Below are 135,360 nucleotides of genomic sequence, written 5' to 3' on the forward strand. Positions count from 1 at the left end.
CATTTTGGCGTCCTTCGTCAAGGTTATTTACCTCAATATTTCTGAGCAGGAACTAATGAGGGTCGTAGAAGGATTCTCTAGCCCCTCCCCGCAGCCAGAGGACCCCGGAAGGGCCTTCGATCCAGGACTCGAAGAAGACCCAGATATTACTGTGGAGCTCGTCAATGGGACATTTTATCAGGCGAGCTGCGATGGTGCCTCAGTGGCTATTATTGCCGACTATCCCAGACTGCTACCTGCATCGCATGTAAGCAAAGCTAAAAAAACCCTATCCTCTGAAGAGGAATCCTTTCTGATGTCATGCCTAATGCCTAGAATATCGTATTTTTGTAGAGACGACAGTCGGAACGCGGTGCCGAGCCCCTAGGGGCTTGTCGGCAAAGGGCGTCCGAATCGGGCAGGTTTAAGAGGAAGGCGGTTAGGGCCAAAACACCGTTATAGAGGTATGGTAAAAACCTGCTCTATGATTATTGTGTTTTAAATGTGACAGCGTCCTTTGTGTCCTGGCAGAAAGAGGAATAGCCGGACTATATCCGGAGATCCTGCCAATCACGCCTCCACCAGCCGGATTCCAGGACCGGCTTCGAGGGAGGAAGTGGACACGGGGCCGATGCCGAATTGTCCTCCGACAGAGGATGCAGATATGCTCTCCGCCATGAATTCCGAAGTAGAGAGTGCTATGAATCATCGGTGCCGACGGGTCGTACTTCGCAACAACATCTTTTCTGAAGAGGCATTTAATGCCTTCAATACAGGAGACGCATATATCCGAGCTGCTCAAGGCGGGCTTGCCCGTGCGATGGACCAGTATGCCAAAGACATACGGGTAAGAAAATTTGATAAGCATGTATAGCAGTAGCCCCTAAGACTTGAAACGGTTGGAACAACTATTTTAAGGATCAATTTATGCACAAGTCCTTGTAGATAAGAATGAACAATTGTCTCGAGAGCTCGAGGAGTGCAAGACCCATCTGAGGGTCATGGTTGCCAAACTAGAGGAATCCCAGAAGGCCTCACTTGGTAACATTTGTCTCAATTGTATGAAAACGTACCAGTTAGTAAGTGGCATGTATGATAAGTCCAACAGAGAATTCTGCAGACAATCCCGGGGAGAATCCGGAGGTCGTAGGAGGTGACGAGTCACATCTCCAAAGGCGGCTAAAAGATGGCGAGCGTATTCTTATGCAAGTTAGGCAGGAGAAGAACAATCTTCAAGATGCCAATGTCTGGCTAAGCGTCGAATTAGGAGATGTTCGCGCTCAGCTGGCGGACTCTGTGAAGGAGAACAGAAGGCTCCGTCGCGGCATTTATGGTAAGTGCCTAGACGAACTTTAGGACCGCTCGGCGAGTGATAACCCACAAGTGTAGGGGATTGCAACAGCTTTCGAGGGTAAAGTATTCAACCCAAATTTATTGATTCGACACAATGGGAGCCAAAGAATATTCTTGAGTATTAGCAGTTGAGTTGTCAATTCAACCACACCTGGATAACTTAGTATCTGCAGCAAAGTATTTAATAGCAAAGTAGTATGATAATAAAGGTAACGGTGGCAAAAGTAAAGATAATAGTTTTTGGGTTTTTGTAGTAATTGTAACAGTAGCAACGAAAAAGTAAATAAGCGAAGAACAATATGTGAAAAGCTCGTAGGCAATGGATCAGTGATGGATAATTATGCCAGATGCGATTCCTCATGTAATAGCTATAACATAGGGTGACACAGAACTAACTCCAGTTCATCAATGTAATGTAGGCATGTATTCCGTAAATAGTCATACGTGCTTATGAAAAAGAACTTGCATGACATCTTTTGTCCTACCCTCCCGTGGCAGCGAGGTCCTAGTGGAAACTAAGAGATATTAATGCCTCCTTTTAATAGAGAACCGGACCAACGTATCAACACATAGTGAATACATGAACTCCTCAAACTACGGTCATCACCGAGAAGTATCCCGATTATTGTCATTTCGGGGTTGTCGGATCATAACACATAATAGGTGACTATAGACTTGCAAGATAGGATCAAGAACACACATATATTCATGAAAACATAATAGGTTCAGATCTGAAATCATGGCACTCGGGCCCTAGTGACAAGCATTAAGCATAGCAAAGTCATAGCAACATCAATCTCAGAACATAGTGGATACTAGGGATCAAACCCTAACAAAACTAACTTGATTACATGGTAAATCTCATCCAACCCATCACCGTCCAGCAAGCCTACGATGGAATTACTCACGCACGGCGGTGAGCATCATGAAATTGGTGATGGAGGATGGTTGATGATGACGACGGCGACGTATCCCCCTCTCCGGAGCCCTGAACGGACTCCAGATCAGCCCTCCTGAGAGAGATTAGGGCTTGGCGGCGGCTCCATGTCATAAAACGCGATGAAACTTTCTCTTTGATTTTTTTCTCTGCGAGACGGAATATATGGAGTTGGAGTTGAGGTCGGCGGAGCTCCAGGGGGCCCACGAGATAGGGGGGCGCCCTACAGGGGGGCGCCCCCCTGTCTTGTGGACAGGGTGTGGGCCCCCCTGGTTTATTTCTTTCGCCCAGAAATTCTTATTAATTCCAAAAAGTGCCTCCGTGGATTTTCAGGACATTCCGAGAACTTTTCTTTTCTACACATAAAACAACATCATGGCAGTTTTGCTGAAAACAGTGTCAGGCCGGGTTAGTTTCATTCAATCATGCAAGTTAGAGTCCAAAACAAGGGAAAACATGTTTGGAAAAGTAGATACGTTGGAGACGTATCAACTCCCCCAAGCTTAAACCTTTGCTTGTCCTCAAGCAATTTAGTTGATAAACTGAAAGTGATAAAGAAAAACTTTTACAAACTATGTTTGCTCTTGTTGTTGTAAACATGAAAAGCCAACATTCAAGTTTCAGAAAATATTATGAACTAACCATACTCACAATAACACTTGGGTCTCACAATTACTCATATCAATAACATAATCAGCTAGCGAGCCATAATAATAAAACCTGGATGACAACACTTTCTCAAAACAATCATAACATGATATAACAAAATGGTATCTCGCTAGCCCTTTCCGAGACCGCAAAACATAAATGCAGAGCACCTTTAAAGATCAAGGACTAACTAAACATTGTAATTCGGGGTAAAAGAGATCCAATCAAGTCATACCCAATATAAACCAATAGTAATGAATGCAAATGACAATGTGCTCTCCAACGAGTGCTTTTTAATAAGAAGGGTGATGACTCAACATAAAAGTAAATAGATAGGCCCTTCGCAGAGGGAAGCAGGGATTTGTAGAGGTGCCAGAGCTCGGTTTTAAAAATAGAGATTGGATAACATTTTGAGCGACATACTTTTGCTGTCAACACAACAACTATGAGATGGCTGTATCTTCCATACTACATGCATTATAGGCAGTTCTCAAACAGAATGGTAAAAGTTTATACTCCCCCAACCACCAACAAGCATCAATCCATGGCTTGGTCGAAACAACGAGTGCCTCCAACTAACAACAGCCCTGGGGGAGTTTTGTTTAATTATTTTGATTTGCTTTGATCTTTTTGGATCATGGGACTGGGCATCCCGGTTACCGGCCCTTTCTCGTGAATGAGGAGCGGAGTCCACTCCTCTTGAGAATAACCCACCTAGCATGGAAAATATAGGCAACCCTAGTTGTAACATGAGCTGCTCGAGCATACAAAACAGAATTTCATTTGAAGGTTTGGAGTTTGGCACATACAAATTTACTTGGAACGGCAGGTAAATACCGCATATAGGAAGGTATAGTGGACTCATATGGAACAACTTTGGGGTTTAAGGATTTTGGATGCACAAGCAGTATTCGCGCTTAGTACAGGTGAAGGCTATCAAAAGACTGGGAAGCGACCAACTGAGAGAGCGACAACAGTCATAAACATGCATTAAAATTAATTTACACCGAGTACAAGCATGAGTAGGATATAATCCACCATGAACATAAATATCGTGAAGGCTATGTTGATTTGATTCAACTACATGCGTGAACATGTGCCAAGTCGAGTCACTAAATTCATTCAAAGGAGGATACCATCCCATCATACCACATCATAATCATTCTAATAGCATGTTGGTACGTAAGGTAAACCATTATAACTCATAGCTAATCAAACATGACACAAGCAACTATAAACTCTAAATGTCATTGCAAATATGTTTACTTCATAATAAGCTGACTCAGAAACGATGAACTCATCATATTTACAAAAACAAGAGAGGTCGAGTTCATACCAGCTCTTCTCATCCCAATAAGTCCATCATATATCGTCATTATTACCTTTCACTTGCACTACCGAACGATGTGCATAATAATAAGAGTGCATGTGCATTGGACTAAGCTGGAATCTTCAAGCATTCAACTCAAAAGATAAGACAAGTAATATGGGCTCTAAGTTAAATAAACAATCATGCATATAAGAGCCACTAAACATTTTCAATATGGTCTTCTCGACCCCCAAAGGAAAGAAAAGAAAATAAAACTATTTACACGGGAAAGCTCCCAACAAGTAAGAAGAAGAACTAGAAATATTTTGGGGTTTTCATTTAATTTCTACTACAAGCATGGGAATTAAACTAACTATTTTTTTTGGTTTTCCTTAAGGTTTATCAAACACACAAGAATAAAACTAGAAAAAAGAAAATTAAACTAACATGGATAATACAATGAAAGAGTATGAGCACTGACGACTAGTGTGTGAACATGAATGTAAAGTCGGTGAGAAACACGTACTCCCCCAAGCTTAGGCTTTTGGCCTAAGTTGGTCTAATACCAAGGACCGCCTGGCTGATATCCATAAGTGAAATCGGGTTCATATTGAGATGCAGCGGCAACCGCCTCCTGAGCTGCAACGTGTTGGCGCGCTGCCTCCACTCTCCTCTCGTGTTCAGCTGCTTCCTCCCTGGTGACAACATATTTTTCTTTTGCCTGATAATCAAAAAGGTAGGGAGCAGGAAGAGTAACATGGATGACGTTGCGTCTGTCATAGGTTAGTCGATATTGGAGGAATTGTTCATTCCTTCCAAGAAATTGATGACTGACCATAGCTTCATAATTCAAATAAACAGGAGGTATTATCATATCTCCCTCTCGTGGGGCTATACCAAGATAATTAGCCACACGGGTTGCATAAATTCCTCCAAATAAATTTCCCTTTCTACTACTATTCTGCAACCTACGTGCAACTATTGCCCCCAAGTTATAACCTTTATAACCTAACACAACACTCTTGAGGACACACAGATCAGGGACACACATGTGACATGCTTCATCCTTATCATTAATACATCTACCAATAAAGAGAGCAAAATAATGTATAGCAGGAAAATGAATGCTCCCTATGGTAGCTTGTGCTATGTCCCTAGATTCTCCCACAGTAATACTAGCAAGAAAATCTCTAAATTCAGATTTGTGAGGATCATTAATATTACCCCACTACGGGAGTTTGCAAGCAGTTGTGAAATCCTCTAAATCCATGGTATAAGATGTATCATAAATATCAAACATGACACTAGGAGAATTACGCGTACAGTTATATTTAAACCTCCGCATGAAGGAATCAGTCAATTGATAGTACTAAGGACACTTATCTTGTAAGAAGTCCTCCAGCTCAGCATTACGCACATACGCGTCAAATTCCTCCTTGAAGCCTGCTCTGACCATAAAATCATCGGATGGCCACTCACAAGCTCGTACATTCATGTCCCTCGGCAATTCAACATCTTGCTCACGTACAACAATCCTGGGTCCTTTCTTTACCGAGGAACCACCTTGGTACATTCTCTTAGACATAATTCTTTTTCTGTAAAAATTCTGAAATTTTAGTAACTTCAAAATAAAAGTGAATAAAACTAAACAAGATTGGTAGCAACTACTCCTACAAGTGCCTAGAGCCTATATCATGCATTAGAAATGCTTGGGACCTCATAAATTTAACATGCAAGCTCAAGAACATGGTCACCTACGCATCAAAAATCTGCAATGAATAAAGCACTAGAACAAAAACTAATTGGACCAATGGAGGAGTCACATACCAAGCAACAATTTTCCAAAGCAGTTTTGTGAATGGAGCTTTGAGCAAGGAGATCAAAAATCACAGCAAAATGAGCTAGAACTCGTGCTTGAGCTGGATGGGGATTTTTTTGGGTAGAAGATGAAGTGTGTGGGTGCTGGCATAAGTGGAGGGGGGCCACCAGGGGCCCACGAGATAGGGGGGCGCGCCCTATAGGGGGGCGCCCTCCACTCTCGTGGCCTGGTGCTTGTCCCTCCTGCAGTGTTTTCAGTGCCTAAAATCCTCAAATATTCCATAAAAAATCATACTAAATTTGCAGGGCATTTGGAGCACTTCTATTTTCGGGATATTTTTTTAATGCACGAATAATTCAGAAAACAGACAGATAATACTATTTTTGCTTTATTTATTCTAAATACAGAAAGTAAAAAGAGGGTACAGAAGGTTGTGCCTTCTAGTTTCATCCATCTCATGATCATCAAAATGAATCCACTAACAAGGTTGATCGAGTCTTGTTAACAAACTCATTCCGAATAACACGGAACCAGAGAAATTTTGAATAACACTAAGTTACCTCAACGGGGATATGGAAATCCCCAACAATAAGAATATCATACTTTTTCTTGACAGTAGGGAGAGGAAATTCAAAACCTCCAATAATGATAGTTGGAACTTTTCCAATAGAATTGATGCTATGAACTTGAGATTGTTTCCTCGGAAAGTGTACCGTATGCTCATTACCATTAACATGAAAAGTGACATTGCCTTTGTTGCAATCAATAACAGCCACTGCAATATTCAAAAAGGGTCTACCAAGGATAATAGACATACTATCGTCCTCGGGAATATCAAGAATAACAAAGTCCGTTAAGATAGTGACATTTGCAACCACAATAGGCACATCCTCACAAATACCGACAGGTATAGCAGTTGATTTATCAGCCATCTGCAAAGATATTTCAGTAGGTGTCAACTTATCTAATTCAAGTCTATGATATAAAGAGAGAGGCATAACACTAACACCGTCTCCAAGATCACATAAAGTAGTTCTAACATAATTTCTTTTAATGGAGCATGGTATAGTCGGTACCCCTGGATCTCCAAGTTTCTTTGGTATTCCACCCTTAAAGGTGTAATTAGCAAGCATGGTAGAAATTTCAGCTTTCGGTATCTTTCTTTTGTTTGTAATGATATCCTTCATATACTTAGCATAAGGATTTACTTTGAGCATATCAGTTAAGCGCATACGTAAGAAGATAGGTCTAATCATTTCAGCAAAGCGCTCAAAATCCTCATCATCCTTTGTCTTGGATGGTTTAGGAGGAAAGGGCATGGGTTTCTGAACCCATGGTTCTCTTTCTCTACCGTGCTTCCTAGTAACAAAATCTCTCTTATCATAACGTTGATTCTTTGATTGTGGGTTATCAAGATCAACAGCAGGTTCAACCTCTACTGCATTGTTTTTGCTAGGTTGAGCATCAACATGAACATTATCATTAACATTATCACTAGGTTCATGTTCATCATCTGATTGTGTTTCAGCATCAGAAATAGAAATATCATTGGGATTCTCAGGTGTGTCTACAAGAGGTTCATTAGGAGCATGCAAAGTTCTATCGTTTTTCTTTTTCTTCTTTTTAGAAGAACTAGGTGCCTCTAAATTATTTCTCTGAGAATCTTGCTCGATTCTCTTAGGGTGGCCTTGAGGATACAAAGGTTCCCGAGTCATTCTACCAGTTCTAGTAGCCACTCTAACAACAAAGTCATTTTTATTATTTAATTCCTCAAGCAAATCATTTTGAGCTTTGAGTACTTGCTCAGCTTGAGTAGCAACCATAGAAGCATATTTGCTAATGAGTTGGAGTTCACTTTTAACTCTAGCCATATTATCGCTCACGCGTCCTATCTCGAAAGCATTATTCTTTAATTCTCTACCAACATAAGCATTAAAACCTTCTTGTCTAGCCATAAAGTCATGAAATTCATCTAAGCAAGGGCTATGAAATTTAGTAGAGGGGACTTCAACTTTATCATATCTATAGAGAGAATTTACCTTCACTACCTGTGTCGGGTTATCAAAACAATGTGGTTCTTCAACAGGCGGTATATTAAGACCATGTATTTCTTCAATAGGTGGTAAATTCTTAACATCTTCAGCTTTAATACCTTTTTCTTTCATTGATTTCTTTGCCTCTTGCATATCTTCAGGGCTGAGAAATAAAACACCTCTCTTCTTCGGAGTGGGTTTAGGAATAGGCTCATGAGTTGGCTTAATTGGTTCAGGAATTGCCTCGGGAATTGGCTCAGGAAGAGTCTAATTATTTTCATTAGTCAACATATTATTCAATAGCAATTCCGCTTCGTCGACTGTTCTTTCCCTGAAAACACAACCAGCACAACTATCCAAGTAGTCCTTGGAAGCATCGGTTAGTCCATTATAAAAGATATCAAGTATTTCATTTTTCTTGAGAGGATGATCAGGCAAAGCATTAAGTAACCGGAGAAGCCTCCCCCAAGCTTGTGGGAGACTCTCTTCTTTGATTTGCACAAAATTATATATTTCCCGCAAGGCAGCTTGTTTCTTATGAGCAGGGAAATATTTAGCAGAGAAGTAATAAATCATATCCTGGGGACTACGCACACAACCCGGAGCAAGAGAATTATACCAAGTCTTAGCATCACCCTTTAACGAGAACGGAAATATCTTAAGGATATAAAAATAGCGAGATCTTTCATCATGAGTAAACAGGGTAGCTATATCATTCAACTTGGTAAGATGTGCCACAACAGTTTCAGATTCAAGGCCATAAAAAGGATCAGATTCAACTAGAGTAATAATCTCAGGATCAACAGAGAATTCATAATCCTTATCAGTAACACAAATAGGTGAAGTAGCAAAAGCAGGGTCAGGTTTCATTCTAGCATTAAGAGACTGTTGCTTCCATTTAGAAAATAATTTCTTAAGATCATATCTATCCTTGCAAGCAAAGATAGCTCTCGCAGCTTCTTCATTCATAACATAACCCTTAGGAACAACAGGCAATACATAATCATTGGGAGAATTTTCATCATCACTATCATCAATAATAGCATCTTCAATATTTTCATTCTCTCTAACTCTAGCAAGTTGTTCATCTAGAAATTCACCTAATGGTAAAGTAGTATCATGAACAGAAGTAGTTTCATCATGCATAGCAGAAGTGGCATCATCAATAACATGCGACATATCAGAATTTATAGCAGTAGCAGGTTTAGGTGTCGCAAGCTTACTAATAACGGAAGGAGAATCTAGTGCAGAGCTATATGGCAGTTCCTTACCTCCCCTCGTAGTTGAGGGTAAAATCTTGGTTTTAGCGTCTTTCAAGTTCTCCATAGTGATCAACAGATATAAATCCCAAGTGACTCAGAGAATAGAGCTATGCTCCCTGGCAACGGCGCCAAAAATTAGTCTTGATAACCCACAAGTGTAGGGGATCGCAACAACTTTCGAGGGTAAAGTATTCAACCCAAATTTATTGATTCGACACAAGGGGAGCCAAAGATTCTTGAGTATTAGCAGTTGAGTTGTCAATTCAACCACACCTGGATAACTTAGTATCTGCAGCAAAGTATTTAGTAGCAAAGTAGTATGATAATAAAGGTAACTGTGGCAAAAGTAAAGATAATAGTTTTTGGGTTTTTGTAGTAATTGTAACAGTAGCAACGGAAAAGTAAATAAGCAAAGAACAATATGTGAAAAGCTCATAGGCAATGGATCAGTGATGGATAATTATGCCGGATGCGATTCCTCATGTAATAGCTATAACATAGGGTGGCACAGAACTAGCTCCAGTTCATCAACGTGCTTATGGAAAAGAACTTGTATGGCATCTTTTGTCCTACCCTCCCGTGGCAGCGGGGTCCTAGTGGAAACTAAGGGATATTAAGGCCTCCTTTTAATAGAGAACCGGACCAAAGCATTAACACATAGTGAATACATGAACTCCTCAAACTACGGTCATCACCGAGAAGTATCCCGCTTATTTTCACTTCGGGGTTGTCGGATCATAACACATAATAGGTGACTATAGACTTGCAAGATAGGATCAAGAACACACATATATTCATGAAAACATAATAGGTTCAGATCTGAAATCATGGCACTCGGGCCCTAGTGACAAGCATTAAGCATAGCAAAGTCATAGTAACATCAATCTCAGAACATAGTGGATACTAGGGATCAAACCCTAACAAAACTAACTTGATTACATGGTAAATCTCATCCAACCCATCACCGTCTAGCAAGCCTACGATGGAATTACTCACGCACAGCGGTGCGAATCATGAAATTGGTGATGGAGGATGGTTGATGATGACGACGGCGACGAATCCCCCTCTCCGGAGCCCCGAACGGACTCCAGATCAGCCCTCCCGAGAGAGATTAGGGCTTGGCGGCGGCTCCGTGTCGTAAAACACGATGAAACTTTCTCTCTGATTTTTTCTCTGCGAGACGGAATATATGGAGTTGGAGTTGAGGTCGGCGGAGCTCCAGGGGGCCCACAAGATAGGGGGGTACGCCCTAAGGGGGGGGGGTGCCCCCCTGTCTCGTGGACAGGGTGTGGGCCCCCTGGTTTATTTCTTTTGCCCAGAAATTCTTATTAATTCCAAAAAGTGCCTCCGTGGATTTTTAGGACATTCCGAGAACTTTACTTTTCTACACATAAACAACATCATGGAAGTTCTGCTGAAAACAACGTCAGTCCGGGTTAGTTTCATTCAAATCATGCAAGTTAGAGTCCAAAACAAGGGCAAAAGTGTGTGGAGAAGTAGATACGTTGGAGATGTATCAGCGAGGAGGCATATTAAAAGAGTTTATATCTGTAGGTATGCTGACGGGCCGTCCTGAAGAGGAGATGCCCGCGTCCGCAGGTGATCTACTGCAAAGACCTCTCACAACTGCACGAGCGAGCTCGGCAGGTGATGCAGGGTATTGCCCAGGCCTTGTGGCCATCCACTTCCCTGCCACAAGGCATGGGGGGGGGGGCTCGTGGCTATGCTCCAAGGAGCACGGCAGCGCTTCCGATTGTGGAAGATGTCAGCCTGCCGACAAGGTGCAAGAGAAGCCTGGGCCATGGTGAAGACGCGCTACACCAAGCTTGACCCGAACCATATGGCCGAAGTCGGACCGGCCAGGCTAGATGGGCAAGAAATTCCCGTGAGTCTGGTGTATGACCAGGTACTATTAGCCGCAAAGTATTCCCAACAGGATTGTAAGCTAGATAGCCTATTGGATGGTATAGAGGAAGAATATAGTCAGTCCAAGTGACTATGTAATTCGATGGACATATGTAGTCCCTAGCCGGATTAAAATCATTTGTCATGGCGGACCTTTTCGCTTCAGCCCCCGGATCTGATAGTCCGGGGTGTATCCGAATACCCGCTCAGTTATGTAGAACCGGGGTATGCGTGGAAACCAGGCGTAGGGGTCATAGGTGCTTGAACAGACAAGCCCAACTAGTTATGTTATATTACATGGATAGTAAGAAACATCTTCCAGGGAGAATAGTCCGTTAGGGGTTCCTTTCCCTGGGTGCGCATGCATCAATGTACATGTCCGGACTGTGAACAGAGACGCAGGATAAAAAAACTTCCGGGGGTTCACATTGTGATAAATGAAAAAGAACATCTTTTGTTCACCGACCAAATATTCCCTTAAGAACGCTAGCTTTTGGCTTCACCCGGTCTGAGGTACACATCCGGCTCAACCGGCAGTAACAATCGCAGAGGTGCTCCCCTTATGCCCTAGCCGAATTAACGGGAACATATGGCATAAATACAAGAGCCACGCAACCCAGCATGGCCACATCTTAAGTCATATCGATGCATATAATGGTGAAGAAAAGGCACATATGGAAAAAGAACACATATCTGATAAGCAAGAAGCCATGAAAGCAATTATATTTAGCTTCTGTATTGGAAGCCCCCAGGTATGACTTACACACATAGTGCGGTCGGAGCGATCCGAGCATCCGCACTATTTTGAGTAATTTGTGTGAAGAATGAAAAAGAACGAGAAAGGAAAAAGGGGAGGAACATAATGAAAAAGGAGTGGTAAGGAGACGAACACTGAGTTGGTGTTAGGCGTAGAATCTCCGGAGTCTGGCCGCGTTCCATGGGTTCGGTTCGAGTCTGTTATCGGATGCATTACGCAGGTGGTACGCTCCTCTGGTGAGAACTTTGTCAATAACAAAGGGACCCTCCCACTTAGGTTTGAGCTTGTCCTTCTTCTTCTCCGGTAGGCGTAGAACGAGTTCGCCAATATTATAAGTTTTGGCCCGCACTTCTCTACTTTGGTACCGTCGAGCCTGCTGCTGATAGAATGTGGAACGGGCCTTTGCGACGTCGCGCTCCTCCTCCAGGGCATCTAAGTTGTCCTGCCTGTCTAGCTCGGCTTACTTCTCTTCGTACATGCGTACGCGAGGTGAATCATGTATTATATCGTAGGGTAGTACTGCTTCTGCACCGTATACCATAAAAAATGGTATGTATCTGGTGGTGCGATTCGGCGTGGTCCGCAGCCCCCAAAGTACGGAGTCGAGCTCCTCGACCTAGTGCGTTTTTGATTCTGTCAGGGAACGCACTAGTCTGGGTTTGATGCCGCTCATGATGAGACCGTTTGCACGTTCGACCTGGCCGTTTGTTTGGGGATGGTAGACGGAGGCGTAATTGAGCTTAATGCCCTTGTTGCCGCACCAAGTTTTCACTTCATCGGCTGTGAAGTTTGAGCCATTGTCAGTGATGATGCTTGATACGTCTCCAACGTATCTATAATTTTTGATTGTTCCATGCTATTATATTACCCCTTTTGGATGTTTATGGGCTTTATTTTACACATTTATATCATTTTTGGGACTAACCTACTAACCGGAGGCCCAGCTCGTATTGGTGTTTTTTTGCCTATTTCAGTATTTCGAAGAAAAGGAATATCAAACAGAGTCCAAACGGAATGAAACCTTTGGGAGCGTGATTTTTGGAACGAACATGATCCGGAGAGCTTGGAGTGCAAGTCAAGAAGCTTCAGAGGGCCCCATGAGATAGGGGGCCGCGCCCCCCTGTAGGGCGCGCCCCCTGTCTTGTGGGCCCCTCGGGCGGCCACCGATGTACTTCTTCCTCCTATATATACCTACAGACCCCGATAACATCCAGGAGCACCACGTAACAAAATTTCCGTGAGATCCCATCTTGGAGCCTTCGCCAGCACTCTGCCGGAGGGGGAATCGACCACGGAGGGCTTCTACATCAGCATCCTTGCCCCTCCGATGAGTTGTGAGTAGTTTACCACAGACCTACGGGTCCATAGTTATTATCTAGATGTCTTCTTCTCTCCTTTTGGATCTCAATACAATGTTCTCCCCCTCTCTTGTGGAGATCTATTCGATGTAATCTCTTTTTGCGGTGTGTTTGTCGAGATCCGATGAATTGTGGGTTTATGATCAAGTTTATCTATGAATAATAATTGAATCTTCTCTGAATTCTTTTATGTATGATTGAGTTATCTTTGCAAGTCTCTTCGAATTATCAGTTTGGTTTGGCCTACTAGATTGGTCTTTCTTGCCATGGGAGAAGTGCTCAGCTTTGGGTTCAATCTTGCGATGTTCTTACCCAGTGACAGAAAGGGTTGCAAGACACGTATTGTATTGTTGCCATCAAGGATAACAAGATGGGGTTTATATCATATTGCATGAGTTTATCCCTCTACATCATGTCATCTTGCTTAATGCGTTACTCTGTTCTTATGAACTTAATACTCTAGATGCAGGCAGGAGTCGGTCGATGTGTGGAGTAATAGTAGTAGATGCAGGCAGGAGTCGGTCTACTTGTTATGGACGTGATGCCTATATACATGATCATGCCTAGATAATCTCATAACTATGCGCTTTTCTATCAATTGCTTGACAGTAATTTGTTCACCCACCATAATACTTATGCTATCTCAAGAGAAGGCTCTAGTGAAACCTATGGCCCCCGGGTCTATCTCTTATCATATTTGCTTTCAATCTACTTTTATTTGCATCTTTAATTTTTGCATCTATATTACAAAATACCAAAAATATATTACTATCTCTCTATCAGATCTCACTTTTGCAAGAGGCCGTGAAGGGATTGGCAACCCCTTTATTGCGTTGGTTGTGAGTTCTCAATTTGTTTGTGTAGGTGCGTGGGACTTTTGAGGAGCCTCCTACTGGATTGATACCTTAGTTCTCAAAACTGAGGGAAATACTTATGCTACACTTGCTGCATCACCCTCTCCTCTTCGGGGAAAATGAACGCTAGCTCAAGACGTAGCAAGAAGGATTTCTGGCGCCGTTGCCGGGGAGGTCTTCACTCAAGTCAAGACTTACCAAGTACCCATCACAAACCCATCTCCCTCGCATTTACATTATTTGCCTCTCGTTTTCCTCTCCCCCACTTCACCCTTGCCGTTTTATTCACCCTCTCTTTCTCAATCTCCTCCTCTCCTTTTCGCTCGCTTTCTTCCTCCTTGCTTTTGTTTGCCGCTATGTCTGAAATGGGGAGATTATCGTTGATGTGGACAATAATGATAACACGGCAAATCCCGAGGCTCCGGCCGATGAACCCCCTATTTTGCATACTAAAAAGTTTAGAATCGGTAGTGGTAACATCATTGGCAAAGGTGTTATTCAAGATTTCTTTACTTGTGCCGGTGCTTTACCTTCCATGGGTTGTTCTATTCTTCATAGAACTAGTAGTCTTGCGGATGCTATCACTATGCTTGTAGTTGAACTTGAAAGACGATATATGCATATGCATCCTTGCATACAAAGAATTTTCCTAGATCTCTCTAATATTGAGCATTCTTCTGTTAAGCGTGCTGTTACTATCTTTTTGGCTCATGAGTTTAGATTTATCATAAGAGAGGCCAAAGAAATCTTTGCGCACTATACGGTGGACGCCGGTCGTCCTCCCATAGAGGCGATCCTCTATGATCAAGAGGAATTTAGACGTTTTCAATCTTCTGACTATGTCGCTTTTAATGAAAACCTTAGAAAAAAAGGTTCCTACCAATGTCTTGGTTGATTGCATTAACGAACTTAATAATGATTTTGATCTTCTAAACAATGAGCTAGGATACTCTCTTGAGTATAGGCTCACAATATTTTGCCAAAAGAATGCTTTTAGTGATGAAATAGTTGTGCACTATGAAGGGCCAAAGGAGGAACCCGTTCCTCCTGTGATTGATCTTGGGGACCTTTGTCCCACTAAATTTATCCCTTTTGATTACTTTTGCTTGCCTCAAAGAAAACTTGCTACCGAACATAGAGAATATGAGATGAGCCTTCAAGATCTATCTTATTATTATGGCACTCGTTAGATCTATCTTTGCTTTTATGCCTAGCTAGGGGCGTTAAATGATAGCGCTAGTTGGGAGGCAACCCAATTTTTCTTTTTGTTTTTGGTTTTTGCTCTTGTTTAGGAATAAATCTTGCTTCTACTCTCTGTTTAGATGTGTTTTTATCTTTTAGTTAGTGTTTGTGCCAAGTAGAACCTATAGGATAAAACTATGATGATAGTTGATTTGATTCTGCTGAAAAACAGAAACTTTGCGCTCACGAGAAACAATTCAATAAATCACAGAAACGTGCTTTTGCATTGATTCTTTTTGCTGCTGATCAATAAACAAATGTTCCAGTACTTCCTATTTTGGTAGGATTTTTACAGTTCCAGAAGTTTGCGTTAGTTACAGATTGCTACAGACTGTTCTGTTTTTGACAGATTCTGTTTTTTGTGTGTTGTTTGCTTATTTCAATGCATCTATGGCTAGTAAATTAGTTTATAAACCATAAGGAAGTTGGAATACAGTAGGTTTAACACCAAAATAAATAAAGAATGAGTTCATGGCAGTATCTTATGTGGTGGTTTTGTTTTCTTTCACTAACGAAGCTTATAAGATTTCCTGTTGAGTTTTGTGTTGTGAAGTTTTCAAGTTTTGGGTAAAGCTTTTATGGACTATGGAATAAGGAGTGGCAAGAGCCTAAGCTTAGGGATGCTTATGGCACCCCAAGATATTCAATGATAGCCAAAAGCCTAAGCTTGGGGATGCCCCGGGAAGGCATCCCCTCTTTCGTCTTCGTTCATTGGTAACTTTACTTGGAGCTATATTTTTATTCGCTACATGATATGTGTTTTGCTTGGAGCGTCGTGTATTATATTAGTATTTGCTTTTTAGTTTACCATAATCATCCTTGCTGTACATACCTTTTGGGAGAAGCCTATTTGATTAGAATTTGCTAGAATACTCCATGTGCTTCACTTATATCTTTTGAGCTTGATAGTTTTTGCTCTAGTGCTTCACTTATATCTTTTAGAGCACGGCGGTGGAATAATTTTTGAAGAAATTTCTAGTCTCTCATGCTTCACTTATATTATTTTGAGAGTCTTTTATAACAGCATGGTATTTGCTATGGTTACAAAGTTGGTCTTGGAATGATGAGCATCCAAGTTGGGTATAATAAAAACTATCATAGAAAAAGAATTGGATGCTATGATCAATTGATGCTTGATAATTGTTTTGAGATATAAAGGTAGTAATGTTAGGGTCATGCTAGTGGGTAACTATGAAATTTAGAAATACTTTTGTTGAAGTTGGCAAGTCCCGTAGCATGCACGTATGGTAAAAGTTGTGTGACAAATTTGTTGCATGAGGTGCTCTTTGATTGTCTTTCTTATGAGTGGCAGTCGGGGATGAGCGATGGTCTTTTCCTACCAATCTATCCCTCTTGGGGCATGCGTAGTAGTACTTTGCTTCGAGGGCGAAGTAGACTTTTGCAATAAGTATATGAGTTCATTTTTGACTAATGTGAGTCCATGGACATATGCACACTCATCCTTTTCACTTTGCTAGCCTTTATCATTACCGCGCAACTTTCGCCGGTATCATAAACCCTTTATTTACCTTCCTCAAAAAAGCCACCATACCTACCTATTATGGCATTTCCATAGCCATTCCGAGATATATTGCCATGCAACTTTCCACCGTTCCATTCATATGACACACATTACTTTTGTCATATTGCTCTTTGCATGATCATGTAGTTGACATCGTATTTGTGGCAAGGCCACCTTCATAATTTTCATACATGTCACTCTTGATTCATTGCATATCCCGGTACACCGCCGGAGGCATTCATATAGAGTCATATCTTGTTCTAGCTTTGAGTTGTAATTCTTGAGTTGTAAATCCATAAAAGTGTGATGATATTCATTATTAGAGCATTGTCCTAGTGAGGAAAGGATGATGAAGGCTATGATTACCCCACAAGTCGGGATGAGACTTCGGACTTTACAAAAAGAAAAGAAAAAAAAGAGAGAGAAAAAAGAGAAAGGCCAAAAAAGAAAAAAAAGAGGCCAAAGAAAAAAGAAAAAAAGAAAAAGAAAAAGAAAAAGAAAAAAAAATAAAATGAGAGAAAAAGAGAGAAGGGACAATGCTACTATCTCTTTTCCACACTTGTGCTTCAAAATAGCACCATGATCTTCATGATAGAGAGTCTCCTATGTTGTCATTTTCATATACTAAGTGGGAATTTTTCATTATAGAACTTGGCTTGTATATTCCAACGATGGGCTTCCTCAAAATGCCCTAGGTCTTCGTGAGCAAGCAAGTTGGATGCACACCCACTTAGTTTATTTTGTTGAGCTTTCATATATTTATAGCTATAGTGCATCCGTTGCATGGCAATCCCTACTCACTCACATTGATATCTATTAATGGGAATCTCCATATAGCCCGTTAGTAAGCCTAGTTGATGTGAGACTATCTTCTCCCTCCTTTTGTCCTCACAACCACCACATACCACCATAGTTTTATGTCCATGGCTTACGCTCATGTATTGCGTAAGAGTTGAAAAAGCTGAAGCGCGTTAAAAAGTATGAAACAATTGCTCGGCTCGTCATCGGGGTTGTGCATGATGGGAGTATTTTGTGTAATGAAAATAAAGCATGGACTAACTATATGATTTTGTAGGGATAAGCTTTCTTTGGCTATGCTATTTTGATAGGACATGATTATTTGTTAGTATGCTTTGAAGCATTATTATTTTTATGTTTTATAAGCTTTTATTTTGAATCATTTGGATCTGAACATTCATGCCACAATAAAGAAAATCACATTATGAATTATGCTAGGTAGCATTCCACATCAAAAATTTCTTTTTTATCATTTACCTACTCGAGGACGAGCAAGAATTAAGCTTGGGGATGCTTGATATGTCTCCAACGTATCTATAATTTTTGATTGTTCCATGCTATTATATTACCCATTTTGGATGTTTATGGGCTTTATTTTACACATTTATATCATTTTTCGGACTAACCTACTAACCGGAGGCCCAGCCCGTATTGCTATTTTTTTGCCTATTTCAGTATTTCGAAGAAAAGGAATATCAAACGGAGTCCAAACAGAATGAAACCTTCGGGAGCGTGATTTTTGGAACGAACATGATCCGGAGAGCTTGGAGTGCAAGTCAAGAAGCTTCCGAGGGCCCCACAAGATAGCCCCCCCCCCTGTAGGGCGTGCCCCCTGTCTCATGGGCCCCTCGGGCGGCCACCGACGTACTTCTTCCTCCTATATATACCTACAGACCCCGAAAACATCCAGGAGCACCACAAAACAAAATTTCCACCGTCGTAACCTTCTGTATCCGCGAGATCCCATCTTGGAGCCTTCGCCGGCACTCTGCCGGAGGGGGAATCGACCATGGAGGGCTTCTACATCAACATCCTTGCCCCTCCGATGAGTTGTGAGTAGTTTACCACAGGCCTACGGGTCCATAGTTATTAGCTAGATGGCTTCTTATCTCTTTTTGGATCTCAATACAATGTTCTCCCCCTCTCTTGTGGAGATCTATTCGATGTAATATCTTTTTGCGGTGTGTTTGTCGAGATCCGATGAATTGTGGGTTTATGATCAAGTTTATCTATGAATAATAATTGAATCTTCTCTGAATTCTTTTATGTATGATTGAGTTATCTTTGCAAGTCTCTTCGAATTATCAGTTTGGTTTGGCCTACTAGATTGGTCTTTCTTGCCATGGGAGAAGTGCTTAGCTTTGGGTTCAATCTTTCGGTGTTCTTACCCAGTGACAGAAAGGGTTGCAAGACACGTATTGTATTGTTGCCATCGAGGATAACAAGATGGAGTTTATATCATATTGCATGAGTTTATCCCTCTACATCATGTCATCTTGCTTAATGCGTTACTTTGTTCTTATGAACTTAATACTCTAGATGCAGGCAGGAGTCGGTCGATGTGTGGAGTAATAGTAGTAGATGCAGACAGGAGTCGGTCTACTTGTTATGGACGTGATGCCTATATACATGATCATGCCTAGATAATCTCATAACTATGCGCTTTTATATCAATTGCTCAACAGTAATTTGTTCACCCACCATAATACTTATGCTATCTCAAGAGAAGCCTCTAGTGAAATCTATGGCCCCCGGGTCTATCTCTTATCATATTTGCTTTTAATCTACTTTTAGTTGCATCTTTACTTTTTGCATATATATTACAAAATACCAAAAATATATTACTATCTCTCTATCAGATCTCACTTTCGCAAGAGGCCGTGAAGGGATTGACAACCCCTTTATTGCGTTGGTTGCGAGTTCTCATTTTGTTTGTGTAGGTCCATGGGACTTTTGAGGAGCCTCCTACTGGATTGATACCTTGGTTCTCAAAACTGAGGGAAATACTTGCGCTACACTTGCTGCATCACCCTCTCCTCTTCGGGGAAAACCAACGCTAGCTCAAGACGTAGCAATGCTGTGAGGGACGCCATATCGGTGTACGAACCCGGATATGAAGTCTATCACTGGTCCGGACTCGGTTGTTTTGACTAGTTTGGCTTCTATCCATTTGGTGAACTTGTCCACCATGACCAAAAAGTATTTTTTCTTATGGCTTCCCCCTTTAAGGGGTCCGACCATACCCAGCCCCCAGACCGCGAAGGGCCAAGTGATGGGGATTGTTTGGAGAGCGGTAGGGGGCATGTGGCTCTGATTGGCAAAGAGCTGGCAACCGACGCAGTGTTGAACAAGGTCTTGTGCGTCTGCTCGGGTTGTAGGCCAAAAAAAGCCTGTGTGGAAAGCCTCACTGGCAAGTGCCCGAGCCGCAGCATGGTGTCCGCCGAGTCCAGCATGGATTTCAGCCAAGAGCTGCCGCCCTTCTTCTTCCGAGATGCATCTTTGGAGCACTCCGGTCACGCTTTTCTTATAGATTTCTCCCTCATGGACTTTGTAGGCTTTGGAGCGCCGCACAATGCAACGTGCTTCATTTTGGTCCTCAGGGAGCTCCTGCCTATTTAGGTAGGCCAAGAAAGGCTCGGTCCACGAGGCGATTACAGCCATGATTTCGTGGGCCAAAGGTGTTATTTCAGTGAAGGAGCCTCCGATTATGTCTGATGGTTCAGAATCTGGGGGTGTATTCGGATCCGTGCTAGTGTTGCCGGACTCCCCTTCCCATACCACGGATGGCTTGAACAACCTTTCCAGGAATATGTTAGGTGGGACAGGGTCGCGTTTAGCACCGATGCGGGCGAGGATATCCGCCGCTTGATTGTTTTCTCAAGCCACATGGTGGAATTCGAGCCCCTCGAACTGAGCTGACATTTTGAGGATGACATTATGATAGGCCGCCATTTTCAGATCACTGGCATCAAAGTCTCTGTTTATGATAGGCCGTCAAAGTGCATGATCCAGTTAGAGTACGCGCCGTACTCTTTAGGGAGTTCGGCTTCTGTCCATTCGGCGACAAAGTCAGCCAGTACTTGCGATTTAATGGCCCGCCGTGGTTTGTATGTTATGTCGAACGGAAGGAGCTCGATGGCCCATTTAGCAATCCGACCTGTAGCGTCGCGGTTATTTATTATGTCATTGAGTGGTACTTCGGAGGTCACCGTGATCGAACACTCTTGGAAGTAGTGTCGTAGCTTCCGGGACGCCATGAAGACCGCGTATGCTATATTTTGATAGTGTGGGTATCGGGATTTGCATGGGGTGTGGACCGTGGATACGTAATATACCGGCTTCTGGAGTGGGAATTTGTATCCGTTAGCCTCTCGTTCGACGATGAGCACTGCGCTTACAACTTGATGTGTTGCAGCTATGTACAATAGCATATGTTCACCAGTATTTGGCACTGTTAGGACTGGATTACTGGCCAATAAGGTCTTTATTTCGTCCAGTCCGGCCGCGGCTGCATCCGTCCACACGAAGTGTTCGGTGTGCCGAAGAAGGCGGTAAAGAGGTAATGCCTTTTCTCCTAATCGGGAGATAAAGCGGCTTAAGGCCACCACGCATCCAGCTAATTTCTGGATATGCTTGAGGTTTGTTGGGATAGCCAACTGCGACAGAGCTTGGATTTTTGCCGGATTCGCTTCAATTCCTCTATTGGAAACAATGAAGCGGAGCAGCTTCCCAGAGGGCACGCCGAAAACGCATTTTTCTGGGTTTAGCTTGATATCGTATGTCCGGAGGTTATCGAACGTAAGCCTCAAGTCGTCTATTAGGGTTTCGACGTGTCTTTTTTATGACCACGTTGTCCACGTATGCCTCCACTGTTTTGCCGATTTGCTTCTCCAGGCATGTTTGAATCATGCGTTGATAGGTTGCGCCAGCATTTTTAAGCCCAAAAGGCATAGTGTTGAAGCAGAACGGACCATATGGCGTTATGAAGTCCGTTGCCGCTTGGTCGGACTCTGCCATCTTTATTTGATGGTATCCAGAGTATGCGTCGAGGAAACACAGTGAGTCGTGTCCTGCGGTGGCGTCGATGATTTGGTCGATGCGAGGGAGAGGGAAGGGATCCTTGGGGCAAGCCTTGTTGAGGTCTTTGAAGTCGACGCATAGGCGCTAGGATTTGTCCTTCTTTGGTACCATTACCAGGTTTGCCAGCCAATCCGGATGCTTGATATCTCTGATGAATCCGGCCTCAAGTAGCTTGGCTAGCTCTTCTGCCATGGCTTGCCGTTTAGGCTCTGAGAAGCGCCTAAGAGCCTGTTTGACTGGCTTGTATCCTTTTAGTATGTTGAGGCTGTGTTCGGCCAGCTCGCGTGGGATGCCCGGCATGTCTGAAGGATGCCAGGCGAAAATGTCCCAATTCTCGCGTAGGAATTTGCGTAGTGCGGCGTCCATTGTGGGGCTTAACTGTGTCCCAATGGAAGCTGTCTTCGTGGGGTCCGTTGGATGGACCTGGAATTTAACTATCTCGTCTGCGGGTTTAAATGATGTGGACTTGGGTCGTTTGTCGAGTATCACATTGTCCCTGTCCACTTTGGTGCGCAACGTTGTCAGTTCTTTGGCCGCTAGGGCTTCGGATAATGCCTCCAGGGCAAGTGCTGCAGTTTTATTTTCGGCGCGGAGTGCGACGTCCGGGTCACTGGCTAAAGTGATGATTCCATTGGGTCCGGGCATTTTAAGCTTCATGTATCCGTAATGGGGTATAGCTTGAAAGCTTGCAAATGCATCCCGCCCTAAAAGGGCGTGGTATCCGCTGCTGAAAGGAGTCACTTGGAATGTGATTTCTTCAGACCTGTAATTTTCCGGGGTGCCGAATACTACATCGAGTGTGATTTTTCCCGCACACCGTGCCTCTTGACTAGGGATGATTCCCCTGAAGGTTGTGCCGCTCTGCTCAATGCGACTTTTGTCCATTTCCATCTCACTGAGTGTTTCTTCATAGATCAAGTTTAGTACACTTCCGCCGTCCATCAGTACTTTAGTGAGCCGAAAGCCATCCATGATTGGGCTAAGGACCAATGCGGCAGGTGCCCGGACTGTCTGGAATTGGGGTTCGTCACTGGCACTGAAAGTTATAGTAGTGTCGTTCCACGGGTTTATTTTTGCCACGTGGTAAGTTTTAGCGAGATTTCGATGGGCTCGCTTGCGCCTATTATTTGAGGCGAAAGTCTCGAAGACTGTCAGTACCGTATTGTTTTCTTTAGCGAGATGTTGTTCTGCTTTATGGCTTACAAGAAGATCCTCGCCACCTTTTGCTACCTGCCGGAGTATCCAACATGCTCTAAGGCTATGTGTTGGTGTAGTGTCCGGCAAGCTGTGGAGTTCACATGGCCTATTGAGCCATTCTTCCAATACGGTTCCACGCCCTGGGGTGGGCTTTGGTTTCTTGGGGATTGGATCGGCTGACTTACGAGAGTTCGCCCGTTTAGTTCGGACAAAGGTTTTGGTGAGAGTCGGACTATCCCAAAATTCTGTTTGGGCTTTCCAGGTGCTTTCCATCGCACAGTACTTCTGTACTATGGCTGCTAAGTCAGCAAAGTGTACTATGTCATGACAACTTATAGCATTAAGGGTCCCTTTGTTCGTGCAATTTTTGTAGAAAAGTGAGACTGCGTCCTCCTCACGACAGTCCGTTACCTTGTTTAGCACAAGGAGGAATCTGGCCCAGTAGCGATGTACTGTCTCTTGGGGCTCTTGTCTGATATGGGAGAGATGGCTTAAGTCTAGGTGGGTGGGCGTAGTTGAATCTGGATTCTGATCCGATCTAACGCCCAGGGGCAAAGGAGCTCCCGGGCTCGACAGCTCGGGTTCCGAGATGTTGCCCGATTTCTCCGGCCCGTTGCCCGATTCTAAGCTCGGGATCTGGGTCGTTTCCTCCCGCGAACGGGTATCCGGCTCAGAGAGCTCGGTGATCCGGACATAGTTCGTCCTCAGAATAGAGGGACGGTCCATATATGGCTCCTCCACTACCGCTATCTCGTGGGTGACCGACGGGGATTTAATATCCCTCTGGTCGGGTTTAAGCCCAATCTGGTCATAGTCTGTAGCGACTCCCAGAGCGGCAATGCGATCCAAGAGCTCATTAAGGGAAGAGAGCTCCATTGGATCCATCTGTTCAATGAGTTCCAAATTGACGTGGAGGCTATTCGTGATGACCCGAGAGATCATCGTCGGTGCGACAGCCGATTGGGCGGCCATGATGAAGCCACCTAGTCGGAGAGTTTGGCCTACAGCCAGAGCTCCCCCAGAGGTGATGTTGTCCTTGACAACGAGACGGGCCATCAAGCCTTGCAGCGACGGCACAGAGGAACTCTCAATGAAAGCACCAATGTCGGTGTCAAAACCGGCGGATCTCGGGTAGGGGGTCCCGATCTGTGCGTCTAAGGCTAATGGTAACAGGAGGTAAGGGACACAATGTTTACCCAGGTTCGGGCCCTCTCGATGGAGGTAAAACCCTACTTCCTTCTTGATTGATATTGATGATATGAGTGTTACAAGAGTTGATCTACCACGATACCGTAGAGGCTAAACCCTATAAGCTAGCCTATGATGATTATGATTATGTCTCTAAGGACTAAACTCTCTGGTTTATATAGACACTGGAGAAGGCTAGGGTTTACATGGAGTCGGTTACAAAGAAGGAAATATAATATCCGAATAGCCAAGCTTGTCTTCCACGCAAAGGAGAGTCCCATCCGGACACGGGACAAGGTCTTGAGTCTTGTATCTTCACGGTCCAACAGTCCGGCCAAAGTATGTAGTCTGGCTGTTCGGATACCCCCTAATCCAGGACTCCCTCACCCGTGGCCGTGACGAGGGAGGCGTCCTCGTTCTCTACGACAGCGATGACGACGTGGTGCCACCGGTCCACCAAGGCGACTCCGGGCAGGGGTCCAGCAGGGGCGGCCACGTGAAGGAGGAGAAGGACGACGACGACAACAGCGACGTCGGCGACTTCGCCGAGTTCAGCGAGTTCTTCCTATAGTCGCGACCTTTGGTTTTTAGTAAATTTTAAGTTTGCTATGTAAAAAATGTTTAAGTTGCCGAAGTTTATGCCCATTTGCCGAATTATAGCCGAATGTCTTTTTAAAAAAAAAGCCTCCTGGGGCCGGCGGCTGGGAACCCGAGCGGACTCAAGCCGATTTTATCACCGGGTCACCCGCAGGCGGCGATTTTTCGAGCCCCCAACGGCTGTAGATGCTCTTAACCAGCAAGCCGATGTCATATCATTCGTTGCTTAGAAGTTGAAGCCTTGATGAAGGGGGTTGCATAATCGTCCATGCCCTGGAAAGCTGGGTACAGGCATGTGGCACCGCAAGATGTTGAGCGAGCAATCCATGTGGATATGAGCGGCAATAAATTAAGCAGCACGAGCTGTCATGCGTGCCCATGCTAAGGCCAACTCCAGCGCATGAACCCAAACAGACATCCGCTTGGTCTGGATTCTGTCCGTTTGGGGTGGGCAATGGGGTCGTGTCCGGGCCTTTTGTGGGATGCAGTGGCCGTGCGCCCAACGCGCAGCCGCATCCTGTCCGCCTCAAATTTCAAACGCAAATATTCGAAAGTTCATGCCAGCGGCCCTAGTTCATGCCAGCAACACAAGCCACCTACACGACCTCGCCGGCAACACAGCCAGCGGCCGGCAACACAGCCAGCCTCCAAAATGAATAGTTTTGACGCCGGCAATACAACCAGCGGCCGGCAACACAACCAGCCTCCAAAATGAATAGGTTTCTCGCTGGCACACAACCAGCATCCGACACCCATGCTAGCATCCAAAAAGAACGGCCATGGCCGAACAGACCACCTAGTTCAGGCCGTTGGCGTCAAACATCTCCTTCTGCCTGGCCTCGAACCAGCTCCTCGTCTTCTCACTCATCTTGGTCAAGTCCACGCTCATGATCGCTAGGGCCACCTCCTTTGCTTTGGTTGCGGCATTGGTGGCCTCGATGTCGAGCTGCCTCTGCCTGGCCGTGACATTGGCGGCCATGATGTTGAGCTGCCTTTGCCGGGACGCCTCCTTCATGTCTATCTTCCTCTTCTTGGCTGCTTCCTCCATCTCAAGCTTCTTCCTTTGAAGCTCTAGGTATTGCTTAATTTGCTCGTCCGTGCTTTGTCGCTTTTTCTCGTCCCTCACATCCTTTTGAGACATCATGCCGTGCAAAGTCTCATGCAAGGCCATGGATGACGCATCACGTATGTTGTCCAAATTGGAGTTGGTCTTGCCCCTCGGCCTCTTCAACGCCTCACCATCTCCACCTCCGGCCAACGCGGGCATCTGCTTGCTTCTCTTCCTTTGAAGTTCACGGTATTGATCTTTGAACTTAGGGCAATTGTTGATGAGCGTCCAACAATGCGTAAGAGTGAATGGCTTGTCATTGTGCCGGCCCTTGAATGCTTCCAAAGATTGAAATGCCTACACGATCAACAACAATTGAACATGCAAAACATATAGAAGGCCGAAGCTTCATGGCCGTAGCAACGAAAGATAAGAGAGCGTACCATGTCCCCAATGCCGAGACCACTCACAAGACGTGCTTCAACGCTCTCAAGTGCGGCACAATACTTGCTGCATTCTTGTTGGATGAACAACCACCTCTTTTGAATCGATTTTATGCCACGGTCGCTCGTCAAATGGTAGGGCGCAAACAACTTTCTTTCATGGAATGATTTGTGAGCTCGTGTCCAAAAAACAAGTTCCTTTTGTTGCGCACCGGTCCTCGGATCTTGGCCAACCTCCATCCAACTTTGGAAAATCAACTTGTCCTCCACTTGTGAGTATGATCCCGTACGAATGCTCTTCTTCCTCTTTTGTGCTTTCGCTCTTTGGGTGAGCTCGTCGATGAACAATGGCTCGCCCCAATATCAATGCCTTCATCTTCTTCATCACCATCACCTTCACAACAGATGTCATCATCTTCATGCCATGAGTCACCATGGTCATGGGCCTCAATGTCTTCATTGGCCATGTACTGGGTGCGGCCATCCCGACTTTGGGTCTTGTAGGGATCGTAGGCAGCGCCATGCCCACCCTCGTAGATGACATTCTCCATGAACTGGTTGTAGAAGGGGTCGTCAACCGTTGGCGTTGGTGTTGGTATTTCGTCTAACAGGACACGGGGCGACGGCATGGTGCCTGTAGACGGCAGTCGTGCTTGCTTTCTTTGCATCTCGACGGACGACCGACCCCTGCTATTGGACCCTGGCATGACATTGAGGTCGATGACAACCGAGGGGCGCGGGGTGGATGGCGCGATCACGCCAACGTCCGGCGACCGCGAAAAATGGGTACGGCCTTCGTACCTTGGCGGAGGACAACCGGGCGACAAAGGCATGGTTCGCGATGTCAGCGAGGGGCAGTGCGGAAGCCTGACGACCGACGTGCGCCACAAGGAAATCCACCGGATGGCAAATCCCGAGCATGAGGAGGGTGTGCACTTTGTTGACAATGTCCTCCTTCTCGTCGACCTCGGCCTTGTGTTGTGTGATACGTCTCCAACGTATCTATACTTTTTGATTGTTCCATGCTATTATATTACCCCTTTTGGATGTTTATGGGCCTTATTTTACACATTTATATCATTTTTGGGACTGGCCTACTAACCGGAGGCCCAACCCGTATTGATGTTTTTTTTACCTATTTCAGTATTTCAAAGAAAAGGAATATCAAAGGGAGTCCAAATGGAATAAAACCTTCGGAGGCGTGATTTTTGGAACGAACGTGATCCAGAGGACTTGGAGTGCAAGTCAAGAAGCAGCCAAGGCGGCCACGAGATAGGAGGTCGCCCCCCTGTAGGGCTCGCCCCCTGTCTCGTGGGCCCCTCGGGCGGCCACCGACGTACTTCTTCCTCCTATATATGCCTACATACCCCGAAAACATCCAGGGAGCACCCGAAACACAATTTCCACTGCCGTTACTTCCTATATCCGCGAGATCCCATCTTGGAGCCTTCACCAGTGTTATGCCGGATGGGGAATCGACCATGGAGAGCTTCTACATCAACACCATAGCCCTTCCGATGAGTTGTGAGTAGTTTACCACAGACCTACGGGTCCATAGTTATTAGCTAGATGGCTTCTTCTCTCTTTTTGGATCTCAATACAATGTTCTCCCCCTCTCTTGTGGAGATCTATTCGATGTAATCTCTTTTTGTGGTGTGTTTGTTGAGATCCGATGAATTATGGGTTTATGATCAAGTTTATCTATGAATAATGTTTGAATCTTCTCTGAATTCTTTTATGTATGATTGAGTTATCTTTGCAAGTCTCTTCGAATTATCTGTTTGGTTTGGCCTACTAGATTGATCTTTCTTGCCATGGGAGAAGTGCTTAGCTTTGGGTTCAATCTTGCGGTGTCCTTACACAGTGACAGAAAGGGTTGCGAGGCACGTATTGTATTGTTGCCATCGAGGATAAACAGATGGGGTTTATATCATATTGCATGAGTTTATCGCTCTACATCATGTCATCTTGCTTAAGGCGTTACTTTGTTCTTATGAACTTAATACTCTAGATGCAGGTAGGAGTCGGTCGATGTGTGGAGTAATAGTAGTAGATGCAGGCAAGAGTCGGTCTACTTGTTGTGGATGTGATGCCTATATACATGATCATGCCTAGATAATCTCATAATTATTCGCTTTTCTATCAATTGCTCGACAGTAATTTGTTCACCCACCGTAATACTTATGCTATCTTGAGAGAAGCCTCTAGTGAAACCTATGGCCCCCGGGTCTATCTCCTATCATATTTGCTTCCAATCTACTTTTATTTGCATCTTTACTTTTTGCATCTATATTATAAAATACCAAAAATATATTTATCTTATCATACTATCTCTTTTAGATCTCACTTTCGCAAGTGGCCGTGAAGGGATTGACAACCCCTTTATTGCGTTGGTTGCGAGTTATTTGTTTGTTTGTGTAGGTGCGTGGGACTTTTGAGGAGCCTCCTACTGGATTGATACCTTGGTTCTCAAAAACTGAGGGATATACTTACGCTACTCTACTGCATCACCCTTTCCTCTTCAAGGAAAACCAAGGCAAGCTCAAGTCGTAGCAAGAAGGATTTCTGGCACCGTTGCCGGGGAGGTCTTCGCTCAAGTCAAGACATACCAAGTACCCATCAGAAACTCATCTCCCTCGCATTTACTTTATTTTCCATTTGCCTCTCGTTTTCCTCTCCCCCACTTCACCCTTGCCGTTTTATTTGCCCTCTCTTTCCCAATCTTCTCCTCTCTTTTGCTTGCCCTTTTGTTTGCTCGTTTGGTTGGAGTAGATGCTTATTTATTGCTAAACAGAGAACCTAAGATCTATGGATCCTCATCCGCTTGCTAATATCTTTAAGAGATCCAATTATGTTGAACCAATTGCTAGTGAGTTTTGTGCACTAGATCATCTTTATGAAGTTTTGCTTGAAATTTGTGAATCTGAAAATTATGATGAAGAAATTTATGAAGAGATTCACGATAACTCCTTGAATAAAAAGCATGACTGCAATGATTTTCCTATGAATTCTCTTGATGTCAATTGTGCTAATAATATGCAAAACCCTAAGCTTGGGGATGCTAGTTTTGATATGTCTACTACTTGTTTCAATGATTATGATTGGGGTGATTCTTCTTATAACCTTGAAAATTTATTTAAGCCCCATGATGAATATGAGATTGATAATAGTGTTTGCAATAATATGAAAGTGGGTTTGGAAGAGTGTCAACTTTAGATCCCACATATTTGCAGTATGTTCAATCTTATGATATTTTTGATAAAAGTGGGTTTGGAAAGGTCTTGACTTTAGTTAATGTTAATCCCACTATCTTGGAAGAGTTTCAACTTTGCATGCATGTGGATCATGTAGAGAATATGTTATGTGATAGCGATTTTGTTGAATTTGCCTATGATCCTACATGTAATTATTATGAGAGAGGAAAATATGGTTGTAGAAATTTTTATCTTATTAAATTACCTCTCGTCATGTTGAGATTGCTATCGTCTCTTTCTTCTTCCTTGCATATGCTAGTTTTTGCTTGCCTTGCAAATTTGTTTGCTTATAATATGCCTATGCATAGGAAGTATGTTAGACTTAGATGTGTTTGTCACGTGTTTCAGGATGCTCTCTTTGTGCTTCAGTTCTTGTCTTTCATGCGAGCATCTTTAAAATTATCAATGCCTAGCTAAAAGGCTTTAAAGAAAATCGCTTGTTGGGAGACAACCCAATATTTTTCCTTGCTGTTATTCAATAAATATTGCATCTACTTTCTGTTTAGATGTGTTTTATTTTTTAATTAGTGTTTGTGCCAAGTAGAACCTATAGGATAAACTATGATGATAGTTGATTTGATTCTGCTGAAAAACAGAAACTTTGCGCTCACAAGAAAAAATTCAATAACTCACAGAAACGTGCTTTTCTATTGATTATTTTTTCTGCTGATCAATAAACAAAATTTCCAGTATGTCCTATTTTTGTAGGATTTTTAGAGTTCCATAAGTTTGCGTTAGTTACAGATTGCTACAGACTGTTCTGTTTTTGACAGATTCTGTTTTTCGTGTGTTATTTGCTTATTTTGATGCATCTATGGCTAGTAAAATAGTTTATAAACCATAGAGAAGTTGGAATACAGTAGGTTTAACACCAAAATAAGTAAAAAATGAGTTCATTATAGTACCTTATGTGGTGGTTTTGTTTTCTTTCACTAACGGAGCTTATAAGATTTCCTGTTGACTTTTGTGTTGTGAAGTTTTCAAGTTTTGGGTAAAGCTTTTATGGACTATGGAATAAGGAGTGGCAAGAGCCTAAGCTTGGGGATGCCCATGTCACCCCAAGATATTCAAGGATATCCAAAAGCCTAAGCTTGGGGGTGCCCCGGGAAGGCATCCCCTCTTTCGTCTTCGTTCATTGGTAACTTTACTTGGAGCTATATTTTTATTTGCCACATGATATGTGTTTTGCTTGGAGCGTCATGTATTATATTAGTATTTGCTTTTTAGTTTACCACAATCATCCTTGCTGTACATATATTTTGGGAGAAGCCTATTTGATTAGAATTTTCTAGAATACTCTATGTGCTTCACTTATATCTTTTGAGCTTGATAGTTTTTGCTCTAGTGCTTCATTTATATCTTTTAGAGCACGGCGGTGGCTTGATTTTGTAGAAACTATTAGTCTCTCATGCTTCACTTATATTATTTTGAGAGTCTCTTAGAACAGCATGGTATTTGCTTTGGTTACAAATTTGGTCCTAGAATGATGAGCATCCAAGTTGGGTATAATAAAAACTATCATAGAAATTGAATTGGATGCTATGATCAATTTGTTGCTTGATAATTGTTTTGAGATATAAAGGTAGTAATGTTAGGGTCATGCTAGTGGATAATTATGAAATTGAGAAATAATTTTGTTGAAGTTGGCAAGTACCGTAGCATGCACGTATGGTAAAAGTTGTGTGACAAATTTGTTGCATGAGGTGCTCTTTTGATTGTCTTCCTTATGAGTGGCAGTCGGGGACGAGCGATGGTCTTTTCCTACCAATCTATCCCTCTTGGGGCATGCGTAGTAGTACTTTGCTTCGAGGGCTAAGTAGACTTTTGCAATAAGTATATGAGTTCTTTATGACTAATGTGAGTCCATGGATATACGCACACTCATCCTTCCACTTTGCTATCCTTTCTTATTACCGCGCAACTTCCACCGGTATTGAACCCATTATTTACCTTCCTCAAAACAGCCACCATACCTACCTATTATGGCATTTCCATAGCCATTCCGAGATATATTGCCATGCAACTTTCCACCATTCCGTTTATTATGACACGTTTCATCATTGTCATATTTCTCTTTGCATGATCATGTAGTTGACATCGTATTTGTGGCAAGGCCACCTTCATAATTTTCATACATGTCGCTCTCGATTCATTGCATATCCCGGTACACCGCCGGAGGCATTCATATAGAGTCATATCTTGTTCTAGCTTTGAGTTGTAATTCTTGAGTTGTAAATCCATAAAAGTGTGATGATCTTGATTATTAGAGCATTGTCTCAGTGAGGAAAGGATGATGAAGACTATGATTCCCCCACAAGTCGGGATGAGACTTCAGACTTTACAAAAAGAAAAAAAAGAGAAAGGCAAAAAAAGAGAGGCCAAAGAAAAAAAAGAAAAAAAAGAGAGAAAAAGAAAAAAAGGAAAAGAAAAAATGAGAGAAAAAGAGAGAAGGGACAATGCTACTATCTCTTTTTCCACACTTGTGCTTCAAAGTAGCACCATGATCTTCATGATAGAGAGTCTCATATATTGTCACTTTCATATACTAGTTGGAATTTTTCATTATAGAACTTGGTTTGTATATTCCAATGATGGGCTTCCTCAAAATGCCCTAGGTCTTCGTGAGCAAGCAAGTGGGATGCACACCCACTTAGTTCTTTTTGTTGAGCTTTCATATATTTATAGCTCTAGTGCATCCGTTGCATGGCAATCCCTACTCACTCACATTGATATCTATTGATGGGCATCTCCATAGCCTGTTGATACGCCTAGTTGATGTGAGACTATCTTCCCCCTTTTTTGTCCTTACAACAACCACCATTTACCACCATAGTGCTATGTCCGTGGCTTGCGCTCATGTATTGCGTAAGAGTTGAAAAAGCTGAAGCGCGTTAAAAAGTATGAAACCATTGCTCGGCTCATCATCGGGCTTGTACATGATGGGAGCATTTTGTGTAATGAAAATGAAGCATGGCCTAACTATATGATTCTGTAGGGATAAGCTTTCTTTGGCTATGCTATTTTGATAGGACATGATTATTTGTTAGTATGCTTCGAAATATTTTTATTTTTATTTTTTATAAGCTTTTATCTTGAATCATTTGGATCTGAACATTCATGCCACATTAAAGAAAATTACATTGAGAATTATGCTAGGTAGCATTCCACATCAAAAAATCTCTTTTTATCATTTACCTACTCGAGGACAAGCAGGAATTAGGCTTGGAGATGCTTGATACGTCTCCAACGTATCTATAATTTTTGATTGTTCCATGCTATTATATTACCCCTTTTGATGTTTATGGGCTTTATTTTACACATTTATATAATTTTTGGGACTAACCTACTAACCAGAGGCCCAGCCCGTATTGCTGTTTTTTTTTGCCTATTTCAGTATTTCGAAGAAAAGGAATATCAAACGGAGTCCAAACAGAATGAAACCTTCGGAGGCGTGATTTTTGGAACGAACGAGATCCAGATGACTTGGATTGCAAGTCAAGAAGCAGCCGAGGTGGCCACGAGATAGGAGGGCGCCCCCCCCTGTATGGCGCGCCCCATGTCTCGTGGGCCCCTCGGGCGGCCATCGACGTACTTCTTCCTCCTATATAAGCCTAGATACCCCGAAAACATCCAGGGAGCACCCAAAACATAATTTCCACCGCCGTAACTTCCTGTATCCACGAGATCCCATCTTGGAGCCTTCGCCGGTGTTATGCTGGAGGGGGAATCGACCACGGAGGGCTTCTACATCAACACCATAGCCCTTCCGATGAGTTGTGAGTAGTTTACCACAGACCTACGGGTCCATAGTTATTAGCTAGATGGCTTCTTCTCTCTTTTTGGATCTCAATACAATGTTCTCCCCCTCTCTTGTGGAGATCTATTTGATGTAATCTCTTTTTGCAGTGTGTTTCTCGAGATCCGATGAATTGTGGGTTTATGATCAAGTTTATCTATGAATAATATTTGAATCTTCTCTGAATTCTTTTATGTATGATTGAGTTATCTTTGCAAGTCTCTTCGAATTATTAGTTTGGTTTGGCATACTAGATTGATCTTTCTTGCCATGGGAGAAGTGCTTAGCTTTGGGTTCAATCTTGTGGTGTCCTTACCCAGTGACAGAAAGGGTTGCAAGGCACGTATTGTATTGTTGCCATCGAGGATAAAAAGATGGGGTTTATATCATATTGCATGAGTTTATCCCTCTACATCATGTCATCTTGCTTAAGGCGTTACTCTGTTCTTATGAACTTAATACTCTAGATGCAGGTAGGAGTCGGTCGATGTGTGGAGTAATAGTAGTAGATGCAGGCAGGAGTCAGTCTACTTGTTGTGGACGTGATACCTATATACATGATCATGCCTAGATAATCTCATAATTATTCGCTTTTCTATCAATTGCTCGACAATAATTTGTTCACCCACCGTAATACTTATGCTATCTTGAGAGAAGACTCTAGTGAAACCTATGGCCCCCGGGTCTATCTCCCATCATATTTTCTTCCAATCTACTTTTATTTGCATCTTTACTTTTTTGCATCGGTATTATAAAATACCAAAAATATATTTATCTTATCATACTATCTCTTTTAGATCTCACTTTCGCAAGTGGCCGTGAAGGGATTGACAACCCCTTTATTGCGTTGGTTGCGAGTTCTTTGTTTGTTTGTGTAGGTGCGTGGGACTTTTGAGGAGCCTCCTACTGGATTGATACCTTGGTTCTCAAAAACTGAGGGAAATACTTATGCTACTCTACTGCATCACCCTTTCCTCTTCAAGGAAAACCAACGCAAGCTCAAGACATAGCATCGTGCGGCCTCCAATGCAGCATGTTCGGCGGCGAACTTTGTCGCGGCTTTCTTTCCCTTGACGACCGCCCTCCGGTTCCTTCTCTTCGCCGATTCCGCGTCCATCTTTGCGAGTTCCACCAGCGTGAGTTCCGACCACGGCTTCTTCGGACTCTTGGTCGCCTTCTTCTTTACCTTTGCGGGCTGGTCAACGTCTTGGCGCCGAAATTCGGCGGGGCATCGGCCATGGGCGGGGGAGGGTGGTGGGCGGTGTTGGAAATATGCCCTAGAGGCAATAATAAAAGCATTATTATTATATTTCCTTGTTCATGATAATTGTCTTTTATTCATGCTATAATTGTATTATCCGGAAATCGTAATACACGTGTGAATACATAGACCACAATATGCCCCTAGCTAGCCTCTAGTTGACTAGCTCGTTGGTCAACAGATAGTCATGGTTTCCTGACTATGGACATTAGATGTCATTGACAACGGGATCACATCATTAGGAGAATGATGTGATGGACAAGACCCAATTCTAAGCATAGCACAAGATCGTGTAGTTCGTTTTGCTAGAGCTTTTTCAATGTCTATCTCTTCCTTAGACCATGAGATCGTGCAACTCCCGGATACCATAGGAGTGCTTTGGGTGTACCAAACGTCACAACATAACTGGGTGACTATAAAGGTGCACTACAGGTATCTCCGAAAGTGTCTGTTGGGTTGACACGGATCGAGACTGGGATTTGTCACTCCGTATGACGGAGAGGTATCTCTGGGCCCACTCGGTAATGCATCATCATAATGAGCTCAAAGTGACCAAGTGTTTGGTCACGGGATCATGCATTACGGTACGAGTAAAGTGACTTGCCGGTAACGAGACTGAACGAGGTATTGGGATACCGACGATCGAGTCTCGGGCATGTAACGTACCGAATGACAAAGGGAATTGTATACGGGGTTATTCGAATCCTCGACATCGTGGTTCATCCGATGAGATCATCGAGGAGCATGTGGGAACCAACATGGGTATCCAGATCCCTCTGATGGTTATTGCCCGAGAGCCGTCTCGGTCATGTCTACGTGTCTCCCGAACCCGTAGGGTCTACACACTTAAGGTTCGGTGACGCTAGGGTTGTATGAATATGAGTATGCAGTATACCGAATGTTGTTAGGAGTCCCGGATGAGATCCCGGACGTCACGAGGAGTTTCGGAATGGTCCGGAGGTAAAGAATTATATATAGGAAGTGGTATTTCAGCCATCGGGAAAGTTTCGGGGTCACCCGGTATTGTACCGGGACCACCGGAAGGGTCCCGGGGGTCCACCGGGTGGGGCCACCCATCCCGGAGGGCCCCATGGGCTGAAGTGGGAGGGGAGCCAGCCCATAGTGGGCTGGTGCGCCCCCTAGGCCCACCCCCTGCGCCTAGGGTTGAAACCCTAGGGTGGGGGGGCGCACCACAAGCCTTGGTGGGCACTCCACCCCCCTTGGCCGCCGCCCCCTTGGGAGATTGAATCTCCCAGGGCCGGCGCCCCCCCTGGGGGCCTATCTAAAGGGAGGGGGGAGAGGGGCAGCCGCACCCTGAAGTTCTGGCGCCCCCTCCCCCTGCTACACCTCTTCCTCCTCCGTCACGTGCTTGGCGAAGCCCTGCCGGAGTGCTGCTGCTCCACCACCACCACGCCGTTGTGCTGCTACTGGAGCCATCATCATCAACCTCTCCTTCCCCCTTGCTGGATCAAGAAGGAGGAGACGTCATCCGCTCCGTACGTGTGTTGAACGCGGAGGTGCCGTCCGTTCAGCGCTAGGATCTCCGGTGATAGGATCACGACGAGAACGACTACTTCAACCCCGTTCTTTTGAACGCTTCCGCTTGCGATCTACAAAGTGGTATGTAGATTCATCTCCCTCGACTCGTTGCTTAGATGAACTCATAGATGGATCTTGGTGAAACCGTAGGAAAAATTTTAATTTTCTGCAACGTTCCCCAACAGTGGCATCATGAGCTAGGTCTATGCGTAGTTCTCTATTGCACGAGTAGAACACAATTTTGTTGTGGGCGTAGATTTTGTCAACTTGCTTGCCGCTACTAGTCTTATCTTGCTTCAGCGGTATTGTGGGATGAAGCGGCCCGGACCAACCTTACATGTACGCTTACGTGAGACCGGTTCCACCGACTAACATGCACTAGTTGCATAAGGTGGCTGGCGGGTGTCTGTCTCTCCCACTTTAGTTGAAGCGGATTCGATGAAAAGGGTCCTTATGAAGGGTAAATAGAAGTTGATAAGATCACGTTGTGGTTATTCGTAGGTAAGAAAACGTTCTTGCTAGAACCCAATTGCAGCCACGTAAAAGATGCAACAACAATTAGAGGACGTCTAACTTGTTTTTGCAGCAATTGTCATGTGATGTGATATGGCCAGAAGTTGTGATGAATGATGAATGATATATTGTGATGTATGAGATCATGTTCTTGTAATAGGAATCACGACTTGCATGTCGATGAGTATGACAACCGGCAGGAGCCATAGGAGTTGTCTTTATTTTTTTGTATGACCTGCGTGTCATTGAAGAACGCCATGTAAATTACTTTACTTTATTGCTAAACGCGTTAGCCATAAAAGTAGAAGTAGTCGTTGGCGTGACAACTTCATGAAGACACGATGATGAAGATCATGAGGATGGAGATCATGGTGTCATGCCGGTGACGAAGATGATCATGGAGCCCCGAAGATGGAGATCGAAGGAGCTATATGATATTGGCCATATCATGTCACTATTATATAATTGCATGAGATGTTCATTATGTTTATGCATCTTGTTTACTTAGAACGACGGTAGTAAATAAGATGATCCCTTACAAAAATTTCAAGAAGTGTTCTCCCCTAACTGTGCACCGTTGCTAAAGTTCGTCGTTTCGAAGCACCACGTGATGATCGGGTGTGATAGATCCTTACGTTCACATACAACGGGTGTAAGACACTTTTACACATGCAAAACACTTAGGGTTAACTTGAAGAGCCTAGCATGTACAGACATGGCCTCGGAGCACGGAGACCGAAAGGTCGAACACGAGTCGTATGGAAGATACGATCAACATGAGAATGTTCACCGACGATGACTAGTCCGTCTCACGTGATGATCGGACACGGCCTAGTCGACTCGGATCGTGTAACACTCAGATGACTAGAGGGATGTCTAATTTGAGTGGGAGTTCATTAAAATAATTTGATTAGATGAACTTAATTATCATGAACTTAGTCTAAAACTTTTTGCATAATATGTCTTGTAGATCAAATGGCCAACGCTCATGTCAACATGAACTTCAACGCGTTCCTAGAGAAAACCAAGCTGAAAGATGATGGCAGCAACTATACGGACTGGGTCCGGAACCTGAGGATCATCCTCATAGCTGCCAGGAAACAATATGTCCTAGAAGGACCGCTAGGTGACGCTCCCGTCCCAGAGAACCAAGACATTATGAATGCTTGGCAGTCTCGTGCTGATGATTACTCCCTCATTCAGTGCGGCATGCTTTACAGCTTAGAACCGGGGCTCCAAAAGCGTTTTGAGCAACACGGAGCATATGAGATGTTCGAGGAGCTGAAACTAGTTTTCCAAGCTCATGCCCGGGTCGAGAGATATGAAGTCTCCGACAAGTTCTATAGTTGTAAGATGGAGGAAAATAGTTCTGTCAGTGAGCACATACTCAAAATGTCTGGGTTGCACAACCGCCTGTCCCAGCTGGACATTAACCTCCCGGATGAGGCGGTCATTGACAGAATCCTTCAGTCGCTCCCACCAAGCTACAAGAGCTTTGTGATGAACTACAATATGCAGGGGATGGTGAAGACCATTCCTGAAGTATTTTCAATGCTGAAGTCAGCAGAGGTTGAAATCAAGAAAGAACATCAAGTGTTGATGGTCAATAAGACCACTAAGTTCAAGAAGGGCAAGGGTAAGAAGAACTTCAAGAAGGACGGCAGAGATGTTGCCGCGCCCGGTAAGCCAGTTGCCGGGAAGAAGTCAAAGAATGGACCCAAGCCTGAGACTGAGTGCTTTTATTGCAAGGGGAAGGGTCACTGGAAGCGGAACTGCCCCAAATACTTAGCGGATAAGAAGGCCGGCAACACCAAAGGTATATTTGATATACATGTAATTAATGTGTACCTTACCAGTACTCGTAGTAACTCCTGGGTATTTGATACCGGTGCCGTTGCTCATATTTGTAACTCACAGCAGGAGCTGCGGAATAAGCGGAGACTGGCGAAGGACGAGGTGACGATGCGCGTCGGGAATGGTTCCAGAGTCGATGTGATCGCCGTCGGCACGCTACCTCTACATTTACCTACGGGATTAGTTTTGAACCTTAATAATTGTTATTTGGTGCCAAGTTTGAGCATGAACATTGTATCTGGATCTCGTTTGATACGAGATGGCTACTCATTTAAATCCGAGAATAATGGTTGTTCTATTTATATGAGAGATATGTTTTATTGTCATGCTCCGATGGTCAATGGTTTATTCTTAATGAATCTCGAACATAATGTTACACATATTCATAGCGTGAATACCAAAAGATGTAAAGTTGATAACGATAGTCCCACATACCTGTGGCACTGCCGCCTTGGTCACATTGGTGTCAAGCGCATGAAGAAGCTCCATGCTGATGGACTTTTAGAGTCTCTCGATTATGAATCATTTGACACATGTGAACCATGCCTCATGGGCAAAATGACCAAGACCCCGTTCTCCGGAACAATGGAGCGAGCAACCAACTTGTTGGAAATCATACATACCGATGTGTGTGGTCCAATGAGTGTTGAGGCTCGGGGAGGATATCGTTATGTTCTCACTCTCACAGATGACTTGAGTAGATATGGGTATGTCTACTTGATGAAACACAAGTCTGAGACCTTTGAAAAGTTCAAGGAATTTCAGAATGAAGTAGAGAATCAACGTGACCGAAAGATAAAATTCTTACGATCGGATCGTGGAGGAGAATATTTAAGTCACGAATTTGGTACACACTTAAGAAAATGTGGAATCGTTTCACAACTCACGCCGCCTGGAACACCTCAGTGAAACGGTGTGTCCGAACGTCGTAATCGCACTCTATTGGATATGGTGCGATCTATGATGTCTCTTACCGTTACCGCTATCATTTTGGGGATACGCTCTAGAGACAGCTACATTCACTTTAAATAGGGCACCATCTAAATCCGTTGAGACGACATTGTATGAATTATGGTTTGGGAAGAAACCTAAGCTGTCGTTTCTAAAAGTTTGGGGATGCGATGCTTATGTCAAGAAACTTCAACCTGAAAAGCTCGAACCCAAGTCGGAAAAATGCGTCTTCATAGGATACCCTAAAGAAACCATTGGGTATACCTTCTACTTAAGATCCGAGGGCAAGATCTTTGTTGCCAAAAACGGATCCTTTCTGGAAAAAGAGTTTCTCTCGAAAGAAGTAAGTGGGAGGAAAGTAGAACTCGATGAAGTACAACCTCTTGAACGGGAAAGTAGTGCAGCTCAGGAAAATGTTCCTGTGATGCCTACACCAACTGAAGAGGAAAATAATGATGATGATGAAGGTACTTCGGATCAAGTTGCTACTGAACTTCGTAGGTCCACAAGGACACGTTCCGCACCAGAGTGGTTCGGCAACCCTGTCCTGGAAATCATGTTGTTAGACAACGGTGAACCTTCGAACTATGAAGAAGCGATGGCGGGCCCAAATTCCAACAAATGGCTAGAAGCCATGAAATCCGAGATAGAATCCATGTATGAAAACAAAGTATGGACTTTGACTGAATTACCCGATGATCGGTGAGCGATAGAAAACAAATGGATCTTTAAGAAGAAGACGGACGCGGATGGTAATGTCACCATCTATAAAGCTCGACTTGTCACTAAGGGTTATCGGCAAGTTCAAGGGATTGACTACGATGAGACTTTCTCTCCCGTAGCGAAGCTTAAGTCCGTCCGAATCATGTTAGCAATTGCCGCATACTATGATTATGAGATATGGCAGATGGACGTCAAAACGGCATTCCTTAACGGGCATCTTAAGGAAGAACTGTATATGATGCAGCCGGAGGGTTTTGTCGATCCTAAGAATGCTAACAAAGTATGCAAGCTCCAGCGATCCATTTATGGGCTGGTGCAAGCATCTCGGAGTTGGAACATTCGCTTTGATGAAATGATCAAAGCGTTTGGGTTTATGCAGACTTATGGAGAAGCCTGCGTTTACAAGAAAGTGAGTGGGAGCTCTGTAGCATTTCTCATATTATATGTAGATGACATACTTTTGATGGGAAATGATATAGAATTCTTGGATAGCATTAAGGCCTACTTGAATAAGTGTTTTTCAATGAAGGACATTGGAGAAGCTGCTTATATATTAGGCATCAAGATCTATAGAGATAGATCGAGACGCCTCATAGATCTTTCACAAAGCACATACCTTGATAAGATTTTGAAGAAGTTCAAAATGGATCAGTCCAAGAAGGGGTTCTTGCCTGTATTGCAAGGTGTGAGATTGAGCTTGGCTCAATGCCCGACCACGGCAAAAGATAAAGAAGAGACGAGCGTCATCCCCTATGCCTTAGCCATAGGATCTATTATGTATGCCATGCTGTGTACCAGACCTGATGTAAACCTTGTCGTAAGTTTGGTAGGAAGGTACCAAAGTAATCCTGGCAAGGAACACTGGACAATGGTCAAGAATATCCTAAAGTACCTGAAAAGGACGAAGGACATGTTTCTCGTTTATGGAGGTGACGAAGAGCTCGTCGTAAAGGGTTACATCGACGCTAGCTTCGACACAGATCTGGATGACTCTAAGCCACAAACCGGATACGTGTATATGTTGAATGGTGGAGCAGTAAGCTGGTGCAGCTGCAGGCAGAGCGTCGTGGCGGGATCTACATGTGAAGCGGAGTACATGGCAGCCTCGGAGGCAGCGCATGAAGCAATTTGGGTGAAGGAGTTCATCACCGACCTAGGAGTCATACCCAATGCGTCGGGGCCGATCAAACTCTTCTGTGACAACACTGGAGCTACTGCCCTTGCCAAGGAGCCCAGGTTTCACAAGAAGACCAGGCACATCAAGCGTCGTTTCAACTCCATCCGTGAAAATGTTCAAGATGGAGACATAGATATTTGCAAAGTACATACGGATCTGAATGTCGCAGATCCGTTGACTAAACCTCCCTCGCGAGCAAAACATGATCAACACCAGAACTCTATGGGTGTTTGATTCATCACAATGTAACTAGATTATTGACTCTAGTGCAAGTGGGAGACTGTTGGAAATATGCCCTAGAGGCAATAATAAAAGCATTATTATTATATTTCCTTGTTCATGATAATTGTCTTTTATTCATGCTATAATTGTATTATCCGGAAATCGTAATACACGTGTGAATACATAGACCACAATATGTCCCTAGTGAGCCTCTAGTTGACTAGCTCGTTGGTCAACAGATAGTCATGGTTTCCTGACTATGGACATTAGATGTCATTGACAACGGGATCACATCATTAGGAGAATGATGTGATGGACAAGACCCAATCCTAAGCATAGCACAAGATCGTGCAGTTCATTTTGCTAGAGCTTTTTCAATGTCAAGTATCTCTTCCTTAGACCATGAGATCGTGCAACTCCCGGATACCGTAGGAGTGCTTTGGGTGTACCAAACGTCACAACGTAACTGGGTGACTATAAAGGTGCACTACAGGTATCTCCGAAAGTGTCTGTTGGGTTGACACAGATCGAGACTGGGATTTGTCACTCCGTATGACCCGAGAGGTATCTCTGGGCCCACTCGGTAATGCATCATCATAATTAGCTCAAAGTGACCAAGTGTTTGGTCACGGGATCATGCATTACGGTACGAGTAAAGTGACTTGCCGGTAACGAGACTGAACGAGGTATTGGGATACCGACGATCGAGTCTCGGGCATGTAACATACCGAATGACAAAGGGAATTGTATACGGGGTTATTCGAATCCTCGACATCGTGGTTCATCCGATGAGATCATCGAGGAGCATGTGGGAACCAACATGGGTATCCAGATCCCGCTGATGGTTATTGCCCGAGAGTCGTCTCGGTCATGTCTACGTGTCTCCCGAACCCGTAGGGTCTACACACTTAAGGTTCGGTGACGCTAGGGTTGTATGAATATGAGTATGCAGTATACCGAATGTTGTTCGGAGTCCCGGATGAGATTTCGGACGTCACGAGGAGTTTTGGAATGGTCCGGAGGTAAAGAATTATATATAGGAAGTGGTATTTCGGCCATCGGGAAAGTTTCGGGGTCACCCGGTATTGTACCGGGACCACCGGAAGGGTCCCGGGGGTCCACCGGGTGGGGCCCCCCATCTCGGAGGGCCCCATGGGCTGAAGTGGGAGGGGAGCCAGCCCATAGTGGGCTGGTGCGCCCCCCTAGGCCCACCCCCTGCGCCTAGGGTTGAAACCCTAGGGTGGGGGGGGGGGCGCACCACAAGCCTTGGGGGGCACTCCACCCCCCTTGGCCGCCGCCCCCTTGGGAGATTGAATCTCCCAGGGCCGGCGCCCCCCCTGGGGGCCTATATAAAGGGAGGGGGGAGAGGGGCAGCCGCACCCTGAAGTTCTGGCGCCCCCTCCCCCTGCTACACCTCTTCCTCCTCCGTCACGTGCTTGGCGAAGCCCTGCCGGAGTGCTGCTGCTCCACCATCACCACGCCGTTGTGCTGCTGCTGGAGCCATCATCATCAACCTCTCCTTCCCCCTTGCTGGATCAAGAAGGAGGAGACGTCATCCGCTCCGTACGTGTGTTGAACGCGGAGGTGCCGTCCGTTCGGCGCTAGGATCTCCGGTGATAGGATCACGACGAGAACGACTACTTCAACCCCGTTCTTTTGAACGCTTCCGCTCGCGATCTACAAAGTGGTATGTAGATGCATCTCCCTTGACTCGTTGCTTAGATGAACTCATAGATGGATCTTGGTGAAACCGTAGGAAAAATTTTAATTTTCTGCAACGTTCCCCAACAGCGGGACATGGGAGGGTTTGGAAGGAAATGGCGCAAAATGGGGCGCCGGGCCGGTGCTTTGTGCCACCGACAGGCGGGCCAGGGCAGGACAAGTGTGCGCGTCCTACTCATCCGCGCGCTGTCCATTTCACCTCAAAAGCGGCCCAAACTTGGGTCGGAGATGGGTCGAAAGCGGACAAAAGTCCATTTGCGTCAGCGCGCTGGGCCATCTAGTTTGTCCATTTTACCCCAAACAGACGCACCCGGATGGGATGGGGTCGTGCGGTGGGGTTGGCCTAATCGCTCGACCAGTCCGGTTCACGCCCCCCAACTAAACTCGTGTCAAGTGCTCTGTCCACTGCTCATGCAGCGCCATCACCCATCAGCATGGAGGAACTGTTCAACGCCCCAATGTCTGTCTTCCATTTCCTGTCAGAAAGTAGGAGTACTAGTACTTTCCAGTCGAGCAAGGGCCCTGTCTGTCATCATATCAGTAGGAATGTAAGATCAATCACTACACGCTAAAAATAAATATTATAAAAGAAAGTACATATTAGTTTTTTTTTGCGGATGAAAGTACATATCTCTACTATTAAAGGAGGATCGAACGTTGTGATGGTTCGACCTCCACCGACCCCCTCCCATCGCTAGCTCCTCCCACCCACATCCTCCCATTGATTTTTTTTCAATCCTACAGTCCCTCCAAAAACCAAAGGCAAACCAAGCGGTTCAATCAACAAGAGAACCACGATCGATAAAAGAAACCTGAGCCGACCTCCACCTATCCCTCGTTTCTGTTCAAAAAGAAAAAACCTCTCCCAACGAATCACCCGCCCACGAACTCACGTCCCAGTTCCCACACATCACCCATCTCCCCCGCAGACCTCGGCCCCGACCCATCTCTCCCCTCTCCCCTTTCTCAGAAAAATCGCCGGCCTAGATCTCGATCCGCCGCTGCCGCTCTCCTCCTCGTGAGCCTCGTGGTCGCGGTGGCCGAAGTCCTCGCTGTGGCCGCCGCCGCTCCCCTCCTCGTTAGCCTTGTGGTCGCGGTGGCCGTAGCCGCCGGCCCTGCACTCTCCTCTTCAGGATGGCCCTCGTGCCACCCTCGTGTTGTTGTCCTCGCGCCACCTCTGTACACCGGCAACCGACTGTTTAATTCCATGGGCCCTGAGCCCCTGACCGTTTCTTGAATCGAGAAATAAGGGATGCAGTCACTCCCGTGCCTCCTCAAAGCTTAGGCGATTCTGGCCGTTGGATCGTTTTGCTTGATGAAATCTGGGCCATCGGATCGAGCCCTGGGACGACCTCGGCCGTCGGATTGAAGAGGTGACCCTGTAGCAATGAACAGTTTCACCCCCGCTGTAAAGATCTCGTGCCACCGCCGTTATTCCCATGCCCCGCAGAGGGTATTTTCGTCTTTTCACATCTTAGGTCAACATGTGCCCTTCTCCTATTCGCTGCCTCCTCCCCAATCGGCCGATCTCTCCTCCACTTCCCTGTCCCGCACATCTCTCTTCCATCCTCCCCGTCCGCCACCGCCACACCATTGCCGCCGCCTACCCTCGGCGGGCGGCCCACCCCCTCCTCCTTCTTCGTTGTGGCACGGTGCTCCACGGCAACCTCTCGCTGGTCTGGTCCGGCTTGAGCCCCTTCGCGCTGACCCCGAACCCCCCTTCTTCCAAGCCGGCGCGGCCACCATCGACGGCGAGGGCCGCAACATGAGCAGGAGTACCGCGGGAAGGAGGAGAACGACCAGGGGAGGAAGTTTCACCCCCGCTGTAAAGATCTCGTGCCACCGCCGTTATTCCCGTGCCCCGCAGAGGGTATTTTCATCTTTTCACATCTTAGGTCAACATGTGCCCTTCTCCAATTCGCTGCCTCCTCCCCAATCGGTCGATCTCTCCTCCACTTCCCTCTCCCGCACATCTCTCTCGCATCCTCCCCGTCCGCCGCCGCCACACTATCGCCGCCGCCTACCCTCGACGGGCGGCCCACCTCCTCCTCCTTCTCTGTCGTGGCGCGGAGCTCCGCGGCAACCTCTCGCTGGTCTGGTCCGGCTTGAGCCCCTTCGTGCTGACCCCGACCCCCCCTTCTTCCAAGCCGACGCGGCCACCATCGACGGCGAGGGCCGCAGCAGGAGCAGGAGCATGGCGGGAAGTAGGAGAACGACAAGGGGAGGTCGAGCCGCCATCCGTCGCCGGCGGTCGACACCTCCTGTTCGACCACACAGCGGGAGCACCGGACCATTGTCCTTGTGTTCGTGCTCCTCCAGGAAGAAGACGACCCAAGGTGAGCCGCCTCCGATCCATCTTGCGGAGGCAGCGGTGAGCGCCCTTTCCACTCCCCCGATTCTCTCTCTCTCTCTGACCGTTTCTTCTCCCGAACTGCAGGAGTTCTCCTCCTCAAGGTGTCAACCATCCTCGATCTACTCCTCCTCCTACGTCTTCTGCGATGGCTTCCTCGTGTGTCAGCTCTGGTTGAGATTCTTGTGGGATTCCTGCAGTTGATTTGCTAGGCATGTCTCTATTCTAGACGCTGCTCGTCTCTAATTTTCGTCTTCCTTTTCTTGCAGATTCGTCCATTTTCACCGGTGCCTCCTTCGATCTGCCCCTCTCGCTTGTCCATTCATGGATTTATAGGTAAGTAGCACACAGACTGCCAAACACCTATGACGCCCCACCTGATTCTAGTGAACGTGCCGGTTAAGTTCTTGCAGATTCTTCTCTTATATATGTTACTGATTTTTGTATGTTGTCCCCGTGGGTATGTGTGATGTGTACCTTAGTTGATGCTGCTTGGTAGCCTTCTTATTGTTCAGGAAATGGTCACGGTTAGCTAGGTTTATTTGTTTGTTCATGTCAAGAATATTCTCATGTCTAGCTACATTCCAACAGAGGGATTTTTTTGTTCTCTATTTGGCTTTGTTGGGTACCTAACTGGTGAGTAGAGCCTTGGATGTAGCTAAATTCATCCAAAGTAGTATTTTATTGTCTTCCTTGTTTACTCCCATGCCTCGTTTTGTTCTCTGTCAAGGAAGGATTTTTCTAACCTATGTTCTTTGGTTGGTGTTCGTTTTTCCTTGTCCTCGAGTGTAAGGAATGAATGTCGAGTTTGTGATATGATGGTTAGTATGGTATTGATTGTTTTTTGGATAAACTAAGTGGGCCTAGTCCATGATTAAGGATAAAACAGTTGCAGATATCTTAGCGTTAGTGTCATTGCAAGCTCTGGCTCCATTTTTAGCCTCAGATTCATGCTGAAGTGTCTAACAAATTAGGTGCCAATGTGGAACATGAGCAAATTTTCATCCGTAGACAAGGACCAGTTAGACGGATTCCTTATTTCCTATTTGAGTCATGCATTGCTTCTTATTTTTATTTGTACTATCAGATCATTTCTGGTTTATGGATCCCTTATTAGTTCTATGAGCCTTACAAGCTGTTGCTTTATTTTCTTTCTGGCTCATGCATTGCTTTTCCTTTTTATTTGTATTGTCGAATCATCTATAGTTAAGTTATTGGTTATTAGGTTTAGGAGTCTGGTAGGCTGTACACTGCATGGGCCCTATAATCATATTTATTAACAAACAGATTTCGTATGTATAGTGTATTTGACTATGAAATGGGCCCTTTTTCCAATCTCAGTCGATGTGTTGTTAGTACTTATTTCTGCTTTGTTTTCTTGGTTTTGCAGATGGTAGCCTTGCAGGCTGTGCACTGGGCTTATCTAAAAGTGTACACGTCTTGCTAGCTCCCCACTAGGTTTCTAGGGTCAAACCCATAGATGAAAATAGACGGCCACGATAGAAGGCAGGGCACATCAAACAGCCGAAACTCCCCCACAGTAGTCCTGCTGCTTGCATTGTGCTTGGGTTCAAATATTTCGCTGGAAGTTTTCGTGCAACTATAGAATTATTTAGAGTACAGTTCCCAGACCTTATTACTCTCATGTGTTCTTTTTGTAGGTGTGTGGAAGTACAAGTACGCTATGTGTCGTGGTGGGCGGACGACAGATGCCAAGGGATGGCTAAAGAGAGGAGGAGGCTCGAGGGCGCTGGTGGGCTCCAGAGGCGAGGTTGGCATGCGCGGGCGCGGGACACCGGACATACCCAGGTTCGGGGCTCTTCGGAGAGATAACACCCCTAGTCCTGCCGAGTTTGGTTGGATGATTGATAGTACAATGTTGCTCCTGGAGCTGTGTGGAGGAGGAAGGAAGCCGACCAAGGCTTGGGCTGCTCCTTCTCCCTGGTACTGCTGTTGGGTGGCTAGTCCTATGCTTACTCGTGCTTCTGTTTCTTATTTTTCGTCTCTGTGTGTCATGCCCCTGTGGGCGTGGGTTCCTGGGGGGTTTTATAGATCAACCCACCCAGGGTTACAATGGTAATATGCCGAGTCGGTGGGTCCGTATTGTCGGTGTCCGGGACTCCGAGCTGGGTCCCGCTTATGGGCTTGTGGTTCGCCAGGTTCCCCTAGGCGCGGGCCCCGCGTGCCTAGGGGGACTGTGCGCCGTCTTGTCGATCGTCAGGGCGTGGCCGAGTCGAGTCGCGTACAGTGCTCTCCTTCAGGCCGCCGCTTGCTGTCGTCAGCGGTGAGGGCGGGAGCACTGTTGCCACGCCAGCCTTGGTCAGCGGGTAGGTGAGGGGCACTGTTGCCACGCTCCGGCTGACCATAGGCATGGGTGTAAACACTGTTGTCTTAGTCATCGGTGGTTTAGGTCTCGTCCCATCGTACGTCCTGGATGGGACGGGAGCTGACCCGTGGCTGGGTTGCCGTGGATGCCACGGGTGGGGCTGGCTTGCTAGGGAAGCCTTGGTTACGCCGGGTTGAGTTGCCTTGCGCCAGTTGCTGTGGCCGGGTTGATGTACCTTGCCGTGTCGGAGAGTTTGGCCGGGTTGCAAGCCCTGCCGGGTCGAGCGACCCGGCCAGGCGCGTGCCGGCTTGCGGGGTGATGCAGGCCCCGCTATTTTTGAAAAGGATCCGGGTTCCTTTGCCTGCCCGGGGTTCATCCCCCCGACAGTAGTCCCCGAAGCCGTGAAGGTCCACCGTCTTCTGATGAGTGGGCCTTTGTAGTTTCCCCCTTGAGCAAGGTGGATTCTGCGAACGCCGGGTCCGGCAATACCTGTTGTGTGCCGGTTTTCTTGGAAACTGGATCGCGGCATTCCGGCTGTGGCAGGAACCGAGGAGTCCGTCGAATCTTGAGGCGATCCCTTGGGCTTCGTGCAGGCGCCACGTGGCGCCCGGAAGTCGGAGGGGCCTGACAGGCCACGCGCGTGACGGGACCGGGCGACGGGCTGGGGCCCCGCCGCCGTGCGCCCTTGGGCCACGCGCGCGGATTTATTGTGGCGTCTGGGGGCCGGTTGCACTTCCCCGAGCAGTTAGTGCACGCGTACGTGCTCACTTATTGCGGGGTAGTGGAACGGGCGCGTGCAGACGATCCCACTTCCCCACGTTTGAACCGGGGCTTATAAATTGAGGGGGGCAAGGGGGCATCGGACACCATTCTCGCTCGCGCCCTCTTGTCCCCCTGCTCGTGCTCTGCTCTTTGCCACTGACGCACAGCTGCACCCGCAGCCCTGAGCAGAGCTTTCTCCGTCGCTCTTCTTCTTCTTCCCGCTTCTATCCATGGCGCTGCCGTCAGGCTCCTGGATGGGCTCCAACATCACCACCGAGGACATCACGTAGCTTCGAGCTTCACGGTGCTTGTCGCGGGAGACGGACGTCGGCGTCCGCCTGCCGCGCGGCGAGCAATGGCCCCGGCCCGAGGGGCAGGAGCGCGTCGTCTTCCTCACTCATTTTGAGCACGGGTTCGGGCTGCCGGTGAGCACCTTCTTCCGCGCATTCTTGGAGTTCTTCGGGCTTCAACCGCACCATCTTGGCGCCGGCGCCATTGTCCAACTCTTCGGCTTCGTGACCCTGTGCGAGGGGTACCTGGGGGTCGAGCCGACGATCGACCTCTGGGCGTGCTTCTTCTCCTTGAAGCAGCAGGGCCCGTCGGCCAGGGAGTTCGTCGACTATGGCACCGCCGTCATGTCCAAGCGGTCGGGGGCGGATTTCCCCAAGATCCCGCTCGAGGATTCTGCCAAGAAGTGGCAGAATTCTTTCTTCTACGTCCGCAACCATGGCGCGGACCATATCAATCTTCCGCCCTTCATCATCGCGCCGCCACTGGCGAAGATGCACTGGGGCTACTCGCTCCGGCGCCCGTCGCAGGAGATCGTCAACCTCTGCGAGCGGGTGACGGTGATGAGGATGCAGGAGGAGCTCACCGGCACGGACCTCCTCGCTACGTTCATCACCCGCTGGATCCTTCCGCTTCAGAGGCGCTCCTGCCTCATCGGCAAGATGATGGGCCTGCAGGACCCCAACCGAATGGGGTCGACGCGGCTGTCTGCAGAGCAGGTTGCGCGCGGCGTCAACGACATCTCCAAGGCCAACCTTGGAGAGGATTGGCGATTCGGCAAGGCGCCATATAGCTAGTCGAACCCGGTGTCGCAGGTGAGCGTCTGGTCTTCTTACTTTGCCGCCGCGCATCTTCTTGTTTGTCCCGACGCGACGCGGGAGATTCTCTTGAACGCAATCCGGCACCCTTACGCTCGGGCTCCGTCGCAGGTGGCCGGTGGCACCAGAGGAGCCCGCGGCCCGAGGCGGTGAGGAGGTGGCTGAGTCCGACGCCGGCGCTGGGCGCCGAGCCGGTAAGTCTTGCATGTTTCCTTTTTCATTTTTTCTTGTATTGTTGATCATGTCGCGGTGAAGGCGATGCTGACGCCGGTTGTTGGTGTAGCGGCGTTGAGCGGGGTAGGCGGAGACGCGGCCGGAGCCGGGTCGGCGCCACCCGCATGGAAAGGACAACATCGCATCGTGACCCCACGGATCGAAGCGCGCGGCGGACCCGACCGAGCCCGGGAGGCCGGCCAAGAAGAAGCGCGGGAGGCCGACCCCGGTCCCGGTCTTGACGGGGTAAGTTTTATTTCCTGCTTGCGCCTGGATTTCTTGTCTCTTTTGCTTATTTTGCCTTCTTCTTTAGGTTGCCCATCGCACTGGCGAGAGCGGCGGCAGAGGCTGTGGCCGCCGAAGGGGCCGCGTTCCGCAGGAGTCGGTCCGACCTTGTCGGCCTGGCCGCGGAGGAGGGACGGGGTGACTCGGACCTCGGCCTGGACTCGGATGACGCCGAGGCCTTAGCCTGGCGGGACAGGAACCGGGCCGAGGCGAAGCTGGAGGCGGCGTCGGTCCAGGCTTGGACCGACGCGGCGGCGGCATGGGCGTGATCTAGCGTGGAGCCGGCCTGGCGCGAGATGCCGGAGGGCACGATGGTGGCGGCGATGGTTTTTGAGCTGTCATCAGTGAGGGAGCGCGGCCATGGGGACCGGGCTGAGGTGGCGATCCTCGACTAGGAGGTCGTGGAGGTGGGGGGCGATACTCCGCCGCGAGCCGACATGGTCGAGCGTGCGGGGGCTGATGGTGGTGGAGGCGGCGGCGTCCTGGAGGAGACGCCGCAGGCGGCGGCGTCGAAGGCGCCGTCGGCTATGGAGGAGGCACCGCGGACGGCGGTGCCTGAGGTGGCGACGCAGGGCATCCCGGCATCCGGGTCGCCGTCGGCGCTGGGAGGGGCGTCGAAGGAGGTGCTGGCTGTGTTGCAAGCGGCCAGCGGGGGGCACGCCTTGGTGCCCCGGCAGGGCGGGCGCCGAGCTGCCGTGCCGCAGCCCGCACGGAGCAGGGGCGTGTCCGTCTTCGGGCCTCAGACCCAGGAGGAGGTGGCGCTGGATGCCGTCAGCTGCCGCCTGCGAGGTCGGACGGAGCGTCTTGAGGCCTTCGCCCAGGCCGAGACGGAGCGGACGCGCGACCTGGAGTGCGCCGTCCTGGTAAGTCCTTCTTCTTTTGTTTCCTTGTAATTTCTTCATTGTGGGGGCGTGCCAGCGCACCCACTGGGTGTAGCCCTCGAGGTTCGGGCCAACTACGTAGTAGTTGGGTTGAATCTTTAGATCGCTGGGCCTTGTTCTGACTTCTATCTTTTTTCAGCATCTTGACGCTTTCCGGGTTGCCGCCTTCAACCGTCTCCCGGGCAAGCATCGGGAGCTCAAGGAGCAGCTTGCTGCCAAGGAGGAGGAGCTTCGCGTCACCGCAGGTATGTTCGTGCTCTTTTCTAGTGGGGGAGCGTTAGCGCACCCACTAGGTGTAGCCCCCGAGATTCGGGCCAACTGTGTAACAGTTGGGCCAAATCTTATGTCTTGTATTTTTTCTTCTGCTGAGTTCTTTTTCTTTGCAACCAAGGTGCTGTCTTGGCGGACCCGACTGCTTTGGGCTGGTTATCATTATGACCGGCATGTTGCTGATGCCGTCCGCCTTGGCGTTGAGGCGGCGCGGGCGAGGGCGGAGGTGGCCGCGGCCCAGCGGTCTCTTGACGAGGCCAACCGGCTGCATGAGCAGCTGGCGGGTCACAAGAGCCGCCTCGAGGCCGAGGTGGAGCTTCTGAAGGCGGAGGCCGCCAAGGTGATGGAGACGCAGCGGGCCCTGGCCGAGGCAGACCAGCAGTGCGGCCAGCTGGCCGACGACAAGGGCCGGCTCCAGGCCGAGGTGGATCGCCTGCGGGAGCAGGCCGCCGCGGCCGAGGAGGCTTGTCAGGACGAGACTCGTCGTCGGGAGGCGGCTGATAAGGCGGCCGAAGACAAGGACGCCGAGCTGAAGGCGGCCGATCTGGAGAAGGCACTCGGGGAGCGCGATCGTGTCGTGGAGCGGGAGCGGCGTGGTATGTTGCTCGAGGCGCAGCACCTGGAAGAGTCCTTCTCTAGTAAGTGTTGCTTCTTGTAATTTGCCGGGTCGATACCCGGCTTTTCTTCCTTGTAGTTCTTCTAATCTTGCTTCTTCCTTTGCGGAAAGGGCCTTCCCGGAGACGCAGCGGCTGGCGGAGGAAGCCGTTCGCTACCAGCGCGACCCGACCGGCGTTGTCGGGTCTGGAATGGATCCGCGGGTGGCCTGGACCTTCCCGGAGATCATCGCCGCTGCAGAGGCCCGCCTGCGGATCCTGGGGACGCAAATGGAACGGCTGTCCCAGGCTGGCACCGCGATGACGGTGGCCCTGTGGCCGGACTCCGTCCATCCGCGCAGCTTCTCGTGCCTGGCGCGTTGGTTGGAGATGGGCCCGGACCGTCTTGGTGAGTGGCGTGTTTCCGCCGCCCGTGCCGGTGCCGAGATGGCGCTTCGGTTCGTGCTGTCTTGGCATCCGCATCTTCAGCTGGACCCGCTGATGGGCCAGCACGCTAGTTCGGAGCAGTTGCTGCAGGAGGAAGCCGGCCGGATCGCCTCCCGGGCCAGCTACATCGCCGAGTTCGCCTTCCACACGAGTTCCATCCGGAGCGGACGGAAGACGGCAGGGCCGTGGATCGCGACGACTACGGCTTTCTTCTCCATGACCCGGAGGGGAGCTCGGAGGAGACGGGCGTCTACGGTGACGCGGATGCTGAGGAGGACACCGGTGTCACGTTGGACCTGGAGGCCACCAGAGGAGGGCCGTCAAGGTCGCAACGCGGCGCTGGAGATGCCTGAGATACTTTACACAGAATCTGTTAAGTAGCAGGTCCACCCACCCACTGAGGGTTGTTTAGGGTGTAATGAACTCGGGCCATGGGCCTTTGTTTTAAATATTTGTGTGTGAATGTCGTGAGTGCTTTTTTGCTCTTTGCCTTCCGCTTTGTCGAACCGATTTCATGCGTTTTTCCTTTCTCAAACCTCCCCTCCACGAGTCAGACGACCTGAGGCTCCGGTCCGTGACAAGGGGTTCGATTCTTCGAGAGGTGCGCACAGGACTTGGGTCCTTAGAAGTGTTGAGCGAGAGCGAAACACCCACTGGGCCGGCTGGCGGCAATCCGGCTTGGCCGGTTGGCGAACAACCGGTCGTGCGGCTACTTGTTTGATGAGTGACGGGCCGGGTTGGTCGACCCGGCAGCCTTTGACTTAGTGTATGAATCATAAAGGAGCTTTGGCCTGTTGTGCTTGCCCGCCGACTGCCAAAGCTGGATCTGCGGTTTTAGGGCGAAGTGGGGGACCGCGCTGTCCCAACTTTTCCAGGATCACCAAGTAAGGCGGCGGGGTGGCGACCGAGCCGGCCTACCCCCGAGCCCCTGGGCCGAGCGAGTCGAGCCGGTGGCCGGGTTCAGTGGTAAAGTGATGCAGATAAATATGGACACAATAAATTGGTCGGCAAAAGGTAGCCCCTGAGTTTCGTTCGGGGACCCCGTAGTTTCATGCATTTACAAAAGGCGATGATACATACACTCGTGCGGCTAACTGTAAAACGGGCGGAGGAGTTCCGCGTTCCACGGTCGGGTCGTTTCTTCGTCGGCGGTGTACTTCTTGCGCTTCTTTGACTTGTGCGCGTCGATGAGGTAGTAGGCGTTGCGGTCGCGCAAGGCTCTGCTCACGATGAACGGGCCCTCCCATGGAGAGGACGGCTTGTGCTGGCCTGCCTGCTCTTGGACGAGTCGGAGGACGAGGTCGCCTTCACGGAATGCGAGAGGCTTGATCTTCTTGCTGTGGTAGTGCCTTAGGCCTTGCGGGTAGATAGCCGAACGGCTAAGTGCCAAAAGGCGCGCTTCTTCGAGCAGGTCGATGCCGTCTTCATGTGCCTCTCTTGCTTCGGCTTCGGTGTACATCGTGACGCGCGGCGAGTCGAACTCGACGTCAGTCGGGATGACAGCTTCGGATCCATAGACGAGGAAGAACGGGGTGAACCCGGTCGACCGATTCGGGTTGTGCGCAGACTCCAGAGTACCGCTGGCAACTCATCAAGCCAGCTGCCGGGTGAGCGGATAAGTGGCTCGACGAGTCGCGGCTTGATGCCGGACATGATGAGTCCGTTGGCCCGCTCGACCTGCCCGTTGGACTGCGGATGTGCCATGAAGGCCAGGTCGAGGCGGATGCCGGAGACGGAGCAGTATTGCTCGAGCGCGCCCTTGGCGAAGTTGGTGCCGTTGTCGGTGATGACGCTGTTCGGCATGCCGTAGCACACCGCTATATCCTTGATGAACCAGACGGCTGTTGGCCCGTCCAATTTCTTGATAGGTCTTGCCTTGATCCACTTGGTAAACTTGTCCACTGCCACCAGTAAGTGCGTCATGCCGCCTCGAGCGGTTTTGAATGGTCCCACCATGTCGAGTCCCTAGACCACGAAGGGCCAGTCGATCGGTATGGTGCGGAGTGCCGATGCCGGCTGGTGGCTGCGTTTGCTGAACCGTTGGCACCCTTCGCATTTGAGAACGAGCGACTCGGCGTCTTCGAGGGCCGTGGGCCAATAGAAATCATGGCAGAACGCCTTGGCCACCAACGATCAAGATGCAGCGTGGTGCCCGCACTCGCCCTGGTGAATGTCGAGGAGGATGTCGATGTCGTGATCCTGCTCGATGCAGCGCTGGAACACGCCGATAGAGCTGCGTTTGACGAGCTCGTTGATGATGCTGTAGGCGGATGCCTGGCGCTGAATTTGCCGAGCCTCGATCTCGTCCATGGGGAGAACCCCGTTCTCCAGAAACTCCGATATCAGGAGAGCCCAAGATGGAGCTGCAACCACTGCGAAGACGACCACCAGGGTGGGTTCCGGGTCGGCAGCCCCCGAGCCGGGTTGAGCAGCTCCCGGGTTGGGGATGGTGACGGCCGGGTCCGGGATGATGGTGGCCGGGTCGAGCTGAGCAGCCCCTGGGCCGGGTTCAGCAGTCCCCGAGCCGACTTGGGGTGCGGCCGGGTCGTCTGGAACATGAATGGACTCGGAGTCCGGCGATGGCTTGACGGACGGCTTGCGCAGGTGCTCGAGGGAGACGCCGGACGGGATGGCTTGTCGTGATGAGGCGATTTTGGCGAGCGTGTCGGCTGCTTCGTTCTTTGCGCGCGGGATGTGGAGGAACTCGTAACCCTCGAAGGATCCGGACAGCTTCTGGACGAGGAATCTGTAGCTTGCCATGTTGGAGTCGCGTGCGTCCCATTCACCGGAACACTGCCGCACCACCAGGTCTGAGTCGCCGTAGCACAGGATGCGCCGGATGCTGAGTTCCTTGGCAAGCCGGAGGCTGTGCACAAGGGCTTCATACTCGGCGACGTTGTTGGAGGCGGTGAAGTGGATCTAGAGCGCGTAGCGGAGCCGGTCGCCCTTCGGAGATGACAGTACGATGCCGGCCCCTAAGCCGAGTCGCATCTTGAACCCGTCGAAGTGCATGCGCCAATGCGTCGAGTCGGGAAGCGGCGGCAAGTACTGGGTCTCGGTCCAGTCAACGAGGAAATCGGCTAGGGCCTGAGACTTGATCGTGGTGTGGGGCTCATAGAGGATGGTGTGGCCGGCTAGCTGGATTGCCCACTTGGCAACCTCGCCGGAGGCGTCCCGGCACCCGATGATTTCTCCGATAGGCGCCATGTTGATGACGGTGACGACGTGCTCTTGGAAGTACTGCTTCAGCTTCTTGGCGGTGAGGTATACGCCGTAACACATCTTCTGGTAATGCGGGTAGTTCTGCTTGGAAATGGAGAGCACCTCACTCAGGTAGTAGACTGGTCGTTGGACGGCTTGGATCTTGCCCTTCTCTGGTCGCTCGACCACCAGCACCGTGCTGACTACCCGCGAGGTCACGACTATGTAGAGCAACAGCGGCTCCTTGTCGGTCGGGGCGGCCAGGACTGGTGCGGTGGAGAGCATGCGCTTGAGGTCTTGGAAGGCCTCGTCTGCCTTGCCATTCCACTCGAATGGGCTTGTCTTCTTCGTCAGCTGGTACAGGGGGAGCGCCCTCTCGCCCAGCCAGCTTAGGAACCGGCTGACCGAGGCCAAGCACCTGGTGAACTTCTGGACGTCGCGCAGCCGAGCCGGCTTGCGCATGCGCTCGATGGCCTTGATCTTCTCCGGGTTCGCCTCAATGCCGCGTTCCGAGACGAGGAAGCCGAGTAGCTTTCCGGCCGGACGCCGAAAACACACTTTTCTGGGTTGAGCTTGACCTTGTATTCGTGGAGGTTGGCGAATGTTTCCTTCAAATTGTCGAGGAGCATGAGGTGCTGCTTGGTCTTTACCATGATGTCGTCCATGTACACGTGGATGTTGCGGCCGAGTTGCGGCGGCATGCATTTCTGCATGCAGTGTTGGAAGGTGGCGCCGGCGTTCTTCAATCCGAACGACATGGTGATGTAGCAGTATTGTCAGAGTAATGGGCCACGGGTAGGCCAACCCGAGCCCCAGAACCTTTCAAGACATCGGGACAGGCTGCGCCCCTCAAGCCGAGTCCCAGAACCGACTCCAAGATCTGCCGAGTCCCAGAACCGACTCCAAGATCTGCCGAGTCCCAGAACCGACTCCAAGATCTGCCGAGTCCCAGAACCGACTCCCAGATATGCCGAGTCCCAGAACCGACTCCAAGACAAGCCGACCCTCAGCTGGCGACTTCCAGAGAAGCTGGCTGAGGGTAGTGGGCTCACGACTCCAACCACCCCCTGCCTTCGCCGCGGTGGACAGGGCTGGGGACGGTCGCAGTGTGGCCGTCTCTGCCCTGCCCACGAAGGACCAGCATGGCTACAGTGCGCCATATCGCTGGAGATCTCCATCGTGGCGCGACACTATTGCCATGACGGCCCTGACCTCAGCCTTGGTGGGCGGCGCGCTGTGCCCATGACGCCTGCCTGTACGACCCAGGGACGGCGGGACCGCCTGTCAGCGGGTAGACAGAAGACGGCGAGCGCGCCCTGAAGACGGACCCGTGGGAGTCGGCCGACCCCTCCCTCGGGCCCCGCGCGCCATTAATCAGACAAGATGGGGAATGGCGACAGTAAACGCACGCCAGGCGGTAGCACTGTTGCCATGACCTCATGACCAAGCCAGCGTAATCAGAAGCACCGCTACAGTACCAGGCCTGTCCATGGGGCCCGCCAGTCGGTGGGCCCAAGTAGTCGGCGGGGAAGACGACGGCCTAAGAGGCAGACGACTGGGACCTGCGCCCAGCCGGATTACCATTGTACCCCTGGGGGTAGGCCTATATAAACCCCCAGGAGAGCCCATGCAAAGGGTTCGGACCTAGATATCACTAGACCCCAGGATATAGAAGGAGAGAGTTGGCCTTGCCCTCTTCTACCTCCAGAAGCAGCTCCAGGAGCACCATTGTACTCACTTTGCCATAGTGACCATGTGGAGACCCCGCAGAGCAGCAGTAGGAGTGTTATCTCCACGGAGAGCCCTGAAGCTGGGTAAGATCCGTCGGCGTGCATGTCTTCGCCTCATCCCGCTTCCGGGCACCGGCGACGTTCTACTCTCTCCCACCATGATTAGCCATCCTTTGGCATATGTCGTACCCAACCCCCGACAAGTATGCCCCAAAGGGCGTGATGAAGGACGTCTTCAGGGCATCGGCCGGGTCCAGCTTGATCTGGTGGTAGATAGAGCAAGCGTCTAGGAAGGACAGGAGCTCACACCCGGCGGTCGAGTCGATGACTTGGTCGATCCGCAGGAGAGCGAACGGATCCTTGGAACAGGCCTTGTTGAGGCTGGTGTAGTCGATACACATGCGCCAGGTCTTGTTCTTCTTCAGGACGAGTACTGGATTGGCCAGCCACTCGGGGTGAAACACTTCCATTATGAAGCCGGCCGCCAAAAGCTTAGCGACCTCTTCACCAATGGTTCTTCTCTTCTCTTCAGAAAATTGTCAGAGGGGTTGACGGACAGGCTTGGCGTCCTTGCAGACGTGAAATTTGTGCTCGGCGTACTTCCTAGGGATACCCGGCATGTCCTTGGGGGTCCATGCGAAGATATCCCGATTCTCATGGAGGAAGTCGACGAGCTCGCCTTCCTATTTGCTGTCGAGGCGGGCGCCTACGACAACGTACTTGCTGCAGCTTGGGTCTTCAGGCTTGAGCTTCACTTTCTTGGTCTCCTTGGAGGGTTTGAAGGCAGCCTCGTCGGCCGGGTCCGAGGTCGCGATCGACGCATCGGAGGCCTCGCCTGCCAGGGCGACGATCCAGTCGAGCTAGCGCCGCTCCTCGGCAATGACAAGCGACTCGGCCAGCTTGGCACCGTCTCGGGCGCACTCCAGAGACTTGCGGTAGTCGCCGGTGATGGTAATGAGGCCCTTGGGACCCGACATCTTCATCTTCAGGTACGCGTAGTGGGGAACCACCATGAAATTGGCGAGTGCAGGCCGGCCCAACAAAGCATGATACACGCTGGACAGGTCCACCACCTCAAACCAGATCGGTTCGCGCAGTGGCTGCTGTCGCTGAACAGGACATCGAGCCGGACCCGTCCAATGAGCGAGCAGGAAAGGTCGGGCAAGATGCCATGGAAGACTGTTTGGGTTGGCTCCAGGTCCTCGGCCTTGAGGCCGAGCTTGGTCATTGTGTCGCGGTAGAGGATGTTGATGCTGCTGCCGCCGTCGATGAGGACTCGAGACAACTTGCATGTGCGCCGCGTGACGATGGTGGGGTTGAGGACGAGGGCGTATCCACCCGGACTCGGCATGACCGCCGGATGATCCTCACGGGTCCAGGTGATCGGGCGATCCAACCAGTGCATGAAATCCGGCTTGGCTGGGACGACGGTGTTCACCTCCTGCCGAAGAAGGCGCTCGCTGCGTTTGTCGTCGCCGAGGCTGGTGAAGATGATGTAGGCCGTGTTCTGGTTGGGGTAGGTGTCGTTCTGCATCGCGTCGCCAGCGGGAGGCGGTGGTGGAGGCGGAGGTGGCTGCCCTGCGCCTGGAGCTGGAGCCGGAGCCGGAGGAGGCGGAACGTCTCCCCTCATGATGCGCTTGGTGATAGCGCACTGTCGAAGCGTGTGCGTGGAGGGTCTTGCGCCGCTGTGGTGCTTGCATGGGGCGTCGAGCATCTCTTCGAAACTCATGGCAGGTTGCTAGGCCATCTTGCCGGTCTGCCGGCGCTTCGCTGCCGGGTCTGCCGCGGGCTCGGCGACCGCGACGAGCCGGTTGTCGTGATGCTGCACCGGCTGGTCGGCCTTGCGCTTGTTGTTCTAGTGATGCTGCTGCCGGCTGCTTTCGCCGACCGGCTTGGGAGGTGGAACCGGCTTTGCTTTGCCGGCTTCATCCAGCGCCACCTGGACCTTCATGGCGAAGTCGGCGTTGGCATACTTTTCCGCCGTCACCATGAGCGCGACCATGGTGGCCGGCTCAGAGCGTAGGAGCTTGGGCTTGAGGAGGGTGCCGTCTCGGCACCCGCTGACGAAGTACTGGATCGTCTGGACTTCATGGACGCCCTCACAGCTGTTTCGGAGCTCGGTCCAGCATGCGAGGTACTAGCGACCCGTCTCCGTCGGCCCCTGCACGCACATGGCGAGCTGGCTAGGGCGACCGGGTTGCTTGTAGGTCCCCGTGAAGTTGCGGACAAAGGCCTCCTTGAAATCGACCCACGCGTTGATGCTGCCCATCGACAGACTGTTCAACCACGTGCGGGCCAACCCCTGGAGCATGAGCGGTGCGTAGCGCACGGCTAGACGACGATTGGCACCGGTGATGCCAATGGCCGTGGTGTAGTCGGTGAGCCAGTCTTCTGGCTTCACGCTCCCATTATACTTGGGGGTGTCGCGGGGGAGCACGAACCCTTTCGGAAAGGGCTCCTCCCGGATGCGTGGGCCTAAGCACGCCGGCCCGATAGCGCCCCTCTCCTCCTCTTCCAGGGAGCGAGCCAGTTGATCGAGGCGGTGGCGCGCGTTGGCGTCGTCAATGGCGCGCGGGCCGAGTCGACTGGTGGCCTGGCCCCGAGGGGCCGGGTCGGTTGGAGCCGAACGCTGGCCAAGCTGGCTGGGTCCGCGCTGGGTCTCTGGGGCGGGGTCGTTGCCCAGAGCGTCGGCGGCTGTGGCGGCTGGGTTGCGTCGAGTCCGGGCTTGGCCGAAGTGTCCCTCGTAGGGTGGCGAGGAAGCCGTGTGCAGAAGTTCGCCGGGTCCGCCAAGACGGGCGGAGCCGGATCCCGCCGACTTGGCGAACTGGTTGAGGCGATCCTGCTGGGTGTTGGCGGTGTGGAGGAGCTCACGCATCCGCCCGATGCGCTCCTTGAGCTCCTCACCTGCGAGTTGGTCGATGCCGACCACGGCTGCCTTCACAGCGCGCATGTTCTTCACTGGGGTTTCGTAGACGGTCCGGACGACACCGAAGGCTCGACCGATCGCTCCTCCCCGGGCGCGCGCATCGGCGACCCGACTTGGCTCGGCCGTGGCGGGCGTAACTTCGTGAGCGGCTCGTGCTCCATCTGAGCGGCCTCCAGGCGGCGCCTGGTGGCGGCCAGCGTCTCGGACAGGTCCAGCATCTGCTGGCGCCTATCCTCAAGCTGGGTTCGGGCTTCGACGACGTTGGTGGCGTCGACGTTGGTGCCGATGGGGATGCGGAGGCTCTGCATCGCAGCGCACAGCAGGTCGGACAGCTCGGTCCATTCCGCGGTGGCCCTGGCCTCCGCGGCCTTCCTCGTTTTGCTCGACGAGGAAGAGGCGCCATCGCCCGTGGCGTAAACCTCCACATGGACGTCCATACCCCCGACGGCAATGCCACCGCCGAGGGAAAGGGGAGAGTCAGAGTAGCTGAGCACCTTGCTGGGGTACTCGTCGGTCTCGAGCGCATCGGAGATGTGAAGCGCGGCGAAGGAGGCGGCAAGCGCGCCGACGGCGTTGTCCGCCAGCGCGACAAACTCGTCGGTGTAGGAGAAGGACCCCGTCTGAAGCATGCTCCCGGCCAGCTCCTCGAGCTGCCCCACGGTGGGCGCCAACTGTCGTGGTGGGCGCACGACAGATGCCAAGGGATGGCTAAAGAGAGGAGGAGGCTCGAGGGCGCTAGAGGGCTCCAGAGGCGAGGTTGGCATGCGCGGGCACGGGACGCCGGACATACCCAGGTTCGGGGCTCTCCGAAGAGATAACACCCCTAGTCCTGCCGAGTTTGGTTGGATGATTGATAGTACAATGTTGCTCCTGGAGCTGTGTGGAGGAGGAAGGAAGCTGGCCAAGGCTTGGGCTGCTCCTTCTCCCTGGTACTGCTATTGGGTGGCTAGTCCTATGCTTACTCGTGCTTCTGTTTCTTACTTTTCGTCTCTGTGTGTCATGCCCCTATGGGCGTGGGTTCCTGGGGGGTTTTATAGATCAACCCACCCAGGGTTACAATGGTAATATGCCGAGTCGGTGGGTCCGTATTGTCGGTGTCCGGGACTCCGAGCTGGGTCCCGCTTGTGGGCTTGTGGTTCTCCGGGTTCCCCTAGGCGCGGGCCCTGCGTGCCTAGGGGGACTGTGCGCCGTCTTGTCGATCGTTAGGGCGTGGCCGAGTCGAGTCGCGTACAGTGCTCTCCGTCAGGCCGCCGCTTGCTATCGTCAGCGGTGAGGGCGGGAGCACTGTTGCCACGCCAGCCTTGGTCAGCGGGTAGGTGAGGGGCACTGTTGCCATGCTCCGGCTGACCATAGGCATGAGTGGAAACACTGTTGTCTTGGTCATCGGCGGTTTAGGTCTCGTCCCATCGTACGTCCTGGATGGGACGGGAGCTGACCCGTGGCTGGGTTGCCGTAGACGCCACAGGTGGGGCTGGCTTGCTGGGGAAGCCTTGGTTACGCCGGGTTGAGTTGCCTTGCGCCAGTTGCTGCGGCTGGGTTGACGTACCTTGCCGTGTCGGAGAGTTTGGCCGGGTTGCGAGCCCTACCGGGTCGAGCGACCTGGCCAGGCGTGTGCCGGCTTGCGGGGCGATGCGGGCCCCACTGTTTTTGAAAAGGATCCGGGTTCCGTTGCCTGCCCGGGGTTCATCCCCCCGACACTATGGCTAACTTGTTCCCTCTTATATTATTGTTGTCGGGTCCTATTTCAGGTGTTCTCCGGCTGAAATTAGGCTGCTCCTGCCATGTCTATCAGTGAAATGCCTCCTTCCATGATAAAGCAGCCTACTCGTAGGTACTCACATATGGTTGAATCATTGGTTATTCTTGCTTTTTTAGTAGTCATTTGGTGCACCAATAAATAGATGTTGCTACTATCTTAGAAAGTTTTAGCATGTGACAGGGGATCAAAACTTTATTTGTTGTTTGTGTGCTTCCTAATTTTTTTTGTAGGTGCAAATCTGGGTGTCGATTCTGCCTCACCTTTCTAGCTGACAGTGGTTCGGTTTGCTGCAGGTTCTCTCAGTGTTCAGGTACCTGATTTTACCCCTCCCCCATTTATTTTACTTAGGTCTGATACATTCTAGGTATAGTTTGTTGTCGAATGGATTCAGAATAGTTGTACTGGCATAAAAAATTGATGGTGATGTATCGACACATTCCAAGTGTAGAATTACTTTATTATGCAAAACAAAGATAATTCTCGGTAGAAATATATTGTCAAATGTGTGCTGCAACTGTAATTAGAGATCGAGGTCGGATCAGTATTTTGGTTTTTGTATTAGCAATTTCTTTTATTTAGGAAGTTAGTACCTTTCTTAGTGTGTGTACAGTACTTCATAGATGTTTACTTTGGTGCCTGCTAATGGTCATAGTCATAGGGATGATATTTACCTTACTAAAAGGGTAATGGCTCATTACATTGTTAATTAATTTCAGTTGCTTGGTTCAGTGCCGTACAATATGATGCAGAGAACACTATAGTAGTTTTTATTCAGAGAAATCACTTGATAGGAAGGGATTCGGAAGAAGCAACTAATAGATAGGGCGAAGCTTGCATATATAAATGAAAAGAATGGGATAAAGCTTTCTATCATTATTATTAACAGCAAAATCTCGGAAAGAATGCACCAAACAAATAAATGTCTAGCACATAGATGAAGCTATTTAAATGTTTAACATGAATGAACTGGTGACACAAAATATTTTTCACTATAGAACTGCAGTTTAGAATATTATGCTATTTATTTTCTTTTTTGAGTTGAAAATACCATGCTATTTTTTTGGGCTCCGGTCTTCGGTTCTCTGTTTTTTTGCCCACCCCTATCCAGAATAGATATCAAGGTTTAGTATATCCCTTAGCTTTCTCATTGATAAGAATTTCTTAGAAATGTTTCTTATATGCTATTTTCGAATTAAAGAGAAACATCAAGCATCTAGCCCACAAGAGCTCAGTCTAGCAGTTTCTTATAGGCGACGTCTTCCTGCAGTTCGACTCCAGCCTAGCAGGGCATGGGTGATTTCAGCCACTCCACCGGTAATTCAGCCCCAGGTAGTGCCCACTTCTCCCTCGCGCCATCTCCCTGCCCTCCCCGTGTCATGCTGTGCCGCCGGCAAGAGAACCACCAAAGGATAACGGGATTCAGAAGCAGGGTATCTCTGTCTCCCGTTGGGCTGCCGGCAAGAGCACCAACAAAACAAATTGGGGTGCAGAAGGAGATCCCCTGTATATCCATAGAAAGATGCTGATAGCTTGAATATGATTTATGATTTTTACTAATTAACTATATATTTGCTCTAGCTGAGTTGTCACTTGTCAGGCCACAAGTTTGTTCTGACTTTGTAATCATACACTAATGGAAAACATGCAAGCAGTACAGTATAGTTGATTATTTCTTCTCTATAAAGTGTAGCTTATGTTATATTTATACTCTGTAATCCGTACTAAACTCAAGCTGTGAAATTAGTAGGACAGGATAACTGTTGAACTGGTAAATAGCTCTTGAGCATGGTTAAATAGCAGTACTACTATTTATTTGTTAGCACAGGTGTGAGCTCTCCTATTAACTAAACAACATCATACAAAAGGAAGGAGATCTACGAAAGACACAACTTCCTGAAACTATAGTAGAAAAAAGTAAAATGAGCATATGTACATGAGCCTGTATCATCTGACCGGAAAGCAAAAAAAAAAGCAAAGTTGCCTGAGTGGGCATACAATTCTGCTTAGTAGGCATTCAGTTCTTCTTAGTAGGCATTGATAATGTACTGAGCTGTTGATATTAGAGCTCAGTCTTGGCGTCCCTAAGATATATGAAAGCCGGCCGTCGTTGCAGGGGCGTATGGCGGCGAGGAAGCGGCGGCGCACGCCTACAACCTGGCGGAATTGAAGTACTGGGGCCATGACACCATCCTCGACTTCCTGGTACCGCTTCCAAGCTACTCCTCAGTGTGTTGATATTATTCATTGACGCGGAGGCATGCCTAGGACTTGCACAATGCAAGCACACGTACCTGACTTCTTAATTGGATTTTGACGAACCTTTTGCAGCTGTCTAGCTACGACCAAGAGTTGAAGGAAATGGAGGAGCAATCCAGGGAAGAGTACATCGGTTCGCTCCGTAGGTACACAAATAACTGCAAATTTTGACAAGTAGTTCTTTTCAGTTAATTGTGCTGATTATGAAATACCAATTAAAGTTATTTTTCTTGCTATAGGGTTACTAAATGAGTAGTAGTAATATCCATTGCGGAGATGATATCCATATTTTATTGTGTTGCTACTACTTTCCTTCATTTTTCTATCCTGCATTTCCAATATACATCATACATAATACATTTCCAGTCTCTAAATCGGTAGACAGGAAAAAATAGCTAAACATAGTTGTGAAGTTTTGGCTGTTTTTTGGACTGAAGACATATAACATCTGTTGTATCTCTAAATGCATAATGTTCTCTTTCCTTGGCAATGTTTGCAGAATATATATATTGTAGAGACAGTAATATTTGTGCCTTGTAAGAATAGGTCTGCTGTCAAGTGACATCATGCAACATAGATTTAGAACGAAGAGTAAGATATGTTTCTGTACAACGACTACTGGATCAATAGTACAAAATAAATAGCTTGAATGGATTTAGCATTAAGAACAAAATAAGATACGAAAATTCTAAAGCTACCCTTCTTGTGGATCGACTGATAAATCCATGTATAATATTTTGAGAAAGAGTTAAATCCGTATATGCTGTTTGAGTGCCTTTTAATTAAGATACTAGACTATGTTGGTACACATATATTTGGATGCTTGTGATTGGCTGGAAAGAACTGAAACTTGGATTTGTTGTTGGACTAAATTGAGTAGTCATAGCCTTTTGGCTGATGCTTCAGTATACCAAAACACTTGCTATTTTTCATGTTCTTGTACGTGATGGGTTTAGGACACAAACAATTATTTGTTTTATTTACGAAAAACTTTTGCTTCAAGATTACAGTATGTTGAATGCCTTTCGTGCTTGGTTAAAATATAACTACTGCTTATATGTGATTTCAATTCAGCTTGACCAATTTTCTTTGCTCTCCTTTTTCCCTCCCTCTCCATTGAATACGACCATGTTCAAAATAAAATGCGCATTAACACTTATGAGAGTAACCGATATTTTGTTTTTGTTGGGACTGTTCTCTCTAGGTCTGAATTGATCCCACTCTCTTGCATTTTTGCTTTCACAATTAATAGGACTCCAGTAATAAAACCACATTATGAAATAATCAGCGATGCTGTTTACATCAGTGATGATGAAGGTATGGGTGTATATATAGAGTACCAGCGTCGTTGTCTCTAATTCCTATTAACGATGTTGTATCCGACGCTGGTTGTCTCAAATATTCAGGTAAGCGCTGCCATAAACGCCAATGTGCCAAAAAGACAAGGGGCCGAGCTCCATGTAGCGAACCATGTCTTTGTGAGAGGACCGTAACAAGAGGTAGCATGCTGGCCTTATGCCATTGTTCAATACTTTGCATATTAAATGAACTCTTACACCATTGTTCAATAGATTGTTCTTCGCATGTTAAACTGAACTCTTACGCATAGGACCAATATGGTGCAAACTATGGGGCAAACCATCGCTCACTATCAACAAGCGGTCAGTTAAAAGAACATAACCGTATTATCCATGATTTTTTTCTATGGCTTTATTGGTTAAACTAAAAACTCACAACAGGTTCATGTGACGTGCCATGTGGGAAGTTGAACGACAAGACAGTCAAGTGAAGCTATCAAATAGTATGCTTTAGTTGAACTGTATAGGTTCCTTATCTCTCACTGGCGCTCTGGCTTGATTTTGTTGTCTAACTCTACTCTCTGTATCTAACTTAATGTGAATTGATCGTCCTGCCTTAGCTTTGGAACAAAGAAATGTTTCTCTTTTATTACGAGCCTCCAGGTCATTTGTTCTACTGAGTAAATATTTCCTACTCACCTTGCATTTGGTATGCCCAACATTGTTCTTGATTTACTTTTGGAACAAAATATATGTTTCTCCTTATTCATGAGCTTCCATATCAACTGTTCTACTGAATAAATATATCATGCTTGCCTTCCTTTTGGTATATCTAATTGCTTTGCCCTTTGGCATATATAACTTTGCCAAAATTGTATGTACTGGACTTGGTTATCCTGCCTTTTTTATAATACATCCTTGATGTAGTGAGATAATCCATCCTGACCAATCTGTGTAATTCCCTTTGGGAATACTAAGCACTTTGATTAAATGCTAGGACAACGCGATGAGCCAGGCGCCCCGCGTGGATATTATAACCGCTCTGTCATGTATGACATTTGTTGCCTATTTTGGTATGATCAAATTTTATGTAAACACCGCCGTACAAAGTAACGGAAGGTTTAGATCACATGTAGTGAACCATGTCTGTGACAGGACCTTGACAAGTGATAACACCCTAATCTCCATTGCTTGCATTTAGAAACCTTTTTCAAACGATTGATTAAACATATAGAAGCAAATAATTTTTATTGATAAACATATAGGTCCACGGTTGGGTAGTTTCGACTTCCTTTGACATGAATGTGTCTATGTAGGTGAATTGAACATTTCCCCATCCGAAATCAAGCAACTACTTGATTCTGCCTTATAATCTCACATGTCGATGTTGAACTACATAATGCCTTCCTTGTATCACATGTGAATTTTTCTTCTTTTATTTTGTTATCCCGTTTGAATGCTATGTTAAAGCTGAATTCCTACTAACTTGAGCATTAACCGCTTGACCACAACATTAAGACCGGCACCCTCGCGCCAAGGCGCGCTCCTGATCTAGTCAAGAAATAAGAGATGAAGCCTCCTACAAGGCTCCTTAGAGCTCAGCGACTCTCGGCCGTCGGATCAAATTTTTGATGTGTTCTAGACCGTTGGATATCGCTCCTGATCGATCTTGTCTGTCGGATCAAAAAAAGTTACTGCTGGAATGAATAGTTACCGTCTCCTTCGTGCCACCGCGCGTAATTATGCTGCCCCACCGAGGGCATTTTCATCATTTCACACGCAAACGTATAAAAGTAAGTGGCTCCCATGAGAGAAAACCTAGCCGCCGCTCCTCTCCCACTTGCGCCGCTTGCCTCCTCCTCTTCCTCCTGCCTCGCCTCCTCCTCTTCCTCCTGCCTCACCTCTCTAACCCTAGACCCGCACACGCCTCCGTCCAGATCGAAACCCACACCGCCGTCATCTCGTTCGCCCAGCAGGCCGCCGCCGCACCGCACGAGGTGGGATGTGACCCTTGCCCCCGCCGTCTCCTCGGCCCAGCCGACCACCCCTCCTCTGTGCGTCCCCCTCCTCCTTCCCATCGGGATCGGCCGCGGCAAGCGCTCGTCCCCCACCTCGCCGCCCCCCGAGCCAGAGGACGAGGGCCTCATGCGCGACCTCTTAGTGCTCTACCGCGACCCCGCGCACCCGTCACGCCTGCTCGTGATGTAGTCGCGCCTCCGCCGTGGTTCCCTCCTCGACTCCAAGCTCTCCGAGGTGCTCAACCTCGCCAGTTCCCTCGAGGGGTCCCATGATGGCTTCGAACACGCTGAGTCCATTGCCAAGGGCGCGCCACCACATCTCATCATCCAGAGCCTCCGGCGGGCGCAACCATGCTGGTACCCAGCTAACTTCTCCGTGCCTACTGCTTAGCTCAAGTGGGAGTGCTTTTTTGCTTTTAGGTAATGGGGTTGCATTGACAAATACAAATGAGGATCGTGTTCTAGTTGTTCTAGTTCCATGTTTATTGCCCGGTTTCTTAAGATCTACAGAGTATGCATGAATTAAGGTGCCTAGTTAGGCTACTGAAATTTTGCTTCTTGTCTGACAGGGGATTGTGTGCGGGGAGGAGCATCTTTTATTTTTTTCTGAATAGGAGGAGGCACATTTAGCTTATTCTTCCACCATTGTTAAAGCTACAGAAGTTGGATAGCGGAATCATAGAACTCTGCAAATAGTATGTTGTGGCTGTCTCCTTACTCAATTCATGTAGAGAGATAAGCCTCTTCACACTGTATTATACAGATGTTCAACGAATTGATTCTTCGGCATCCAAGCTAGGTTTATATGGCATCAAAGGCCATGGTTCATGATGTAATGACAGATAGTTTAGTCCATCGTAAATATTTATTCTCCATTTTTCAGTTTAGATTTTTTTCTCTTTTGAGGATATTCAGTTTAGAAAATTATTTACCATTATCTTGCAAGATAGCATAACAAAGTGTAAGAATGTTTTTCCAAGACCAGTAGGCATTCCCATATAAAATATTAATTCCCATTTGATGTCAGTTTTACATTTTGTTTCCAACTGTCAAAAGATGAATAATATCCTTAGAAATAAGACATTAGGGCTTTGTATGTGTTATTCAATGAGATACATCTGCTAAACAATTGCTATGCAGGCAACATTTGTTTATTTTACATGCTGATTTTCTTAACTGCATTAACTTCCAAAATATTTATTTTGTTTATCAGGAAATATCGGTCTACTGTTGGATAAGTTCTCTCTGTAAAAAGAATTTTTTATGTTATGTACTTTGCTCCTAGAAATAATTTGATCCACCAACATTATTGATTGGGTTAGGCATTGATCAGTTAACTGTGCCTCTTCGTCTTTACCCCTTATTCGTCTCCTTCTTTACCTTGATTCAAGGATAGGCCTCAGATGATTCTCTTCCTTGCTTGTTTTTACCGGAGTATAAGTATGTGTGCCTTTTCCCTCCTGGTAGGGCCTAGGATTGTTGCTTTTGTTCCTTTCCTTGCTTTATCTGCTTGCTTCTATTTTTTGTCCCTTGTGCTTGGGATGCTAAACTTACCTGTCTAGATTAATTTATCTGCTTGGCAGACTGAACTTATCTATTTTTTGGGATGTTGGGCTTAAGAAATATATGCAAAACAATTATTTTGTCAATTAGTTCATATAATTTATCGTTTGAGTTCCACCCATTGCATTCTTCTGCTAAGTTTATTTTTTACCCAAATCTCACAGTTTGTGGATCTGTTCTTTGTTGTAGTTCTGCGCCGGTTGGACGGCGTTCAGGCGCAACCCCGGCACCCACTGAGTACTGCCTCTGCTACAACCTCCCTCGGTGAGCTCCATCTTCCTCCCGCTCCTCTGCTTCGGCTACTGTATGGGGGCATGGCCGTGGCTATGTTATGTGGTGCTTGTCTGGTTGATGCTCTATGCCCTACTCATCCATCGGTTCCTACTTGAGCTCTGTAGTTGTGGATCCATGCTATTCTAGGGTTTGCATGCTGCTGTTCATGTTTACTTGCTATCATAGGAGCTCATGTGCTTCTCTGGTTTACATGTGGATGCCCTGGTCCTATAGCTATGCTTCTGGATTTGATTTCGGATGCGTTTTGGGCCGTTGGATCTTGCCCCGCCCGCTGGATCAAAAAGAGACACTTAGCTGGCGCAAGGCTATGATGATCGGTTATGGCTGTTATAAGCATGCTCTCTAGCAATCGAGGCACTTGTGGGTATTAAGTACGACCTCCCCTTGTTTCTTTAAGCCATTTTGATCATGTGCTTATTTTAGTGGCTCTACCCTTGGATGGTCATTTCTGATGAGTGATAACCAGGGCAGTTTCACCCTTGTGAGAACACATTGATCTGGCGATGGAGACACTAGGGGAAGGGTCAGTGGCGGAGCTACGAATAAAAGGCTGGGCGGGCCAAGCTACATGGCAACGCATTTTTTTTATTGTAGACGGTAAACAACATGATTTCAATGTATTAATATACGGGAGAAGAAATTTTGGGGAAATCAAGGGATTGACTAAGAATATTTAGGTATTTTTGGGGGAATAATTCAAAGAAATTTGACTGTGCAGCATGCATGTAGAGATTCAGGCTAATTCAGGTACTAAATAAATTCTGAGATGAGCACAGCCTGCATAGACTGGCCGTTGCTAGCTGCGGGTCGTGGCCTCATCAGTTTGCCGAGTACGAGTGCGACGTGACTGATATATGTGTGTTGTGCCGGTGGCCGGCGGCCGGCATGCTATGAGTCTGACCTGTGTGGGGCAGTCGTGGGCGGCTGCTCCGCTGCTGAGTACTGGTTGTGTGCCTCTGTATTTAGAAAGTAGCAATGTTCGTGCGATGTGAGCCAATTTCAGTGGGCAGCTGCTTGTTGTATTGCTCTGTGTCAGAGGCGTTGTGGGCTGGGCTAGTAAACATTTATTTTTCTGCTCCAGCACTGGGCAGGCCACGGCCCAATCGGCCTTGCTGTAGCTCCGCCAGTGGGAAGGGTAATGATCGAGCAAAGGCGAATCTGAGCCCATGTGTGTGCTGGCTCCTGGTTAGTCAGTGCGTCAATGAGGTGAGGGAGGCCATTCTTTCTAGGGCGATGATGATTAACAGTGACTGAAATAAGTGTGCATTTGAGCAATCGAGGCACCTGTGGGTATCGAGTTGGATCCTCCCTCTTGTCTCTTGAATCCTTTTTGATCAGGTGATACTTATCGTTCTGTCCTTGGATGGCCACTCTTGTTGAGAGGTAACCAGGGCAGCTCCATTGTATAAACAAATTGATCTGATGATAAGAGATGACGGGAGTAGGTTATGTGAACGAGTAAAGGTGAATCTGAGCCCACCATGCAATGAACCCTTTATTTGTATTTAAAGGTGTCGCTTATTTATGCTCCAGTGCTTATAGCCGTCTTGTATACAGATTTCTTCTCTCTCATATCTTTATTGCATATAATTTGTTCTTGATATTTCTTATTTGTTGTTGGTCCTTGATTTAATCTGGTTAAAAGTAGGTTGAACTTTATTATGCTAGACAGACTCGCTTCCAGTATTTATAATTGTCTTATGTAATGATTTCACTGATGTACTGTTAGCATCTTGATGTGATATTTTGGTTACTTAGTTTGTTTTTGGTTCAATTGGTTCCTTAGTTACTTCCTCGGTCCACATGGCTACCACCGAATAGATTTTCTGTATTTTTGTATATTTTGCTCAAATCCCATGCACCATTTATGCATTTTCTATACATTTTTAAAATTCTCAGCTTTATGAAAGTGGAACATTTCTGTTCTCTTGTTGGTTATAAAGATAACAGTTCGTCGTCTCCCTTATCCCGCGTCGTCGCCTGCCTCTTCTCCTCCACTCCTCCTTTCGTTTTGTTGCTCAATCCTCTCTGTAGTCCTGCTCCCTGGTCCATGAGTCGTCGCTGGGTTGGTCGCCGAGGGGCTCCGATGGCGGCGCGCTGGGGTGACGCCAGCTAAGGTGGTTCTCCTCTCGGTTCTTTCCTCTTTTCTGTGTTTGAATTGTCATGGTTGACCAGTTTTTGATCTTGGGTGTCTATTACTTGCAGGTCCGTTGTTCTCCTCCTCACTTGGCCTAGATTTGCTGTGCCGCTGGTCGATCTATGCTGGTCTTCGCGTTTTCATCAGGAAACTACAGGTCGACCTCTCGTTTTCCTTATCTATGTTTTTATGTTTCTTTTTGTCCATGTGTATTGCTCGGTATGGTGTGTCCGTCGATCATATGGGTGTGGACGGTGGCAAATCAGTGAATTTGTTTGGTTTCTTCTTGTATTGGCTGGGTCCTCGATTTTGGTGGTTCACATTTGTCTCTTTATGTTGACGGAGATGAATGGTGGTGTCCTCCGGTTAGATTTTAGTAGTTCTCGATTGTGCCTCCTTTGTTTTCTTGTGCGTGACAGGTGTTTTTTTCTTAGTTGTCTGGATCTTGCTAGGGCCGGGATTCTCTCTCTATGATTGTAGTGAGATTTTCAGAAGAGGTCAATGTACCGGGGTATGCGCCTTTTGGACTAGTTTGATGACATTATCCTTTGTCAGGTGACGTGTGAAAAAAATAAAGTGTTCGGTCTGTTAATTGGCCTCTGTCGATTGATTTGGTCTGCCTAAGTTATTATGGTTGGATATCCCTCTGCTTGTTATAATGGTCTCAGTGCTGGATGTTTGCCTTGTCTTAAGGGGTGGATGTTTGGTTAGGAAGAGAGTGTTGGATTTGAGCTCTGCCGGGCTATTAAGATGTTGTCCATGATGGTTGGCAACTTGGCATGGTTGGTTACAAAGAGAATTTGAGATTGTGTGCCTGATGTGTTTACAGTTCTGCTAATGAGGGTGCCTTCTGATAGGGGGTGTCTCCTGTTAGCTTCTTGCTGTGAGATTCGGTTATCTGGTGTCCATGCTTTAGGCTTTCATTCTGTGTCTTTGCATGTTGACCAACTGCTCCTGAATACTTTTCACGCTTGCTATGCTCATCTGGTCTGCTTGTTTTTTCTTGCCACCTTCAGCTATTATGTTATGTTAGTTCTCTACTTTAGTGATTATCTGCACTTCTCAATTACAGACTTCATTGCTTCTACATATGGTTCTCTGTTTATTAATTTGCCTTGCTTTTTTTCATGGTCCTTACTTTCTGTTTGGCAGCTTGTTTCAGTTACAATTGAGTTCTTGGGTTCCACTTTGTTGTTGGAAACTACTTACTGGTGGAGCTGCTGCTTGGTTCATAGGGTAAGTCGTGCCTTGCCATGTTTCCTATTGCTTGCTATTTAATTGTGTTTATTACTATTTATTTCATAGGCTTCTGTGTTCTTCCCTTTGTATGGTCTGCGTTGGTATTTTTCCGGTTGCTCCTTAATAATTAATTATTACAGGCATGTTTATTATCAGTTCTTTCTGTGTGCCTCTGCTGGAGGCTATTGTGAGCTATTGTCGATTGCCGTTTCATTCTTATGATCGAGAGGTGGCATCCGATGGTTGTCTGCTTGGAGGGGTGGAGATTGATATTCTTACTAGGGATGACATGGTGCGGTGTCAAACCAATTTTTACAAGGGATATATGGGTTTGTTGTTGCAGATTACAATTACGATAGCATGTTAGCGTATAAAGGTGTTGCACAGTCGGTTCTGGTGCTTGCAGGTGTGCTTGCCCAGCTAGCCTGGCCTCTGGTACATGCAGGCGGGCAGGTTATAAATACAAGTGTTCAATTACAATTATTGTATTCACAGCTGGTCAATTCGGTGTCTGGGTTCTAAAGCCCGTCTAGGAGTGTCTTAGATAGATTATGTCTGGGTCATTATATTGTTCCTTGGGTATGCTTGTAATAAAGTAGTTTCTAACAGCGTGAGAATGTTTGGTTGGATTTTCTGTAAAATGTTTTAGGAGGTGCCGCAAGATTGATATGCATTGTTCTTATATATGATTTTTGGATTATTATACTTTGAAGTATTTTGTTATTATTATGGAATCCCTAGAAGGAGGAGTTAGATGCAACTTTTGTATCTTTTGTCCAAGTCTTGAATGGTCTAGTAAAAATCTTGGTATATGTAGTTTCAAAGCCTCATCACGTTGTGGTAGGGATTAGGGAACCTCTTATCATTTTTCTGAAACATGCGCTACTCCGCAATTTTCACAGTTATTGAGATTTCATGTGGTTACACTATGCAGAAATTGATCCAAAATGTTTGTTAATGGTTTTTGATCCAGAAGATGCGAGTTATATCCAGGAATCATAAAATTTGTATTTTGTGTGTGCTTTTAGTTAATAACCCTTCAATACATTGGAGTTTATAAAAGGTTTCCTCATAAGAACTTGACAGCTCCATGGCAGTGCCTCAACTGCGTGTGATAACTGGTAAATAAGCTATTCTCCAAAATAAGATTGTTGCTTAATCCGCTTACCACCTTATTTCATATCATCTTGCTGTGGTCGCGTGAAAGGATGGTGTTCGTGATCTATATCATGGAAAATATTTCCTGGAATGCGTCTAGGTACCTCCATCTCTGCTCCCTCCCTACCCTCTCCATTCTATCCCCATATATATATAAAGGTTCCAAGTGTAGTAATCTGGCGTGGCACGTACATAATCATAGGATGGGTCTAGGTTTAATGCTCTATTTTCTACTCACAACCAGTAGATGAGAAACCATGTAGAAGATGTGGCATTGATGAAGTAGATTTAAAGATCAAGTTCTTTCTGGAATTTTAATTTGAGGATTAACGCAGTTGAGTTGGTTAATTATCGTACTTGCATCTCGTCTCCATGCATGTAATTTTAATGGGGTTAGTATGCTTTGTACGGACCCAAGAACAATTCCTTATAACGCTCACCATTTGTGCACTTCTTTTGGTCTTGGACAAAGGGTATGTGGAAGACTGGATTTGATATTATCCTGGAATGGCAACTATTGGTGTGCAACTGAAGAATATATTTCATGACCGAGAGATGGTATTTGGAGAATCTTAGTTTTGATATGTACATGAATCTTCTTTTATTTTGTCGTGCAACTGAAGATATGGGACTATTTGCTCTGTGTATCTCTTATAAATAAGGAAATGGACTATAGGTAAAAAAATTCTATTTTAATTATATTATGTTGTAGATGATGCATGGTTCCTGAATCTTTGTGCTTTGTACTGAACTTGATGCAAACCAGTTGTCTTATCTGGCACTGCCAATCTGACTTTTTGAAACAAATTTTGTGATGTGCTTGCAAAATTAATTACCCTATTGACTTAGTATCCTCAGCTTACCATGTTTTTAGCATATATCTCTACTGTTTGTGATTAGTCCTAAAAGAGTGTTGTAATTTTCTTTGAATGTACAAGATTTATACACGAGTGTTGTAATTTTCTCTGGATGTACAAGATTTATACACACTGGGTCACGACGCTTGGATGGGCAACACGCGCCAAGGCGCGCTTCCGTGGTCGTATGAACGCACCGAGCTTGATTCTGTATAAGTGCAAATGCTATACCTGGTTTCCTCGACATAGTATTATGTGGTTCGGCAAAACGCTTTAACCGGCAGTCTAGTTTCAGATTGTTGGGCGTGCGAGCCATCATCAACTGGTTGCTCCACCTTGCTAGCTTGTGTCCGTCGAGGTCGTTGACTCCTCTATTCCTGTTAAGCTTCGCTGCAGCAGACTCACCTTGGAGTTTCAGTTTTGATCACATGCATGACCCTGTAGGTAAATTGTTTTTTTTTCGTGGATGGTCTTAAGCGTGCAGATGGGCTTCTATTGTACTGACGACGATACTGCTGCGAACAGCGATCATCCTTGTCCCGCGACTGGTGAACCAGTTGAAGTCCACAGTGATGTATAGCATCATGAGTGTAATTATATGTCTACCTTTTGTTACTGTTTCTACATACATGTTTTATTATAGTTCTGCTCTTTGGGTGTGCACTTAATTTACTAAACTGCTCCATGCACGATGCTCATGCACGATCTTTGCACGACCTGTAATCCAGCGGCCAGTGCCCTTTTATCTCATACCATGTACGGCTGGATTTAACCGTCATGCGTGAATCGTCTGAAATCTGTCGTGTGTATAGCACTTCTCCTTAATTTATGGGAGGGGCCCCAAACTTTTATTAAAGAACTTACCAATCTTGAACCTTCAGAATTCAGACTGGTGGAGTACCTGTCATTTTTAGGCAATTGGTAGTGAAGACAGCCTTGCGTATTTGACTCGTCAGACATATGTCATAAACTTAGAACAGAGTGTTGGCTGGATACGTGACGATGTAGTGTTGGTTGGATACGTGACGATGTAGTTCCATCACCATTGGTGAAGTGGATAAGCTTAGAACATACTATTACTTTTAGGTAATTTGTCGCGAATCAGCTATAATGACTTAGTCCGGAGGTGGAGCGGATAGTTGACACTCTGCGGTTCAACGATCCCTCATATGTGAGCAAGCCGCCTTTGGAGCTGCTCGAAGCAAGACACGAAGCATGTCATGCTCAAGCTCAAGTCGTCTCGATGGCTCGTCGACCTGAAATGGATGATGCGTTCAAGTGATGCGTTGTGCGCTCAAGTGGTCAAAGCAGAAGAAGAAAGGTCGTCCATAGTGTAGTCTTGCTGACTGTGGTCTTATATACTTAGCTGAGCAAAGCAGATGAAGCAAAGGAAGAAATGGATGTGTAACAAGTTATCAACTATGTAGTCTTAGTGTCAAGTGACAAGTGTGTACGAGTATTTCACTGGCATGTTTTTCAGTAGTGAGTGAAGTTTTTATTTTGACCATTAATTAGTGTGAATTATGATGATCACCATTGATCAATTAATGTAAGGGGTTTGTTTGTTTTTCTTTTCTGAAATCGAGGATTCACTTTGTAATATGCTGATAGGTACTTATGTGTTTTTATTGTTCATGAATGGCATGACCAAGAATGCAGGGAGAAAATGTTCTATAAATCAAGACAAACATGAACTTGGTAATATTGCTGAGAACTTAAGTAGAAGTACAATATTTCCATGAAAGCTTCACTTCTTATTCTCTGTTTGTGTTGTTCGAAATGGCAATCACTTGCGGCTGCCTGTCTAAAAACCTTAATTGTGGTCTAGGTTTTTAGGTTCTGATGCAACGTAATAAACATTACTATTTGACAAAGTAAAAGGTTCTTCTTCGTTGAAATATTTTCTTATCCTGTTTGTAGGATTTGGCCATGATTCTCTTTCCCCATTTCTACATTTGGTGTTTTGTTGTGTCTCAAAGTTGAACCTTTTACGTGATGTCAATTTTTTTTGACGCTTTTACAAGTTATCTATTGTATATGTTGATGCTTTTGTTTCTAAGATGTATCCTCAAGTGATACTCACATCTTATTTGCCTCTCTATGCAATGATAGGAATGAAAATATGATTGAATTCTGAATCTGATATTATGCGGCCTAACCATTATATGGCCTCTTGTGAATTTTTATTCTCTTGGTCTGGTCGCTCTGGGACAAAGCAACTTCTTCCCCACCTTAGAGCTCCAAATATGGTGTCTTGACATCAAAAGATTGGACCATGAGGATTGGATTTTGAACGGGATGCAGTTGATGTGAGAGGAAGAGATGCCTCGCATGCAATATTGATGAGCTCGGGATACTATGCAAGCTAGGTGGAGTTGCCTTATCTCTTATACATGCTTGTTTTCGCTCATAGCCCATTATAATTTTGTATCCCATGGATTTCATTTATCATGTAAATTGTATGATCAAATTATGGATCTTAATGTTTGCTTCCTTTTCAGCACTCATTGTGGTTTTGCTTGAAGGTTTTCAGCCTACAATGGAGATATTAACTGTTACTATGTTTTCACTTTTTTGTCATGATACACATTTAGGTTAAGATGGTAGTAGCAAGACACTTGACTTGGCCTTTAACGGCCTGACGGTTACGAAGATGCCCATTTGGCAGGAAGGAGTGGGTGCTTGGACTAAACGGGATGCATGACATATGTGTTCATAAAATATTTTACTATTGTCTCTAGCATATCGATATTGTTCCGTGGCAACGCACGGGCATCCAACTAGTATTAGCTAAATGAGAGTTAATATGCAATCCTAAAAACCTTAGGGGTTTGGGCATTATGAATAATTCGGTCATGAACAAATGTTTGAACATCAAGTGGCGGTGGAGAATACTCACAACAATGCAATCATAGAACGTCAAGCATTATTGAACCAGGGAGGCCATTTAGAAAACATTGTAGCAACAAAGGATGATGAAAAGGCAGAAAGAAACCGTTGAGGCTAAAATCATCTGTTGTGGTTGTTAGGTGGCTCACATTTCGATCTTGCGCTTTCGGAGGGCATAATGAGAAAGTCGAGTCAAGGAATATAGGAATTTTTCTTGAATTGTTAGAGCTTCTCGCAGGGCTCAATCCTGATCTTGCCAAAGTCATTTTGGGGAATTCTCCATACAACTCAAAGTACACGTCTCCGGATATTCAAAAGGAAATCTTGTCCATATATGCATATAAAGTTAGGAGACATATCCCTGAAGAAATTGGGGATTCTAAATTCTCTATTCTAGTGGATGAGACATGTGATGTGGCGAAAAGAGAACAAATGAAAGTGGTTTTTAGATTTATTAATAAAGCTGGCTTTTCACAAGAGCGGTTATTTGATTTGATACATGTGGCCAAGGCTAACACTAAGGCCATGCCATTGAAAGATAAATTGTGCTCTGCATTATCACTAAATGGTTTTGATTATTCAGAATCTTTGTGGACAAGGATACGATGGGGCTAGCAACATGAGAGGAGAACTGAATGGATTGCAATCTCTTTTTTCTGAAGGTATGCCCATATGCATACTACGTTCATTGTTATGCTTACAGATTGCAACTTGCACTAGTAGATGCATCCAAAGAGGCGGTTCCTATTGCCCAGTTTTTCCAGAAATTGATCTTCATTGTAAACACTCTTGACTCCTCATCAGAACACCTCTTAAAAGTCATATATTTTGGCGTAGTTAGTTCTCTTAAAAGTGGAGTATATGTTGCTAATCATACATGTATTTCGCTAGCAATATGGGTAATGTAATTTTAAATTTGCCCGAAGGCTACAAGTTCTCATTTGTTGCGGTTGGTTAATTTTTTTTGTCATTTCCCCCCATAGATTCTTGTCAAGCTCCACCACTAAATACTCGTTACTGATCCTATGACTTGGTGGCTTGATATTCTCGAAGCCAAATATTTTCCGACTTGCAGCCCTATGTTTGCTCCTTCCACTAGTGGGTTTCAATTATGGCGGGATTTGGTTAAAGTTGGAGATGACTTTTGCGCCCATGTCAAATTTGTAGTTTTTCTCGCGGGTGTTAAATTTGTAATTGGCAATGGGGAATCCATTCATTTTTGGCTTGATTGGTGGTATGGTTATTCGCCTCTGTGCTCTTCTTTTCTGTTTTTGTTCTCGTATTGTTCTAACCCTAGGATATCCATCTCAAAATATTCTCATAATAATTGGGACCTGGGCCTCCAGTGTGTGCTCTCTCCCGAAGAGTTGGTGGATTGGCATCGTCTTGCTGCTATGTTTCCTTTGCTCTTGGAGTCAGCCGGCACAGTGAGGTTGCCTCATTCTTTTTTCGGTTGATTTTCCATCAAGTCTCTTTTTATTTTAGGTCGATCCTGGGTTCTCCCACTTCTAAGTTTAAAGATGTGTGGCGTTTCAAGGTTCCCTTGAAAATTAAAATCTTTACGTAAAGCTACCCGTGGTAGACTGCCTGCGGCTGATACAATTCGTAAACGTAATGACCCTGGGTCTGATCTATATTGTGCTTTATGTGCTGCACGTGAAGATACCAACCATATTTTCTTCAATTGTGACTTGGCTAACTTGTTCCGGTGTTGCATCCGGTCATGGATGGATGTCGACTGGTCCCCCTCTTCCTTCGGCGATCTTCACTTGTTATCTTCTTAGCTTTCGGGACAGAAGAGACATTTGTTCTGTTTTGGTATTTTTGCTATGTGCTTGGTCTTATGGACCACCAGTTTACTATTGATCACTGACTACCAGTTTAAACTATTATATTTCCTCAAGCAGTGGAAATTATTGATTAAGGATATTGATCGCATGGCGATGGAGAAGTTGATATCCCATGTGCGTTCAATGGCGTCTTCCATCTCCCAGCAAGAACCAACTGCTCCCGCCTAAAGTTTTTGTCTTATGGTAGCTACTTTTGCTTGTATAGGCCTTTTGGGCGTAAGTCAATGGTATGCGTTGCCCTTTTAAAACTTTTGTCTTGTTTATTCCCCGCGGGGATATTGTGTTTGGTTGCTTTAATTATGCCTGGTGGCTTTATTTATAAAGTCGGGTATATGCCTTTTCTCTAAAAAAATATCTTTACCTAATCATACTCTAGAAATATCTACTAAGATACTTGCTTGATCATACGCTCTAGAGATCACTAGCATGATATATATACACAATTGAAATTTAGCACAAGTGAATGCAATGATATACTAAGTTCATTGCAAAATAATATAACAAATTCATGATGTCGTTAACTGCACCATTATGTATAATATATTGCAAATAATGTGTATCAAGAATATTATGTGGTTAACTGCGCCAACTAAGTCATTTTGCTTATTAAGAATATAACATGATAGTGGTTAACCACGCCAACTAAGTCATTATATTCATTAAAAAAATTACATGATAAAAACAAGCTATCCATAAGTATAAATATTTTGTATAAATTATCTACGATGTGTGACCTCTTCATTGAGTAACTTGAATTGGGTTATTTGTTGATGTAAAGTGAAGGGAGAATTTGTAAAAACCGTAAAAAGATAAATAATTAGATAACGATAATTTCAACGGCGTTGCCCAAACATCAATTAAAATAATAAAAACAACTACATTTATTTTTTACAGCAAATACCATTTAGCCTTGCAAAACAATTCTTCTTCAAAGTTTCATATATTTTACAAAATTTACAATTCAATCGTTGTCTCATTTTCTTACACACAAAGTAAATGCCAACTAATGGGCAGCCAAGCAAATTACACTTGTCCCTAGTACAACTCACAAGAGACACAAGTGGAGGCATGCATGCAAGCCTAACCACGCATGCAAGACACATGTACTACATTCACAAACCGACCTAGCCTTTTACCCCACTATAAATAGGAGGCATTCCTTTCACTGTGGACCATTCTACCTCACACACACTTACGCTAGAGTACCCCCACCATCTGCCTTTTCACCTTCTGCCACTGATGTCCTTCACTGATGTAAAGCTCTTTGGGTTGCATGTGTTGCCACCAGGTACTAATCAAGTACCTTGTTGTGTTTACCCTTCTTGCTTGACTTATCTATCTTCACCTTGATCTATTTATCTTGCTGTAGAAAGAACAAAAATTTTGCGTAAACACCCAAGTTAGTCAAAACAAATTAGATCAATTGCAAAAGCTTGTAAAAGTTTCTGCGAATGACATATGTGACTTGTACTAGATCTAACATGCCAAGAATCAAATCCTAAGTACTAGTAACTTGCTAAGACATGTATGTGTGTATCCAAAAGATCAATCTTCCTATGTATACTACCTTGTCCTAATTATTAATCCCTGCCAATCTGTAGCAAGCATTGAGTGATTGATGTTTATAATCTACTCACAAGTAATTATTTTTGGAGTTTCACTGCCACTGTTTACTTCTATATGGTGTTCAAGGATGAGTAGCACTAGTTAGGAACAACATTTAGATCTAATCAGTAGCAATACCATGACCACACCATAGATTAAATCTTGATTAATTTCATGGCCTTGAGATACACAAAGAGAAAGAAGGCAATATGGCTGAGTGGGGAATAGTAGGGCCTGAGATAAAATGAACAATATATGGACACCCACATTCACATATAGCAAGCACTTGTTGTGAAATTTGGAGCAGTTCATGGAGAAGGAATCAGGATTGGTACTTACCAGTAGTAGCAGTAGGATGTGGTTAGTCCACATGGTTAGCAGCAGCGCCGGTGAAGCCGCACGTGCCCGACGCCCGTGGGTGCACGCCTCATGCGTGTGGCTGCGCTGGGGGAGGATGTAGGCATGGATGTTGTTGCCGCTCTTTGCCCTAGCTCTCTCTCTCACCATAGCACTCTCTCTCTCTCCCTCTGCTGCACTCGAATGACACAAGGAAGAAGAAGATCAGAGGAGGAAGAAGGACAAGGGGGCACAGTGGTTTTTCCGGCGCAACGACGCCAATTCCACGAGCTCATACTCGACACCACAACCATTACAACGCGCCCCTCACGGGCTTTATACCCGGGGCAGACGCTGGGCACGAACCCCACGTCTGCACCCGCCCGAGCAGACGGTCTGGCCCACTCTGGACGCGTCCACCCCGCGCACGATCGCGCTCAGGACGCGGCGAGCCCGTAACGCCCCCGACTCGGTCACCCCGCCCTGCACGCCAACGGCTGTCCCTGGTCCGGCGCCACGCATGCACACACGACGCGCAACCCAGACCTGCCCCGTACACTGGTCGGACACAGGTCAGACCATGGCCAGACACAGACACACACGCACGCCACGCACCTGACGCGTCCCGCGCGCACACACGCACGCCCGACGCGATCGCGGTGGCTTATGCCCAACACTCACCCCCTAAGCCACGAACTACAGCAGGTGAGTCCATCGTCGTCGATGTCGCCATGTACGCCCCCCGCACGAGCCGCTGCAGCCGCTGTGCCGCGCGCCCACCTCGCCGGCAGCTTTCGCGCATCGCCGAACTCCACCGCATGACGTCTCATTGAGCGCCACTCGCTGCCGTTGCAGCAGTGCTTTGTGCGCCGCCATGCAGCGTCTCGGTGCCCCCACGGCCGTCTTCTTCGGCTCCGGTGACACACGTCGAGTAGCCTCCAGCGACAAACGACGGAAGGATGTAGCCGATCTCGAGCACGGACTCGAGCACAACGGCGACATACGCCTCCTCCCAATGTCAACCGCACGCTCGTAAGCGCGCCCGCGGTCCCGACGCACCCGACGCCTCCAGTGCGCAACCATAACACGCACCAGTCGCGCCCGGCTCGCCGCCGCGGCTTATTGCCCTGCACCGCTGCGGCCTCAACCGCAGCGCAGCACCTCCATGCCGCCATGCCCTGTGTGTTGTCACCGCGCCTCTGCATCCACCGCACGAACGGCGTCACAACGAGCCACAGCCGTGGCCGCCTCCGTGCTCACTGCGGACTCGCCGCGCCACAGCCCCGAGTCGCGAGGCTCTGATGCCAATTATTGTTCCCGCTCCTTGCCCTAGCGCTCTCTCTCTCTCTCACCGTAGCAACTCTCTCTCTCTCCCTCTGCTGCACTCGAATTACACAAGGAAGAAGAAGATCAGAGGAGGAAGAAAGACACAGGGGGCACGGTGGTTTTTCCGGCGCAATGACGCCAATTCCACGAGCTCATACTCGACACCACAACCATTACAACGCGCCCCTCGCGGGCTTTATACCCGGGGCAGACGCTGGGCACGAACCCCACGTCTGCACCCGCCCGAGCGGATGGTCCGGCCCGCTCTGGCCGCGTCCACCCCGCGCACGATCGCACCCAGGACGCGGCAAGCCCGCAACGGCCCCGACTCGTCACCCCGACCTGCACGCCAACGGCTGCCCCGGGTCCGGCGCCACGCATGCACACACAGCGCGCAAACCAGACCTGCCACGTACACTGGTCGGACACAAGTCAGACCATGGCCAGACCATGGCCAGACACAGACACACGCACGCACGCCACGCACCCGACGCGTCCAGCACGCGCACACACGCACGCCCGATGCGATCGCCGTGGCTTATGCCCAACAATGGAGACATCGTTGCCGCTGCAGCCGGCGGCAAGCCCACCGGACCTAAATCAGGCGGCGCTAGGATTGAGTGGTGGCGACATTTTTGGCGGCGGCGGATCAAATAAATTGGGGGAAATGGTAGAGGGAGACGGCGGCCATGCTCTGTTCTTGGGGGAGAGAGAGATGGTTGGCTGGTTCTGTTCTTGGGGTAGCAGAGAAGACGAGGAGAGGAACGAGCTGGGTTCAACGAGTAAAGTACTGTAGTGCAGTACTAGGCTACTGTTTCCTTTTACTTATCATTTATTACTCTCTGGACCGGACGGCATACGTGCATGCTACTCTAATTTGGATGGCTTGATGCATTTTATCTCTCAATGAAACACTAGGACGTATCACAACGGAGGGGAACTTTTGGTCTATGGGAACATATGCATCCTATATGGGATTTTTTATTAGTAATTCAACAAAAAGTTGAAAATTCCTGAAAATATTTTTGAAATAAACTTGATCTTCTATTGTACTCGTGAGAAAAAGAATTCATAAAAAAATATCCCTTTGACTTCTTTTCAAAAAAGACAAACTTTTGGCTAATATAGTGTGAATAGTGACCTATAATAGAAAATAAATTTTGTCTTTTTTGCTGCGAGGTCAACTTTTTTTTTTCGTCGAGATTTATATACTAGTGCAAAAGTAAGTCAAGTGTTTTGTCAAAATAGTTCTTACCTATTTTGACTTTTTATTAAAATATTAAAAAAAAACCATATATGGTGCATATACAACCAGGAACCAAAGTGTATTTCCCGTATCACAACCTAGTTAATTAATTATGGCTTTCCCAACATGGCCGTGTTGTTGGATCTTTAGATTTTAAATTAGGAAATATAAACATGTTTGTGAAATAATTATCAGGAGCCGATCTCAGGCCGTAGGAGTCACGTCTGGTGGTTCCGAGTTGGTCGAAGCACTACCCGGCAAGTCGTCATCTCCTTGAACATGTCTTGATAAATGTTTTCCGGGCTATGGGTCATTTCTAAAATTTTGCATAAGAATTAAAAATAAATATTTTTCATAAATAAAATGAAATTTGGATCAGGTGGATCCACTGATTTGGCAATTGGACCAGATGAGGTGAAGCATCTGTATTAAGTAGGTGTGACCCGGGCAGGGTTACAATATAAATAAATATTTGGTGGGCAGGGGACCTCATGTTGGTGAAAGCAACCCAGGGAGGGTCGTCTTGGATGGCAGGCTCCTCTACATAGGGTATCACATTAGGACACAACGAACTGACGCTTACTTCAAAAGTGGCGCAAACCGTACTGACCATAGACCTGGAATGGGACGGGCTGAACCAACTACCCATGCCAAGTAGCTACCTCTGCATGGGTGAGAAGGTGGCTGTAGCCGGGTAGGTACAATCACCCTAGGGCGAGACCGCCGGTCAGGGGTCTCGACCATCGGACCTTTAGTAAGGCAAGGTGGAAAAGCAGAGGTAGTGTACGGGCTGGTTAAAGGTTCTGGTTCCTTGTTCTAGTTGTGTGCACGGGTAGCGCATGGACGACTTGGGCCAAGTGATGCTATGGGCAAAGCAGTACACCTCTGATCAGAGTAAATGTGATATCACTCCCAGCTTCCAGGTTTGGAAGTGCGTCGTGTGGGTTTTCCTCTACCACGGGATGTAAGATCCCACGTTGCTCTGTCGCCAGTAGATTTTATAAATAAAATTTGGTTTTGAACAAAATGGGTTAAGGGAAAATATTTTTACCTATAAAGTATTTTGAGCTAATGGCTCGGTGGTTGCAGCCATGGCCGATAAAGTTTTTCTTCTTTAAAGACTCATGCATCCACTTTTCGTGGCGACATGCGGAGTACATATTTTATACGTACTCAGCTACACTTATATTGTTTTCCCGAACAAGAGAGTTATGAAAACTCTGAGGCGATAGAGAATGGTACTTATGATGAGTCTGGTCATCTTAATGACTTCAGTTATTCTGAAGTGGAGTATGTTTATGAGGAAGTCGACAATCAAGGCCATGAAGAGTAGATGCCCTCCATGGTTGGTCTAGAAGGCTCGTAACTAGAAGCGGATGACGATCTATCGTCATGGTCGCTTAGGCTTAGTCGACACTTGAGGTGTCAATGTAATAAAAGCTTGCCTACTCATGACAGCTGCACCGTCTTATACATGATATTGTTCTCCTTAACTGACCCTGGCGCAACTCTGATGTGACGACTTCCGTTACGCCTGACTCTGTCGGACATAACGGGGCGTCACAGAATTTCTCTCCTTCGATAGTTTAATGACAAAGGATGGAACCCAAATCAAATTTTTGGAGGATAAGTGGTTGAGTAATACAAATCTGCAGCGATAAGTGGAGCCTTATAAGTGGTTGAGTAATATAAATTATTATTATTTCACATTTAGCGCTACCACATCATCAATTAATGCATGTTAGTCAGAAGTTATTTTTTACATTAGGCTTTTTATTGACAATATATCGGTTAGGTAATTGTAGCATGCCTATGTAGTTCATCTTTCATATTTTTTGTTAGAAATGGCATTCTTTTAAGTGTAATTCAACGGGTTTTTCCCTTTTGGTACACTTCATTTTTATATTTTTAAGATTACCTTTTCTTTTCATTAGTTTTAGTTATTTTTAGCAACTATGTATGCATTTTTTGACAGGGTACCACAGCAACACGTGGGCATCATGTAGTATGTATCACATATGTTTGGTGGTTGGCTATGATGCAATAGGAAGGGCTTAAAACCACAAGTTCTATTAGGGTGGCTTCTACGTGTTGGTTGCTTTGGTTGTGCAAGGATGATCTAGTTTTTGAAAATAAAAAGAATTATATCATTTACAAGTTATATATTTAGTTATCCACTGGCTCTGTACTTGTGCTATTCCATAGAACGCGGGTTCTCGGGATTTGGTTGCAACGACACGTCAACATTTGGAGCGGGTGATGAGAAAGTGTTTTGCCTGGTAGCATGGGTTGCGACCTAGTATGGTGATGATGGCCCATAGCATTTCCCAGTTATTCCACTTGTGATAATTTTTTCTTGGGCGTGTGTATGAGTTGTGTGCATCTTAATTATGCAAAGGCTGGTCTTAGAACCATTATATCGCCTTGATGTAGTGATATGGGTAGCGGCGGAGACACGGGGACCAACAATGGTCCCTGCCCCCCCTCTAACATATGAGTTTTACACCTAATTAGCCAATGATCAGTTCCAAATTGGTGATGTTTGTTGCTAAAAACCTATTTTACAACAGTTTGGCCCTCCCCAACTTGTTTTGACAACACCCCCCCCCCCCGCCCCTAATCCATTTTTTCTGGCTCCGCCACTGGATATGGATCAATAACCGCTTCATTTTTCTTTAAAAAGGGAATCTGACAGAGCCCAAGAATGATCTTGGCATAACTATATCACCTTGACGTAATGATATGAGTTCAATAAAAGCTTCCTCAATCTTAAAATAGAAAGGAATCTGAACGACCTAAGAAGCCCCCACAAATTAGAGCACCGATTACATATCTAGATGCATGTTGGCGCCGTCAAGTGTTATTTTATCTTTTGAAGCCACCCCCTTAGGACTCGATTCATTAGAAAAGAGAGAGTTGCACGATTAATTTGTCAAAAAATTAGATGAAAACCATAACAACACGCTCGCAAGACAGAGCACCACTGCCGATTCTGGATACCCACAAGATTCACACACACCGCTCGCGGATAAGAACACCATCGAGGTTGCCTACAAGCTATTATTGTCATCACTTCTCCACGAGCAAGCGACTCCGACTTCACCGCAGATGACCAACCAAGAGCCCTCAAAACAAGCAACGCACGAGAACCCTGTCGGCCCATGCTAAAAAATTGGCCGAATGTGGCGAGTGTGATTGAACATCTACGATCATGAACCACTGACATAGGTGAAAGTTTTTGTTTCTTGCTGCTGCATATCAGTAGTCTATTCAATTGTTACTAGGAGTCTAGGAAGTACCATTTGACAGGATCACACCATTGTACTTTTATTTATGTTGTACAATATACTCATAACGTCGTTTGGTGGCATGAGGAGCAGGGTTGTTGATGTAGGGTAGAACCCTAGATGCCCGATCTTTCACGATTGGAGCGGATCCTATGAAGAACACGGCGAATACAAGGGGAAAACACGAGGGGAAACACGAGAGAAATCACTCAAACCAACAAGATTCGATTACACATGTGCCAGATCCTCGAAATACAAAGAGGTACATGATCCACGATCAACAAAGGACGATACAAGTAGCAAGTTCTTCTCTCTGAGGAGGTCTTGAGGGGGTCTTCGCTTGAGGGGTCTTGAATCCGCTTGGGGGATCTTCTCCGAAGAGGTCGTGGACTCCAATGGAGAAGTAACCAAGTGGATGAGCAAAGCTCTATCTCTCAAATGAGCTAATCCTTTGCTAACCCTAAAAGGAGGGAGGAGGAGGAGTATATATAGTCTAAGTGGACGAAGGGGTACATGGGCCTCGGCCCAACATGCTGTCAACACACAGGCGTCGGAGGTCCGATGGCTACGGACGTCCGGTGGCTCATGAGGGTCTGGTCATCTGGTAGGTGTCAGACGTCCGGTGTTTTGTCTCTGATCCGGCGGCGTCGGATTTCCGGTGGCTGTCAGTCGTCCGGTCGTGGGTCGTCTGGGAGTCTCAGGTTTTTGTTAATTTCCCTTCTGTTGTGTGGCACCGGATGTCCGGAGGGGCTCGGTCGTTCGGTCGCTGGGCCGTGTCGGTCGTCCGGTCCGTGTCGGTCGCCCGACAGTTGGAGCCTTCGCTGATTGGTCCTCGGGCTGGCTGGTTGACGCTCCAGGCGTCGTACGTCCGGTCCTGGCCAGTCGTCCGGTGGCTGTAGACTCCTTGCAGCTCCTTCTCTAGGTCCTTGTCCTTGGTGTCCTCACCGTCTTGTCCAATGGGCGTAGCTGATCCGTGGCCTTCGTCTGAATGCCTGATCACACATAGGGTCTCCGCTTGAGGTAGTAGCCATGTCTCATATGTAGAAAGTGGTAGTTCAGAGAGGAGTGAGTTCACCTTATCTTTTATAGCCTTTGCTTGAGCCCTTGTCATTGGTCCAAGTGGTGTCGTGAGAGACGTAGGTAAGTACATGGGGATGACCTTGGGATGCTCCACATCATCTCCCCCCCGGGAAAGATCCGACCTCGGATCGAAAGCCTCATCACCATGGTAGGGAGAGAGATCCTTGATGTTGAAGACGTCACTCACGTTGTACTTGTCACGTGGGAGATTGATCTTGTATACATTGTTGTTGTAGTGTGCTAGCACCTTGAAGGGTTCGTCGGCTCGAGGGAGAAGCTTGGACTTACGTTCTTTGGAGAAGCGGTCCTTGCGAAGGTGTAGCCACACGAGATCTCCAACGTCGAATATCATGGGTTGCTTTTTGATGTTGAACTTGGACGCGAGTCGTTGTACTTGGCACTCAATGGTGTGCCTTGTATCTTCATGCATCTTCTTGAGATAGTTCACTTGTGCACTTGTGTCCATATTGGTGCGCTCTTGTATTGGTAGAGGGAGAATGTCCAATGGGGACAACGGGTTGAAGCCGTAGACGACCTCAAAAGGGGACTTGCCGGTAGTAGAGTGTCTTGCAAGATTGTAGGCGTACTCGGCTATGGGTAGGCACTCTTTCCACTCTTTGATGTTCTTCTTGATCAAGACGCGTAGTAGAGTTGAGAGCGTTTGGTTCGTCAGCTCCATTTGGCCGTCGGTTTGAGGATGGTATGCCGAAGAGAACAGAAGCTTGATGCCGAGCTTGGCGCATAGGGTCTTTCAAAAGTAGCTCAAGAACTTGACGTCATGGTCTGAGACAATAGTCTTTGGAACTCCGTGTAGGCGCAAGATTTCCCTACAAAAAATATTTGCAACATGTGAAGCATCATCTATCTTGTTGCATGGGATGAAATGAACCATTTTAGAGAATCAGTCCACAACAACAAACATGGAATCTTTGCCATTTCTAGTTCTAGGCAAACTAAGAACAAAGTCCATACTAATGTCTTCCCATGGGTGATATGGAATTGGAAGTGGCATATAGTGACCATGGGATTGAGCTTTAGACTTAGCTTTGCGACATGTAGAGCATCGATTGGTGAAGCGTGAGATGTTGCAGAACATCCTGGGCCAGAAGTAGTTCTTGGAGAGCGTGGCGAATGTCTTGTCGCGTCCAAAGTGTCCCATTAGTCCTCCTCCATGAGATTCTTGCAAAAGTAACAAACAAAGAGAAGACTTGGGAATACATAGTTTATTAGCTCTCATAAGATAATCATCTTTGATGTAAGAGCATTTGTTGGAGAAGAAAGTTTTGGCAATGCAACTTGATGTATTGCTCGGTGCATGGCGCACGTATATATGGAGTACAAGGTGAGCCTCGACCTCAACTGTACAATGACTAGGAGGTGGGCCAAGATATACAATATATATGCACAACCATATATTCAACACCCCCCCACAGTCGAAGCGTCACCGGAGATGCAAAGACTGGACTTGAACTCCTCGAAAACGGAAGTAGGCAGTGCTTTCGTCATGACATCAGCGAACTGTTGCGCCGTCGGGACGTGAAGGACCCGGATGCGCCCAAGAGCCACCTGCTCATGAACAAAGTGTATGTCGAGCTCAATGTGCTTCGTTCGACGATGGTGGACTGGGTTGGCGGAGAGGTACACGGTGGAGACGTTGTCGCAGTAGATGAGCTGGCCTTGTGAACTTCACAAAGCAACTCCTGAAGCAGCTGACAAAGCTAAGAGCATTCAGCGACTGCATTGGCCACTACCCGATACTTTGCCTCGGCACTCGAGCGGGAGACCGTGGGTTGTCGCTTGGACGACCGTGAGATCAACGACGGCCCAAGGTAGACACAGTACCCCGAGGTGGAGCGCCGTGTGTCCAGGCAGCCAACCCAGTCCGCATCAGAGTAGGCGACGAGGTCGGTGGAGGCAGAGGCCGTCAACGTGAGTCGCATGGGTGGGGTGCCACGTATGTAACGGAGGATACGCTTCACCAGGGGCCAGTGAGAGTCACACGGAGCGTGTATGTGAAGACAGACCTGCTGAACAGCATACTGCAAATCGGGGCGCGTCAGGGTCAGGTACTACAGAGCGCCCACGATGGAGCGATAGAAGGCCGCATCGGGCGCGAGAGAGCCCTCCAGAGGTGAAACCTTGGCCTTGGTGTCGACGGGCATGGCGGCGAGCTTGCAGTTAAGCATGCTAGCACGGTTAAGAAGCTCATGGGCATACCGCTGCTGATGCAGAAAGAACCCACCTGGTCGTTGGACCACCTCGATGCCGAGGAAGTAGTGCAGGGGCCCCAAGTCCTTGAGGGCAAACTCATCGCAAAGACGAGCAGTGAGTCGCCGAAGGAGATCGACAGTGGATGCCATCAGGATGATGTCATCGACATAGAGCAACAAGTAGGCCATGGCAGCTCCGTGATGATACACAAAGAGGGACGCATCAGAGCGAGTGAATGTGAATCCAAGCGTCTGCAGGAATGCAGCGATGCACTGGTACCAGGCCCTGATGACCCACAAGTATAGGGGATCAATTGTAGCTCTTTTCAATAAGTAAGAGTGTCGAACCCAACGAGGAGCAGAACGAAATGACAAGTAGTTTTCAGTAAGGTAATGTCTGCAAGTGCTGAAACTGTAAGTAGCGAGTAGTTTGATAGTAAGATAATTTGTAACGAGCAAGTAACAATAGTAACAATAAATATGCAGCAAGGTAGCCCAATCCTTTTGAGACAAAGGACAGGCCAAAACGGTTTCTTATAATAAGCAAAGTGTTCTTGAGGGTACACAGGAATTTCATATAGTCACTTTCATCATGTTGGCTTAAATCGTGTTCGGTACTTTGATAATTTGATATGTGGGTGGACCGGTGCTTAGGTGTTGTTCTTACTTGAACAAACCTCCTACTTATGATTAACCCTCTCGCAAGCATCCGCAACTACGAGAAAAGTATTAAGAATAAATTCTAACCATAGCATTAAACTTTTGGATCCAATCGGTCCCTTACGGAATAGCGCATAAACTGGGGTTTAAGCTTCTGTCACTCTCGCAACCCACCATCTAATAAATACTCCACAATGCATTCCCTTAGGCCCAAATATGGTGAAGTGTCATGTAGCCGACGTTCACATGACACCACTAAGAGAATGGCAACATACATACCATCAAAATATCGAACACATATCAAGTTCACATGATTACTTGCAACATGATTTATCCCGTGACCTCAAGAATGCAAGTAACTACTCACAAATGATAAACATGCTCAAGATCAGAGGGGTATTGAATGGATAATGGATATGAACATATAATCTTCCACCAAATAAACCATATAGTAATAAACTAGAAGATCTAATCAACACTACTAGTCACCCACGGGCACCAATCTATAGTTTTGATACAAAGATTGAACACAAGAGATGAACTAGGGTTTGAGAGGAGTTGGTGCTGTGAAGATGTTGATGAAGATGGCCCTCCCCAAGATGGGAGAGTTGTTGGTGATGATGATGACGATGATTTCCCCCTCCGGGAGGGAAGTTCCCTCGGCAAAATCGCTCGGCCGGATAGCAAAAGTGCTCCTGCCCAAGTTCCGCCTCGAGGCGGCGGCGCTTCGTCCTGAATGTCCTCCCCTTTATTTTTCTAGGTCAAAATGACTTATATACCAGAAGATGGGCACTAGAGGTGGGCCGAGGAGGGCACAACCCACCAGGGCGCGACTGGGCTCCCTGGCGCGCCCATTTGGGTTGTGCCCACCTGGTGGGCCCCTTTGGTAGTTATTTGCTCCAATATTCCTTAAATATTCCATAAAAATTTTCCGTGAAGGTTCAGCTTGTTTGGAGTTGTGCAGAATAGGTAGCCTGACGTGGCTTTTTCAGGTCCGGATTTCCAGCTGCCAGAATTCTCCCTCTTGGTGTGTACCTTGCAAATTATGAGAGAAAAGGCATTAGAATTACTCCAAAAACATTATTATGGATAATTTTTTTATAAATAATAGTAAGAAAACATGATGCAAAATAGACGTATCAACTCCCCCAATCTTAGACCTCGCTTGTCCTCAAGTGAAAACTGAAATCGAAAAACATGTCCACATGCTTTGAGAGAGAGGTGTCGATAAAAACAAAAATACAAACATAGAGGCATCATGTTGATTATTATAACAACAACAAAATTGAACATAGGACTTTTATCATTGAACTTGCATCATATACTTCCCATGAATAAGTAACAGTTCATCACATAATCGAAGTATAAATAAAAAACTCTATTAAAAACCCACAAACTATGTTCTCAGTCAACTTTGCAACTACAATTCATCATCTTTTTAGGAAGAGTCACGTGTCGTAGCCTTTTAGCAAGTCCACATACTCAACCATCATATAGTCTTCTATGATTGTAACACTCACCTCGTACCCATGAGCAAAACGTTTCAACCGGACACTAGAAAGATAGGGTCTCATAGTTTCGCCTCCGAACATACTCACCTCAAGGGTGATGTCAACAATAATAACTCATGCTATCTATATTCAACTGGACATATGTGCCTAGATCTTTCCTCACCACATGATGCTTGCCAAAAGAGAAAATAAAAAGGAATAGAAGGAAAACTTTGACTCTTTGCATAAAAGTAAATACATAAAAGTGAAAGATAGGCCCTTCGTAGAGGGAAGCAGATGTTGCCATGCACTTATTTGTTTGCATGCTCAATTCCTTAGTGCAAGAGAACGTCACGTTGTATTGCCCCTTAAGATGAAAACCTTTATTATGCAGTCTGTCTCTTTTATTCTTTGTCATCCAAGTTCATACAACGCTCAATTTCCTCTTACACTAAATGATCTCACATATTTAGAAGCAATTTTTATTGCCTTTTTGCACCGATGACAACTTACTTGAGGGGTCTTGCTCAATCCATATGTAGGTATGGTGGACACTTGAAAAAGATTTGGGTTTAAGGGTTTTGGATGCACAAGTAGTATCTCTACTTGGTGCAGAATTTTTGGCTAGCAAAGATAGGGGGCAAGCATCACATGTTAAAGGATCTATGACAATATGACTTCTATGTGAATATAAATATACATAAATGATTAAGTTGTCTTCCTTGTCCAACATCAACAATTTTGGCATATAATATTTTGACGAGTGAGGGAGTCCTGGATTAGGGGGTATCCGGACAGCCGGACTATATACTTTGGTCGGACTGTTGGACCATGAAGATACAAGACTCAAGACTTCGTCCCGTGTCCGGATGGGACTCTCCTTTGCGTGGAAGACAAGCTTGGCGATTCGGATATTATATTTCCTTCCTTGTAACTGACTCCACGTAAACCCTAGCCCTCTCCGGTGTCTACATAAACCAGAGAGTTTAGTTCGTATGAGGACGATCACAACATTCATAATCATCATAGGCTAGCTTCTAGGGTTTATCCTCTACGATCTCGTGGTAGATCAACTCTTGTAACACTCATATCATCAATATCAATCAAGCAGGAAGTAGGGTTTTACCTCCATCGAGAGGGCCCGAACCTAGGTAAACATTATGTCCCTTGCCTCCTATTACCGTTAGCCTTAGACGCACAGATCGGGACCCCCTACCCGAGATCTGCCGGTTTTGACACCGACATTGGTGCTTTCATTGAGAGTTCCTCTGCGCCGTTGCTGCAAGGCTTGATGGCCCGTCTCGTTGTCAAGGACAACATCACCTCTGGGGGAGCTCTGGCTATAGGCCAAACTCTCCGACTAGGTGGCTTCATCATGGCCGCCCAATCGGCTGTCGCGCCGACGATGACCTCTCGGGTCATCACGAATAGCCTCCACGTCAATTCGGAACTCGCCGAACAGATGGATCCAATGGAGCTCTCTTCCCTGAATGAGCTATTGGATCGCATCGCCGCTCTGGGAGTCGCTACAGACTATGACCGGATTGGGCTTAAACCCGACCAGAGGGATATTAAATCCCCGCCGGTCACCCACGAGATAGCGGTAGTGGAGGAGCCACATATGGACCGTCCTCCCTATTCTGAGGACGAACTATGTTCGGATCACCGAGCTCTCTGAGCCAGATACCCGTTCGCGGGAGGAAACGACCCGGATCCCGAGCTTAGAATCGGGCAACAGGCTGGAGAAATCTGGCAACATCCCGGAACCGGAGCTGTCGAGCCCGGGAGCTCCTTTGCCCCTAGGTGTTAGATCGGATCAGAATCCAGATTCAACTATGGTGTCATGGCTGTAATCACCTCGTGGACCGAGCCTTTCTTGGCCTACCTAAATAGCAGGAGCTCCCCGAGGACCTACCCGGTTTAGCTCCTTGTCCACGACGGCTCTAAATCCGGGGGAGATTGCGTCGCCCGAGGACGGGTGGATGGACCCCGCCTCGGAGGCTGCACACCCATCGGTGGTAGAGCCGAACACATACTTCACCCCCAAGGAAGCCTGTGGCACCAGACCCCCGGACTCGCATTCGACTATAGGTTCCAGTCCGCGCACCTCCGAGCCCGCCGAATCCGGTGGGGCTCCAGTAATGGAGTTCACTGCTGCGGATATCTTCCAGCACTCGCCCTTTGGCGACATACTAAACTCGTTAAAGTCTCTCTCTTTGTTAGGAGACTCTTGGCCGAACTATGTCCGGCTCGAGTGGGAAGCTGGCGACGAGGGAATTCATTTCCCACCCACCACCCACTTCATAGCCACGGTCGATGATTTGACCGACGTGCTTGACTTCGACTCCGAAGACATCGACGACATGGACGACGATGTAGGAGAAGAACAGGAACCACCACCCACTGGGCGGTGGACAGCCACCTCTTCATATGATATGTATATGGTGGACACCCCGAAAGAAACCAATGGCGATGAGGCAATGGAGGATAACCCCTCAAGGAAGATGGCAAAGTATGAACGTCACCAGCGCTGCCCCAAGCCCCGCCACAACAATACCGGCACAACAGTCAAAAACAATCCAGAAGATGCTGAAGATAAATACAAGCCCGATCAGCCTGCCTTTGAGCAGGCCAGACAAGTGATGGATGGATACTCAGAGAGGGACAACTACACGCCCCCTCCGAAGACGAAGTGAGCCTTGGCGACGATGAATTCAGCGTGTCTGAGGATCCCGCGGAACAAGTTCACTTCAAGCGACGGCTTATGGCCACTGCGAGGAGCCTGCAAAAGAAGCAACATCAGCTCAAAGCTGACCAAGATGTGCTCACTGACAGATGGACCAAGGTCCTGGCCACTGAGGAATACGGACTCGACCGCCTCGACAAAAAGCACACACAACACAATTCGCTACCTCAACCAAAGAAGGAGAACCTAAGTCGCATACCCCGACGCCAGTACATCACCACGCTCCAGGACAATACGCAGGAAACACGAAGCAGTCCTCAAGCCTCGGCGCAATCGTCATAAATGTCAAGTCAGGGAAGTTGGTGCCGAATTCAGCGGCCCCCAATCCGGTCAGCGGAAAAAGAGCAGCTCAAGCCCATCCAGCCCGTGTAGCATACTCGATCAACCATGCGGAATTCATGGTACCCCTAGAAGGGCGACCAAGCATACCAATAGAGAATGCCGGATCCTCAAAGCAAAACATCCGGTCGCGCGCCGGAAACAATGAAGGGATGTTTGAAACAACCAAAGACCGATCAAACATGGTGAGGTCAAAGGAAGACCCCCCCAAAAATATGGCCGATCGTCTCTGACCACATCGACCGTCCGAACAACATCAGCCATAGCAAGTTTATTGCACTCACTATCAACCCAATAGCTTGGGGGACCCATCTCACACGAACCCCCACGGTCATAAACCTATCAACAACATCTCCTCAAAGATGCAAGGTGCAAAGGCCAAGTTTTAACTGGCCCACCATACTAATGGTTGTCTTCGGATCACCAAACAAATACCACGGCGAAGAATAAGTCTTCGGCACTGTCCCCCCTATACAGTAATTACCACATACTACGGGACAAACCACGTTGGCTAGATTCAACGGGGTACAACATTAGGCCAGTCCCGCGTGACATAGTCACAATTATGGGCAAGGCCGAACTCCACCCTCAGAGTGGAAATCCTACCGCTGCTGGAATAGCGAGTCATGCCTCTTTATCAAATTTTGATTCGGCAGCCAACTACCCGGACACCAACTAAGGAGTCCGAGCTACTTTATGGCATGATAGCCTGGTTCAGCCAGGCTCCGATCAGGCACCCGCGGTTCAACCACAGGACATGCAGCTGCCCTTAAGCATTTGTCTTTACAGACTAACCTTGGAGCAAAACAGGACTGACAACGTGGAATCAGCTCGGACGCACAAGGCAGGAGCACATAAGTAAACCCCCCAAGGGAGGCAGTCCGGATACAGTTCAGATCCACATGCAGCCTCCTCCAGTTCGGCCACAATAGGTTCCGCCAAAAAACACCTCTTTTTATAATTATAACCCGTACTCATATGCATAGACATGTCACTCTACTACAATGCATAGACTTAAATAACACTTACCGACCATCGTTCCTCATTGACACCTTCCTGTCATAAACGGCACCCACACCTCGTGTTATGCCCCAATATGCCAGGGGCTTCATAATATTTATGATATGGCAACAAAGTCTGACCACCTTTTCGGTCGCTCGGCACCCCGAACTTATAGCATATATGCATTAGCTCCGAATCATGTCTTGGGTCATTAGTTAGGTTTTCCCGACTCCCATGTTTTGGTACCTTATGTTCCGCTCTATCGGCTAAGGTAGCGCTGGGAGAACTACTGCGATTGTGTCCCGGTTCTTCCGGACGAGCACCTCAGTAGAGAAAGCCGAAAACTGACTGTCATGACACGATGAGAGTTGGTCGCTGTTCGAGAGGTTGTAAAATCTTTAAAGATTTATTCCGCATAATGCCATTATAAATGCAAAGTGCGACGGATCGGCCTTCCGATCAGGTGCCGATAAAGCCCCTAGTACGGTCTTCCGAACACCGGGTGCTGCGCCGACCATACTCGAATTCCTATGGCTAAGTGAGAGTGATAAAGCCCTATAGTCTGATTGCCTGGTTCGCGGTGAGTAACACCTTCTTAAAAGGACCCAACAATAGGATAAAAAGTGTTTAGGTATGTCCCGAACACCCCCGTACTTTTTACGAGGGGGCAGAAGCCGACGACTGGCCAACTCTCAGGATTTATATACACTAAACAGCCGCACAGGAAGAACAAAAAGTTCACATAAATAGGCAATAAATAATAAAAGTGCCATTATCCCGCATTACAAAGAATGGCATGACTGCCTTCAGGGAAATATAGTGTCTTTGGTACGCTGATCCTCCACAAGGCGGGCTCCTTTCAGGACACCCTGATAGTACAACTCGGGCTTGCGATGCTCCTTACCCTCCGGTGGTTTCTCAGTCATCAGCTTCTCAGCATCAAGCTTCCCCCAGTGCACCTTCGCACGGGAAAATGCCATGCATGCACCCTCTATGCAGACCGATCTCTTAATGACATCGAGCCGAGGGCAAGCTCCAACAATCCGCTTCACGAGTCCGAAGTAACTGCTTGGAATTGGCTCCGCGGGCCATAGCCGGACAACCAAGTCCTTCATGGCCAGCTCGGTCGCCTGGTGCATTTCGACCAGCTGCTTCAGCTGATCGATAAAGGGCACCGGATAATTCGGCGCCAAATACTGCGACCAGAAATGCTTCTTCACAGACTTCTTCTCCTCAGTCTGGTAGAATTGGGCAGCATCTGATATGCTGCGTGGCAGATCCGCAAATGCCCCTGGAGAAACAAGAATTCAGCTTGTCGCTTAGAGTTCCTCCCATTACTATGCAAAAACGGCCTTGAGTATAGAAGGCCTTACCAGCCGCAACCTTCCGGGCCTCTTGAATGTCCTACAGAGCACCTTGGGCTCCTTCGCGAGCATCCTCTGCGGCTTGGAGAGCAAGGGCGAATTTGGATTCTTTCCCTACCAGACTCTGCTCCAAGGCCTCGCTTTTAGTCACGGCCTCCTGGAGCTCTCGTTCAGCCTCAATGACCCTGTCCTCGTGCTTCTCACTAAGAGTCTGTTCGGCGACGGCCTTATTGTCGGCTTCGGCCACAGCCTTCCTCAGTGCCTCAATTTCGGCACTCTCCCCTAGAGCATACAATACAAATATTTTCGTCAGGCACAACTTCTAATTCGTGCTCAACTTATCACAAGGTTTTGACATACCATGCTTGTCCTCCAACTGCTTCTTCACACGGCCAAGTTCCTCTTCGGCCCATTCCAGACACTACTTTAGTTCGAACACCTCCGCACTATGAGCAGCGGTCGTCTCTGCGGATGCCTGTTTTCAAACAAAGGGATACACGTCATTAACTGAGTCTCCTGCAAAGCAGATGATTTGATCCCCTATCCGGCTTTCTCTCCCTTTCGCTGGAAAGTGCATCAGGGGCTACTACTCATACCGTGATAATCTCCAAAAGGTTTCTAAAAACATACCTCAAAGCCCTTTATAAGGCTAAGGCAGGACTCATTAAGTCCGCTCTCGACGGACCGAATCTTTTCAATCACCGCATCCATGAGGGTGCGTTGCTCATCGATGATGGATGCACTCTTTAGCGCCATCGATAGGCCGCGCGGCAGCTCTACTTGGACAGAGGTTGCTGGCGGAGCGGGCGGGCCTCCCCCCATCAAAGGTAGCTGCTCACCCGATCCTGGGGCCCCAAAAGTCTCCAGGACCGTGTCCGGCCGCGGGCCGAATCCAACATTGCCCCTGCCGTCGACAAACATGGGAGCCGCTGCTCCCATGTGTCCGGCCCCAGGGATATGCTCCCCCTAGTCCGGGCCCCGCTGAGACGACACTCCAGTGTTGCACCTAAGCTCCGGGGAAGGGCCCTCTGGAGGCGTCTCGCTCGCCAGGGCATCAGAGCTTAGCGAATCCTCCAATGAGGACTGTCCAGCGTGGGACCTCGCCGGGCTGTACAAAATGTGGCGACAGTTAAAACTACTACATCCTAATGACCTCGGGCACATAGGTGTGTGCGGGTTTCATATACTTACGACTTTACCAGGGGCTGGGCCCTGGGATCCCACTCCGGGCTGCTATCAACAACCATGGTGGACGCCTCGGGGAGGGGACCTTTCCCCCTCTTTAGCGATTCAGCCTCCAGGGATGAGGAAGCCGTCCTTTTCTTCCCTCCCCCTATGGGGGACTCGTCTTCTTCCTCCTCCTCTTCATCTTCAGAGGGGAGATGGTCGTGGGAGTCTTCAGATTTTGTGTCCGAAGCATCGCGACAACGGAGGCCACTCCGGGTCTTCTTGACCTTCTCGGAGGCCTCTTTCTTCGGTGCCTTGTAAGGCGCTGGGACCAGCATCTTCGTCAGAAGAGGTCCGGCCGGTTCCTCTGGCAGTGGGGCTGGACAGTATGTCCACTCCACCTTTCTCGTCCATTCCCGGGATTATTATAGAAAACATGATAAAGGCATCTCCCATAGGACACGTCAGCTAAAACATGGATAGACATAGCACATCGATGACTTACCGGACTCGCAGAACGGGATAGTTGATACCCACGATCCTCGATGGAGCCCGGCCACGGTTTGCCGGACTGAAGAGCACCTTCCAGATGTCCTTGTGGGAAGAGCCATAGAGCTCCCATAGCGTCTGGTGTTCGTCCGGGTCATATTTCCACAAACTGCAGGCTCGACGCTGGCAGGGGAGAACCAGGCGAACTAACATCACCTGGACTATGTTGACGAGTTTGACATCCTTGTCGACCACGCTCTGGACGCGCGTTTGGAGCATTGACAGCTCGTCAGATGAGGACCGGTTCAGGCTCTTCTCAGGCTAGGACGTGAGCTGTAATGGGGCTCCGGATCTGAATTCGGGAGCATCAGCCCACTTTTTACCGCGCGGTTCGGTGATATAGAACTACTGCTGCTGCCACTCCTTGACAGAATCATTGAAGGCACCGGTCGGCCATACGACCTTGAGCATCTTTCTCACCATGGCACCATCGCATTCGGCGTGCTCACCATTCACCACCTTGGGCTTCACGTTGAAGATTTTCAGCCATAAGCCAAAGTGGGGCGAAATACGGAGAAAAGCCTCACACACGACGACGAACATCGAGATGTTAAGGAAAGAATTGGGGGAAAGGCCATGGAAATCTATCCTGTAATAATACATGATGCCGCGGACAAATGGGTGGAGGGGAAACCCGAGCTCGCGGACAAAATGAGGAAGGAACCCGACCCTCTCGTGGGGCTCCGGAGTGGGGACGATCTGTCCCGCCGGTGGAAGACGGTGGCCGATTTTCTTGGCCAAGTACCCGACCTCTCGGAGCTTTTTGATATCCTTCTCTCGGACGGTAGAGGCCATCCATTTGCCTCCTGCTCCGGATCCGGACATCTTCGGAATCTCTCTCTTCGATGGAGAAGAAGAGTGCTGGGGCGCTAGGGCTCGAGCAGAAGGGAATGGACTAGCGAAAGGAAAAGGCGTGGAAAAAAAAGGAAGAGACCTTATCTCTTTATAGAGGCAGTAAAAAGCTTTTGCGCCTCCCCACTGGCCTGGTGGAACCCGCTCGTTCCCCACTCGCCGCAATTGACGGTGCGGTTGGACTACCCATACCCGTATTGATGAGAATCCCGTAATAAGGGGACACTATCTTTGCTTCGGCAAGACATGCAGAGGAAACCGCCTCGCAATATGCGCTGTGGCTGGTTGTGGGAAAACGATTCGAATAATAACCCGACCTTAGTGTCGTGTCATGTTGTCTAAAGTTGTCAGCAGATTACATTTGTAATATTATTCTCTGTGCGGTGGTATGCGAAGATCATCTTGCAGATCCGGACACGGTTTAAGTGTTCGATAATTACTTTGGAGTATTCAGAGATGGAACCCGCCTTGCAATGACGAAGACAAACTGCACGCTGGACTCATCGTTATTGAAGCCTGGTTCAGGGGCTACTGAGGGAGTCCTGGATTAGGGGGTATCCGGACAGCCGGACTATGTACATCGTCCGGACTATAGAAGCGTGAAGATACAAGACTCAAGACTTCGGGCCATGTCCGGATGGGACTCTCCTTTGCGTGGAAGACAAGCTTGGCGATTCGGATATTATATTTCCTTCCTTGTAACCGACTCCATGTAAACCCTAGCCCTCTCCTGTGTCTATATAAACCAGAGAGTTTAGTCCGTATGAGGATGATCACAACATTCATAATCATCATAGGCTAGCTTCTAGGGTTTAGCCTCTACGATCTCGTGGTAGATCAACTCTTGTAACACTCATATCATCAATATCAATCAAGCAGGAAGTAGGGTTTTACCTCCATCGAGAGGGCCCGAACCTAGGTAAACATTGTGTCCCTTGCCTCCTGTTACCATTAGCCTTTGACACACAGATTGGGTACCCCTACCTGAGATCCACCGGTTTTGACACCGACAATGAGGGCTCACAATCACAAAAGATTTCTAGGATAGTATATTTATATGTGAATCTTCTCTTCCCTTATTAATTCTTTCATGAGTTGCATCATTGGCTAATGCTCTGTTTGTCAATCTCTAATAAAAATTTCCTACTTATACTTTTCCTTATGTGGCGCTATCACCTACCATAGGATTAGTGTATGATATTGATTTATTTCCTTTCTTTCATTATTTTTTTCTTCCTTTCTTATTTCTTTTCTTTATTTGCAACATGAAAGTAAAGAAAGCAAAACTCAGACTAACTTTATTATATAACTTGCACATGATCACGAGGATAGATCACTAAGCATACTCTCGAATAAGAAAGGGTCGAACTAACTTTATTTCATCTAAAGCAAAAATATCGAACTAAGATAAGTAAAAGAAAAAAGATAGTGGATGATACGATACCGGGGCACCTCCCCCAAGGTTGACGAAGGCCAAGGGGAGTGTCCATACCCGATACTCAGTTCTCCTTTGGTGGTGAAGAAGCTTCTTCCTCCTCCTCGGCCAGCAGTGCTTGTGCTGCCACCGGGGATGGATTTATGGTAGCTTACTTGCTTGATAAACCTGACCAGGAACAACAAGAAAAGAGAATAGAGGGTTTCTTTGCGATACGGTGGTTAACCGGTTCGGGAAGTATATATAATTTTTTTATCTTGCAGGACAAGTATATAGAAGAAAAACAGAGTCCGGAAGGTGCCCAGGTGGGTACAACCCACATGGGTGCGCCAGGCATGCCTGGCGCGTCCTGGTGTCTTATGCCCACCAGGGGACGTTTCCTGGGAGTTTCTTTACTTCCAAAATTCTAAATTATTCCAAAACTATCAAAAAATATTTTTGCGGATTTTTTGGAGACCGTTTACTTATCCTATCACGTACCTCCTTATTTTGATGATTCTGGGGTGTTCTGGAAGGACTCTTTTATGTGTGAGGGAGTCCTGGATTAGGGGGTATCCGGACAGCCGGACTACATACTTTGGCCGGACTGTTGGACCGTGAAGATACAAGACTCAAGACTTCGTCCCGTGTCCGGATGGGACTCTCCTTTGCGTGGAAAACAAGCTTGGCGTTCGAATATTATACTTCCTTCTTTGTAACCGACTCCATGTAAACACTAGCCCTCTCCGGTGTCTATATAAACCGGAGAGTTTAGTCCTTAGAGACAGAATCATAATCATCATAGGCTAGCTTCTAGGGTTTAGCCTCTATGATCTCGTGGTAGATCAACTCTTGTAACACTCATATCATCAATATCAATCAAGCAGGAAGTAGGGTTTTACCTCCATCGAGAGGGCCCGAACCTAGGTAAACATTGTGTCCCTTACCTCCTGTTACCATTAGCCTTAGATGCACAGATCGGGACCCCCTACCCGAGATCCGCCTGTTTTGACACCGACATTGGTGCTTTCATTGAGAGTTCCTCTATGCTGTCGCTGCAAGGCTTGATGGCCCGTCTCGTTGTCAAGGACAACATCACCTCTGGGGGAGCTCTGGCTGTAGGCCAAACTCTCCGACTAGGTGGCTTCATCATGGCCGCCCAATCGGCTATCGCGCCGACGATGACCTCTCGGGTCATCACGAATAGCCTCCACGTCAATTCGGAACTCGCCGAACAGATGGATCCAATGGAGCTCTCTTCCCTTAATGAGCTCTTGGATTGCATCGCCGCTCTGGGAGTCGCTACAGACTATGACCGGATTGGGCTTAAACCTGACCAGAGGGATATTAAATCCCCGCCGGTCACCCACGAGATAGCGGTAGTGGAGGAGCCACATATGGACCGTCCCTCTATTGTGAGGACAAACTATGTCCGGATCACCGAGCTCTCTGAGCCGGATACTCGTTCGCAGGAGGAAACAACCTAGATCCCGAGCTTAGAATCGGGCAACGGGCCGGAGAAATCGGGCAACATCCCGGAAGCCGAGCTGTCGAGCCCGGGAGCTCCTTTGCCCCTGGGCGTTAGATCGGATCAGAATCCAGATTCAACTATGCAGACCCACCCAGACTTAAGCCGTCTCTCCCATATCAGACAAGAGCCCCAAGAGATAGTACATCGCTACTAGGCCATATTCCTCCTTGTGCTAAACAAGGTAACAGACTATCGTGAGGAGGAGGCAATCTCACTTTTCTGCAAAAATTGCACGAACAAAGGGATCCTTAATGCTATAAGTCACCGTGACATAGTGCACTTTGCTGACTTAGCAGCCATAGTACAGAAGTACCGTCTGATGGAAAGCGCCTGGAAAGCCCAAACAGAATTTTGGGATAGTCCGGCTCTCACCAAAACCTTTGTCCGAACTAAACGGGTGAACTCTCGTAAGTCAGCCGATCCAATCCCCAAGAAACCAAAGCCCACCCCAGGGCGTGGAACCGTATTGGAAGAATGTCTCAATAGGCCATGTAAACTCCACAGCCTGTCGGACACTACACCAACACATAGCCTTAGAGCATGTTGGATACTCCGGCAGGTAGCAAAAAGTGGTGAGGATCTTCTTGTAAGCCATAAAGCAGAACAACATCCCGCCAAAGAAAACAGTACGGTACTGACATTCTTCGAGACTTTCGCTTCAAATAATAGGCGCAAGCGAGCCCATCGAAATCTCGCTGAAACTTACCACGTGGCAAAAATAAACCCGTGGAACGACACTGCTATAACTTTTAGTGCCAGTGACAAACCCCAATTCCAGACAGTCCGGGCACCTGCCGCATTGGTCCTTAGCCCAATCATGGACGGCTTTTGGCTCACTAAAGTACTGATGGACGGCGGAAGTGGACTAAACTTGATCTATGAAGAAACATTCAGCAAGATGGAAATGGACAAAAGTCTCATTGAGCAGAGCGGCACAACCTTCAGGGGAATCATCCCTAGTCGGGAGGCACGGTGTGCGGGAAAAATCACACTCGATGTAGTATTCGGCACCCCACAAAATTACAGGTCTGAAAAAATCACATTCCAAGTGGCTCCTTTCAGCAGCGGATACCACACCCTTTTAGGGCGGGACACATTTGCAAGCTTTCAAGCTATACCCCATTACGGATACATGAAGCTTAAAATGCCCGGACCCAATGGAATCATCACTCTAGCCAGTGACCCAGACGTCGCACTCCACGCCGAAAATAAAATTGGAGCACTTGCCCTGGATGCATTATCCGAAGTCGTAGCGGCCGAAGAACTAACAACGCTGCACACCATAGTGGACAGGGACGACGTGATACTCGACAAACGACCCAAGTCCACATCATTTAAACCCGCAGACGAGATAGTTAAATTCCAGGTCCATCCAACGGACCCCATGAAGACAGCTTCCATTGGGACACAGTTAAGCCCCACAAGCGGCTTACGTTCGATAACCTCTGGACATACGATATCAAGCTAAACCCGGAAAAATGTGTTTTCGGCGTGCCCTATGGGAAGCTGCTCGGCTTCATTGTTTCCAATAGAGGAATTGAAGCGAATCTGGCAAAAATACGAGCTCTGTCGAAGTTGGCTATCCCAACAAACCTCAAGCATATCCAGAAATTAGCTGGATGCGTGGCGGCCTTAAGCCGCTTTATCTCCTGATTAGGAGAAAATGCATTACCTCTTTACCGCCTTCTTCGGCGCACCAAACACTTCGTGTGGACGGATGCAGCCGCGGCCGGACTAGACGAAATAAAGACCTTATTGACCAGTAATCCAGTCCTAACAGCGCCAAATACTGGTGAACCTATGCTATTGTACATAGCTACAACACATCAAGTTGTAAGCGCAGTGCTCGTCGTCGAACGAGAGGCTAACGGATAAAAATTCCCGCTCCAAAAGCCGGTATATTACGTATCCACGGTCCTCACCCCATGCAAATCCCGATACCCACACTATCAAAAGATAGCATACGCGGTCTTCATGGCATCCTGGAAGCTACGACACTACTTCCAAGAGTGTTCGATCATGGTGGCCTCCGAAGTACCACTCAACGACATAATAAATAACCGCGACGCTACATGCCAGATTGCTAAATGGGCCATCGAGCTCCTTCCGTTCGACATAACATACAAACCACGACGGGCCATTAAATCGCAAGTATTGGCTGACTTTGTCGCCGAATGGACAGAAGCCGAACTCCCTAAAGAGTACGGCATGTACTCTAACTGGATCATGCACTTCGACGACTCTAAAATGCTGGCCGGATTGGGAGCAGGTGTAGTCCTGACGTCTCCCACCGGAGACATGGTCCAATACATACTCCAAATATTATACATAGACTCCAACAATGCAGCCGAATACGAGGCTCTGTTGCAAGGTTTTCGGATGGCAGTCTCTATGGGCATTCAACGCCTGGAGGTACGCGGGGTTTCAAACCTAGCAATATAACAAATAAACAAAGACTTTGATGCCAAGGATCCTAAAATGGCGGCCGATCGTAATGCCGTCCTCAAAATGTCAGCTCGGTTCGAGGGGGTCGAATTCCACCATGTGGCTCGAGAAAACAATCAAGCGGCGGATATCCTCACCCGCATCGGTGCTAAACGTGACCCTGTCCCACCTAACATATTCCTGGAAAGGCTGTTCAAGCCATTCGTGGTATGGGAAGGGGAGTCCGGCAACACTAGCACGGATCCGAATACACCCCCAGATTCCGAACCATCAGACGTAATCGGAGGCTCCGCCACCGAAATAACACCTTCGGCCCATGAAATCATGGCTATAATCGCCTCGTGGACCGAGCCTTTCTTGGCCTACCTAAATAGGCAGGAGCTCCCCAAGGACCAAAATGAAGCACATTGCATCGTGCGGCACTCCAAAGCCTACAAAGTCCATGAGGGAGAACTCTATAAGAAAAGCGCGACCGGAGTGCTCCAAAGATGCATCTCCGAAGAAGAAAGGCGGCAGCTCTTGGCTAAAATCCATGCCGGACTCGGCGGACACCACGCTGCGGCTCGGGCACTTGTCAGCAAGGATTTTCGCACAAGCTTTTATTGGCCTACAGCCCGAGCAGACGCACAAGACCTTGTTCAACACTGCGTCGGTTGCCAGCTCTTTGCCAATCAGAGCCACATGCCCCCTACCGCTCTCCAAACAATCCCCATCACTTGGCCCTTCGCGGTCTGGGGACTGGATATGGTCGGACCCCTTAAAGGGGGAAGCCATAAGAAAAATACTTGTTGGTCATGGTGGACAAGTTCACCAAATGGATAGAAGCCAAACCAGTCAAAACGGCCGAATCCGGACCAATGATAGACTTCATATCCGGGATCGTACACCGATACGGTGTCCCCCACAGCATCATCACTGACAATGGCTCAAACTTCACAGCCAATGAAGTGAAAACCCGGTGCGGTAACATGGGCATTAAGCTAGATTACGGCTCCGTCTACCATCCCCAAACAAACGGCTAGGTCAAACGTGCAAACGGTCTCATCATGAGCGGCATCAAACCCAGACTAGTGCATTCCCTGACAGAATTGGACACGCACTGGGTTGAGGAGCTCGACTCCGTACTCTAGGGGCTGTGGACGACGCCGAATCGCACCACCGGATACACACCATTTTTTATGGTATACGGCACAGAAGCACTACTACCCTGCGATATAATACATGATTCACCTCACGTACGCATGTATGAAGAGAAGGAAGCCGAGCTAGACCGACAGGACAACTTAGATGCCCTGGAGGAGGAGCGCGACGTTGCAAAGGCCCGTTCCGCATTCTATCAGCAGCATGCTCGACGGTACCAAAGCAGAGAAGTGCGGGCCAGAACTTATAATATTTGCAAACTCGTTCTACGCCCACCGGAGAAGAAGAAGGACAAGCTCAAACCTAAGTGGGAGGGTCCCTTTGTTATTGACAAAGTTCTCACCGGAGGAGCGTACCGCCTGCGTAATGCATCCGATAACAGACTCGAGCTGAACCCATGGAAGGCGGCCAGACTCCGGAGATTCTACGCCTAACACCGAACTCAATGTTCGTCTCCTTACCACTCCTTTTTCATTATGTTCCTCCCCTTTTTCCTTTCTCGTTCTTTTTCATTCTTCACACAAATTACTCAAAACAGTGCGGATGCTCGGATTGCTCCGACCGCACTATGTGTGTAAGTCATACCTGGGGGCTTCCTATATGGAAGCTAAATATAATTGCTTTCATGGCTTCTTGCTTATCACATATGCGTTCTTTTTCCATATGTGCCTTTTCTTCACCATTATATGCATCGATATGACTTAAGATGTGGCCATGCTGGGTTGCCTGGCTCTTGTATTTATGCCCTACGTTCCCGTTAATTCGGCTAGGGCATAAGGGGAGCACCTCTGCGATTGTTACTGCCGGTTGAGCCGGATGTGTACCTCAGACTGGGTGAAGCCGAAAGCTAGCATTCTTAAGGGAATATTCGGTCAGTGAACAAAAGATGTTCCTTTTTGTTTATCACAACGTGAACCCCCAGAAGTTTTTTTATCCTGCGTCTCTGTTCGCAGTCCGGATATGTACATTGATGCATGCGCACCCAGGGAAAGGAACCCCTAATGGAACTATTCTCCCTGGAAGATGTTTCTTACTATCCACGTAATATAACATAACTAGTTGGGTACTCTTCTGTTCATGCACCTATGACCCCTACGCCTGGTTTCCACGCATACCCCGGTTCTGCATAACTGAGCGGGTATTTGGATACACCCCGGACTGTCGAATCCAGGGGCTCAAGCGAAAAGGTCCGCCATGACAAATGATTTTAATCCGGCTAGGGACTACATATGTCCATTGAATTACATAGTCACTTGGACTGACTATATTCTTCCTCTATACCATCCAACAGGCTATCTAGCTTACAATCCTGTTGGGAATACTTTGTGGCTAACGCTACCTGGTCATACACACCAGACTCACGGGAATTTCTTGCCCATCTGGCCCGGCCGGTCCGACTTTGGCCATATGGTTCGGGTCAAGATTGGTGTAGCGTGTCTTCACCATGGCCCAGGCTTCTCTTGCACCTTGTCAGCAGGCTGACATCTTCCACAATCAGAAGCGCCGCCGTGCTCCTTGGAGCATATCCACGAGCCCCCCATGCCTTGTGGCAGGGAAGTGGATGGACACAAGGCCTGGGCAATACCCTGCATCACCTGCCAAGCTCGCTCGTGCAATTGTGAGAGGTCTTGCAGTAGATCACCCGCGGACGCGGGAATCTCCTCTTCAGGATGGCCCGTCAGCATACCTATAGACATAAACTCTTTTAATATGCTTCCTCGTCGAGCAGTCCTACAGTTCATCTAGGCACTTACCATAAATGCCGCGACGCAGCCTTCTGTTCTCCTTCACGGAGTCTGCCAGCTGAGCACGAACATCTCCTAATTCGACGCCCAGCCGGACATTGGCATCTTGAAGATTGTTCTTCTCCTGCCTAACTTGCGTAAGAATACGCTCGCCAGCTTTTAGCTGCCTTTGGAGATGTGACTTGTCACCTCCTACGACCTCCGGATTCACCCCGGGATTGTCTGCAGAATTCTCTGTTGGACTTATCATACAAGCCACTTACTAACTGGTACGTTTTCATACAATTGAGACAAATGTTACCAAATGAGGCCTTCTTGGATTCCTCTAGCTTGGAAACCGTGGCCCTCAGCTGGGTCTTGCACTCCTCCAGCTCTCGAGACAATTGTTCATTCTTATCTACAAGGACCTGTGCATAAATTGATCCTTAAAACAGTTGTACCAACTGTTTCAAGTCTCAGGGGCTACTGCTATACATGCTTATCAAATTTTCTTACCCGTATGTTTTTGGCATACTGGTCCGTCGCATGGGAAAGCCCGCCTCGAGCAGCTCGGATATATGGGTCTCCCGAATTGAAGGCATTAAATGCCTCTTCAGAAAAGATGTTGTTGCGAAGTACGACCCGTCGGCGCCGGTGATTCATAGCACTCTATACTTCGTAATTCGTGGCGGAGAGCATATCCGCATCCTCTGTTGGAGGACAATTCGGCATCGGCCCCGTGTCCGCTTCCTCCCTCGAAGCCGGTCCTGGAATCCGTCTGGTGGAGGCGTGATTGGCAGGATCTCCGGATATAGTACGACTATTCCTCTTTCTGCCAGGACACAAAGGACGCTGTCACATTTCAAACACAATAATCACAGAGCAGGTTTTTACCATACCTCTGTAGCGGCATTTCGGCCCTTACCGCCTTCCTCTTAAACCTGCCCGATTCGGACGCCCTTTGCCGACGAGCCCCTAGGGGCTCGGCGTCGCGTTCCGACTGTCGTCTCTACAAAAATACAATATTCCAGGTATTAGGCATGGCATCAGAAAGAATTCCTCTTCAGAGGATAGGTTTTTTTAGCTTTGCTTACATGCGATGCAGGTAGCAGTCCGGGATAGTCGGCAATAATAGCCACTGAGGCACCAACGCAGTTCGCCTGATAAAATGTCCTGTTGACGAGCTCCACAGTAATATCCAGGTCTTCTTCGAGTCCTAGATTGAAGGCCCTTCCGGGGTCCTCTGGCTGCAGGGAGGGGCTGGAGAATCCTTCTACGGCCCTCCTCAGTTCCTGCTCAGAAATATTGAGGTAAATAACTTTGATGAAGGACGCCAGAATGAATGAAGCGGGGGGAAGAGTGACGACTTACCCAGCTTGGGGGGCTATACATAGAAAACCCATCCCGCGGTTTAAGAAGGAATTCTTCCTCTTCTCCTTTATACAAATCGGACAATATTCTCGCCAGAGCAGGGGCGGAGTCCGGACCCTTACGACCACAACGGGTGGCATCATCTTCCCCGTTGTAGTGCCACATGGGCTTCCCCCGATACTAAAGCGGCTGCACTCCCCGCATTATACATATTGCCATAATCTCGACTATTGTCAGCCCTGATTTGGCCAGTAACTTTATCCTGTTCATTAGGAAGTGTACTTCTCTGGTATCCCCCTCATGGGGGCCCCGAGGGTGCCAACTTTGGTGTGCCTTCGACGGAGCATTGCTGAACTCAGGGAGACCTGTCCGGACTGGATCCGGAAGGGGAACGTCATCGACATAAAACCACTCCAAGGGCCAGTTCTCGGGTGCCTTCTTGGGAGTACCGGATAGGTATCTGGTCTCGGCGACGCGCCATACTTTGGCTCCGCCCACTTGATATATGGATTCCCCCTGGTTGCGAGGGACGAGGTAGAACAACTTCTTCCATAACCTGAAGTGAGCCTCGCATCCTAGAAATGGTTCACAAAGGGCGACAAATCCTGCTATGTGCAGCACAGAGGCAGGGGTGAAGTTCTGCAACTGGAGGCCGTAGAACTCCAGGAGCCCGCGAAGGAATGGGTGGATTGGAAACCCGATGCCTCTCAATAGATGCGGGATGAGGCAAATTCGCTCCCCCGGGGATGGATTAGGAGATCTCTCCGCTTGCTCCCCGCCATTATAGGTGGCTAGTCCGGCTCGGACGGGGACCATGAACGCCGATGGAAGAAACCCCTAGGTCTGCAGCTCTATTAAGCGGTTTTGAGGAACAGAACATTCTTCCCAGTCACCTGGCCTAGAGCTACGGGAACGAGAGGAGGAGCTGCAACGACCGGCCATGCTAGAATGATTCTTTCTGGGCGCGCTCTATCGGGTGCTCGCTCAAGGGAAGAAGATGGAGTTTGGATCTGAGAATCCCCGTCCCTTCAAATAGACGGTTTTGGATTGCAGGACCGGGGAGGCAAATGCAAAAATGCCCCGGCTCCTCGTATTCGCTCGACACGTGGAGATGGTCATTATTGAAGCACAGGAGCCAATGAGTACAACATTGATGGGAAGTCGGACACCGTTCGTTACAACAAGTACTTTGGAGTATTCGGAGATGGAACCCGCCTTGCAATGCCGAAGACAAACTGCGTGCTGGACTCATCGTCATTGAAGCCTGGTTCAGGGGCTACTGAGGGAGTCCTGGATTAGGGGGTATCCGGATAGCCGGACTAGATACTTTGGCCGGACTGTTGGACCATGAAGATACAAGACTCAAGACTTCGTCCCGTGTCCGGATGGGACTCTCCTTTGCGTGGAAGACAAGCTTGGCAATTCAGATATTATATTTCCTTCTTTGTAACGGACTCCATGTAAACCCTAGCCCTCTCCGGTGTCTATATAAACCGGAGAGTTTAGTCCTTAGAGACAAAATCATAATCATCATAGGCTAGCTTCTAGGGTTTAGCCTCTATGATCTCGTGGTAGATCAACTCTTGTAACACTCATATCATCAATATCAATCAAGCAAGAAGTAGGGTTTTACCTCCATCGAGAGGGCCCGAACCTGGGTAAACATTGTGTCCCTTACCTCCTGTTACCATTAGCCTTAGACGCACAGATCGGGACCCCCTACCCGAGATCCGCCGATTTTGACACCGACAATGTGTTCTTCCCATGTCAAAGTTTGGATAATATTACTTTCAACATTGATAGGCGTACCTGAGTATGCTTTATTGCCCGTTGACAACCTTCAGGTTAGTGCATTCAAAATTATTTATTTTGATGGCTCCAGACCGGTAAACCTCCTTGATGACATATGGGCCTTCCCATTTCGAGAGGAGCTTTCCTGCAAAAAAAATCTAAAATGAGAGTTATACAAAAGAACATATTTTATGACATTGCACTCATGCTTTTGGATTCTTTTGTCATGCCATATTTTAATTTCCTCTTTGAATAATTTTTCATTTTCATAAGCCTGGGTTCTCCATTCATCTAAAGAGTTAATATCAAATAACCTCTTTTCACTGGCAAGTCTGAAATCATAGTTGAGTTCTTTAACTGCCCAGTATGCTTTATGTTCTAACTCAAGAGGCAAATGACAAGCTTCTCCATAAACCATTTTATAAGGAGACATCCTCATAGGATTTTTATATGCTGTTCTATAAGCGCAAAGTGCATCATCTAATTTCTTAGACCAATTCTTCCTGGACCTATTGACAGTCTTTTGCAAAATTAATTTTATTTCCCTATTGCTAAGTTCAACTTGACCACTAGACTGAGGATGATAAGGTGATGCAATTCTATGATTAACATCATAGTTGGCAAGCATTTTACGAAAAGCACCATGAATAAAGTGTGAACCACCATCAGTCATTAAATATCTAGGGACTCCAAACCTTGGGAAAATAACTTCCTTAAGCATTTTAATAGAGGTGTTGTGATCATCACTACTAGTTAGAATAACTTCTACCCATTTAGTAACATAATCAATAGCAACCAAAATATGTATATACCCATTAGAGGAAGGAAAGGTCCCATGTAATCAAATCCCCAAACATAAAATGGTTAAACAACAAGTGAGTAATTCATAGGCATTTCTTGATGCTTACCAATATTACCTATTCTCTGGCACTCATCACAAGATGAGACAAACTTAAGGGCATCCTTGAAGAGAGTAGGCCAATAAAATTCAGATTGCAATACCTTGTGAGCAGTTCTATCTCTAGCATGATGCCCTCCATAAGCCTCGGAGTGACATTTCCGTAGGATTTGTCCCTGTTCATGCTCAGGTACACAACGTATAATAATACCATCTACTCCTTCTTTATAAAGATGTGGGTCATCCCAAAAGTAATGTCTTAAATCATAGAAGAATTTTTTTCTTTTGTTGGTATTTAAAGCTAGGAGGTAAATATTTAGCAAAATGTAATTAGAATAATTAGCATACCAAGGAGTACTATTAGCAACATTTATTGCACTTAACTACTCATCAGGAAAACTATCATCAATAGGTAGTGGGTCATCAAGCACATTTTCAAGCCTAGACAAGTTATCTGCTATGGGGTTCTCAGCTCCTTTTCTATCAATAATATGTAAATCAAATTCTTGTAACAAGAGAACCCAACGAATAAGTCTAGGTTTAGCATCTTTCTTTTCCATAAGATATTTAATAGAAGCATGGTCTGTGTGAACAATTACTTTGGAATCAACAATATAAGGTCTAAATTTATCATAAGCAAACACCACTGCTAAATATTCTTTTTCAGTAGTAGCATAATTTCTTTGAGCATTGTCTAGAGTTTTACAAGCATAATGAATAACATTCAATTTCTTTTCAACTCTTTGTCCTACAATAGCACCAACAACATAATCACTAGCATCACACATAATTTCAAAAGGCAAGTTCCAATCAGGTGGTTGAACAATAGGTGCAGAAATTAAGGCTTTCTTGAGTGTTTCAAAGGCTTCTAAACAATCATCATCAAAAACAAAAGGAACATCCTTTTGCAAAAGACTAGTGAGAGGCCTAGAAATTTTAGAGAAGTCTTTAATAAATCTCCTATAGAAACCATCATGACCTAGGAAACTACTAATACCTTTGATGTCCTTAGGACATGGCATTTTCTCAATTGCATCAACCTTAGCTTGGTCCACTTCAATACATCTTTCAGAAATTTTATGACCCAAGACAATGCCCTCATTAACCATAAAGTGGCACTTCTCACAATTCAAGACAAGATTTGCTTGTTCACATCTCTGCAAAACTCGCTCAAGATTGCTTAAACAATCATCAAAGGACTTCCCATAAACAGAAAATTCATCCATGAAAACCTCAACAATCTTTTCACAAAAGTCAGAGAATATAGCAGTCATATGCTACCTCTTGAGAACTGTCTTGGTTTTCCCTTGAAGAGGAAAGGGTGATGCAGCGGTAGCGCAAGTATTTCCCTCAGTTTTTGAGAACCAAGGTATCAATCCAGTAGGAGGCTCCTCAGAAGTCCCTCGTACCTACACAAACAAACAAGAACCTCACAACCAACACGATAAAGGGGTTGTCAATCCCTTCACGGTAACTTGCGGAAGTGAGATCTGATAGAGATAATAAGATACGATAAATATTTTTGGTATTTTTATGATATAGATTGGAAAGTAAAGATTGCAAAATAAAGATAGATGGAAACTTATATGATAAAAGATAGGCCCGGGGGCCATAGGTTTCACTAGTGGCTTCTCTCAAGATAGCATAAGTATTACAGTGGGTGAACAGATTACTGTCGAGCAATTGATAGAAAAGTGCATAGTTATGAGATTATCTAGGCATGATCATGTATATAGGCATCATGTCCGCGACAAGTAGACCGAAACGATTCTGCATCTACTACTATTACTCCACACATCGACCGACTCCTGCCTGCATCTAGAGTATTAAGTTCATAAGAACAGAGTAACACATTAAGAAGGATGACATGATGTAGAGGGATAAACTCAAGCAATATGCTATAAAGCCCATCTTTTTATCCTCGATGGCAACAATACAATACGTGCCTTGCTGCCCCTGCTGTCACTGGGAAAGGACACTGCAAGATTGAACCCAACGCTAAGCACTTCTCCCATTGCAAGAAAGATCAATCTAGTAGGCCAAACCAAACTTATAATTCGAAGAGACTTGCAAAAATAACCAATCACACATAAAAGAATTCAGAGGAGATTCAAATATTTCTCATAGATAAACTTGATCATAAACCCACAATTCATCGAATCTTGACAAACACACCGCAAAAAGAGTTACATCGAATAGATCTCCAAGAAGATCGAGGAGAACTTTGTATTGAGATTCTAAGAGAGAGAAGAAGCCGTCTAGCTAATAACTATGTACCCTAAGGTCTATGGTAAACTACTCACAACTCATCGGAGAGGCCTTGGTGATGATGTAGAGGCCCTGTATGGTCGATTCCCCCTCCATCGGAGCACCGGCAAAGGCTCCAAGATTGGATCTCGCGGATACAAAAGGTTGTGGCGGTGGAAATAGTTTTTCGTGGTGCTCCTGGATGTTCTCGGGGTACATGGATATATATAGGAGGAAGAAGTAGGTCGGTGGAGCCACGAGGGGCCCACGAGGGTGGGGGCGCGCCCACCCCTAGGGTGCGCCCTCCTGCCACGTGGCTTCCTCGTCTGCTGCTTGACGTCCACTCCAAGTCTCCTGGATTGCGTTTGTTCCAAAAAGATCGCTCCCGAAGGTTTCATTCTGTTTGGATCCATTTGATATTGCTTTTCTTCGAAACACTGAAATAGGCAAAAAACAGCAATTCGGGCTGGGCCTCCGGTTAGTAGGTTAGTCCCAAAAATGATATAAAAGTGTAAAGTAAAGCCCGTAAACATCCAAAACGGGTAATATAATAGCATGGAGCAATCAAAAATTATAGATACGTTGGAGACGTATCAAGCATACCCAAGCTTAATTCCTGCTCGTCCTCGAGTAGGTAAATGATAAAAACAGAATTTTTGATATGGAATGCTACCTAGCATATTTCTCAATATAATTTTCTTTATTGTGGCATGAATGTTCAGATCCAAATGATTCAAGACAAAAGTTCATATTGACATAATAAATAGTAATACTTCAAGCATACTAATAAAGCAATCATGTCTTCTCAAAATAACATGGCTAAAGAAAGTTCATCCCTACAAAATCATATAGTTAGGCTATGCTTCATTTTCATCACACAAAAATACTCCTATGATGCACAACCCCGGTTTCACCCAAACAATTGGTTCATACCTTTTAACGCGCTTCAGCTTTTTTCAACTCTCACGCAATACATGAGCGTGAGCCATGGATATAGCACTATGGGTGGAATAGAATATGATGATGTAGGTTGTGTGGAGAAGACAAAAAAGGGAGAAAGTCTCACGTTGATGAGGCTAATCAACGGGCTATGGAGATGCCCATCAATTGATGTCAACATGAGGAGTAGGGATTGCCATGCAACGGATGCACTAGAGCTATAAATGTATGAAAGCTCAACAAAAGAAACTAAGTGGGTGTGCATCCAACTTGCTTGCTCACGAAGACCTAGGGCATTTTGAGGAAGCCCGTCGTTGGAATATACAAGCCAACTTCTATAATGAAAAATTCCCACTAGTATATGAAAGTGACAACATAGGAGACTCTCTATATGAAGAACATGGTGCTACTTTGAAGCACAAGTGTGGAAAAAGATAGTAACATTGTCCCCCTTTTTATTTTCTTTTTTTTAGGCCTTTCTTTTTTCAGTTGGCCTTTCTCTTCTTTTGGCCTTTCACTTTTTTTGAGGGACAATGCTCTAATAATGATGATCATCACACTTCTATTTATTTACAACTCATGAATTACAACTCGATACTAGAACAAAATATGACTCTACATGAATGCCTTCGGCGGTGTACCGGGATATGCAATGAATCAAGAGTGACATGTATGAAAAATTATGAAGGTGGCTTTGCCACAAATATGATGTCAACCACATGATCATGCAAAAAGCAATATGACAATGATGGAACGTGTCATGATAAACGGAACGGTGGAAAGTTGCATGGCAATATATCTCGGAATGGCTATGGAAATGCCATAATAGATAGGTATGGTGGCTGTTTTGAGGAAGATATAAGGAGGTTTATGTGTGATAGAGCATATCGTATCACGGGGTTTGGATGCACCGGCGAAGTTTGCACCAACTCTCAAGGTGAGAAAGGGCAATACACGGTACCGAAGAGGCTAGCAATGATGGAAGGGTAAGAGTGCTTATAATCCATGGACTCACATTAGTCATAAAGAACTCATATACTTATTGCAAAAGTTTTATTGGCCATCACGCGATCCCGACTTCCACACATAAGGAAGGCAATCAAAAGAGCATCTCATGCAACAAATTTGTCACACAACTTTTACCATACGTGCATGCTACGGAACTTGCCAACTTCAACACAAGTATTTCTCAATTTCATAATTACCCAACTAGTATGACTCTAATATCACCACCCCTATACCTCAAAACAATTTTAAAGCATCAAATTGATCATAGCATCCAATTCACTTTCTATGATAGTTTTTATTATACCCAACTTGGATGCCCATCATTCTAGGACCAATTTTATAACCATAGCAAATACCATGCTTTTCTAAAAGACTCTCAAAATAATATAAGCGAAGCATTAGAGATCAACAATTTCTACAAAATTAAGCCACCGTCGTGCTCTAAAAATATATAAGTGAAGTACTAGAGCAAAATTATCTAGCTCAAAAGATATAAGTGAAGCACATAGAGTATTCTAATAAATTCCAAATCATGTGTGTCTCTCCCAAAAGGTGTGTACAGCAAGGATGATTGTGGTAAACTAAAAAGAAAAGACTCATATCATACAAGACACTCCAAGAAAAACACATATCATGTGGCGAATAAAAATATAGCTCCAAGTAAAGTTACCGATAGACAAAGACGAAAGAGGGGATGCCTTTCGAGGCATCCCCAAGCTTAGGCTTTTGGTTGTGCTTGAATTATCTTTGGTGCCATGGGCATACCCAAACTTAGGCTCTTGCCACTCCTTATTCCATAGTCCATCAAATCTTTACCCAAAACTTGAAAACTTCACAACACAAAACTCAATAGGAAATCTCATAAGCTCCGTTAGTGCAAGAAAGAAAAACCACACTTAAGGTACTGTAATGAAATCATTCTTTATTTATATTGGTGTTAAACCTACTGTATTACAACTTCTATATGGTTCATACCCCCGATACTAGCCATAGATTCATCAAAATAAGCAAACAACACACGAAAAACAGAATCTGTAAAAAACAGAACAGTCTGTAGCAATCTGTAACTTTCGAATACTTATGGAACTCTAAACATCCTACCAAAATAGGAAGTCCTGGTAAATTCGTCTATTGATCTACTGCAAAAAGAATCAACTAAAAATCACGTTTCTGTGATTTACGAAAATTATTCTCGTGCGCGCAAAAGTTTCAGTTTTTCAGCAGAATCAAATTAACTATCACCGTAGGTTGTCCTATAGGTTCTACTTGGCACAAACACTAATTAAAACATAAAACCACATCTGTACATAAGCTAGATGATTTATTTATTACTAAACAGAAGCAAAAAGCAGGAAACAAAAATAAAATTAGGTTGCCTCCCAACAAGCGCTATCGTTTAACGCCCCTAGCTAGGCATAAAAGCGAGAATAGATCTACGTATTGCCATCTTTGGTATTCAACTCATAAGTGGCTCGCATAATAGATTCATAAGGTAATTTGAATTTCTTTCTAGGAAAGTGTTCCATGCCTTTCCTTAATGGAAATTAGAATCTAATATTCCATTCCTTCATATCAATAATTGCACCAATCATTCTAAGGAAAGGTCTACCAAGAATAATAGGACATGAAAGATTGCAATATATATCAAGAACGATAAAATCTACGAGCACATAATTCCTATTTGCAATAATAAGAACATCATTAATCTTTCCCGTAGGTTTTTTAATGGCGGAATCCGCAAGGTGCAAGTTTGAAGAGTAATCATCAAAATCATGGAAACCTAGCACATCACATAAAGTTTTTGGAATCGTGGAAATACAAAGCATAGCATTCATGATATTTAATTTTAATTTTTATAGTAGGTTCCCACTCATCATAAAGTTTTCTAGGTATAGAAACTTCCAATTCAAGTTTTTCTTCATAAGATTGCATCAAAGCATCAACGATATGTTTGGTAAAAGCTTTATTTTGAATATAAGCATGAGGAGAATTCAACATGGATTGCAACAAGGAAATACAATATATTAAAGAACAATTATCATAATTAAATTCCTTGAAATCCATAATAGTGGGTTCAATGCTATGTAAAGTTTTGACCTCTCCAATCCCACTTTTACCAATTTTAGCATCAAGATCTAAAAACTCTGAATCATTGGGACGCCTTTTAACTAAAGTTGACTCATCTCCAGTACCATCATTATTAAGATTCATATTGCAAAACAAAGATTTAATAGGGGACACATCAATAAATTTTAGATCTTCATCATTATTTTCATGGAAACTAGAAGAACACGCTTTTACAAAGCAATCTTTCTTAGCACGCATCCTAGCGGTTCTTTCTTTGCACTCATCAATGGAAATTCTCATTGCTTTGAGAGACTCATTGATATCATGCTTAGATGGAATAAATCTAAGCTTCAAAGAATCAACATCAAGAGAAAGTCTATCAACGTTCCTAGCCAATTCATCAATTTTAAGCAATTTTTCTTCAAGCAAAGCATTGAAATTCTTTTGAGAGATCATAAATTCTTTAACACTATTCTCAAAATCAGAGGGCATCTTCTTAAAATTTCCATAAGAGTTGTTGTAGGAATTACCATAATTATTAGAGGAATTACTAGGAAACGGCCTAGAATTAGAGTTTCCTCTATATGCATTGTTACCAAAATTATTCCTACCAACAAAATTCACATCCATAGATTCATTATTATTCTCAATCAAAGTAGACAAAGGCATATCATTAGGATCATAGGAGCACTCTTAGTACCAAACAATTTCATAAGTTCATCCATCTTTCCACTCAAAACATTAATTTCTTCTATTGCATGAACTTTCTTACTAGTAGATCTTTCGGTGTGCCATTGAGAATAATTAACCATAATATTATCAAGGAGTTTAGTAGCTTCTCCTAAAGTGATTTCCATAAAAGTGCCTCCCGCGGCTGAATCTAAAAGATTTCTAGAAGCAAAATTCAATCCGGCATAAATTTTTTGTATGATCATCCATAAATTCAAACCATGCATGGGGCAATTGCGAATCATTAATTTCATTCTCTCCCAAGATTGTGCAACATGCTCATGATCAAGTTGTTTAAAATTCATAATATCGTTTCTAAGAGAGATGATCTTAGCGGGAGTAAAATACTTAGAGATAAAAGCATCTTTGCACTTATTCCATGAATCAATACTATTTTTAGGCAAAGGCGAAAACGAAGTTTTAGCACGACCTCTAAGTGAAAACGGAAATACCTTAAATTTAACAATATCATTATTCGTATCTTTCTTCTTTTGCATATCACACAAATCAACAAAGTTGTTTAGATGAGTAGTGGCATCTGCTACGTCTCTGTCGTATCTATAATTTTTGATTGTTCCATGCCAATATTCTACAATTTCCATATACTTTTGGCAACTTTTTATACTATTTTCGGGACTAACATATTGACCTAGTGCCCAATGCGAGTTCCTGTTTGTTGCATGTTTTATGTTTCGCAGAAACCCCATATCAAACGGAGTCCAAACTGATAAAAACAGACAGAGATTTTTTTGGAATATTTATGATTTTTGGGAAGTAAAATCAACGCGAGACGGTGCCCGAGGTGGCCACGAGGCAGGGGGCACGCCTGCCTACCCTGGGCGCGCCCCTGACCCTGGTGGGCCCCTCGTAATACGGTTGCTTCTCTTCTTTGGACGCAATAAAGCTAATTTTTGGAAAAATATCTGGGTGAAGGTTTCAATACAATCGGAGTTACGGATCTCCGGATATAAAAGAAACGGTGCCAGGGCAGAATCCCAGAATGCAGAAACAGAGAGAGACAGATCCAATCTCGGAGGGGCTCTCGCCCCTCCCATGCCATGGGAGCCAAGGACAAGAGGGGAAACCCTTCTCCCATATAGGGAGAAGGTCAAGATAGAAGAAGAAGAAGGTGGGCTCTCTCCCCCTTGCTTCCGGTGGCGCCGGAACGCCGCCGGGGGCCATCATCATCACCGCGATCTACACCAACACCTCCATCATCTTCACCAAGATCTCCATCACCTTCCCCCATCTATATTCAGCGGTCCACTCTCCCGCAACCCGCTGTACCCTCTACTTGAACATGGTGCTTTATGCTTCATATTATTATCCAATGATGTGTTGCCATCCTATGATGTCTGAGTAGATTTTCGTTGTCCTATCGATGAATGATGAATTGCTATGATTGGTTTAATTTGCTTGTGATTATGTTGCTGTCCTATTTGCCCTCCGTGTCATGCAAGCGTGAGAGATTCCCTTTGTAGGGTGTTGCAATATGTTCATGATTCACTTATAGTGGGTTGCTTGAGTGACATAAGCATAAACCCGAGTAAGGGGGTTATGGCGTATGGGATAAAGGGGACTTGATGCTTTAATGCTATGGTTGGGTTTTACCTTAATGATCTTTAGTAGTTGCGGATGCTTGCTAGAGTTCCAATCATAAGTGCATATGATCCAAGAAGAGAAAGTATGTTAGCTTATGCCTCTCCCCCATAAAACTTGCTACCGGTCTAGTAAAGTAGTCAATTGCTTAGGGACAATTTCACAACTCCTACCACCACTTTTCCACACTCGCTATATTTACTTTATTACTTCTTTATCTAAACAGCCCCTAGTTTATATTTATGTTCTCTTTATTATCTTGCAAACCTATCCAACAACACCTACAAAGTACTTCTAGTTTCATACTTGTTCTAGGTAAAGCGAACACTAAGTGTGCGTAGAGTCGTGTCAGTGGAAGATAGGACTTGAGAGAATATTTGTTCTACCTTTAGCTCCTCGTTGGGTACGACACTCTTACTTATCGAAAGAGGCTACAATTATCCCCTACACTTGTGGGTTATCAAGACCTTTTTCTGGCGCCATTGCCGGGAGTCATAGCGTGAGGTGAATATTCTCGTGTGTGCTTGTTTGCTTTATCACTAAGTAATTTTTATTTGTTGTTCTTAGTTGTTTTCTATCTTTAGTTATGGGTAGGAAACACAAGATACCAAAAAAATTAGTTGTACCTACTGAACCAATGGTTAAAGAACCACTCAAAATCTATCACACTCCTGAAGCTTTTTACTTGGATCATCTTCGATCCCTTTGTGCTCGTGCTGAAACCCCCACTAGCTTAGTTGAGGGAAAATCTTTAGATGAGCATGCTTGTTGTCACACCCTAGCTAGTCATGCATTAGAGTGTTGCATCATGTTTATTCTTTCACCAGAAACCTGAAATGGGGATGACAGAACCCCCAGTCCCCTCTGAAAACCAACTAGGGTTTACTAAAAACTTTTTCAATGAACCTGAAATGCCCTTCTAAAATGCCCATCATTTTTGTCTTGGTTCAGAACCTCTGCCAAAAGTGGTGCACATTTTCCTAGGCCATCCTAGGGTTTTTGAATTAAATCATAAGTATTTGAATTTGGGCATTTAAAATTATATAAAATATTTAAATGCTCAAATAACTCCAAACTAAAATGTTTCATGTTGGAAATAATCCAACTATGGACCAGGAGTAGTTTGGTGATTTTTGGAGTTGCCTAAGTATTTTATTTAATTCAACAAAGTTGCAGAAGTATTAAAAAAACAAACAGAAAGAAAATGGGAAAAGCTTACCTGGCGCCCAGCACCCGGCCCACCTGCCGGCCCAGCCCAGTACCGCGCCAGCGAGCTGCTTGCCGGCCAGGCAGGCAGGCAGGTGCTCGGCGACGAGCACCGCATGGGTGCCACGCACCTGCTCGCCGCCTCCCTCGCCCGGCTAACGCCGTGAATCGGCCTCCCTCTATCCCCCGAACCCCCCAGACACCCCCTCTCCTCTCCAGCTCCTCTCCCTCGCTCTCCCACGCCATGGCCGACGCCATCGCCGCCACCCCCTCGCCGTAGCCACGCCCTTCGTCAACCCCACGCCGTGCCGCCGTGTCCAAGAGCTTCGCCGCCGTCCACTTCATCGAGCTAGCCGAGCCCCGTGTGCTCGAGCGGCCCGAGACCACCGCACCGACCTCGCCCGAGCTCGCCGTCGCCGGAGATCCCCTTCAACGCCGTCGCCGCCTCAGCTCGTCCCCGACCCCGCCGGTGGCCTCTACGGGAGCGCTGTGAGCCTAGCTACCCCTCCGACCCTCCCTCTCTCATCCCCGAGCCGTGTAGCCACCGCACGAAGATCACACGCACGCACCGCCGCGGATCTCGTCGCCGACGTGCTCCCGGCCATCCTCCGGCCAACCCGCGGTGTCCAACGCACTCACCACGCTGCGTTGGGCCCAACCGTGCACTCCCCGCACCTCACCGATCCCCCTAGCGACAAGTTCGACTTTGGCCGAACTCCGGTGGCCGCCAAAGTCGTCGCCGGCGCCAACTCCGGCCACCCCGACCCCAACGGACTCCACCAAGAGCTGCGGCTCGACCTCAGCTCCGCTCCGGTGCCCTCCGCGGCTCGTTTGGTTGCCGGAACGGCAAAAATCACTTCCGCCGCCGCGTCGGGCTCGCCGGCGGCTAAACGCCGGTGCAGCCGACCCGGGTTTGACCACAGGTGGGACCTGGTTGACTCCCCTGAGTCAATGACAGGTGGGGCCCAGCCCTGTTAATTAAACAGGTTTAGTTTTAATTAAACTTTAATTAAATTAATCACCCTGACACGCGGGACCCACTGTCAGGTTTGACCTGGACCTGTTCCGTTGACCTGCTGACGTCACACTGACGTCAGGCTGACGCAATAATTGATTTTCTGGAATTATTCTAATATAGGAAATTCTAGAATATAATTTAAACTTCAAAAATTCATAACTTTTATTCTGTAACTCCAAATCAGACAAATTATATATGAAAAATGATCAGAAAAATCCAATCTATCCATCTGTACTATTTTCATGCATGACTAAGCAAGTTAACTTGATGTTTAATGCAAACAAGGGAAAACACTTTAAAGGGCCATGTTTGAGTTTAAAATTTGAATCTTTGATTCAAATTGGTTCAAACCCTTCTGGTCTTAGTTGCATTAGCCCAACACACTCATATTGCTATGTTTCATGCATACATCATATTGTTGCACTTTGTTTGGTAATGGTTGTATATCGGTGTTCTTTGCGGCAGGATCTGCCCCCGAGGAGTACCGTGATTACCCTAACGAAGAACCGTATCAGTGCATCGAACTATCAGGCAAGCAACCAACCATTTGATCATATCGATACAATCCCATGTTCTCGCTCCTGCTCTCTTTTTACTGCATTAAGACAACGCGTTTCAAACTGCTGTTTGCTACGGTAGTTGAACCCACTTCCTCTGCATGACCTGTCCTTGCCACAGTAACTAGATGAAACCCACTAGCATGTGTAGGAGTTGATTGAGCCATATGTATGTGTTGTTCCTACCTTGCTATGCCTGCTATGCTTAGAGTCGTGTCAGGTCTGGTTCATCTGGGTGATGGGCTAGAGTGAAATGATTATGTCGGTAATGAGAGTGGTGTGGTGAACACGATTTGGTAAAGGTATCGATGAGAGGCCATGTAGGAGTACATGGTGGGTTGTTTCATTGAAGCCGACCTTAAGCACTGAGATCTGTATGTGTGATTTAAGATACAGCTACTACCATGCATTGGGCCCTGAAATATGACCCCGCTCGACTTCTTATTCACCCTAGCTCTCTGTCGAGGAGTTGCAAGTAGTTTCTGGTGTTTGTAGCCTACTGGAGGCCGTGGACAGCGCTGACCGTAGGGGTGGGCTGTGTTGCGGTAGGTACGTGGCCGGGTGTACCGAATACCCGTTAGGTATCTCGGGAACCCTGTTCACATCGTTCGGGGCCGTATGGGAAACCTCGGCCGGACTCCCTGCGGATGGAACCTGGATAGGCGATAAACCTGGACTAGAGGTTTAGGTGTTTAGGTAGGTCGTGGTCTACACCCATGTCGGCTTTCGCTTGAAGTCTGCCGAGCACATGTCGTGTGCAGACGCTAAGTGGTGGAAACATGTATGAAGAAGTACACCCCTGCAGGGTTATCATAATCTATTCGAATAGCCGCGTCCGCGGTAAAGGACTACTTGGTTGCCTATACAGTTCATAGACAAGTAAATGGAAACTACTAAAAGCCTCAAGATAAGTGTGAGTGCCGAGGATGGCTCTTCCGTAGGAAGACGGAGGTGGATCCTCGGTAGTGTATTGAAGTGGTGATTAGTGGACTCGTGTGTGCAAAACCATTTCAAGTTGGAGTCTCGTAGGTTAGCCTAGCCAAGAGTCAAAGCTGGCTTGCTGCAACAACTCCACCAACCCTTCTTGATAATATGCATGTATGTAGGATCTGATGTAAGTCTTGCTGAGTACCTTTGTACTCATGTTGCTATAATTTATATTTTTACAGAAGACGCTGCAACCCCTTCTGATGGGTTCTACGTAGACGTTGACATCAATGAGTAGGCTAAGGCCCAGGTGGTGATCCTGAGCTTGTGAAGGACCACGTAGTATAGCTAGGCTTTCCAAGCCTCTTTTATTTTACTAGTTGTCTGTACTCAGACAAGTTACTTCCGCTGCTGGTTTGTATGACTATATGACTTGAATGCTGGGTCGTGAGACCCGTACCTTTGTGTATGTTATGTATGGCTCTCTAAGCCTTAAATAAAGTACTTGTGTCGTAGAGTCATGTTGTGATGCCTTGTTGTATTTGCACATATCGAGCATATTGTGTGTATGATTGAAATGCTTGGTATGTGTGGGATCTGACTATCTAGTTGTTTATCTTTAGTAGCCTCTCTTACCGGGAAATGTCTCCTAGTGTTACCGCTGAGCCATGGTAGCTTGCTACTGCTCTGGAACACTTAGGCTGGCCGGCATGTGTCCTTCTTCGTTCCTGTGTCTGTCCCTTCGGGGAAATGTCACGCATTGAGTACCGGAGTCCTGTTAGCCCGCTACAGCCCGGTTTACCGGAGTCCTGCTAGCCCAGTGCTACAGCCCGGACCCACTTGCTGATGACCGACACGTTCGAAGCTGGGTCATGAATGCCTGTCCCTGTAAGTCTGTGCCACTTTGGGTTTACGACTAGTCATGTCAGCCCGGGCTCCTTATCATATGGATGCTAGCGACACTATCATATACGTGAGCCAAAAGGCGCAAACGGTCCCGGGCAAAGGTAAGGCGACACCCGTGGGAATACCGTGCGTGAGGCCACAAAGTGATATGAGGTGTTACAAGCTAGATCAATGTGACATCGAGTCGGGGTCCTGACACTTGTTATGTGTGACACCGTATATCTGAAAAAGGGAAACTTTTACTAGATCAAATTCATTGTTTGCAATGCTATTCTTGGAATTTATGTGAAATATATGATGTTACTTGTTGTTCTGAAAACCCTAAGAAATACCTTCCCTACGAATGTGAGTTTAGTGATAATGGAATCGTACCTTCATATGCTAAGGGTGTTTATAATTACTATGATGTTCAACAAATTGAAGAATTTGTTGCTTTTAAGGGTCTTATGAAATTGCTTCTTTGATTGAAAAGTATGATGCCACTCTTTACAAATCTGAAAATTTTGCCATACTTGAATATTGTTATGATAATTATGCTTCTAATTCTATGTTAAACCATATATTGAGGACTTCTCCGCTGTCCAAGAAGAGGCTAATATTTTGCAGGAGTCTATGGAAGAAGAAATTGATGAAATTGTGAGCTCATTGGATGAAAAAGATGATGAGGGGAGCGAAGAACAAAAGGAGGAAGAGCGGATTAGCTACCCGTGCCCACCTTCTAATGAGAGTAACTCTTCAACTCATACATTGTTTAATTCCCCTTTGTGCTTACCGAAGGATGATTTCTATGATGATTGCACCCACGCATGATAGTCCTATTATCTTTTTGAATTCTCCCCACTACACTATATCGGAGAAGTTTGTGCTTATTAAGGATTATATTGATGGGTTGATTTTTACTACTACACATGATGATTTTGATAGATATAATATGCATGTGCTTGATGCTCCTACTTGCAATTATTATTAGAGAGGAACTATATCTCCACCTCTCTATGTTTCCCACTCTATGAAATTGCAAGAAACTGTTTATACTATGCATTGGCCTTTAATTTGTGTGCATGAATTGTTCTTTTATGACATGCCGATGCATAGGAAGAGAGTTAGACTTCGTTGTTGCTTGATATATGTTACTTTGTGCTCAATACTTAATTACAAATGATTGTTAATTAAAATTGGCCTTGATATACCTTGGGATCCGGGTGGATCCATTACTTGAGCACCTTATGCCTAGCTTAATGGCTTTAAAGAAAATGCTGCCAGGGAGACAACCTGGAAGTTTTAGAGAGTCATTTATTTCTGTTGAGTGCTTTTATATAGTTTAAAAACAAAAAAATAAAGAGGGGAACCCAAAACTTTTCAAAAAGGAAAGTGAAAGTGAGAAAGACAAGCATTGTTGAAGTGGGAGAGCTCCTTGAACTTTGTTCATGCTCATGGAAACTTTGTGAATCTTAATTACAGAAACTTTCCATCAAAAATAGTTATCCCCTTGTACAGTTCCATTGTATTATAAAAATAATGTGCCAAGGTTTGCCTTTAGGATGTTTACAATGCTTGTTGGTTTGTATGGTGCAGGACAGAAACTTTGCCTGTAGTGCGCGATTTTACAATTTCTATTGGAACGTCAAACGATTCTGATTCTTTTTGCACTATCTTTCTATACAATGTTTTTATTTTTCCTAATTTTGGTAGAAGTTTTGGGGTACCAGAAGTATGGTGAATGTTTAGAATTCTACAGACTGTTCTGTTTTTGATAGATTCTGTTTTTGTTGCATAGTTTACTTGTTTTGATGAAACTATCAATTTATATTAATGGATTAAGCCATGAAAAAGTTATGTTACAGTAGACACAATGCAAAAACAAAATATGAATTGGTTTTCTACAGTACTTATAGTAGTGATTTGCTTTATTATACTAACGGATCTTACCGAGTTTTCTATTGAAGTTTTGTGTGGATGAAGTGTTTGATCGAGGAGGTCTCGATATGAGGAAAAGTAAGAGAGGCAAGAGATCAAGCTTGGGGATGCCCGAGGCACCCCAAGTAAATATTCAAGGAGACTCAAGCGTCTAAGCTTGGGGATGCCCCGGAAGGCATCCCCTCTTTCTTCAACAAGTATCGGTATGTTTTCGGATTCGTTTCGTTCATGCGATATGTGCAAGTCTTGGAGCGTCTTTTGCATTTAGTTTTCACTTTTATTTTATGCACCATGCTGCTATGAGATAGTCGTTTGTTTATTTATAGAATGCTCTTTGCACTTCACTTAAATCCTTTGAGTATGGCTTTGTAGAATGCTTCATGTGCTTCACTTATATCATTTGAAGTTTGGATTGCCTGTTTCTCTTCACATAGAAAACCGCCATCTGTATAATGCTCTTTTGCTTCACTTATATTTGTTAGAGCGTGGGCATATCTTTTGTAGAAAGAATTAAACTCTCTTGCTTCACTTATATCTATCTAGAGAGATGACATGAATTGGTCATTCACATGGTTAGTCATAAAATCCTACATAAAACTTGTGGATCACTGAATATGATATGTTTGATTCCTTGCAATAGTTTTGCGATATAAAGATGGTGATATTAGAGTCATGCTAGTGGGTGGTTGTGGATTGTAGAAATCCTTGTGTTGAGGTTTGTGATTCCCGTAGCATGCCCGTATGGTGAACCGTTGTGTAACAAAGTTGGAGCATGAGGTATTTATTGATTGTCTTCCTTATGAGTGGCGGTCGGGGACGAGCGATGGTCTTTTCCTACCAATCTATCCCCCTAGGAGAATGCGCCTAGTACTTTGTTTCGGTGGCTAATAGATTTTTGCAATAAGTATGTGAGTTCTTTATGACTAATGTTGAGTACATGGATTATACGCACTCTCACCTTTCCATCATTGCTAGCCTCTTCGGTACCGTGCATTGCCCTTTCTCACCTCGAGAGTTGGTGCAAACTTTGCCGGTGCATCCAAACCCCGTGATACGATACGCTCTATCACACATAAGCCTCCTTATATCTTCCTCAAAACAACCACCATACCTACCTATCATGGCATTTCCATAGCCATTCCGAGATATATTGCCATGCAACCTCCATCATCATCATATACATGACTTGAGCATTCACTGTCATATTTCCTTGCATGCTCGTAAGATAGCTAGCATGATGTTTTCATGGCTTGTCCGTTTTTTGATATCTTTGCTATGCTAGATCATTGCACATCCCGGTACACCGCCGGAGGCATTCATATAGAGTCATATCTTTGTTCTAGTATCGAGTTGTAATATTGAGTTGTAAGTAAATTAAAGTGTGATGATCATCATTATAGAGTATTGCCCCATAAAAAAAGAGAGGCCAAAGAAGCCTAAAAAAGGGGGGGCCAAAGAAGCCCGCCCAAAAAAAGAAAAAAAAAGAAAAGGGGCAATGTTACTATCCTTTTACCACACTTGTGCTTCAAAGTAGCACCATGTTCTTCATGTAGAGAGTCTCCTATATTGTCACTTTCATGTATTAGTGGGAATTTTCATTATAGAACTTGGCTTGTATATTCCAACGATGGGCTTCCTCAAATGCTCTAGGTCTTCATGAGCAAGCAAGTTGGATGCACACACACTTAGTTTCCAGTTTGAGATTTCATACACTTATAGCTCTAGTGCATCTGTTGCATGGCAATCCCTACTCCTCGCATTGACATCAATTGATGAGCATCTCCGTAGCCCATTGATTAGCCGCGTCGATGTGAGACTTTCTCCCTTTTTGACTTCTCCACACAACCTCCACCATCATATTCTATTCCACCCATAGTTCTATATCCATGGCTCACGCTCATGTATTGTGTGAAAGTTGAAAAGGTTTCAGAACATCAAAAGTATGAAACAATTGCTTGACTTGTCATCGGGGTTGTGCATGATTTGAATATTTTGTGTGATGAAGATGGAGCATAGCCAGACTATATGATTTTGTAGGGATAACTTTCTTTGGCCATTGTGACGCCCCCGATTCAATCGTACACTAATCATACACGCAAACATGTACGATCAAGATCGGGGACACATGGGAAGATATCACAACACAACTCTCAAAATAAAATAAGTCATACAAGCATCATAATACAAGCCAGGGGCCTCGAGGGCTCGAATACAAGTGCTCGATCATAGACAAGTCAGCGGAAGCAACAATATCTGAGTACAGACATAAGTTAAACAAGTTTGCCTTAGGAAGGCTAGCACAAACTAGGATACATATCGAAAGAGGCGTAGGCCTCCTGCCTGGGATCCTCCTAAACTACTCCTGGTCATCGTCAGCGGCTTGCACGTAGTAGTAGGCACCTCTAGTGTAGTAAGAGTCGTCGTCGACGGTGGCGTCTGGCTCCTGGGCTCCGGCATCTGGTTGCGACAACCAGGTAGAAGGGAAAGGGGGAAAAGAGGGAGAAAAGCAACCGTGAGTACTCATCCAAAGTATTCGCAAGCAAGGAGCTACACTACATATGCATGTGTATATGTGTAAAAAAGGCAATATCGGTGGACTAAACTGCAGAATGCCAGAATAAGAAGGGGATAGCTAGTCCTATCGAAGACTACGCTTCTAGCAGCCTCCGTCTTGCAGCATGTAGAAGAGAGTAGATTGTATTCCTCCAAGTAGCATCGCATAGCATAATCCTACCCGGCGATCCTCCCCTCGTCGCCCTGTGGAAAAGCGATCACTGGGTTGTTGTGGAACTTGTCTGGGTGTATTTTATTAAGTATCCAGTTCTAGTTTTCATAAGGTCAAGGTACAACTCCAGGTCGTCCTTTTACCGAGGGACACGACTATTCGAATAGATAAACTTCCCTGCAGGGGTGCACCACATAACCCAACACGCTCGATCCCATTTGGCCGGACAAACTTTCTTGGGTCATGCCCGGCCTCGGAGGATCAACACGCCGCAGCCCCACCTAGGCACAACAGAGAGGTCAGCACGCCGGTCTAAATCCTATGCGCGCAGGGGTCTGGGCCCATCGCCCATTGCACACCTGCATGTTGCGAACGCGGCCGGAAGTAGAACTAGCCCCCTTAATACAAGAGCAGGCTTACGTTCCAATCCGGCACACGCCGCTCAGTCGCTGACGTCACGAAGGCTTTGGCTGATACCACGATGTCGAGTGCCCATATCTTTCCCGCGTAGTTGGTTAGTGCGTATAGGCCAGTGGCCAGACTCGGATCAAATACCAAGATCTCATTAAGCGTGTTATAATGAAGCAACCTGCAAACGCCGACCAGGGCCAGGCCCACCTCTCTCCTAGGTGACCTCAACCTGCCCTGTTGCTCCGCCACAAGGTAACAGTCGGGGGCCGTCGGGAACCCAGGCCCACCTCTACCGGGATGGAGCCACCTGTCCTTCCAGCCCCCACATCGGAATCACTTGCGGGTACTCAACGAGCCAACCCGACTTTAGTCACCATATGTATAGTGAGGGTAGAATAGGCGATATCTGGTGATCAAAGGGGGCCTTGCCTGGTTGCTCTGGCAAGGAGAGGTCTTCAACACCGTAGTTGAACTAGGGGGTCGTCGGCAATCTCGGGATCTACCAGAAAGAAGTAACGAAGGGGGAACACAATAAATAATAGAGCAATCAAAGTATCACAAAGCGTAGCATGGCAATACGCGGTGCTAGAGGTGACCTAACGTGGTAGGAGGTGGTACCAGCGAAGGGGGAAACATCCAGGAAAGTATTCCCGGTGTTTCGCGTTTCCGGACAGATGAATCGGAGGTGAAATGTTGCAGGTTTGCTATGCTAGGGATGTGTGGCGGGCGAACGGACTGCGTATCCAGATTCATCTCATCGTCCTGAGCAACTTTCATGTACAAAGTTTTTCCATCCGAGTTACGGATTATTTTATATTATTTTCTAAAGATTTAATTCATTTTTAGGATTTATTTAATTATTTTAAAACAACATTATCCAAAATAGTGTTTGTTGATGTCATCATGAAGTCAGCAGTCAACAGAGGTGTTGACTGGTCAACTAACGTGTGGGTCCAATGGGACCCACCTGTCATACTCTGTTTAGGTTAATTATTGTTTAGTTAAACTAATTACTGTTTAATTAAACTAACAACTTAATCAGATTAATTAAATAGGATTAATTAACTTAATTAATTCACTAATTAATTAATTCTTTATTTAATTAATTAACTAAATAATTTTATTATTGTTTTTTTATTTTTTTAAACGTTCTCAGGGGCATGGGCGCCGGCTGTCATAGGCCCTAGGGGCCATAATGGGTTCGGGTGCTGCGGGCGCCGCAGGTGCGGGCGCTAGGCGCTGCGGGGCGCCCGACCCAGGAGAGGGCCGAGCGGGTGTAGAGGGGGCGCCGGCGCCAGGCGCGTAGTCGATGGCGCAGCACGGGCGGTCGCCAGAGTGGGACGCCAGCGGAAGGGCAGCAGCGGGCATGGGCCGACGAGAGGAAGGACAAGGTCACGAGCGGGAACGGCTGTGGCCATGGTGGCCGCGAGCAAAGGCGGGTCGCGGGTGCGCGGACGAGCGCAGTTGCCGCGCGGTGAGCGCGAACGCGCACGCGGGGATGTGCAGGTTAGGGCGTGGAGCGGGGCTGGCGAGGGCACGGGGCGGCTGGCGTGGTGCGGCACCATGAGGCCAAGCGGGGACGCGGCCGGGCGAGGGAGAGAGAGGAGGGGCGTGGGGATGCTCACGGGGCCGGTAGGGTAATGGCAACGTGCTCGGGGAGGCTCGGGGTGGTCGACGGGGACGACGCGACGAAGCAGGAGGATACGAGGTCGAGGCGGCATTTGCGATGGCGGAGCGGTCCGGCGAGGGGCGGCTCTGGCATCAGCGCCGTGCAGGGAGGTCGAGGCAGCGCTCCGGGCGGTGGTGGACGGAAAAGGGCGTCAGGGACGGAGAGGAGGCAGGCCGGCGAGGGAGGTCTGGCGACGACGAGCTCCGGGCGCGGGGCGGCGTCGAGCGGCCTCCCTCCTCGATCCCGATCCAATCAGGGAGAGGGGAAGATATTTTCGTGGGGGGGGGGAGTGAGGTGTCGGTGGGTTAATGTTTCCCCCCTGGTGGGGATATGGAGAGAGTGGAGGGCCCGGCTGGGCCAAATGGGTCAACCAGATGGGCCTTCTGGCCAGTTGGCCAGGGGGCCTTTTCTCCCATTTTTTTGTTGTGTTTTCTTTTCCTTCTTTTATTCTATTACTTTTTTTATTTTCTTTTATTTTAGTTTTATAAAATTTAAAAGCGACAACTAATTTGGTGTTATTAAATAGGTCACAGCCCCAAATATTTTGGCACTTTTAAATAAGGTATTTTGCATTTGCTAATTATCTTAAAAGCATTTTAGATAATTGTTTTATCACTATTTTAGTTTATTTAGTGCATTTAAGTATTTTATTAAAAGATGATTTCTTCACCAACATTTATTATGGATTATTTGACATATTAGGAACAATTTAGTTTTGACTTTTGAAAACTTTAATTGTTTTGACTTTAATTCAAATTTGAATTTGGATCGGTTCTGAACTAACGCAAGATTATCAACAATAATCAAGGTGACATGGCATCATTATCAGAGGGTTACTGTAGCTTGATTACCCGGGCGTCACAATTCTCCTCCATTAAAAGAAATCTCGTCCCGAGATTTAAGAGGGGGACTAATGGGAAAATTCTGGTTACGAAATTCTAACGGGTCTTCTCGATATTGGTTGCTCTTCTCGAAGAGGTCGATCCATTACATTGAAGTCTTTATTTCTCTGCTCCAGGTCATCATGATCAATTCGTCATCCTTTCTTCGGGATCTCCATCGTCCTACGAACGCGACCAAGGGGAAAAATTCCGGAAGAACGCATCTCCACAAAGCTGGGCATCTGACGGTGAACTGAATGGGAAATACACAAGGTACCCCATGAGTTGTATTTCAGTGAATTCGTTGAGTGCAATATACGATGTTACCAAAGTTTCAAATGGGTAGGCAATCATTCGATGACTAGACAGAAGCTGGAATGGGGGCTTGAACAACGAGAATAACATGGTGTTTGTTTCCTGGATGAATAATGGTATAGCATTTAGCTCGTGAATCACATACGAAGCCAGGTGCAAAGGATACATTAGAATCCGGGTTGTAAAGGAGAGACAGGTTTCGATACAGTGGACCTATGGGTTATGGGCCCACCATGTGGGTTGAAAGTAGGAAGGGTGGTGACATCTTGCACAACCGCGACAGGGAGGCAAGTTAGTGATTAGCTTGTCAGGTATGCCGGCAACAATATCGGTACCAAGGACGGGGAATGAAGAGAGGAATTTTCCTGCTTGTTTAACGAGGCGAACCAATTGGCAAAGTTATCACCCGTCGGTGGTTACCGGAATGTCATAAACAATAGTAACAGGATCTTACAGACAGAGTGGTACAACAAGGTGCCTACCTAAGCAGGGAATTATCTCTGCTTAGTTAAGTCAATGTACAAGAGAGATTAAACAAAACAATGGAAGGGGAAATGTGTCTACACACATTTTACAAGGGTATATCCTTCCCAAGGACAAGCAGAGCATGATATCCTGACAGGATATAATGTAGAAAACCAGGTAGGTAAGGGGAGAGAAATTTCATGACATTACCCATACAATGGTGTGTGGATAATTGAGCAAGAACCATTTTGGATCGCGCCTCAAATGTTCTTGTTGAAGAGAGGGGGTATCATAGTCATGCTTTGAGGTAGCAATGATATGGTGTTTCAATCAAGGGCCAGACTTTGGATACACAAATGATTCATCAGGAGCAACTTATAAAACAAGTCTTACAATTTCCTCCAGGAAGAATGGTTATCCTTGCAAAAGAAATTATAATGATAGGTCCTCCA

The 135,360-nt window shown here is 46.7% G+C and overlaps 2 protein-coding genes across 5 annotated transcripts; both read left to right on the plus strand.

Annotated features, from left to right (window-relative positions):
* The first annotated feature begins 45,290 nt into the window (after positions 1-45,290).
* Positions 45,291-66,455, plus strand: LOC119321110. Of its 4 annotated transcripts, none has more exons than XM_037594943.1 (12): positions 45,291-45,712; positions 45,779-45,876; positions 45,961-46,027; positions 62,180-62,262; positions 62,421-62,500; positions 63,441-63,519; positions 64,304-64,392; positions 64,519-64,592; positions 65,699-65,763; positions 65,853-65,945; positions 66,056-66,107; positions 66,186-66,455. In XM_037594943.1, exons 6-12 carry the CDS (start codon positions 63,480-63,482, stop codon positions 66,193-66,195), a joined length of 423 nt encoding a protein of 140 aa, XP_037450840.1. In that variant the 5' UTR covers positions 45,291-45,712; positions 45,779-45,876; positions 45,961-46,027; positions 62,180-62,262; positions 62,421-62,500; positions 63,441-63,479; the 3' UTR covers positions 66,196-66,455. The 4 variants fall into 4 exon arrangements, with proteins under 4 accessions (XP_037450840.1, XP_037450838.1, XP_037450837.1 ...); XM_037594941.1 differs by having other exon boundaries at positions 45,291-45,677; positions 63,431-63,519; XM_037594940.1 differs by having other exon boundaries at positions 45,291-45,677.
* Positions 50,821-52,452, plus strand: LOC119322412 (uncharacterized abhydrolase domain-containing protein DDB_G0269086-like). Its single transcript, XM_037595904.1, has 3 exons — positions 50,821-51,246; positions 51,656-52,172; positions 52,262-52,452. Exons 1-3 carry the CDS (start codon positions 50,821-50,823, stop codon positions 52,450-52,452), a joined length of 1,134 nt encoding a protein of 377 aa, XP_037451801.1.
* Positions 66,456-135,360: the final 68,905 nt, after the last annotated feature.

Source organism: Triticum dicoccoides, chromosome 6B (genome assembly GCF_002162155.2).
Source record: "Triticum dicoccoides isolate Atlit2015 ecotype Zavitan chromosome 6B, WEW_v2.0, whole genome shotgun sequence".
NCBI classification, from domain to species: Eukaryota; Viridiplantae; Streptophyta; class Magnoliopsida; order Poales; family Poaceae; genus Triticum; species Triticum dicoccoides.

Coding starts and splice junctions, on each gene's coding strand:
- LOC119321110 (XM_037594943.1), top strand. CDS start 63,480: ATGGGTGATTTCAGCCACTCCACCGGTAATTCAGCCCCAG. Junction 63,520..64,303: donor CACCGGTAATTCAGCCCCAG/GTAGTGCCCACT, acceptor CCGTCGTTGCAG/GGGCGTATGGCGGCGAGGAA. Junction 64,393..64,518: donor ACACCATCCTCGACTTCCTG/GTACCGCTTCCA, acceptor AACCTTTTGCAG/CTGTCTAGCTACGACCAAGA.
- LOC119322412 (XM_037595904.1), top strand. CDS start 50,821: ATGGTCGAGCGTGCGGGGGCTGATGGTGGTGGAGGCGGCGGCGTCCTG. Junction 51,247..51,655: donor ACCTGGAGTGCGCCGTCCTG/GTAAGTCCTTCT, acceptor TTTGCAACCAAG/GTGCTGTCTTGGCGGACCCG. Junction 52,173..52,261: donor CCTGGAAGAGTCCTTCTCTA/GTAAGTGTTGCT, acceptor CTTTGCGGAAAG/GGCCTTCCCGGAGACGCAGC.